This window comes from Urocitellus parryii, chromosome 2 (genome assembly GCF_045843805.1).
Source record: "Urocitellus parryii isolate mUroPar1 chromosome 2, mUroPar1.hap1, whole genome shotgun sequence".
Classification (NCBI taxonomy): domain Eukaryota; kingdom Metazoa; phylum Chordata; class Mammalia; order Rodentia; family Sciuridae; genus Urocitellus; species Urocitellus parryii.
Window position 1 is genome coordinate 92068180 of NC_135532.1, and position 101546 is coordinate 92169725.

The following is a 101546-nucleotide window of genomic DNA, read 5'->3' on the forward strand; positions in this document are numbered from 1 at the left end:
AAAGCCTTGTCCCCAGTGGTCCCAACAGACCAGGCTTGGCTACCTGTCCAATATGCCAATCAAAGAGATTAGCTATGGTTAAAGGCAGGAAATTTTTTGTTTTTAGTTTTTCCCAACTTATCTACATCCTTGGTAACAATAGTTATTTTCTGACTTAAACATTTTTTTTCCCATGGTTCTGGGGATTGAACCGAGGGTCTTCAATATGCTAAGCAAGTACTTTACCACTGAGCTGTACCCCCAGCCCTTAAAAATTTTTATTGATGTATTATAATTATACATAATATTGGCATTTATTGTTACATATTTGTACATGAACATAATATAATTTGGTCAATTTCATTCCCTCCTACTTTCTGTCTCCTTCCCCTTCTCCCTTCCCCTGGTTCTCTACCTGTGTTCTACTGGTCTCCCTTCTGTAGAATAGGAGCTTTTAATTACTATGACCACACTGGGAAGAACAGATATAGGTGTATAGTAACCAAAAATCTGTCTTCAAGGGAGTGACCCAGACTTTGAAATTTTATAGAAAAGGGAAACAAAGGCAAGGGTTGGGGCTTCCATAGCTGGGGGTTAGCATAATTGGCAGAGTATATCATTCAGGTAAGGCCATGGTCAGGTTAATCATTTTCTCAGGACTAGTTTTGGAAGGTCATCATCACTTGAGGGGGAAATTTGGTTCCCATCCTGTTTAAGTGGGCAGCCTTCATTCCCTCATGGGGTAATTGTTGTTGTTGTTTTTAATATTTTTTATTTTTTGACCTTTATTTATTTTATTATATGTGGTTCTGAGAATTGAACCCAGTGCCTCATATATGCTAGGCAAGTAGCTAATGCTGAGCCACAGCCTCAGCTGGGGGTAATTGTTCTTGCTTAGGAAGTTAATCTGATCCAGCAGTCTATACTCTGGTTCACCATTGCTTGAGGCTAGTTTCAGTTTTTTGTTATAAATACTTATCAATCAAGGGGCTGGGGTTGTGGCTCAAGTGGTAGAGTGCTCACCTGGCCTTTGTGAGGCACTGGGTTCAATCCTCAGTACAACATATAAACAAAATAAAGATATTGTATCCACCTAAAACTAAAAATTAACCAAATACTTATGAATCAAGTCTGTTGTTCATGGAATCAAAGGTAAATTCAGAAGAAAGTAGCTCAGAAGGAAAAAAACAAAGGCAAACTCAAAGAGGGGAAAAAATGAAGTTAATGAGGTTCATGACTGGGCCCTCCTTCATTCTCTCTATTTTTTTTGGTACCAGGGATTGAACCCAAGGGTGCTTAACCACCGAACTACATCCCCAGCCCCTTTTTAAATATTTTATCAAGGTTTCCCTGAGTTACTCAGTGCCCTGCTAAATTGCCGAGGCTGGCTTTGAACTCAAGATCCTTCTGCCTCAGCCTCCCTAGCTGCTGGGATTACAAGCATGCACCAGCCCACTTGGCACTCGTTCATTCTTAGTAGCATGATGCAATCTCTTGCTGTCCCACTTCATTCTGTTTAGAATGTGAATCATCTCTTTGGTGTATCCACACTGTATATGCTACCCACCTATTAGTCACTTAGTGGCCTTCTTGGTTATCCCTTATTTTATGTGACAGTGGCTGTGAAGTGCAAGAGTAGCAATGCTTCAATTCAGAAATGCAAACAAAAAGTGTAAAGTGCTCTCTTAAAGTGGAAATGTGAGTCTTTCCAATTTAAGGAAGGAAAAAAAATCCCACATATTTCTGAGATTGCTAAGATACACAGTAAGAATGAATTTTCTATCCATGAAATTGTGAAGAAAGAAAAAGAAATTCATGATAATTTTGCTGTCACACTTCAAACTGAGAAAGTTATGGCTACAATGGATGGTAAGTGGTTATGATGGAAAAAGGTGGAATTGATGGGCTGGGGTTGTAGCTCAATGGTAAAGTACTTGCCTTGCATGTGGAAGGTACTGGGTTCGAGCCTGTGCACCACATAAAAATATAATAAAGGTATTTTGTCCATCTACAACTAAAAACATATTTTTTAAAAAAGGTGGAATGGAGCTGGGGTTGTGGCTCAGTGGTAGAGCATGTGTGAAGCACTGGGTTGGATTCTCAGCACCGGGAAGGAAGGAAGGAAGGAAGGAAGGAAGGAAGGAAGGAAGGAAGGAAGGGAGGGAGGGAGGGAAGGAGGGAGGGTCGGTCTAACAACTAAAAAATAACTTAAAAAAAAAAGATCGAGGGTTGGGGCTGGGGTTCAATGTTAGAGTGCTCACCTAGCACACGTGAGGCACTGGATCCAAACCTCAGAACCACATAAAAATGAAATAAAGATATTATGTTCACCTACAACTAAAAAATAAATATTAAAAAAGGTGGAATCCTAATCCTAGTAACTCAGGAAACTGAGGCAGGAGGATTGCAAGTTCTAGGCCAGTCTCTGCAGCTTAGATTCTGTCTCAAAAAGGACTGTGAATGTGGCTTAGTGGTAAAGCCCCCTGAGTTTAGTCCCTAAATCCCTAGTACAAAAAAAAAAAAAAGGAAAAGGAAAAGGCATTAAATTATAGGATTCTGTATTATCTGTGGTTTCAGGCATCCACTGGGGATCTTGGAACATATCCTGCTAGGATAAGGTGGAAACTAGTATATTCTAAACCCTAAGACATGGGCTATATAAATTTCATCTCAGTTGAAACAGAGATGAAAAATGATAGTGGTTTTATTTAGGTATGGAATAATGACATTAAATAATGACCTTGATGTAGTAATGTGTGTAATATTGTTTAAATTCTAAGTCTAAATTCTAGAAGGAGGAATTTCTGTAGGGAACAAAAAAAACTATGTCTTGTATTTACATAAATATACCTCTTCTATTTAATTTTATTTGCTTATTTATTTATTTTTGAGTTGGGGTCTTATTTATAGTGCCCAGGCTGGCCTGAAATGATCCTCCTGCCTTAGCCCCCTGAATAGCTGGCTGTACAGATACTCATCACAATGCCTGGCTTGCACCTCTTTTATTTATTTATTTATTTTGAGTTACTGGCCACTGAACCCAAAGGTGTTCTACCTCAGAGCTTTTATTTGTAATTTTAGAGCTTGTTTGGAGTTTCTATCAAGTGAGCATAGATGTTCAAATACCATTGACCAAATAATTGTCCTCTTCTGACAGGGAAGATTGTCCTCTTTGACCTAATGTGCAGTTTCTGTAGGGATGCACATGGTGCAGTGAAGAGGAAGCAGACAGCTTCCTAGCCAGCCAGATCAGCCAAGTCAATCCTAGTGATCAATGGGGTGACAGAAATCTCTGCTATATTGCCCTCACATCCTTATTTTTAATTTTGAGACCGGGACTCCCTAAGTTGTCTAGGCAGGACTCAAACTTGCAATCTTCTGAACTCGGTCTCCTGAGTAGCTGGCATTATAGGCATGTACCACCACACCCAGTTTATTATTGAGTTTAAGAGATTTTTGCAGGTCTAGGGATGTAGCTCAGTTGTAGAGTACTTGCCTAATTTGTGTAAGACTTTGGGTTTGATTCCTGGTACCAACAAGGGAATTCATTGTATATTTTGTATACCAATCCTTCATTAGATATTACTTTTTTCTGGGCAGTGGCAGTGCACGCTGTAATTCCAGCAACTTAGAAGGCTGAGGCAGGAGGATCTCAAGTTCAAGGCCAGCCTCCATAATTTAGTGAGACCCTGTCCAAAAATAAAATAAAATAAAAAGGTGTAGGAATTGCTGCAGGGCCTAACCTTGGACTCTCATGGAAGAATGTTTATCTTGCTCATAGGACATTATATTTTGGGACAAAGTGCTGTCAGAACACTGGCAAGAGCAATTTTCTTGCTCCTTTGACAAGGAGTTATTCCGCTGTTGGTGTAGGGTTGGGCTATGTGGCAGTTTTTGGACTCTTGGTGTCTGGACTTCCGTTAAGATGATATGTATATATACCCTCTGGCCTATCATGACTGTTATATGTAAAGTACATACCCACTATAAAAGCTATTCTTGCTGTGCAATAAAGCAGACACTGTTCTCTGAAACCGTCTCTAGAGGGGTTTCTCTGTGCCCTCAAGCTCCACACAGTCGATGTTGGAGGGATAAATCCCCTCAGCAAGGGATATCTGTAGTTTAGTAGTAGAGTGCTCCTAGGTCCAATTCCAGTACTGTAAAAACAAAAGTTTGGAAAGATTTTCTTCTAGTCTGTAGCTTGTCTTCTCATTTCAAATTTCCTTCCTTTCTCTCCCAGCACCCCCTTCCTTGCTTCTTGCTTTTCTTGTGCTGAGGTGAAACCTGGAACTCCATGCCTTATACACACAATGCAGACACTCTACACCGAACTACACAACAGCCCTCACGTTCTTGAATATCTTTCACAGAGAAATTTTTAGTTTTCTATTTTTTTTGTTGTTGTTCTGGGGATTGAATCCAGGGGCACTTTACCATTGAGCTACATTCCAGGTACTTTTTTATTTTTTATTTTGAGACAGCATCTCACTAAGTTGTTGATGATCTCACTAAGTTGCTGAGGCTGGCCTCGAATTATCCTCTTGCCTCAGTCTCCCCAGACACTGAGATCACTGTGCCCAGCTAGAAGTTTTAAATTTTAATGGAAGTCCAGTTGATCATTTGTTTCTTTCATGGATAGCATGTTTGGCATTGTATCTAAAATGTTACCACCAGTCCCAATCCCAGAGTCATTTAGCTTTTCCTTTATGTTATCTTCTAGGAATTTTATAGTTTTGCATTTTAAGTCTAAAATCTGTTTTGAGCTAATTTTTGCAAAAGGTATAAGAGCTATGTCTAAATTTATTTTCTTTTGCATGATGTTCTAGCATCATTTGTTGAAAGACTATTTTTTGATTTATTATCTTTGCTTTTCTTTCAAAGAGCAGCTGACTATATTTAGCGGTGGGTCTACTTCTAGGCTCTCTATTCCATTGATCTTTTTGTCTATTTTTTTGTCTTGATTACTCATAAATTTATAGTGAATCTTAAAACTAGATATTGTTAGTTCTCTGGCTTTTACACCTCTTTTATTTATTTATTTTGGTATTTTGGCTCTCTATAAACTTTAGAATCAGCTTGTCAATATTCATAATATAAGTTTCTATATCATCAGTGTTTTATAGTTTTTCTCATATATTTGGCATATGTTTTGTCAGAGTTGTAAGTGATGTTTTAGTACTAATATAAATGTTATTTTTTAAATTTCAAATTCTATTTGTTAATTATTGGTATATAGGAAAGTGATTGATTTTGTATGTTAACTTTGTATCCTGATAAGTGATTATCCTTTGTATCCTCAGTATAATCACTTATCCTTTGTATCCTCAGTATAATCACTTATCAGTTCTAGAAATATTTTTGTTAATTCTTTTAGATTTTCAAAATAGGCAATCATGAGCTGGGGTTATGGCTCAGTGACAGAATGCTCGCCTAGCATGCATGAGGCACTGGGTTTGATCCTCAGCACCACATAATAATAAAATAAAAATATATGTCCACTTAAAACTAAAAAATAAATATTAAAAAATAGGTAATTAATGTGTTTGTTAAAGGAGACATCTGATTAATTTGCAAAGTAAAATGCTAAAACAACAACGGCTAAATATAAAAACAAGTACTTTGACTTCTTAAATTCCATAAAGTAATATATTTAAACATTATGTGTGTTTTCATAAATGGATAAATGAAAAAGGTTTAAAAATAGGCAATTTTTTCCTATTTATTCCTTCCCATTCTGGTGCTTTCTACTTCTTTTCTTTTTGGTCTTATTTTATTATCTAGGACTTCTAGTACAACTTTTGAAAAGGAGTGATAAGAAGGGAAAGCCTTGCCTTGTTCCTTATGTTGGCAGGAAATTTTAGTTTCTCACCATTAAATATGATGTTAGTTTAGGTTTGTTGAAGCTATTCATCAAGTTGAGGACTTTCACCTTTATTCCTGGTTTGTTGAGAGGCTCTCCCTCACTTTGGTACTAGGTATTCTATCCAGAGCCTTGCATATGCTAAGCCAGTACTCTACCACTGAGTTTCATCTCCAGACTGTTTTATTTTTAGACAGAGTATCACTGAATTAATTGCCCAGGCAGACTTCAAATTTTTGATCCTCCTGCCTCAGTCTCCTCAGTTGCTAGGATTACACTCAGCTGCTGAGAGGTTTTTTTTTTTTTTTTTTTAATCAGTGTTGGATTTTGTTAAATGCTTTCTTTTTCTGCATCTATTGATCTGATCATGAAATTTTTCCTCTTTAGTCTGTTAATGTGGTGGATCATTTTTTAAAAAAATTTTAGTTGTAAATGGACACAATACCTTTATTTTATTTATTTATGTGGTGCTGAGGATCGAACCCAGTGCCCCACACATGTGAGGTAAATTCTCTACCACTGAGCCACAACCTTAGCCCACATCAATTCGTTTTTGAATGTTGAAACAGCCTTGAATTTCTGGAATGAATCCCACTGGGTTATGCTTTATAATTCTCTTTAAATTGTTGGATTCTGCTTGATTATATTTTGTTGAGGACTTTGCATGTATGCTCATGAGTGATGGTGGTCTAGTTTTCTTGTAATGTCTTTGTCTAGAATGGGGTAATACTGGTCTCATAGAATAAGTTAGAAAGGATCCCCAGAATTTCTATCTTCTGGAAGAGATTGGAGAAAATTGGTATAATTATTTCCTTAGAAGTTTCAAAGAATTCACCAGTGAACCCATCTTAGTAATGTAACTGGGTTTTTTGTTTGTTTGTGTTTGGTACCAGGGATTAAACCCAGGGGCACTTAACCACTGAGCCATATCCTCAACCTGCTTTTTGAGACAGGGTCTCAGTAAGTTGCTCAGGGCCTCTCTAAATTGCTGAGGCTGACTTTGAACTTTTAATCCTCCTGCCTCAGCCTCTGAGCTGCTGGGATTACACAACATTGCTTCTTGCTTAGCTGGGTTTTTAAATTTTTTTTTTTCAGTTCTCATCTCACTCTGAGGTATTTTACTAATTTATTTGCTTGCTAGGAGCAATGGCGCATACCAGTAATCTCAGCGATTAGGGAGGCTGAGGCAGGAGATTCACAAGTTTGAGGGGAAGTTTAGCAAGACACTGTCTCAAAGTTAAAAAAAAATTGTTTAAAGGATCTTGGGATGTGGCTTACAGGTAGAGTGCCCCTGGGCTCAATCATCATTACCATAAAAAACAAACAACAAAAAATACATACTTATTTGCTTTGTGGGAAAGCAATATTGCATTGATTTACAAAGAAGAAATTATCTAAACTCTGTTCAGGAGGGTTGAGACCAAAAAATTAACTGTAATACTCAGTTTCAACTCTGCAGGAACATTTTTTGCTGCTGGAGTGAATGTGAGAGTTTATGATCTGTTATATGGAGTCCTATGAACTGAGAGCAGGTGAATGTGGTCAGCCCAAGGAAACCATAGATTCATTTGAAAAAGGTAAAGCCAGAGTCTGAGATAGTAATTAAGAAGCAGCTAATAAGTACCAGTTTCCATACCAGGTACTAGATATTACTTTTGTTGTTGTTGTTTTGTTGCTGCTGCTGTGGATTGAACCTAGGGCTTCATGCATGTTAAACTTGCATTTTACCACTGCCACTGAGCTACCTCATATTCATCTTCTTGAATCTTTATCCGCATTCTTTTTTTTTTTTTTTTTTTTTTTTTTAGTACCAAGAATTGAACCCAGGGACACTAAACCACTCATTGAGCTACATTCCCATTCCTTTTCATTTTTATTTTGACACAGGGTCTCACTAAGTTGCTTAAAACCTTACTAGAATGCTGAGGCTGGCCTTGAACTTGGGATCCTCCTGCCTCAGCATCCCAGAGCTGCTGGGATTGCTGGCATTTGCCATGGCACCAGTTTCTACCCTCCATTCCCCATTCTTTTAAGATAGTTATTGTCTTATGTTCATTTAACTAATGAGGAAACTGAGGTTCAAAGAAGTTAACTTATTTTCCCAAGTTCACTCAGTTTGTAGGCAGAAGAGTTAGGATTTGAATCTTGGTCTGGTGCCTCAAAAGACATAACCTTTCCATTTATTACCTTGCTATTAATACAGGGAAACATTAGAGATGCTTAGTTCTAAAAAGTACCCTCAAACAGCCAATGTTAAGAAACAGACTGGTGTACTTGAAATATCATGACTTATTGTACTGAACTCACCTAGCTTGGAAACTTCTTACCCCTAATTATTGGAGAAGACTTGAGCTGGTTAATTAGCTTATATGAACTTTGCTCACAAAAAAATAGTGATAACACCTGCCTCAAAAAATCATTGGGAGGGGGCTGGGGATGTGGCTTAAGCGGTAGCGCGCTCCTCTGGCATGCATGCGGCCCAGGTTCGATCCTCAGCACCACATACCAACAAAGATGTTGTGTCTGCCGAGAACTAAAAAAAAAAAAAAAAAAAAAAAATCATTGGGAGGATTAAATAAATGTACACTAGCATTGTACCTAGCACACAATACAAAACTAAATGGCAGTGCTTATAGCCCCTTGATCTTATGGTCTGTACTTAACATTCATGTAAAACAAGTATTTATAAACACGAAAAAATGCATCTGTTTTTCTAGAAAATTAGAAAAATTTTACATACATTAAAATATTTATTTAGAACTTCTGTTTCATTTTATCTAGGTTAGGTCTGTGTTGAAACAGTGTTTAATGTTTGATGGTTTATTCTACCATATGTGTAGGGATAAAAAATCATATTTCTGATATCACAGTGGTAAAATGTTATCTGATAAATATGAATGCTTTGTGAGTTTGGAAAGATAAATTTCTAAATTAGGGGCTGGGGTTGTGGCTCAGTGGTAGAGTACTTACCTAGCATATGTGAGGCGCTGGATTCAATCCTCAGTACCACATAAAAAATAAATAAATACATAAAATGAAGGTATTGTGTCCAACTAAAAATGTATTAAAATTTCTAAATTAGACTTATAAAATTCAGGCTAGGCCTGGGGTTGTGGCTCAGTGGCAGAGTGCTTGCCTAGCATGTGTGAGGCACTGGATTGGATCCTCATCACCACATATAAATAAATAAATAAATAAATATATTGTGTCCAACTACAACTAAAAAATATTTAACAAAAAATTCAGGCTGTATGGTTATCATAATGACCTATGATATGCAGTACTCACTGAGCAGAAAAGCAAAGTAGGTAGAGAAGCCACTGCTTTTAAGAGGTGTGGGAAGGCACTTTTATCCAATGCACTCCCTCTTCATCTGACTCCTTAATTCCCCAAATTCTGCATCTCTCTTGACATTCCAATATCTTATGGTCTCAGGAAATCTAGTCTTCTTGGGAGAGGTAATGGGTTAAGTCATTCATTGCATCAAGCAAAGAAAGATAAGGTATATTGGTTCTTTCCTAAAAGCAGATTATTCATAGGACAACAAGAGAAAAGGGCAAAGAGCAAAGCAAGGCAAATTTCCAGTTTCATAGGTGATTTTGAGCATTCCCTGGTGTCAAGTGGGAATTTGTATATTTTTTTCTCTCTCTCTTTTTTATTTCTTTTTACATTTTTTAAATACTGGGAATTAAACCCAGGAGCACTCTACCACTGAGCTATACACCAAGACCTTTTATTTTACTTTTTAAATTTTGAGACAGAGTCTCACTAAGTTGCTGAGGCTGCTGTTGAACCTGCAATCTTCCTGCTTCAGACTAAGTCTCTGGAATTACAGGCATGCATCATTGCACCCAGTTGTGTGCAATTTAATGATAGAAGATAACCTATTTTTGGCACATAGGTAACACAAACTTTCATTAACTGGATGGGAATGTAACTGCTGAAATGTCCTCATTTACATGTAGTAAGATTACTAGTAAAATTACTTTTCTTTGGAAAATATTATATCATGTTAACCTTCTTAATTAATATTCCTCTGTTCTTTTAATAGAGATAATCATAAGAAATGAATTTTAATGTCTGGAACATCAAAGAGATGCTCAGTATTCCTTCAGGCCCAGGGTAAGTTTTTTGGCTATATTCTCTGATACTTAAGATAACTTAGGGGTTGTGGTTATAGCTGAGTAGTACAGCGCTTGCCTAGCATGTGTGAGGCACTGGGTTCCATCCTCAGCACCAAATAAAAATAAATAATTAAAAAAAAATGTATTGTGTTCATCTACAATTAAAAAAGAGAGACTCTTATTGATTCTAGAAAGAAGGTCCCCTTCCTATTGGGTTGTAGTGGTAGAAATGCTGTGTACTATCTCTTCTAATCCTCTGTCACCATTGCTCCTTCTTGTGTCTTTTTCCCATTTTTTGATTACAAAAGTGATGTTAATTCATATGTTTACTGAGCAATGACTTTTTACCCTGCATTGGGCCTACGGATTGGACCTATGAGAATCAGACATAGTCCAACATTTGGAAACTGACCTTAGTTGGGGCAACTCTATTGAAGTAGTAAGGAATAAAATCAAGTCAGTGTTCATATATATGTTTGATTGTGTGTGCAATTTTTAGGTACCATGGAAATAATAGTCACTCCAGCTGCTGGGTGTGATGGTGCCTGCCTGTAATCCCAATGACTCAGGAGGCTAAGGCAGGAGGCTGAGGCAGAAAGATTGAAAGTTCAAAGCCTCAGCAACTTAGCGAGGCCCTAAACAACTTAGTGAACCCCTGTCTCAAAATAAAAAATAATGGGGCTGGGATTGTGGCTTAGCAGTAGAGCATTTGCCTAACAAGTACAAGGCACTGAGTTTGATCTTCAGCACCACATAAAAATAAATAAATAAAGGTATTGTGTCCAATTACAACTAGTAAATAAATAAATTAATTAAATAAAAAGGGCTAGGTCTGTGGCTCAGTGGTTAAGGGCCCCTGGGTTCAATCCCAGGTACTAAAAAAAGAATATTTAGTCCTAATTGAAAGCAATTGTAACCATTTTAACTATAGCCCTTATCTTGTTGGCCCTAATTGTAAAATCAGCCAATCAACTCCTCTAATCAGGGCAAAGGGCAATGCAGTGTTAGGGATATAAAATTGCCCACCCAAGGGTACTTGCTAGCCAGGTTCCCTAGCATGTCTTGTGGCAGAAGTAAAGTTTGCTTTGCCCACATTCTTTCAAACACATGTTTGATTTCTTGCAGAGCCTGAGTATTTCTAACACTGGTTATAATAAAAATGTGTGGCATTCAAAATATTCTTGTGTGGTGTGTGTTGTGGTGCCAGGGATCAAACCCAGGACCTTGAGCATGCTAGACAAGTGTTCTTCTACTGAGTTCTATCTCCAGATCCACACTCCCTTCTTCCCTCTCTCCTTCCCTCCTCCTTCTTTCTTTTTCTTTCTTTTGTTCTTTCTTTCTTTTTTCTTTTCTTTTCTTTTTTTTTTTTTGAGACAAGGTCTAGCTAAGTTGCTTAGGGCCTTGCTAAATTGTGGAGGCTGGACTCCCAACTTGCAATCTTCCTGCCCCAGCCTCCTGATTAACTGGGATTAGAGGCCAGGTCCACCGTGACCAACTCCAGCTCCTTTCTTGTGCTTCTTTGTACATATTACTGGCCATGTACAGAGGGCTTAAAAGTCAGAGTAAGTTAGCCCTGTGCCCAGGATATTCTGAAGTAAACACTTGTAAATTATGATTTCATTGTTTAGGTTATATGTCCACTTAATATATTTATCTTGCTTAATTTTAGGACTACTAAGTCATCTAACTGGAATAATAATCAGACTGATTATACTGCTCTCAGTGATTCTCAGTTCCTCTTTGGATCTCAGTTTTGTCCAGAAAATTCAGAGACCCTGTCAGCACCCTTGGATTTCAGTGCCCACTTGAGACATTCAAAACAGTCACAACAGAATTCTCTGGATGTGAGTCTGATTTCCAGAATTTCTCTTCATGTATTTTATACCAATATATAGTAGAATCATACATTTTTAAAGCTACTATAGATTTGACTTGGTCGTCTGAAGTGAACAAAAAATAATAATACTTGCAATTTCTTCTCTTACCCAAATGATATAAAATACTGTTAGTCCCTGACTGCTTCTAGGAAAAGGCTTATACTGCATACATTTCCTAAGTCTAGTCATACTAATTTTTTGTGAAAATTTGTAAGAAAAAAATTTACATACAATAGGAATAAAGTAACATAAATTTTATATTAAATAGACTTTTTCCTAAGAAACTTCACATACTTTGTGGATTTCAATTAACTATACTACATTTTTTTTTGGGGGGGGTAATGGGGGTTGAACCCCGGGGCACTTAACCACTGAGCCAAATCCCCAGCCCTTTTTAATATATTATTTAGAGACAGGGTCTCATGGAGTTGTTTAGGGCCTCACTAAGTTGCTGAGGCTGGCTTTGAACTTGTGATCCTTCTGCCTTAGCCTCCCAAGCCACTGGGATTACAGGTGTGTAATCTGCACCCAGCTACATTATATTATTGATGAAGGAAGAAAATGAGGATTTTTGAGGGCCAAGTTAATGAATAAGGGCCAGGAGAGGGAACAGTCTCTTGAATCCTTGAATACAGGAAATGGTTCACCATATGATGTCATGACCATTGTCCAATCCATGTCAAACTTATCAATAGGTATTTTAATTCACTAGCAGATAAAATCAGCAAATCTAGTTAAACTTATTCATTTAAAAACTTTAATACATCATCTCAGAGATAGCATAAATAATTTTCTGTTGTTGCCTGTAAATTTATGCAATTAATTTTAAAGCAATCTTAACTGATATTTTAAATATCTTTGCTGGTAAGGTAGAAACCCTATTAATAGAAAGAGTTGTTTTATTGTAAATATAATTTCCTGTTAGACACAGAAATTCAAAAAAGTTACATGCTATATTGTTTTTAGCAATAAGGTTGGAACTTAAATATGATTCTGAATTATACAGAAAATAGTGAATGTTATGCATTTTTATGTTTGAAATGCTATATTGATTTTTTTGTTCATTTAACAGAGTGAACCTAGTATTTTCACAAAGTACCAGACAAAACCCCAGCTCTTTGCAGGAGATACAAAAGATATAGGCCTATTTTCTCTTCCTTTGCCAGTTGGAAAGTCAAAAGGTCTTTTGACACAGTTTGAGGAGAAAAACAAAAGGACAAAAGATCAATGTGACAGGTATGCAACATTTTCAAGTGAATAAGGCAGCCTGTGTTTTTCTGAGGGAAACAAAAGGGAGTATCAGTAATCAAAGAATTAAATTTCAATATGATAGCATGTATTAATGTTCTCCAGAGAAACAGAATCAATAAGATTTATATGTATATAGAGAGAAGAAGAGACAGAGACAAAGAAAAAAAGTTACAGAGATTGACTTATTATATGAATTGGCTCATGAGATTGTCTAGACCAAGAAGTGCCATAATCTGCTATCTGCAAGTTAGAGAACCAGGAAAGCCACAGGTATAACTCAGTCTGAGTCAGGAGGCCTGAGAAGGAAGGCGAGTGGTGGCTGCTGGTACAAGTCCTGGAGTTTGAAAGCCTGACAACCAGGGGCCTCTAATGTCTAACAAGATGGATATCCCAGCTCAAGAAGAAGGAGTGAATTTGCCCTTCTTTTATCTTTCTGTTCTATTTGGGCCTTTAACACATTAGATGATGTCCATGTACATTGATAAGGGTTATCTTCTGTACTCATCTTACAAATTCACATGTAATCCTTAGACAAAAACCTTCATATACACACCTATAAATAATGTTTCATAAGCTATCTGGACATCTCTCAGCCTATTTAGCTTGACATACAAAATAACTCTTATTCTAGGCATGATGGCCCACGCATGTAACCCCAAAAACCTGGGAGGCTGAGGCAGAAGGATCGTGAGTTCAAAATCAGCCTCAGCAATTCAATAAGGCCCTTATCAACTCAGAGAGACCCTATCTCAAAATAAAAACTCAAAAAGGGGGTGGGTGCTGGGGATGTGACTCAGTGAGTGGTTAAGTGCCCCTGAGTTCAATCTCCAGTACCAAAATCAATCAATCAAACAAACAAAATAACCTCTGCCTTGTTCTTTTTTTAAAATTTTATTTATGTTATAGTAGAATGCATTTTGACATATACTACACAAATGGAGCACAACTTCTCATTCCTCAGTCTGTACTTAGTTCAGAGTTACTCCAGTAGTGTAATTATACATGTAAATAGGATAATAATGTTCATTTCTTTCTACTGTCCTCCCCATCCCCATAACCCACCCCTCCCCTTACTCCCCTCTACACAAACCAAAGTTCCTTCATTCTTTCCTATCTCCCATCCCCCGACCCCTCTATGGATCAGCATCCACTTATCAGAGAAACCATTCAGCTTTTGTTTTGGGGGGTTTGGCTTATTTCACTTAGCATGATATTCTCTAGTTCCATCCATTTACTTGCAAATGCCATAATTTTATTCTTCTTTAAGGCCGAATAATATTTCATTGAGTATATGCACCGGATTTTCTTTATCCATTCATCTGTTGAAGGGCATCTATATTGGTTCCATAGTTTAGCTATTGTGAATTGAGCTGCTATAAACATTGATGTGGCAGAGTCACTGTAGTATGCTGATTTTAAGTCCTTTGGGTATAAACCCAAGGAGCGGGATAGCTGGGTCAAATGGTGAACTCATTCCAAATTTCCTGAGGTATTTATCTCCATACTGCTTTCCATAGTAGTTGTACCAATTTGCAGTTCCACCAACAAAGTATGAGTGTACCTTTTCCCCCACATCCTAGCCAACACTTATTATTGCTTGTATTCTTGATAAGTGAATTGAAATCTTAGTTTTGATTTGCATTTCTCTAATTGTTAGAGATGATGAACATTTTTTCATATGTTTGTTGATTGATTATATTTCTTCTGTAAATTGTTCATTTCCTTAGCCCATTTATTCATTGGGTTATTTGGGTCTTTTGCTATTATGTTTTTGAGGTATTTTAAAAATATTTTTTTAGTTGTAGATGGATACAATATCTTTATTTTATTTATTTTTTTAATGTGGTGCCGGGGATTAAACACTGTACCTCCTGCATGCTAGGCAAGCACTCTACCACTGAGTCACAACTCTGGCCCAGTTTTTTTTTTTTTTTAAGATTTCTTTTTCTTCCTTTTTTTTAACATTTTTTTTTAACACAATGCCTTTATTTTTATGTGGTGCTGAGGACCGAACTAGGGTCCCGCCCATGCTAGGCGAGCGATCTACCGCAGAGCCACAATCCCAGCCCCTGGCCCAGTTTTTAAGTCCTTTATATATCCTGGATATTAGTGCTCTGTCTGAGGTGGGTGTGGCAAAGATTTTTTTCCCATTCTGTAGGCACTCTCATCATATTATTGATTTTTTTTTTTTTTTTTTTGCTGAGAAGAAGTTTTTGAGTTTGAATCCATCCCATTTATTGATTCTTGATTTTACTTCTTGTGCTTTAGGAGTCTTGTTCAGGAAGTCAGATCCTAAGCCAACATGATGAAGATTTGGGCCTACTTTTTCTTCTGTTAGGCCCAGGGTCTCTGTTCTAGTGTCTAAGTCATTAATCCACTTTGAATTGATTTTTGTGCAGGGTAAGAGACGGAAGCTCAATTTCATTCTACTACATATGGATTTCCAGTTTTCCCAGCACCATTTGTTGAAGAGGCTATCTTTTCTCCAATGTATGTTTTTAGTACCTTTGTCTAGTATGAAATAACCATATTTATGTGGGTTTGTCTCTGTGTCTGCTCTTTTTTACCATTGGTCTACATGTCTATTTTGGTAAATACTATGCTATTTTTGTTACAATTGCTCTGTAATATAGTTTAAGGTCTGATATTGTTATGTCTCTTGCTTCACTCTTCTTGCTAAGGACTGCCTTAGCTATTCTGGGTCTTTTTATTTTTCCAAATGAGTTTCATGATTGCTTTTTGTGGTTCTATGAAGAATGTCATTGGGATTTTTTTTTTAATTTTTTTTAAGAGAGAGAGAATTTTTTAATATTTATTTTTTAGTTTTTGGTGGACACAACATCTTTTATTTTTATGTGGTGCTGAGGATCGAACCCAGCACCCCGCACATGCCAGACAAGCACGCTACCGCTTGAGCCACATCCCCAGCCCTGTCATTGGATTTTTAAAGGAATTGCATTTAATCTGTATAACGGTTTTGGTAGTATGGCCATTTTGATTATATTAATTCTGCCTATCCAAGAGCATGGGAGATCTTTACATCTTCTGAGGTCTCTTCAATTTCTTTAGTGTTCTATAGTTTTCATTATAGAGGTTTTTTACCTCTTTTGTTAGATTGATTCCCAAGTGTTTTTTTTTTTTTTTTTTGAGGCCATCCTGAATGGGGTGGTTTTTCTAATTTCTCTTGCAGAGGATTCATCACTTATGTATAGAAATGCATTTGATTTTGTGGATATTGATTTTATATCCTGCTACTTTGCTGAATTCATTTATTAGTTCTGGAAGTTTTCTTGTGGAATTATTTGGATCTTCTAAATATAGAATCATGTCATCAGCAAATAGTGATAGTTGGAGTTCTTTTCCTGTTTGTATCCCTTTAATTTCTTTCATCTGTCTGATTGCTCTAGCTAAAGTTTCAAGGACTGTTGAATAGAAGTGGTGAAAGAGGATATCCCTCTCTTGTACCAGTTTTTAGAGGGAATGTTTTCAATTTTTCTTCACTTAGAATGATGTTGGCCTTGGGCTTAGCATAGATAGCGTTTACAATGTTGAGGTATGTTGTTTCTACTATTCCTAGTTTTTCTAGTGTTTTGAACATGAAGAGGTGCTGTATTTTGTTAAATGCTTTCTAGCATCTATTGAGATAATCATATGATTCTTGTCTTTAATCTACTGATGTGATGAATTATGTTTATTGATTTTTGTATGTTGAATCAATCTGGCATCCCTGGGATGAACCCTACTTGATTATGGTGTACTATCAATATGTTTTTGTATGTTATTTTCCAGAATTTTACTGGGAATTTTTGCACTATGTTCATCAGGGATATTGGTCTGAAGTTTTCTTTCCTTGATGTGTCTTTTTTAAAATTTATTTCTTTAGTTGGACACAATATCTTTTATTTATTTATTTTTATGTGGTGCTGAGGATCGAACCCAGAGCCTTATGCTAGGCGAGTGCTATACCACTGAGCCACAATCCCAGCCCCTTGATGTGTCTTTTGGAATCAGAGTGATACTAGCCTTACAGAATGAGTTTGGTAGGGTTCCCTCCTTTTCTATTTCATGGAATAACCTGAAGAGTATTGGTATTAATTCTTCTTTGAAGGTCTTATAGAACTCAGCTGAGAATCCATCTGGTCCCTGGCTTTTCTTAGTTGGTAAGCTTTTGATGGAGTCTTCTATTTCCTTGCTTGAAATTGATCTGTTTAAATTATGTATGTCCTTTTGATTAAGTTTGAGCATATCATATGTTTCTAGAAATTTGTCAGTGTCTTTAGGATTTTCTATTTTAACAGAGTATAAATTTTCAAAATAGTTTCTAATTATCTTCTGTGTTTCAATAGTGTTTGTTGTGATATTTCCTTTTTCATCATGAATTTTAGTAATTTGAGTTTTCTCTCTTCTTCTTTTCATTAGGGTGGCTAAGAGTTTATCAATTTTATTTATTTTTTCAAAAAACGAGCTATAGCCCAAGCCCTCTGCTATTTTTAATTTCTAATTTCTAGGTACTATTTCTCGTTCTCTGCTTTTATAATATAACAACTTTCACTTCTTAAATTCTTAATTTACTTTTTTCATTTTAAAGCTTTCAAGCAATATCCCAATCTTTCTCACATGGAGAATATGGTTCTAGATTTTTTTGGGTTTTTTGGTGGGAATAGAACTCAGGGTCCTGCACATGGTAGTCAAGTACTGTACCACTGAATTACATTCCCAGTTATGAAAATTCTTCTGTTAAAAAGTCAGTCTTGGGGCTGAGGTTGTAGCTCAATGGTAGAACACTTGCCTAACATGGGATAAAAGTTGATTAACAACTTAAAAAAAAAAAGTCGGTCTTACAGAATAGCTAACAAAATTAATATGAAGAGTTGTCATATTTGGATATCAAAATTTGATTTTTTATTTGTGTTTTATAGATTAAAGAAGCAAAATCTGTAGAATTTCATTAATGACAGTCTATGTCTTCATCTTTTTAAGAATATGATATTTAGCAGGGCATGGTGGCATATGCCTTATAATCCCAGCTACTCCAAAGGTGGAGGCAGGGAAATTGCAAGCTTGAACTCAGCCTGAGCAACTTAATGAGATCCTGGGTCAAAATAAAATAGATAGATAGATATATTGATAGATAGATAGATAGATAGATAAAAAGAGTTGGGGATGTAGCACAGTGGTAGACCACTTGCCTAGCATGTGTAAGACCCTGGATTCAATCCTTAGTACTGGAAAAAAAAGGAATGGAATGTTTATTTGAGAAATATGTCATAATTTCTTTTTCATTGAAAATTAATATTTTCCCTAGAATTGTCTGTATATTAATTTCATTATTTTGGTCAACATAATGGTAAGACAAAGATGTGTTTAGGAATTTTGGACTACTAGAAAAAAAGCACTACTGCTGAAGCCAGTGTTGATGTAAAAATGAAAGGTGGTCTTTCCTTCTCTAGTAACTACTTTGTTGCTAGAATTCACTCTTATTTAAGATATATATATATATTGTTAATTTTAAAAATAAAAATGTGATTTGCCTTGGAAACAGTCACAATTAACATTCTCCTTTTTTAAAAGGAGAATTAACATTCCCCCCAGCTGGCACTGAAGTTTCTCAGGTTGAATCACCAACTCTGATCAGTATTTTGATGCTATACTAGATGGACACCTGCCATATTCATGGAATCAATTCTGTTACATGTTGTTTCAATATTTCACAAAGCTTTGTTGTTTTTCTTTTTCTCCTATTCTAGTGAGACTCTATACAACTTTGTTTCCCAGGTCAGAGAAAGCATTCATAGGGTAAGTATAGCTACATTTTAAGGAGTTAGAGCATCTTACATCTTAAGAAGTTTAGTAACTATACTGTCTTGTCTTTAGTTCTTGTAGAATCACAATTTTTAAATACCCTTATTGATCATTAAATGACAATTCTCCAAGTTAGTAAAATAAGGCAACAGTCTGTGAATGTTTTCTTAATTTTGGGTTTCTTAGTTGCAGACGTCTGTGGAAAAGTCTGAGGAACATCTCAGTTCAAGAAGCCAATCTATTTTGGATTCTTTGGAGAATGTGGCTAAGACATGTGAGTCTCTCATGTTTGTATTTATCAGCAGAAGGTATTGGCAAATGGTGAACATGAACTTTCTAACCCTAGCCAGGTTTCCAGGAGTGTGATTCCACATAGTGTTTCACATGAGATGTGGGTGCATGAGGTTAGCCCTAAAGAGATGGGCAGTGGGATCTACATCTTTGGTCCCACAATGCCTTTGGTGAAGCACTAATCCTTTACCAGGTAACCCTGCTGTCTCAGGGCAGGTATCTCTACAGAGGGTTCTTATCTCACTGCCTGAAGTAAATCAGCAGCCTCCCTGAGTCTCAGATGAATTGGTGGCTGTGCTACCAATAGAGACACTACCCACTTAGGAGTTAGAAATATTCCAGTCACCTGCTGTCCTTCTTGTTGCCTAGGTTTCAGTGAGAGTTGCTTTTAGTAAATCACAGCATCACTCTCAATTTTAGCTGCAGTTTATAAAAACCCCTGCTCCCTTAATTAGTGATTTAAATGTGATTGAAATCATTGTTCTGGACCTTATAAGCATAGGAGACGAATACATATTTCTCCCTAAGTAGAAACTTCTCTAGAACCACTAATTTCTAAAACAAATAGAAAATAGATGACTATACCTCTGTATCATTTTTGCATTTGTCTGTTTATTTTTTATTTGAAACAAGTTGAAATCAATTTATTCAAATGCATAAGATGAATTGTTCATGATTTACAAAAAGCAATGCCTTTGTGTGGCTTAGAAATTAATCCCAATCTGACTGCAAAGAAACACTACTCTGTCTTCTGGCTTCCAACCTGGGTATCCCACACACAGGGCAACTGTACATTGGAAACTGGTTCTGGAACCCTAGGACTGTTACCCCCATAAGAAATAGCAAGGCAGATAACAGAAGCAAATTAAGGATGCTTCCTTGTATAATGTGATAGAATAACTCATTTGTAAGTTGCTAAGAAAAGCACTCTGTTAGCTTTCTGTTGCTAGGATAAAATATCTGAAGTAATCAACTTATAGGAAGAAAGGTTTATTTTGGCTCACAACTTCAGAGGCTTAAGCCCATTTGGCCCTGTTGCTTTGGACCTGTGGTGGCACATTCCACAATGGAATCGTGTGGTTGAAAGGGCTTATTTACTTCATGATAGTTGGGAAGCAAAGAAAGAGACAGGGAAGGGCCAATTCCTCATACTTCCTTCAAGGGCATGTTTCTGATGACCTATTCCTTCTAGGCTCCCCTCCTAAAGGTTCCACCACCTCCCAATTGTGCCATAGACTGGAAACCAAGCTTTTAACACATGAGCCTTTGGGATACTCTCTCAAACCATAATGCATTCTTGTTTTGTTCTGCATTTAAAATTATATATTCCAGCTACTCAGGAGTTTGAGACCAGTTTGAGACCAGCCTCAGCAACTTAGCAAGGTCCTAAGTAATTTAGCAAGACTCTGTCTTCAAAACAAAAAACTATATGAAGTATGAAAAGGAGAGTTGCAGCAAATTGTGGTATTTAAGTCCCAGAAAAAGAAATGGAAGTGCCAAACATCCCAATATGAGATTAAGAAACAGAAAACACTAGAAATTAATTCTGATCTTTGGTCCTTAATGATTCCTTCCTTAACTTTCCGAGGGTAAGACTCAGGAGGACCAACACTGAAAGAGCAAACAACAACAAATATATTGGCATCATATTAATTAGAAGGCCATGGTACTGAGGGTATAGCTCAGTGGTAGAATGCTTGCCTAGCATGCACAAGGCCATGGGTTCAATCTCCAACACCCCCCGACACACACACATACAAACACAAAGAACAAACAAAAAGATCAAAAGGGAAAAAATATAAATCCAGGTCATTCTTGAAAATAGGCACAGGTAGCCTGTTCAGAATTATTCTTTTTTTTTTTTTCTTGTAAGTAATGATCAGGAATAGAAAAGCCAGCTTCAGCAACTTAGTGAGGCCCTAAGCAACTCAGCAATAGAAAAGCAATCAGATAAATCTTCTATCATATGATGGCCAGGCCCTCACTCACTGTACTCACATCAAGAAAAGGAGAAGTAAAGTTATTATGTGAAAGTGCTGTCTTGTGTTATGTGCCTCGTGCCTTCATAGAGTAAGATCATGAAATCTTTTCTCAGTCATAGTCTGCCTGCCCAGACAGAAGCATCACTGAAGCCATCTAATCTAACTTCAATTCTTCATCTGAGGATACAAAGGACCAACATAATAAAATTATTTACCCTACTTTACTTTTGAGTTTAGGTGGATCAGTTAAGTGGAGTATAGTATTACTTCTGTTGAAAATTAATTATCTATATGATCAATAGGAAAGTAAAAAGGAGTAACTGATATCAAAAAAATTAAAATTCATATATAAATCAATATGTTAAGTGTGATGATTAAATCATAAGAAACTAGAAGAAAACATGGACAGCATTTTTATAATTTTACATTGTGAAAAAAGCCTTTTCAAGCAAACCATAAAAAAATTGTTAAGAGAGGCTGGGGTTGTAGCTCTGTGGTAAGGTGCTCACCTAGCACATGTGAGTCCCTGGCTTCAATCCTCAGCACCATATAAAAATAAATAAAATAAAAGTATTGGGTCCAACTACAACTAAAAAAATAAATATTTAAAAAATTGTTCAGAAAGGTAAGATCCACTTATATGAACATGATGAAACAGAAATATCTGTTCACTGTTATGGATAGGTACTATTCATGTGCATAGTTTGCTCCAGGACACATTTGCAGGGGGATGCATCCAGCCAGTGAAAATTGGGAAAGATGTTTCCCCCAAAAGGGAAGAGGACTAACGGGTCTCCTGTTATATAGGGTGGTTCCCAGATCTTTCCTCTTTCTCTCAGCAGCACAGCAGGGAGAACAGAACTAGAGAGTGAAAGGAAAATTGCTGTCATCAGTGCAAATACAATTTTTTCCTAGTTGCATCTCTGAATTGAGCACTTAAGCTGCTAAAATAGAAATGATTTTTTTTAAATGCTTAACATGTAAAAAGAGATATGGTCCAGAATATAGAAATGGATTTTAAATGGGATTTTTACACAAAAACTAAAAATACCTGATGTTTATAGTCAAAGCAGAAATGACATGAGTTTTCTAGAGAACACACACACACACACACACACACTCAGGATTCATAATATATACATGGAAAAATACATAAAATTCCAAAAACTGCTTCAATTAAATCTAGGAAGTTGGGTTAAGGTCTGCATGGAAGAGACTGAATCATCAGTTGTTAAGGATTTGAGGGTTTTTTATGATTTGTTTTTTGAACCCAGGGGTGCTCAGACATTGAGCCACCTCCCCAGCCCTTTTATATTTTTTATTTTGAGACAGGGTCTTTCTAAGTTATTAATAGGACCATGCTAAATTGCTGAGGCTGGCCTCAAACTTGTAATTCTCCTACCTCAGCCTTGCGAGTCACTAGGATTGCAGGCATGTGTGACCACACCCTCCCTGTGGTTTTGAAGGGTTTTGTTTTGTTTGTTTTGTGGTGCTAGAGACCCAGTTCAAGTCTTTGTACATGGTAGGCAAGTACTGTACCACTGAGCCATATCCTAAGACCTTGGGTTATTTTCATAATTAAATATTTTCTTAAAAATGGATAGAATTTGGGCTGGGGTTGTGGCTCAGTAGTAAAGAGCTTGTGTAGCAAGCACTGGATTCAATTCTCAGCACATATAAATAAATGAATAAAATAAAGGTCCAATCAACCAAAAAAAAAAAAAAGAATCTGGAGGTAATGAGCTTGATACAAAAGCTCCAGTAAAGAAGAATCCAAATGTGTTTCCTTGGGAACAAGGACAAAATATGTATGACAGACAGATGCTTTCTGAGCCCTTAATCAAGAATTGAACACTTTGCTTGGTTTTCTTATCCTCTGCTTTTGTGAAGATAACTAATATCCACTGTTGAGAAAAAACAAAAACTTGCTATTTAGGAACTCTTCTAGGGAAGGATAATTACATATGCCTACATGGATGTCTGGAAAATATTTTTGTGTTTTTCTGGGGTTTTTTGTTTTTATTTTTTGGTACCAGGGGTTGAACCCAGGGGTACTTAACCACTGAGCCACATTCACAGCCCTTTTTTTTTTTGTATTTTATTTAGAGACGGAGTCTTGCTAAATTTCTGAGTGTCTCACTAAATTGCTGAGGCCACTGGGATTACAGGAGTGTGTCACCACACCTGGCTAGAAAATATTTGTTTAAGAACAGGAATTCCATACCTAAATAAGTATATAGTCTCTTTCTAATTGATCAACACATGGAATTGTACTTGTGTTGAGAAGTAGGAGAAATTTGCTTTCTCAAATATTCTTTTTTTTTTTAAGAGAGAGAGTGAGAGAGGGGAGAGAGAGAGAGAGAGAGAGAGAGAGAGAGAGAGAGAGAGAATTTTTTAATATATATATATATTTTTTTAGTTCTCGGTGGACACAACATCTTTGTTGGTATGTGGTGCTGAGGATCGAACCCGGGTCGTACGCATGCCAGGCGAGCGCGCTACCGCTTGAGCCACATCCCCAGCCCAACAAATATTCTTTTTAAATTGAAGAATTTGGATGTAATTTTATTATTGAATTGTTCCTTATTTTTGCTGCAAAGCTGTTACCTCCCTGTATAAAAATAACACCAGTCAGGCATGGTGGCACATGCCTGTAATCCAGCATCTCAGGGGGCTGAGCCAGGAGGATCATGAGTTCAAAGCCAGGCTCAGCAACTTAATGAGGCCCTAAGCAACTCAGCAAGACCCCATCTCTAAATAAAATATAAAAAAGGGCTGGGGATGTGTTGTGGCTCAGTGGCCCCTAGTGGCCCCTAGGTTCAAGTTCAATCCCCAATACAACCCCTCCAAAAAAAAAAAAACCCACAAGCATATATATATAGCAAAATTATGATAGTAATTATTATTACTATATAATTAAAAAAAAACTTTTCTCCACTCCTAGTTATTTCCAGTAGGAAGATCATTCAATATTTTTTATACTGGAGATAGGAACTTTTGGCTTAGTGACAATAGAAATGAAATTGAATAAAGCAAGCATGAATATATAGGCAAGATAAGAGGGTAACTGGGGCTTCAACTGAAGTGAGCAGCACCAATGAGGAAGCTGACTACTCTGTGATAGGAGATACAAGCTTTTATTGATTTGTCGCAAGGAGCATGTTTCCAAAAGATGTTTCTTCTTATGCAAAATTTAGACTATAAGCAATCATGGAATTGTCCTAGGACTCTTTATAGGTGGTGCCATCATTCTATGCAAACATCCTGGCGTTGTGACTTGATCTGAGCTTTATGTTAGGGCTGAAAGACTTTGGGTACTTGGGCTGATATAGCTCCTGAAAAAGCACAAGGTTGCTTTTTCATATCAGCTCCAACAGAAAACATACCCATGTGCAGAGCCAAGTAGAGGCTGAATTCAAATGTTAAGGCTGAAAAGGGGACATACATAGCATGAATACAGAAATCCCATACTATTCTCCCATCAGATGTCTGCAGGCTCAACTTAAGAGATGGTGTTCTTGGGGCTGAGGCTGTGGCTCAGCAGCAGAGTGCTCACCTAGCACGTGCAAGGATCTGGGTTTGAACCTTAGAACCACGTAAAAGTAATAAAATAAATGTATTGTGTTCAACTACAACTAAAAAATAAATATTTTTTAAAAACAGTGTTTTTCAGAAAAGGTGGCCTTCAAATCCCTGAAAAGTAACCTAGGAACCATTATCATCATCATTACCGACATGTCAGAGATATCATCAAAACTGATGTGAATGCCAGGCACCGTGGTGCATGCCTATAATCTCAGCAGTTTGGGAGGCTCAGACAGGAGAATTATGAGTTCAAAGCCAGCCCCAGCAAAAGCGAGGTGCTAAGCAACTCAGACCCTGTCTCAAAATACAAAATGGGGCTGGGAATGTGGCTCAGTGGTCAAGTGCCCCTGAGTTCAATTCCTGGTAGCCACCCGCCCCTCCCCAACAACAACAACAAAAAAACTAGTGGCAAACTAATTTAAAGTATTGCCCAGCTGTCTGACCTACAAAATTAGTGACTTTTTAAGTTGACTAAGAGCAAGTGAATCTAGGGCATTTATTTAGGTTTTCCCCTAGTAACAATTTTATCTTGTACCAACATTCTGCTTCTGTGTTTTATCAGGGTCTCATGATGGGTTTAGGAAAAGAGTACAAAGAGTAGAGAAGGAACATGCTATGCTGTAAAGGTTAATGGTTTATTGTGCCCAATGGTTTTTCATTGCCCCAGTCTTTGTCTCATAATGGTAGTCCCTGATTGTCTAATTTTGACTCAATCCAGGGATAGATGTTATCTTCCTACCTCAGCCTCTAGGTTGCTGGGACTACAGGTGAATGCCACCACTTCCAATGAAAAGTTTTTGTTGTTGGGGTTTTTGTTTAGTTTTTCTGATACTAGGAATTGAACTCAGAGACCTAGCACATTCACATTCTAAGCAAGCACTCTACTACAAAGCTACATCTCTAACCCTTTTATTTATGTTTAAGGCATCATTTTTTTATTCTTCATTTGTTTACTTCTTCATGCACTTTTAAGATTTTTAACAAAAACGTGTTCATAATATACTTCCAAAATGTTGGTCCCAGGCATCAACAACCACCCCTTCAAGCTATTGCTGTAATCTTTTTTTTGGGGGGGGGATTTTACCAGGGATTAAACTCAGGGGGCACTCAACCACTGAGCCACATTCCCAGCCCTATTTTGTATTTTATTTAGAGACAGTGTCTCACTGCCTTCAGAGCCACTGGGATTATAGGTGTGCACCACCATGCCTGGCTCACTGCTGTAATCTTTTTTTTTTAATATTTATTTTTTAGATGTAGTTGGACACAATGCCTTCATTCTATTTATTTTTATGTGATCTGAGGATCAAACCCAGGGCCTTGCATGTGCTAGACGAGCGCTCTACCACTGAGCTACAACCCCAGCCTCTCATTGCTATAATCTTAAGAATGAGTGAGTCCTTTTTTATTTTATTTTGAGACAGGGTCTTGATAAGTTGCCCATGCTGGCTTTGAATTTATGATCCTCCTGCCTCAGCTTCCCGAGTAGATGAGATTATAGGTGTGCACTACTGTGTACTGCATTTTTCTTTTTCACTTCCAGTCTTGAATTCATTTTTTTTCTGGGTATTGTGCTTTGATGATGCACATATCCCAGCAGCATTTCGAGAAAAGGTACACGTGATACCTTGCATGTTTGAAATGTCTTCTATTACTATTTGAATTCCTTGTGTTTATTTGGGATATTGTTGTTATTATTTGTGGTACTGGGATTGAGCCAGGCAGGGCCTCATATATACTAGATTCTAGAAAAGCACTCTACCACTGAGTTTCATCCCTAGCCAACCCCCGTCCCCATTTTTTTTTTTTTCCTGGTACTAGGGATTGAAGAACCAGGTGTGCTTAACCACTGAGCCACATCCCCAGCCCTTTTATTTTTTAATTTTGAGACAGGGTATTGCTAAGATGCTTATGGCCTCTCTAAATTGCTGAGCCTGGCCTTGAGCTTATAATCCTCCTGCCTCAGCCTCCTGAGTCACTGGGATTACAGGCATGTGTCACCACACTTTGCTAGCCCATTTTATTTTACTTTTTAATTTTATATTTTATTATTTTTATTTTACTGTGCCACTGGGAATTGAATCAAGAACCTCATACATGCTAGGCAAACACTCTAGCACTGAGCTACATCTCTAGCACTTCTTAAATTTTGAGATAGGATGTTTCTAAATTGCTTAGGCTGGTCTCAAACTTTCAATCCTCTTGCCTCAACCTCAGAATTCGAAGACATTGCTCATTGTCATCAAATTCTAGACTCATTGTTGAAATGTCTGATTCTTTTTTTAATCTTTCCTTGTTATTCTGATAATTAACCAAAACAGTGCCATATACCATAAGATAATTTAGTAAAGTGGAAGAAATTAATAGAAAGTATAATGTGGGGAAATTCCATTTTAAAACCAACACAGAAAATAGTATCTAGGAATAAACTTAACAGTGACACAAAACTCATTTTTTTCCCCTTGGCTTTGGGTTTTATGTCTTTGTTAGAAAGGCCTTTCCTATTACAGGGTTATACATAACTTCCCTTGTTGCCTTTTGGTAGTTTACTTAATTATACTAAGATTATTAATCTAACTAGAATTTATGCTAATATGAAACAACTGAAATGTAAACCTACTTTTATGATGGGAATTATGTTTTATTTCAATGAGAAACTCTGAAGTAAGTCAACTAGAACTTCAAAGATTTTTTAATTTAGTTATTGGGGGTAGAACTCAGTGGTAAGATAATTGTATCGCATACATAAGGACCTGGATTCAATCTCCAGCATGGCAAGATAAAAATAGTACATTATTTAATATCTCACACCTATAATCACAGCTACTCAGGAGGTGAAGGCATGAGGATTGCCAGTTTGAAGCCAGCCCTAGCAATGTAGTGAGTAACGATAAGAGTAATGTAGTGGTAAATGGCTCTGGATTCAATCCCAGTATCATACAAACAAACAAACTTTTATTTAGGTACTGTTTGGTAAATCCCTGCCCTTTGCTGATAAGTGATATAAAGAGACAAGAGACAGATGAATACTGTAGTTAGAGCTGAGCATGGTGACACATGTCTATAACCCCTGTGGCTCATGAGGCTGAGACAGGAGGATCACGAGTTGAGGCCAGCCTCAGCAACTGAGTGAGAACCTGTCTCAAAATAAAAAATGGGATGAGAATGTAGCTCAGTGATAGAGGAATCCCCAGTAAAACACACACACACACACACACACACACACATACACACACACTAAAATAAAATTGTAGTTAAAACTCAGGGCCTATGGGCTGGGGATGTGGCTCAAGCGGTAGTGTGCTTGCCTGGCATGCACGCGGCACTGGGTTCGATCCTCAGCACCACATACAAATAAAGATGTTGTGTCCGCCGAAAACTAAAAAATAAAAAATTCTCTCTAGGGGCTGGGGATGTGGCTCAAGCAGTAGCGCACTCGCCTGGCATGCGTGCGGCTTGGTTTGATCCTCAGCACCACATACAAAAAAAAAACAAAGATGTTGTGTCCACCGAAAATTAAAAAAATAAAAATAAACATTAAAAAATTCTCTCTCGGGCTGGGGATGTGGCTCAAGCGGTAGCTCGCTCGCCTGGCATGCGTGCGGCCCGGGTTCGATCCTCAGCACCACATACAAAGATGTTGTGTCAGCCGATGACTAAAAAATAAATATTAAAAAATCTCTCTCTCTCTCCCTCTCTCTCTCTCTCTCTCTCTCTCTTTAAAAAAAAAAATTCTCTCTCTCTCTCTCTCTCTCTCTTAAAAAAAAAAAAAAAAAAAACACAAAAAACCCAGGGCCTAGCACTGGGAGTGTAACTTAGTGGTAGAAAACTACCCTACACATGCACTAGGCCCAGGGTTCTATCCCCAGCACTGAAACGAAGAAAGAAAGAAAACAGGATTTACGTACTTCTGAGTACTTCCATTTATTGGGATGAGTTAAAGAACTCTAATGTTGCCAAATTGTTTTTTAGTCATCTAAAATGAAAAAATTTTGTTAAGAATCCTGAAACATTTTAGATAGTTATGAACAGACAAAAAAGAATATATTATGTACTATTCCTGGTTATTTATAAATTGTACTTAGTACGCATTTAGATGTATGTGAACTGAAAATATTTGCAGTGTGTTTACCAAAGTAGAAAAATCTAAAAGAAGGGTTTTGAAATAGCCATTACAATTCTTTATTCTCTTCTGATAGAGTTTGAAATGTGCCTGAATAAGATTAAAAAGAACATCTGGCCAGTTGCAGTGGCTCATACCTATAATCTCAGCAGCTCGGGAGGCTTAAGCAGGAGTATTGCAGGTTCAATGCCAGCCTCAGCAACTTAACAAGATCCTGTCTCAAAATAAAAAATAAAAAAGGGCTGCAAGTGTGGCTCAGTTAAGTGTCCCAGGATGCAGGGTAGGGTGGAAAACTTCTGATTGTTTCTAAACTCAATCATATTTCTATGATATAAATATAAAGCTGTATGCTTTAATATTCTTTCTTTCGCTCTCTCCCTCTTTTTTTTTTTTTTTTTTGTGGTGCTGACGATGTTAGGCAAGTACTCTGCATGTGAGGCAAGCACTCTACCAACAGAGCTATATCCCCCTCACTTTAATATTCTTAACATGATTGTGGTTTTATTTAAGTAATTTCTGATCTCTGTTCTGCATTTTCACCCTGCAGTTTATCATTCAAATCACTGAAACAGTTCTCCTTTTAAAGAGCAAAATGCAAGCTGGTGCTGTGGCACAAGCCGGTAATCCCAGTGGCTCAGGAGAGTTCAAAGTCAATCTCAGCAACAGCGAGGTGCTAAGTGTATTTTATGTCTCTAAGTAAAATACAAAATAGGGCTGGGGATGTGGCTCAGAGGTCAAATGCTCCTGAGCTCAATCCCCAGTACCGAAAAGAGAGAGAGACAATTCAATCATGCCAATTCTTTGCTTAACTGTATCAGGGTATCAGTCTTAGAATCAAGTCCACAAATCTTGACATGGCAGAAATACCCTTCTGTCCAGCTGTGACCTGCCTCCACTCAGGCTACTTGGTCCCATGCTTACCATGCTTTAGTCATGCTGAATTCTTGGTAATTCTTTTGGAACATGCTCTTTTTTACTGTTGGTGCCATTCTTTCCTCCATGATTTAATACTTTAGGTAAAATAGAAATACCTTAGGGAAGTCTTATTTCATCCCTAAATTTGACTAGTCTGTCTATTACCAGAAAAGGAATTAGTTGGACTAAGGTGGTAGTTGTAGGGAAGAGAGAAGTGACAGAGATACAAGTAGGAATACTCCAAGCTGAGGGAAGGCCAAAGATAAGAAATGGGGAAGGAGAAGTAAGCCCTTGTTAGCCATTTTAAAGATCTGAACTGCCAAGCACTGTGGCACGTGCCTATAATCCCAGTAATTTGGGAGGCTGAGGCAGAAGGATTACAAATTTCAGGCCAGCCTCAGCAACTTAGAACCTATCTCAAAATAAAAAGGGCAGTTATGGGTCTGGGATTGTAGCTTAGTGGTAGAACATTTGCCTGGCCTGTGTGAGGCACTGGGTTTGATCCTCAGCACCACATAAAAAAATAAAATAAAGGTATTGTGTCCATCTACAAGTTAAAAAAAAAAAAGTTCTTCTCTTTAAAAAAGGCGGGGGGGGGGAGGCAGTTATGTTGTAGAGCATCCATGGGTTCGATCCTTAGTACCACAAAAAAATAAAGAAAAATTTGGATTTTGTTCAATGGCCAGTGGAATGCAATTGAACCAGTGTCAGAGGGGGCAGGATAATATGTTTATTCTATAAACATCATTCTTGGGCTGGGGGTGTAGTTCAGTGATAGAGCAAGTGCTCTGAGTTCTATCCCCAGCACCACAAAACAAACAAACAAAAAAAACCCACTCTCATGACAGGGCCCAAGGGCATCAGATTCTCAGGGTCCTCTATAGATGCCAATCCAGGCTAGAATCTTCTCAGGGAAAGAGGGAAATAGAGGCTGTGAAGAAAGCACTCTGTTCTAGAACAGAGTCTCCTGAGTGCTAGAAGAGAAGGTTCAATAGTCCATGTCAGTGTGGGCAGGAGGTGTATACCACAGTCATCATGTGGTGAATTGTCATTTTTTTGTATTTAGTGCAAGATACTGCACGGTCCCAGAGTGACCTGATATTTGAGGCAGTGCAAGAGAAAAGCAATGTGGAGCAAGCTATTCTTGAGATACAGAAGAAATTTGAAACTGTAAGTATAAACCCCAACCTTTTCACTAAGACTCAGAGAATTACCTTTAAAGTTGTGAAATTTTGGGCTGGGGTTGTGGCTCAGCAGTAGAGTACTCGCCTAGCACATACAAGGCTCTAGGTTCAATCCTCAGTACCACATAAAAACAAATAAATAAAATAAAGGTATTTTATTTATTTTTTTATGTAAAATACAAAATAGGGCTAGGGATGTGGCTACAACTAAAAACTAAAAAAAAAAAAAAAAAAAAAAAAAAGTTGTGAAATTTCAGCAAAGACCAGAGGTCTGCACAAGCCTATTAGAAAAGAACTTGGGTATAGGCTATTTTCCTTCCCCAGGGTTCCTTGGTAGGATGTAGGGCCCAGGATCCTGTTCCAGAGTATAGTTATCTTTACCCTGTGAGGAACCCTGAAAGGGACATGACTTTGTCCAGTGGTTTGTTCTCACATTTTATTGTGCACTCTGACTTATATTCCATCACTCTCTTTTTCTCACTGCTTTTCCCCAGAGTCAAGCAGAGTTTATAGAAATGAAATCCAACCTGGAGAACCTGGAAGTTTTAGTTGCCCAGCAGAGTAAGGACTTCCAGCAACTGTGTGAACAGCTAGACCAGCTGAATGTGCCCAGTGTCCTAGCAGAACTGAAGAGATTGATCTTGGTGCCTCAGATACCTGAGCATGTGAAAGACAACACTTCTCAGACTTCACCAAGTCTGACCCAGAGCCTCAATTTCACCAGGCAGGAAAAATATGCCTCTGAGGAGCTGGTTATGTGGCAGGCCCAGGCTCACACTGCTGCAGGAAACCCAAGTACAGGCTCCCTAGTGACTAGGGAATTTGGTATCATGGGTGAGGGAGCAAAGGGTGATGCTCTCCAGAAAGAGGTTGCACTGCCAGCCCTTTGGCCTTGTAAAGGAAATGAGCATGTAAAGGACAAGTCAGTACAGACTAATTGCAAAAATTGGGCAATTACTAAAGCAGATTCCAAGAACCATGGCTCCAGAATCCCAGGCCATAAAGTTCTTGGTGACAGTGACCTGCTTTACCAAGGAAATTCACAGCTCATATCCCTGGATTTACACAACTTTGCAATGAGCATTACGAATCTCTGCCCAGAATATCAAGCAAAAAGCATATTCTCTTGTGCCCCTAGTGAACAGTTGGAAACTGAACAGAAAGGCAGGACTGTAGAAAGAGGGAGGAAATGCAAAAGGCAGCCGACCAGGAAAACCCAGAGAGGCAGGTTTGCAAGGAAGAGAGAACAAACCCCAAGTAAGACCTGTATTTTCAATTATAAATATCAGAATCCCCAGTCTCCAGTTTCTGATGAACGAATTCCCCCTACGGAGCAGCAGGAACCCCTTGCTCAGCCTCTGCATCTGCGGGGTCCCAGAAGCTCCATAAAATCAGTCTGCCATGTTCTGGGAGGAACTGTCAAGTCCAGTAAAATAGCACCAGCAGTGCAAGAGAGCCTCTCAAAGTTTCCTGAATGTTCTTCCCAAAACAAAGATCTGCATTCCAGTAGCTCCCAGGGGGACCACCAAATGCGCTGGTTCAGTGACCTCAACCTTGGAAATTCAGAGTCTCCTCCATGCAAGGAGACAGGGAAGAATTTGCTCTATGACCTGGGTTTTGATAGCAGTGATGATGACTTCTGACCATCCAACAGTGACTTCAGTTGGTTTATTGAGCTCAGGTAGAAAGACAAATTGGAGAATTCTTGACTGGTTGATAGGGTGAGAGGCCTTGCTAGGAAGGGCTCAGTGGGAGGCAGGGGTAGGATCAACTCTCTGGGTATCAGATTTTGCCTATGACAAGGGCATAACAGACAAATGCATCCTTAATTATTGGAATGAAATGTAGAGACAGTGGTCTCCAGTGGTGATAATATGAAACAACAGCCTGGTGGTGGGGGCATTGGGAGAGAGGGTACTTGGTGAAAGTGGGGAGAGCTTCCTTGAATATTGTGTAGCAGAGGGGCTCTCATGAAACTGGTACTGTGGCAACATGACTTCCAAACATCATATTTATCATCTTCAAAATATTGCCTGCACATGATCAATACCTTTCCAGACCTTGGGATTTTTTTCTATCTTGATCTAGTTATATTAGAATTTTCATTGTTTAACCAGTGGGCATATTATACAGGACACATTAAGTCAGTCTTCTGCTGAACAGTATTAAGGCTGCCAATGAAAGAGAGGTAATATGCACAAAACTACTGTTCAGAGCACTATAGTTCTAAGCCACATACATAAGATTTTCTTCCGTGTTTCTTTTGTAATAAAAAAAACCCTTTAAAAAGTATGTATTTTTTTCATTAAGTTTATTGAACTGACCCCCCCAGTTCAATTTTTTCTAAAACTTAAGAAAACAAATTGACAAGATACCATATTTTTATTTATTCGCTCTCATAAATGATTTGAATAAACAACACCCCATTCAAACTGGTTTTTTATCCTATTTTCTAAGAAAGTGAAAATCCTCATGGGATGAAAAATTTCAAGGATTTGTCCATTTCCAATACAACTCAGTGGCCTCAGTGTAAATGACACCTTAAACCCTAACCCTAACTCAGTGACACCAGGGCCACGAGGTTGCAGACTGAGTTGCCAAAAGACTGTTTCAGAAAGCAGTCATTCTTGATTTTTTATTCTTTATTTTCAGGGAGGTGTGTCCCATAAAAATTTGGAGGAGTTGAATTTGCCTGTGACAGACACCCTTGGCATGGGTGTCAGACACCAGCCTAAGCTGTTCTCACTCTCATTTTCAGACCAAGGGCCTCCTGTGGTCTGTACTGGGACCCATGGTCAATCACAGTAATTTTCTGAGACCAAGAAGTTCAGGTATGGGTTCTGCCTCAAGCTGCCCTGGCATCCTCTTCTTGTGGGCTACATTGGCTGTCTACTCACCCGCCCTCTGTGGATTCCATTGCCTCCCCTGATGATTTTCATTGTAGTGCAAAGAAAGTATGGGAGGAAGAAGTCCAGCCACACCAAGTTTCATCAATTCCCAGAGTGACTACAGGTGCCTATTTAGTGTTAAGAGGGCCCTATACTCTAAATTGAACAGTTTAATATATAGTCATTTTAATTCAAAGTTGAGACCCTAATGAGAGAACACCATCAGTATTTTTGACTGTGGTCCTTCTGCCCCCACCCAGTACTGCAAATTGGACCCAGGTGTTCTCTACTACTGAGCTACATCCTCAGCCTTTTGTATTTTTTTAGACTGTCTTGCTAAATTGCCAAAACTGGCCTTCAAATTTGCAATCCTGCCTTAGTCTCTGCAGTAGCTGGGATTACAGGCCTCTGTCACCATGCCCAGCAACAGTGGCCTTCTTGAAGGGTCTAACTTGAGAATGCCAAAGAAGGATACTCTGTTCTTTGATTCTGCTATGAGTTATGATACTCTGTATTTCTTCAGAAGTATTTCACTTGGTGTAATGAAGTCAAAGTTTGGAGTGATTCAGTGTTCCACAAGTTAGGTGTTTTTGTAGGATGAGCAATAAACTTATATCCTAACAAAGCTAGGTTAATTAAAATTACACTGTTTGTCTTTGCTGATCATCAGGAAAGGATATTCTGTTTCTTAATTTTATTCCTAAGGCCTTTTTTTCTTCTTAACTTCTGTGATTCCTGCCAGACTTGGTGAGCGTGACACAGCCCAGGCATGTCCCTGGAGCATGCATCGTTTTTGGCTCTTCATATGCTTCTAGCTACATAGGTGGAGGTGGTAGGTGGGTGGTCTATAGGCCAGAGCCTGAGAGCTTCCCACAGGCTCCTCCCTCTGTTACAACTGCATGTACAACCAAGAATGAAAATGAAGCTAACTGCAGCACCTGATTGACATTCCAGGATCAATTTAAATGTCATCTACAGAAAAGCTGTTCATGACCTCCCTCCTCACCTCCCATTACACTGTTTTGTCTCAGTGTGCCATCTGAAATTATGTGTTAATTTGTGTATTTGTGTTTCATTTGCCTTGCACAAGAATATTAACTCCAAAAGAGCAGTATCTTCCCTGTCCCTGCTGTGTCCCCAGTATTCAGGAGAGTGCCTGACACTAGTACACACTTAATAAGTACTTATGCAAACAGTTCCTTGAAAAGTACAGCCTTTCTATAGCATTTGTTTGCAGTTTCCCTTTTCTGTGTTTTTGTCTGTTTTTGGTGCCAGGGATTGAACTCAGGGGCACTTGACCATTGAGGCACATCCCCAGCTCTTATTGATTTGCTTAGGGCCTTGCTAAGTTTCTGAGGCTGTTTGAACTCATGATCCTCTGCCTCAGCCTCCCTAGTTGCTGGGATTACAGGCATGTACCACCAGGCCCAGCGTTTCTTGTTTGCTTCTGGAAGCTTCTAAAGGGCTCCTGATGAGGGATCTTCTGCAAAATGTCCATTTCTGTCTCCTCATAACTTCTCTCACCCAAATATCCAGAACACAATGGCTTCCCTGCCCTCAAAAATATTAGTGAACTGAGTCCTACGAAGTTTGGGTAGTTTTGAAATTTCTTTATACAAGGCCTTAGGCCAAAATTCTTGATCAAATCAGGCATTTTCCAGACAGCCTAGGACAGAGTCCTTCCACACTAGGGTTGGGATCCATTGTCAGATTTCCTGAGTAAAATTTTGTTCCTTCTGTAAATATTTAGCTAGAACCTAAATATTAATGTTCTCCCACCAATTCCAAGGAGAAAGCAAACTGCCAGAACCTGAAATGGTCTCAGGATGACACAACACAGCCTTTTCAATAATTATCTATGATCAGGTGCACTGGCTTCCCAAGCATCCCTTTCTTTGCATGACTCTTTCATTGTTTTTTGCTACCATATTAAGCATCTTGTAACTCAGAGCAGTATCATTCTGACAACAGACAGGTGCCTAGCCATTTCAGGTGAGATTGACCCGAGTTAGGCCCCTTTTGCAAATCCTCTTCATCAGTCTTTCTGGAATGTTAGCGGCTCACAAGTCCACTGGCAGCAGGATGGTGTTGCTGTTCTATTGGTTTATTCCAGGGTACAAAGATAAAGGATAGGCCCCCATACTGTCTGCTCTCCTGACCCCTTTGGAATCTTCTCTGGGATTGAAAGGGTCCAGGAGAATGCCACCAAGCCAGGGCAGGTTGGCCATTCTCCAACTGAGGGGAGTAGGAGGCAGAGCAAGAGGAATCCTGAGACTCGGAGATGAGAATATAGGTTCCAGTGCCCAGTGGTGCTGTCTCTCTAGCATACAGAAAAAGGCATGCTAAAATGTCCTGGTGCTTACCTGGCAAGAGTTTTGAGTCTAGAACAGATCCATGTGCCATTTGGATAGGATGAGGTCAAGGTTATAGTTTCTACCTCTCAACTGTCTCTCTCTGCCCCTACTGGACTTCATTCTTGTCTTATTCCTGTCCTTGTTCCTTGTCCTCTTTCCTTGTTGTGTCATTTCTTCCTCAGCCTTCCCCTCCAGCCCTTCAGCTTTTCCTTTCTAGGAGCCTCTACAGACGAACTCCTACCTTAAGTATTTACTTATTACGAATTTTATCAATCTGCTTATAATAAAGTTGGTTTATAGTGACTTTGACATACTGGTGGGATGTGGCCATGGGATCTTCATAGACTTAGATGGGCCCAGATTCTCATATGCTTTGTGCTGTAATTTAAACTTGCAGTTTGCAGGTTCCAAAGCTCCTATTTATTCTTCAATCTGCCTTGCTTCTATTTTGATTCTTGTAATACAAATTACAGTTTGGTGTTTCCACGGAAACAATTCAGTGATTGTTTGGCTTGCCAAGATGAACTGCAGGGAGGGAAGCCAGTAATGTAAAACATTTAAAAGTTTCTCAGACATGATCAAGGTCAACTATCATATCTCCCTGAGAATGCTTTGGTCCTAGCTCCCTGAAAACCTAAGGAAGTTTTATTAAATTATATGTTCTAGGCATCTATCTCTGCTCCAGTTAAATTCCTGAAGAACTCCCCATATCTGTTCTGAGAAGTTGAGCACACATCTGCCCATAATATTGATGTGGATGACAAATGTAGGAAGGTCTCCTTGGAGCACATCAGAGAACCAGGGATGCAATGGGAGGAGTGATGACAATAGGGAGATGAGGAGCCCAAGTGCTAATCTAGACTGGCATGTCAGAGGCTCATGCTTCAACCTGCTGGGCCCAATAGCTATTCCTACAGTGAGAAAAAGTCCCTTGTTCTGGGATCCTAGGATGAATTACCTATTTGATAATCTGCAATTTTCATATAAAGCCTTTCTTAAAATAGAAGTATACCTGTCTTCTGGCCAGGGGAGAGCCTGAACCCTCCTTCCTCCCCCTCCTTGTTGGGTCCTCATATCCAAGGGCCACAATCTCCACCCTAGGCAGAAAAAATTTTTCAAATCTTCTCATTGCAGTTTTCTATAGTTAGATCTTGATCACCATGAGCAGGAGCCACTTCCTCCTCTGCAATGCCCTGCCTAGGGATGGATCAGACCTGAATCAGTTAATTGAGCTCCTAAGAAATTGCTTTGTGAGCTGGGTGCGGTGGCACACACCTGTAATCCCAGTGGCTCAGGAGGATGAGGCAGGAGGATGGTGAGTTCAAAGCTAGCTAGCCTCAGCAATGGCAAGGAGTTAGTGAGATCCTGTCTTTAAATAAAATACAAAATAAGGCTGGGGATGTAGCTTAGCAGTTGAGTGCTCCCAAATTCAATCCCTGGTGTAACTCCCCCCGCCCCCCCCCAAAAAATTACTCTGTGAATCCTAGTGCACCCAACCTAAAGATCCAGCACCCTCAGGGAAGGGAGCCCCCTTGTTACAACAGTGTTGCCAAGGCCTCCTGTTGTGACCCCATGACTTTCTACCCAGTACTTAGATACTGGGCTGATTGGGTCTGGCAGGTATTGATGAGGATACCCATGGCTAGTTGATTTTAATAAAAACAACTTTAGGGCTGGGAATGGAGCTCAGTGGTAGAACACTAGCTTAGCTTGTATGACTAGGTTTTATCCCTAGACCATGAAAAAGCAAAACCAAAAAGCTTTAATTTCTTTTTACAGAGGTGATACAGGTTACAGATAAATTAGAAAATACAAAAAAGACTATACTCCTTATTGCCCCTCATTACATATCATACATATTCATATTTGATCATACATATTCTCAAAGACCTTCCATCTATTGCAATTTTTTGTTAAAAACATTTAAAAATTTGCAATAATTTTAGACTTACATAAAAATTGACAAAGATATGAGCTCATATATACCTTTCACCAGGGCTAACATCTTACAAAACTGTGGTATGTGTGTCAAAACTAGGAAATTGACGTTTTGACATTATTTGGATTTCATCAGTTTTTCTATTAATGTCCTCTTTCTGTTCTAGGATGCAGTCCAGAATTGCACATTTTGTTTAGTCATTGTCTCTCTTTAGTACCTACTTATTTGTGAGAGTTTTTGAGTGTTTTCCATGACCTTGACTTGAGTTCTGGCCAAGGGGATCCTGTAGCATGTCCTCCAATTTTAGTTATCTGACATTTGTCTCATGGTTACGCACTAGGTGGGGATATAGGTTTTGGTGAATACCATAAGGTGAAGCACTCTTGGCATCCTGTTGGGGTATGTGTAACATCCACATGACACCATTTATGTTAAATCACTTGGTTAAGGTGGTGCCTTCAGGCTTCCCACTGTACCTTTACGATTTTTCTTTCCTTTAGATATTGGGATAAAGTCACTAAGTCCAGCTCAACCATAAGAGGTGGTAGGGGGGTAAGGAGGTAGGGTAAGGTAATTGAGCTCCTCCTCCTCTATGAGTATTCATATGTGCTGGTTTGAGATCTGCTTTTATGAAATTAAATGGCCTGACATCTATTCAGATCATTCATTCTTCACCTAAGCAAGGGCAGCCAAGGATGCTGTAAGCACTAAGAACCTGACCTCCAACTCCACAGGCTGTGCTTATTGAGAATGCTGCCTTCTGTAGGCACTGAGTGGCAAGTAGCCTAAGAAGAGCCTCTGGTTAGCTAGCCTGTCCTCTTCTCATAAGTAGGTGGCAACAAATGAACACCCACTAGGGAGGCCAAAAGTACAAAGTGGCCAGAGTCCAGCTGCACCATAGTTTTGAGGGCACAGTCAGGTGCTGGGCTGAGCTCTACTAAGGAGTGGGTAGTGTGTCTGTGATCTCTGCCTTCAAGCCCAAAGAATCACCAGATTTGTGGTGAAAGTATGTGACTATAGTCTGCTAATTAGACCTATTCCAGGGTCACTGGCCTAGAAGCTGACTTAGTGGGCAGTTACTCAGCCACCAGCCTTTTCCCAAGTTCTGATCTGTTCAACACAGTGCCAGCCTCCCCAGTCCCATCTTCCCTTATTAGCTGGGAAGATAGGCATGTCCCTGAGACTCAGTTTCTGAGAAATATAAAAACTTGCCCAACAGTTTATTAGTTTTCCTGAGAAGATGACATGGTTTTGAAATTTTGTGTAAATAGTTTCTGGTGATGTCTTTTTTTTCTAGGGGTGGCATCGGAGTTCAGCCCTGCTATGCTTTTGCTGTTAGGCTGACCTCGGAGTGCAGGAGCCTGGCCCCTCCTTCATTCACTGCCCTGCCATGGAATCCACCCATGGTAGCCAGACCTGCAGAGGGATGGATGGATGAGATGTAGGTACAGATCCTGTATCTATCCCTCTCCTCCTACCCTCATCTGGGGCCCAGGTGTCTGTGTGGGGGTACATAGTAGGGAGGCCTCATAGGAACATCCTGTTAGGAGGGAATCTGCCAGCAACTCTGCCGCCAGAAAGAAACCTCTGCAGAGGCTACTCTCTGAACTGAGCAGGTAGTTTGGGACATGAAGAGGCCATGGGACATATGTAAGAAACAGGGAGCTATGTGTGCAAGGGGAGCCAAATATGTAAGGGGATCAGAGCATCCACACCAAGGTCTAGCTTGTTGCGGATTCTTCTGCATAGGCTGAGCTGGCCTAGGGGTGGGCTGGTACCAGGGGTTGTACAAAGCCCATTCTGGTTATAGCTCCCATACTTTTTCAAGGACCCAGGAAATAAAGAATACCAAGAGATGCAGCAGAGATGCAACCCATACCTACCTTTAGGACTAGGTATACTGAATATTAATCAAAAACAAAACACTTTCAAAACACTGAGTAAAAAAAAAAAATAACAATATGAAATATCTCAAAGCAACAGAATACAAAAACTGGGCTCTCAGCCCAAAAAGGGACACAACTTAAGTTAAAAAAAGGGTGTGGTAATTCAGCTTCTGCCGGCCCTCTGAAAATGCAGCTCCTGATGATCACTGTGGATGCTTCTGCATAGAGTACTTGATGGCAGCCTCTACTGTAAAGAATCAAAGCTAAAAGCAACTCTCCTTACTCAATTTGGTATTTAAAAGAGGTCATCAAGTTGTAGTCCTCTTCCAAATCCAGAACAGTCTCGACAATATTCTGATCATCGAAAGCCTGCTTAAGGCTGCCAGTGTCTACATCTGAAGACTTCTGAGGGCTCTCATCCACAAGCAGGGCCCAGGCTTCCTCCTTGAAGGGTGAATCTTGGCAGTGACCACACACACGGTTTAATTCATTTTCAAATTCTAGTTTTCCAGCCAATTCTTCAATAGTTCGGATGCTTGTATGGTCTTAAAGATAAGAACACTCAGCTTTACAATTCCAAGGAGAGGTTTCTAAAGACATTTCAGGCACCAGTTAAAAACCACAAGTGTGAGAGATTGGGCAGAGCTGGGCATTCTTACCCCAGGGCAGACAGGTTGCCAGACTGAATGCCAAAGTAAGGTGGGCTTGGTGTATTCCTTTCAGACACAAACGTTTATCCATCCCCAACTATCTGCCAGTTCCTAAGTTTTAAGTGGAAAGACATAGAAATGCACACACTTGTCTTGGCTCTCAGGGAACTCCCTAATACAGATGAAGACATGGTGTGAAACAAAAAAGGTCTTCAGGGGAATCAAAATGCTGCCTGCTGCTGGTGAGGGCCAAGGAGATGGTGGGCAGAGGCAGTGATGATTTCAGTTATCTCCTGGGGCTACTGTAGGAGACTCAGTCCACTAAGTCACAGGCTGGCCAAGGTTTTATAGCCTAAGGTGAGTACCACCCCTCTGTCAGGCTTCCCTCCCATCCTTCATAATCTGGAGACCAGCTTCAAGCAGCACTCGAGACTATACATCCCTTAACTAGAACTGTTTGTCCACTGTGTAATATGAATCATTTAAAAAGTCATACAGCCAGGCACAGTGGCACATGTCTATAATCCCAGCAACTCAAGAGGTTGAAGAAGTATGGCAAAGGTCAAAATCAGTCTCAGAAATTTAGTAAGATCCTTCCTTGGCAATGTAGAGACCCTGTCTCAAAATTAAAAAATAAAAGGACCGGGGACATAGCTCAGTGGTAAAGTACTCTTGGTTTCAATACCCAGTGTTAGAAAGCATGTCTGACAAACTGTATACTATTATGTTAACAGTGACTCTCTCTGGGTGGGGGGAAGTATAGGAGAGCTTTTGGCATCAAATCTTTTTTTACTCAGCTGGACTCCTCTCTCTTCCTCCTCCTCCTTCTTTAAATTTTTAGTTGTAAATGGACACAGTACCTTTATTTTCATTTATTTATTTTTATGTTGTGATGGGGACAAACCCAGTATCTTACATGTGCCAGGAAACTGCTCTAGCACTGAGCCACATCCCCAGCCCCTCTCTCTTCCTCTTTGCCTATGTCCTGTTTACTTCGGATCTAAGCTCAAGGACCAAGTCATGGAGGCTGGCATCCTTTGCCTTTGGGGACTCAATAATTAGACATTTATGAAATGACCTGATTGACGTGTGACCTCACTAGGTTATCAGTTCTGTGAAGAAAGGAACAGGGTTTGACTAATTTGCTGCTCTATGCAGAGTCTATTGCGAGTAGAACAAATCCACCACATATGGAAAATGAAAAGTTCTTATCACCCAGCTCCCTCTAAGACATATGGGCCCTCTGCCTGCATAAAGGACCTATTCTCCCAAGAAGACGATGGCCCAACCCTCTGTACTCACCAATCATATCCAGCAAATCCTTTGTGACTTCTTGGCTAGAATTGTTGAGCGGCATGTTTGAGTCAACTTTCAAATCTCTCTCCATATCTTTCCTGTAGCCCCAGGAGGGGGGAAAAAGGTGGGGAATTAGATCCTCTTTCAAGAAAATATTGGAGGGGAAAATGTTAGATTACTGTTGACCTTAAATTGTCATTTATGCTGTGATTACAGAATAATCAGTCTGTTAATCAGTGAAGAAATTGACTAATAGCATTATCATAATGACTCACAAGCATCACAGTCTGCATTAATGCTTATGAACATCAATATAAATACTTGAGGAGTTTTAGCTTTTATTCCACTGGGCAGCCAAGATGGCAGGACTTTTTTTCCACCCTTTCAGTACTGGGTACTGATCCCAGTGGTGTGCTACCACTGAGCAACATTGCCAGTCTTTTGAATTTTTTGAAACAGTATCTTGCTAAATTTTCCAGGCTGGCCTTGAATTTGTACAATTTTCTTGCCTCAGCCTCCCAACCTGCTGGGATTACAGGTTTATGCCACTGAACCCAGCATATATGGTTAGCCCTGCTCAAAGTCAAGGTGCTTGGGACCAGGCAGTTTGAGAGATCTAGGGGAGACTTAACCAGGTGACAGTTCAAAGACTTCAGGGTAGTGTAGGGGAGCAGAAGCAAGGACAACACTAGGAAGTAGGGCCCAGTAGGGTCTAGCCTTTGATTCAACTTCTCCCTAACGTAGACAAAGGAAGGTATCAAAGGTTCCAGTACCCCAAGTTCAAACACAAGATGGAATTTTAAAAATTTAGGATTAAGATTTTTGTTTCTGGGCTGGGGACGTGGCTCAAGCAGTAGCACGCTCGCCTGGCATGCGTGCAGCCCGGGTTCGATCCTCAGCACCACATACCAACAAAGATGTTGTGTCCACTGAGAAGTGAAAAATAAATATTAAAAAATTCTCTCTCTCTCTCTCTCTCTTTAAAAAAAAAAGTTTTGTTTCTGCAGCATAAAAAAAAAATGAGGTCATTTAAAAAAATTTTTAACATTCATTACTCCTTTGAGTACTGCAAAGTCGTTTCCATGACTGGTTTAACATCCAGAATTGACAACCAGGCCCTCAACCCAAACACATACACATATAACTTGTTTTCTGGGCTAAATTCTAGAGAATATTTGTGAGCGAGCTTCCCAAACAGTCCTGCAGATCCGAAGAGGAGGCATGAATTGACTCTAGGATCTTCAACAATTTTTTCAGAAACAAGAATCTTCTTAATTGTAGTTATTAAACTATCAAATCAGAATCACCTTAAACTTTCTTTTCTCCAGTTTTCCCCATCTCCTGCAGCTCTCCAAAACGGTCTTTCAGGTGCCAAAATGGAGGAGTGCATCAACACATTTTCCTTGCTGGCCAGAGGTTTTCTTTTGGGGCATAAAGCATGTGGTTTTGCATTAACAGGGACATGGTATGGCACAAAGGCAGGGTTCTCATTCTCAGAAGCACAAGGGGCAGCAGCAAACAGGGCAGTAGAGGAGCAGGCTGCCAGAGGGTGTCCTCTACAGAGAAGCCTGTGCATAGGTAGGGAGAAGGAAAGCGATGTGGCACCTGGCTCTAGCCTCTGCAGGCCTGTGCACTCCTGGGAATGACTGACTCCTTCAAAGGCCCGGTCAATGGCTGCGGTCAGCTCCTTTCTGCATCTTCTTAGTTTTTCAGACATTTCCCCTAAAAGGGACCATGTCTTTATTATGTAATACATTGGAAATGCACAGAGTAACACGAGAATGAGGGTACAGAGGAGGCTGCCAATCAGCCTGAAAGGGGATCTTGCCACACCTTCCTTGAGGTTATCCCAGGCTATAGGACCGAGTGGGAAGACCCCCACCAGCTCAGCCTCCCTCCTGCCATGGCTCTTGGGAGGGACGCACCCCAAAAACCATTCCCTGTCACACTTTCCCCAGCCTCCCCCACTTCTCCCCCAAGTCTATACCACCATAGCCCACCCGTTTGCCCTGCCCCTGCTCCAACAGGCCATGGGACTCAGAAGCTCCAGCCCTATCCTCACCGAGCAGCGCGGAAACACCACAGCCCTCAACGGTCACTGCGCGCGCTGGACCGCGCGTGCCCAAAGACAGCGGTCCCAACCCCCACAGATTAGGTTAAAGGTCAGACAAAAAAGCCCGGACTACAATGTTCTTTAAACCCTCGTGGCCAGCAGGGGCAGCAAAGGCCTGGTACACAGAGGGAGGCAGGATAATGTAGGGCACCAGAATGGGGGCAAGCGGCCAGTTGTGGGGTTTCCAGAAGGGTCAGGGAGAAAACCAGGTCTGGAAAGGCCTATTATGAAAATGCATTACCCAAACCACTGAATGAGAGCCCTTTTCCAGGCTTAACAAATTCCCATGAAGGTTCTGTTCTCAAGTCAACATGGACAAACAACTGGATACTGTACTCGGCAGTTTTGTGAATAGACTTCTTTAAGGGGTGTCTGATAAAAGTTCCACACAGAATCTGTCTCAATTCATCAAAGACAGTGGGGGACAAAACATAACTGCTAGGTTCCACAGGAGGTTGAGAGACCTCAATACTAAGTATTTTCATTTGATTATCAGAAGGAAAGCTGGAAATTCCAAAACGACTCAAAGGAGAAACAAATGGGCTTCAGTGCTAATTTTAGAAAATTATAAACCCATCTCAGGGAAGAGCAAAGGACAAATGGACAACATCAAGTTTACTTGAGGCTCGGTTTACTGTGGCCAGACTACTGGGGTGACCAGTATGGGTACCAGAACCAGATATCCAGGAGCTCACAGCAGCCCTGCAAGTGGGTCTTCATGGCTGCACCCTTCAATTACAGTGTGTTTGTCTCCATTCTTTGGAATCCATCAGACATACTCCATTGTGCACCCCCACCCACCTCCCACTTTCAGTTCCACAGGCTTTATCTCACCGCCTGTTTAAAAAGAAAAATAATTCAGGCTCTTGACAATCCTTCTAAGCAAACAGGGTCTTTTTTTGTCTTCTGCTCAAAAAAGAAGGGAATTTCCTCATCTGGCTTTTTAAATTGAACACAAGCAGTTTTCCAAGTGCCAAAGACATTCTCCTGGGGGATGCTGGGTTCTGTGGAGAGGCAGGGTCGCTGAGTCAGCATCAGTTGGTATCCATGCTGCAAGCCTCATCATCCCCCAAACCTTGCTGTGAGCTGCTTGGCCTGGTCCCTCCATCAGAGGAACCAGGAAAATTGATGAGTGAAGGTGTCTTATAACACTCATCATCCCGTCGCTGGTAGAACAGCACATAAGCGGCTTTTGTCTGAAACACAAGAGGGGAGAATCCATCCACTGGTTGGTAAAATTACCCATTGTCCCAGGTTATTTCTCACTATTCAACACTCTCAAAGATCAACCATCTTGCTCTGGATATCCATACAGAGATGACTAAGAAGGGACTATTACCTGAGGCTGGCTCCTGCCAGGCCAGTGGGGAATGGTGGGTACCCTATGGCATAGAGCCTTGAGGAAAGTTGAGCTTTTCCTTTAGAAAGGATCCTAAACAAAGGGCAGGTCAACTCTACCACACCCAGCTCCCCCTGTCACATGAGAATGATTAGGTAACCAACAAGCCTGAGAGCTACTCTTCTCAACTTTAATCCATTAAGTCCAGAGACAGAATCAATCCAGTCAGCATACTCACCACAATTTGGTCCTCAGAGGCCAGGGACACGTTGCTATCATCAAAGTAATACCATTTTCCATTTAGTTTGTTTTTTGCATATGCAGTGTCTGTCAAGTAATAAACAAAATACTAAAGAGTCAACTGGATAGTTTACTAGGCTTGCACTAAATAAATAAATAGCACTGAAATTAAAAATAGTTTACAGTTTGTGTCTTTTGTTTTTTTTAAATAGCAGTTAAAAATGAATACATTTGAACAGAGAAACTTAAGCAGATGTCAAAATTAACTATAAGGAAAAATAGCAAGTTATAGAACAGCAGGATATATAACATGATCAAAAATTACTAATGGATGGGGCTGGAGTTGTGGCTCAAGTGGTAGAGTGCTTGCCTAGCACGTGTGAGGCACAGGGTTTAATCACCACATGAAAAAAAAAAAATCAGCACCACATAAAAAAGTAAACTAATAAAATAAAGTTTTAAAATTACTGTCAGGGCCCGATTTTCAAACATTTTATTTTATTTTATTTTATTTTCCCAGCCTCTCCTATACTATATGGAGCTGTATGACTCAGTTATACTCAATGAAATGTATGTAGAAGAGTTGATGGGGATTCTGGGATGTCTGCCTCCCCCACCCCCCCTTCTGATGGAATAGAATGCAAACATGAGGGCTGGAGACTGAGCAGGCATTTGAAGCTAGAAGGTGATATGGTAAGAATGGAGGGCCAGGCTAGGAGCAGTGGCACATGCTATAATCCCAGCTATTTGGGAGACTAAAGCAGAAAGATTTCTAGTTTCAGGCCTGCCTCAGCAAGGTAGTAAGACCCTCCTTCAAAACAGAACAAAAAGGATAGGGGATATAATTCAGTGGGTAAAGTATTTCTGGGTACAATCCCCAGTATTACTACTATTACTACTGCTACTACTACTACTACAACTACAACAACTACTACTACTAGAGAGATGAAAGAGCAGACTTTCAGGCCAATTTCTATATCTTATTAGTACAGGGAGAAAATTTAAAAGATCAGGGCAGTTCTGTAATCTAGTATAAATGGAACTGACCCTTTCCAAGGAATTATGTCTTGGGGACCTAATACTGGGTGTGTTGGCAGCCCAATGCACATGTAGTAGACAGAAATGTAAGGAAATCCAATTCTTCACTTCTATTTCAGTAGCATTTCCCATAAACAAGTAACAAAACATAAGTTTAATTTTAAAACTAAACCTACATGTTTTAGAAATTTTGAGACATAGGACTGGGGTGTCGCTCAGTGGTAGCATGCTTGCCTGGCATGCGTAAGTCACTGGGATAGATTCTCAGCACCACATACAAATAAATAAAATACAGGTCCATCAGCAACTAAAAAATATCAAAAAAAATTTTTTTTGAGACACAAAGTAAAGCAAAAAAAAAAGGGGGGGGGGTGGAATAAACAATTCAGTGTCTCTCCTTCCAGTCTCAACCCCCAATAACATTTTGTTTTTTAACTTCACATAGTTGTAATTCCACCTTTTGTAATGATATAATTTTATATAGCAGTTTTCATGTACACAGTCCATTTCCCCCATGTTATTAATTTTATTTTTTTATTTTTATTTTTTTTAAAGAGAGAGGAGAGGGAGAGTGAGAGAGAAAGAGAGAGAGAGAGAGAGAGAGAGAGAGAGAGAGAAAGAATTTATTTATTTATTTTAGTTCTTGTCAGACACAACATCTTTGTTTGTATGTGGTGCTGAGGATCGAACCCGGGCCACACGCATGCCAGGCGAGCGCGCTACCGCTTGAGCCACATCCCCAGCCCCTATTAATTTTATTTTGAAATGGCTATGAGTTCCTTAATCAAGTAGATGGACAATAGTGCCAACTGTTGATCACCAAGGCAGCTATTAACTTTTCACTGTTATAAAGAGATGAACATCTTTGGGCATAAAGCTTCCTCTAATGTCAAATCAGTTCCTTAGGACAAATTCCCAGAAACAAGAATTACTGAATTAAAGAATTAAGAATTTGGGCTGGGGATGTGGCTCAAGCGGTAGCGCACTCGCCTGGCATGCGTGCGGCCTGGGTTCAATCCTCAGCACCACATACAAACAAAGATGTTGTGTCCGCCGATAACTAAAAAATAAATATTAAAAAAAAAATTAAGAATTTTAAAACAAAACAAAAAGCATGGTGAAGCAATGGTGTTGAAAAAGCATGTAGCCTGAAGCTTGCAGAACTGCACAAGCCAACACCTCAGAAGGAAGCAGCTACCAATACTTACAGTGGCCAACCCCCATGGCTCCATAGTGATTAGACACAGCAATGAGGTCATACACGTAAGGCCTTGCTGACAAGTCACAGACAAACTCAGACATGTTCAGAGCTCTAAGAACAAAACACAAGAATAGCTCTTAAATATTTTAAACTCCGAGAAAGAAGTCAGAGCAACCCAGCAATCTCTTTCATCTAACTGGCCAGAACATAAGAGAGGCACTCAAAAAAACTATTTGAGAAGAAATAGCCAGGCATGATACTGCATGCCTGTAATCCCAGGGGGCTCAGGAGGCTGATGAGTTCAAAGTTAGCCTCAGCAACAGTGAGGCACTAAGAAACTCAGTGAGACCCTGTCTTCAAATATAATACAAAAACAGTACTATGGATGTAGCTCAGTGGTTGAGTGCCCTTAGTTCAATTCCTGGAACCCCTCCCCCAGCCCACCCAACCCCCCCAAAAAAAGAGAGAGAGAGAAAGAGAGAAGAAATAAATGAAAAGACTATGGCACTGAATAAATGAAAAGACTATGCAAAGCCTGACTTTGTGCTCTGACCACTGACATATTCAGGCCAGAAATTAGGAGAAGCCTCCTGGGTAACTGCCACCAGACCAAATGGAAGGTGAGGGTCTGGAGATAGACAAGAGGACTTCAGCAACTAGGAAGAAGTGGTTATTAATAACAGAATTACAATTGGTGCCATAGTCATTTAAACCAAATACCAAAACAGTCCTCAGAAAGCTTTTTTCCTACAACATCTTATTCTGTTTTTCAGATAGGGTCTTGCTATGTTGCCCATGCTGGTCTAACTCCTAGGCTCAAATAATCTCCCACCTCATTCTCCTGAGAAGCTGGGACTACAGGCATGTGTTTACCATGCATGGACTTAAAACACTTCATTCTGAAATTTTCAAGTAAAGAAAAGATAAGAATTTTACAACAAATACTCATTACCCACCACTAGATTCTCACATGGACATTGTTCCTATATTTTAAGGACATACCCTACCCTTTCCCTCCAGAAAGCATTTTTAACCTATCTGGTTGGCTTGCTTTCCTGTCTTAGTTACAGTTAATACCCTGGGTCCTGAGGGGACCTGAGAAGATAGCTAGTCCCAGCTGCTACCTCAGAAACAGGACTGTAGCAGGTCTGCACCCTACCTGAAGCCCCAACAATCATCCAGGTCTCTCTGCAGATTGCCCTCTGACCACCTTGCCCCTGTTAATAGAGGTACCACTGTGTTGTATTGCCACTGTTGAGGCCAGGCTCCTTGGGACCAATGATGGACTGGGAAAGGCCAGTTATGTGGCATCAGGGATTTGAGAGGGGGACCAAGAGTAACAGAGAATTAGCAGCCCCCCAAGTCTAGGGAAGGGCTTCTAGTGGAGTCTCTTCCCCATGGGAGGATAGGGAGGGGAACAATTACTACAATCAAAGTCTACCTCACAAAGCCCAACAACATACATCCTAATTCAGAAAAGTCTTTGGTAACAAACCTCTTAGCAAATCAATGTCCATATTTCCTGCATGTTTCTAAATTTTTCCTAACACTTCAGTCATAGGGATTCACCTGACTGGGAATTCCACAACTGTATCAAGCTTATCCCTCCAGTATCTGTTGTAGGAGAAACGTTTGAGATGGACTACCAGGATCTTGGGCAAGGACCACAGGTCAAACTTCTTTGTGGCCTGCTGGTGCTTCTTACAATTGGGACAGTACCTGAAGAGAAAAGAAAAGTCTCTGCTTAGCAGGAGATGAGGGGAGCCATTGCTACCGGGGTACTCATGCTGGGGACACAGCTGTAATACCACAATAGCTGCTATTCTTAAGGACAGATTTTGGGCAAGGACCTGCGTTCCAAAACAGGCCAATGGCTTTCTTAGTCTGGAAAACACAACCCAAACAGAAGGGCTATGTTATAGGGCTGGCCATGTGAAAAAGTGGCATGTGCACGTAAAAGATTTTTTTTTTTAATTTTAGGTGGATACAATATCTTTATTTATTTGTATGTGGTGCTGAAGATCGAACCCAGTGCCTCGCGCATGCCAGGCCAGCACGCTACCACTTGAGCCACATCCCCAGCCCCAGTAAAAGGTTTTGGGTACAGATACCAGCAGGTCTCAGATTCTGGAGCACAGAGGTGGCCCTGCCCTGAGAGTGAGAAGGTACATACCAGGGGTCATGCTCCCCAAGGGTCTCCATGGTGGTGAAGAGTTCAATGCAGTCTCTCAGGGCCACTGCAGTCTTCTTCTTCTTCTGAGGCTGCAGCATGCTCATGTGCTTGTCGTAGGCCTATAAGAAAAAAGTGCTAGTTCTGTAGGGGAACCAAGATCTTACTGAGTCAAAACATAAAGGCCTATGAGAGGCTCTTCCTGGAATATACTTCTGGAGCCTCTGAATATGAAATGATGAAATCTTAGGTGCTGCCCCCTTCTTCCCCACTGTAATGGCATTAAATCCAGGGACATTCTACTACTAAGTTATATCCCCAGCCCTTATTTTTATTTTGTGACAGAGTCTTGTTAAGTTGCCCAGGCTAGCCTCGAACTTGTAATCCTACTACCTCAGCTCCCAAATCACTGGGATTATAGGCATGGGCTACTCAGCCCGGCTTTGTCCTTGGTCTTAAATTTGCTGGCTGGGTGCAGTGGCAAATGCCTGCAATCCTAGGATCTCAGGAGGCTGAGAAAAGAGGATCACAAGTTCTAGGCCAAGCTGGGCAATTTAGCAAGCCCTTGTATCAAAATAAAAATAAAACAAAATCAAAAGGGCTCAGTAGTAAAGCACTCCTAAATTCAATCCCCAGTAACACCATAAAAGAAAAACAAACAAACAAACAAAACACACCTTGTTAAACTGTTGTCCAACTGGTAAGAATATAAGAATATAGCTAATACACTTCCAGGGCAGAAACTAGCGTGTATTTCTGACCACGAACCCCTAGAGACCTACCTCAGATTCTTGTTCATCATAGTAAAGGCTCCGGGTTTCACTGTCCCAGTCGATGGCCAGTGTGGATCGAGCTGCAAGGGGGACCAATGTGTCATTCATTGCAAAATGGCCAGCAACGGCAGAGGCTCTCCAAGTGACCAAAGGGAGAAGGGCCTCACTGAGGCAGCAGCAACACTGCTCATTCACTAATGTCCACTGTCAAGAATAAGGGCCAAGGGGCTGGGATTGTGGCTCAGTGGCAGAGCAGTTGCCTCGCACATATGAGGCACTGGGTTTGATCCTCAGCATCACTTATAAATAAATTTTTAAAAATTAATGTATTGTGTCCATTTACAACTTAAAAAAAAAAAAAAGAAAGAAAGAATAAGGGCTGAACTTGGACCAGCCCTTCCAAACCCCAACCCCTCAAAGCCTTTGGCACATCAGTGCTACAGATAGGTTCCAAAGACACAGGCAGAGGAGAGAGGACCCTGAGACAGAAAACAAAGTCACCTACACTGTCCCCAGCTACTGCCTACAGACAGATTCCAGGCTACTGTTTGGGGGAAAGAGGGACAAAGTGGGGGAAACTGAATTGAGGAATCAAAGATTGAAGCTTTAGGAGATGGCTAGAATCTGAAAGGTTCTGTACTACAGAGGATGAAGTTGCAGAGATGACAGAAGTACAGATAGCTAGAGACAGATCCAAAAATATCTCAATGATGCTTTTTTTTTTTTTAATAGAAATAAGGGGGGAGAAGATATACATTCAATCAGCAGATATATGAAAAAATGTTCAACATCTCTAGTAATTAGAGAAATGTAAATCAAAACTACTCATTTGAGATCATTTGAGATTTCATCTCATACCAGTCAGAATGGCAGTTATTAAGAATACAGAGAAGGGTTGGGGTTGTAGGGTAGGGTGGTAGGGTGCTTGCCTAGCATGTATGAGGCATTGAATTCAATTCTCAGAACTACATAAATAAAGTAAAGGTATTGTGTCTATCTACAACTAAAAAAAAAAAAAAAAAAAAAGAATACAGATAATAGGGGTTGTGTAATGTGGGGTTGTGGCTCAGCGGTAGAGCACTTGCCTAGCACATGTGAGGCCCTGGGTTCGATCCTCAGCACCACATAAAAACAAATAAATAAAATAAAGGTATTGTGTCCCACTACACCTAAAAAATAAATATTAAAAAAAATTACAGACAACAATAAATGTCGGTGAGGATGTAGAGGAACAGGCACACTCATACAATGCTAGTGGGACTGCAAACTATGCAACTAATCTGGAAAGCAGTATGGAGATTCCTTAGAAAACTTGAAATGGAACCACAATTTGACCCAACTATCTCACTCCTTGGTGTATACCCAAAGGACTTAGAAACTGTGGTATATAATGGAATATTACTCAGCATTAAAAGAGAATAAAATTATGGCATTTGCAGGTAAATGGATGAAGTTAGAGAATATCATGCTAAGCGAAGTAAGTCAATCCCAAAAACCCAAAGGCTGAAAAAGTGGATGCTGATCCATTGGGACTGGGGGCCGGGGGTGGGATGGGGTAGGTGTGACATGGGAAAAATGGAGGAAGTTTGGGCAAAGGGGAGGGAGGCGGGGATGGGGTATAGGGGCAGGAAAGATGGTAGAATGAAATGGACATCATTACCCGAAATACATGTATGACTGCACATATGGTGTACAGCCAGAGAATTGAAAAATTGTGTTACAATTGTGTACAATGAATCAAAATGCATTCTGCTGTCATATACACCTAATTAATACATTAATTTATAAAAAAATAAATAAATAAATAAGGGGGGGTGGGTATCTAATTCAGTAGTAGAGCACTTGCATAGCATGTGTGAGGCCCTGGGTTCAATCCCCAGTTTGTTAAAAAATGTTAAAATAAAGACAGGTGCAGCAGTGCACGCCTGTAATCCCAGTGCCTCAGGAGGTTGAGACAGGAGGATTGAGAGTTCCAAGTCAGTTTTAGCAATGGTGAGGCGCTATCCAACTCAGTGAGACTGTCTCTAAATAAAATACAAAATAAGGTTGGGAATGTAGCTCAGTAGCTGAGTGCTCCTGAGTTCAATCCCTGGTAAGAACCCCCCAAAAAATTAAAATTAAAAGGAGATATAACTAATAAAAAAGAATCAAAGGAAGGAAGGAAGGAAGCAAACTAGTTAGCTAGTTCAAGGACATCTAGTTTACCAGTCAATTTCTTTCCCAATGAAGGAAGCCAAAAGGCATGGTAGCTCCCCTCCATAACCATGGAGGCATCACAAACATTGTAGATACCTCTCTCTATCTGTATAGCAGTCCCATTACAGGCTCCAAACAATGGAGAATCTATGCGAGCCATGACTATCTTATACAGAGGATCATATTTTGTGATCATTTTCTGGATCAAAAAGCAGTACGCAGTCAGGCATGGTAGCACACGACTGTAATCCCAACAATTCAGGAGGCTGAAGTAGGAGGATCACAAATTCAATCCTAGCCTAGGTAACTTAGCTAGAAAATGTCTCAAAATAAAATAAAATTAAAAGGGCTAAGAATGTGTCAGAGTACACCTGGTTTCAACCCCCACTACTACAAAAAATCAAAAATAAAAACTGTGGTTGTAGCTCCATAGCTTCATCCCCCATGAGTATTTATTTAATTATTCATTCTGAATTGTTTTAATTTGAGGAAATGCTGCTACCAAGAGTGGAAACAGAAGTACCACTGATCCACAGCAAAGGTTCTAAAGCATAGTGGGAATAACTAGAGACCTGCTTCCTTCTGAGGTCATTAAGGACTGAAGATAAAAGCATGAAGGGGGAAGAGGGTGGTTGCTGAAAATGTCCTTAGAGGCAAAGATCACACAGGTGTCTGCTCCCAGAGCCAAAGACTGTGAAAGCCCAATGCTGTGGGTGTCAAGAGCAAGGATTTTTCAAATAGATCCCACATCCCCAAAACCCAGGTTGAAAAGTTAGAGAAAGTACTTACAGTTGAGTTTGAGTAGTTTTCCATCAGTTGCAAGTGAATTTATGTCAGCTGTTCCATAGGAGTTCACAAGACTGAAGGTAAAAAGTCTTTTGGGGCAGGGTTGGCCCTTGACCTTTTGAGTAGTCTCACTGGGGTCACCTCCTAGCTCATCTTCCCCACTACCTTCTGTTTCTGAAAGATGTTCTTTGCCTTCTTCCTGATGCTCCATTTCTTCTTCATCATCTCCTGTAATACAAATGAAAATAACACGGATTTCATGTCACCATTTCAATGTTAAAATTTTTATTTAAAACCTATGATGATGTTTCCTTAAAGATTTTGCTCTGTGTATGTGAAACTACATCTACCCCTTTGCACTTATCAGGCACTTGAGTTCACGTGTGACCCTCTCTGAGAAAGAGACAAGATGAGCAGAGTAGACACTTCTTCCATGATAAGGAAGTAGAGACCCAGAGAACTTAAATGAGTCTCCCAGAGCAACAAAGTGATCCAGCAGTCCTGTCATTCTAAACAGAGCCCTACAACACTTGGTAATCTACTGGACTTCACACTATGTGTTCTCACTCTTTCAACTTCATCATTAGGTCCACAGAGAGAAAAGTACTAAAATGAGATTCACGCTCAATGCTTAAGAAGACTGTACATTAAAAAATACAAATTAAGGGCTGGGGCTATAGCTCAGCTGATAGAATGCTTGCTTCGAATGCACAAGGACCTGGGTTCAAGCCCCAGCCCCACAAAACAAACAAAAAACCAAAAAAGCAAACAAACAAAAAAAACCCTCAAGAAATACAATTCAAGGGGCTGGGGTTGCGGCTCAGTGGTAGAGTGCTTGCCTAGCATGTGAGGCCCTGGGTTCAGTCCTCAGCACCACTTATAATTCAGGAGTCAATGTTCAAATACTATAATGAAAACAAATATTAAGCAAAAGTATTCAGTTCCCCTATAAAAAACATGCTGAATGTTAAAATGGAGCCTTGTGGTCATTTTTAACATCAATTCTCACTTTCTAGGACTGTGTGTACCTCACAGAAATCTGGGCATTTGGATCTGCTATTGAGAATTTATACCACAACTTGGAGATCATTTATGTTTTACAGAAATAAGTCACTGGTTCACCTAATTTCCCACAAAAAGAGTGACAACTACAATACAGATCAGACATAGCTCCTTAATTAGATATGGACTACTTTTCAGCCCTTGGCCTCTGGGTTTCCTTCAATAAGCCCATCATATTGCTTTTCTGACTGATTTCTTTCCTTCCAAAAGCAGGAGCTTCTTAGAGTCGGCCATCATCTGTGGCTTCCTGGGTAAACAGAAAGAAATGCCCAGGAGAGCCTGTCTCTGCCTTCTGATTGGCCAAGACATGTATCTTCCCTAGGGATCAAAGGCTCACCATCCAAGCTACATGCAACAGCTGTGTCAATAGAAGTCAGGACACAGAGGCAGTTACAGTGATGAGTAAATACCCACATTGTACTCCCAACAGAAGAGAATTCAAATCCTGACTCTGCTTCATGACCTCAGCAAGTCCCTCAATCCTTTAGGCTTGGTGTGCCTGAGGTGAAACTCAACTTAAAGAGCCCCCAGATTAGCCTCAAGAACTCTCTTTGGGCTGGGGTAGCTCAGTGGTATAGCACTTGCCTCACATGCGTGAGGCCCTGGGTTCCATCCTCGGCACCACATAAAAATAAAGATATTGTGTCCATCTACAACTAAAAAATATTAAAAAAAAAAAAAAAAGAACCTCTCTTTACCATGAGTATGACACCTTTGAAAAAGAGGGAAAGCTGGTCAGCTACTCTGGAGGTTGAAGCATAAAAATCCCAAGTTTATGGTCACATTGGGCAATTTAGTTAAGACCTTACCTCAAAAGCTAAAGAAGCCAAGAGACTTCGCACAAGTTCCCAAGAGTGAACTCTGAGGAATCTCAGAGGAACAAGGTCAATTTTGACCAACTAGGTCTTAAACACCTGGCAGGAGAGTATAGCCTAAACACAGTCCTACATGGATATTTAAAAGGAAAAACAATGTTTTCTTTTGTTTTTTAATGTAACTTAAGATGTACACTTGTGTCAGCACTAGAAAAGTAAGTAAAGCTGGAGACTATAAAGGAAGGGTTCTTGTGTGGGAGTGCCCAATAATAATAACAAAGATTGTAGAGTTGCAAGTTTGCCCTAATTTGAGCCTGATCTCATAGATGTACAAATCTTCCTAGCCTCCTACATTGATAAACTCCATCTGTTTTTTCACTGATACGATTATGAGTTACTATCTTCATGGTTTTCAGAGACTGACTAAAATACTAAAAGTAATGCTTTGTTGTCTTGTTTATTATTGTCTTAGCATGACCCCTGACCTGCATATGCTTGTCCAGTCACCTGCCATCAGCCAATGTGAACCTCTAAACTTCTCTGATGCTAAATACCCTTAACTGTCCATGCCCCACCTAATAGAGAATAGGAAGTGACTTGAAGATGTTGTCACCCATTTTTCCATAGAAATGGAATGTAGAAATTTTTTTTTTTTAAGAGAGAGTGAGAGAGGAGGGAGAGAGAGAGAGAGAGAGAATTTTTTTAATATTTATTTTTTTAGTTCTCGGCGGACACAACATCTTTGTTGGTATGTGGTGCTGAGGATCGAACCCGGGCCGCACGCATGCCAGGCGAGCGCGCTACCGCTGAGCCACATCTCCAGCCCGGAATGTAGAAATTAACAGAGGAGAAATGTAACAAGGTTCACGTTATGCTTTGAATATAGCTCTTGCTGCTCTGCCACTGCAACTTATTTTTTAAAATGGACATGTTTCTTTCTCTTCTTCTCTCCCTGCAACTCCCTAATCTCAAGGGAAACAGAATGACCCTTCCCCATTTTAGACAGATTTATCTGTCCTTGAGTACACATTCACTATAGGAAGGAAGTAATCCAGACTTTGGCAATGGTACCAGAAGATCTCAAAAATGACTAACTACCAAATTAACAAGTGAATTACAACAACTGCAACAGAAGACACTTGGAATGTAGCCTTTGATTCACCTCTTTAAAAGCCCCCTGTTCCTGCTGATGGGCAGAATCATAGCCCCTGGGACAGGAGTCCCCTGCATTTCTCCTTTGCTAGCAAAGCAGAAAACTTCTTTTCCCTTTTCTCAAAAAAAAAAAAAAAAAAAAAAAAAAGACCCTGACTCAAATTAAATTAAAAATAAAAAGGGCTAGAAATGTAGCTCAGTAGTAAAGTGGCCCTGGATTCAATTCCTAACACCAAAAAGAAAAAGAGAAATCTGGTTAGTCTCAGTCCCCCAGTGCAGGGGAAACACTTACCTTCACAGCTGCCCCTGGAGCCATTGCAAGCCCCAGGCTCCAAGGGCAAGAGGCTAAACTCATCAGGCAAAGGCTGTTTTATATAGCGGCTTTAAAAAATAAAAAGAAAAAAACATTGTTAGTTTTAACATTTAACTATTTTTCTTCACTATGCACCTAAGTAGTAGTTCATAATTTATTTTCATTTTTATTATTATTGTTATTTATTTTTTGGTACTGGGGATTTAACCTAGAGATGCTCTATTACTGAGCTACACCCACACCCCTTTTTTATTAAGTTGCTCAGGCTGACCTCAAATTTGTGATCCTCTTGCCTCAGCCTCCCACATAGCTAAGACTACAGGCTAGTATCACCACACAGAGCCAGTAGTTCATAACTGATATATTCTGCTATTCGTAAAATAATTTACAGAAATAAAAATGCTTTAAAAACATGTAATGGCACAATACTTTTTAATCTATCAACAATTCTATAAAGAATGTCTGCTTCTTAGGCAAAATGGCACAAACCTGTAATCCCAGTGGCTCAGGAGGCTGAAGCAGGAGATCACAAGTTCAAAACCCGCCTCAGTAATTTAGTGAGGTCCCAAACAACTTATCAAGACCCAGTCTCAAAACAAAAAATTAAAAAGGGGAGGGAGATGTGGCTCAGGGTTTAAGCACCCTGGGTTCAATTCCCAGTACCCCCACCACCAAAAAAAGAGTCTGCTTCTTCTATGAATGTCATGTGGGACCATGATTTTTTCAACTATTTCCCAGTAATGCTAATGATCAGGTTTGGAATAATAGTGGAGCACTTCAGAAAAAATATTCAAATACAAAATGGCATCAGAGCATTAGCATTCCTAACACAGGTAACTGACATGATTCCAAGGCCCAGAGCCTTAAGTGCCCAGGTTTGTGGTATCTAAATGTGCCAGATGCCATATCCCAAATGACATCTACTCTGGCCCTTCCAGAAGCTGGCACAGCTGAATTTCTTTTCTTCTTCTTCTTTATTTTGAGACAAGGTCTTGCTAAGTTGCCCAGGCTGGCCTCAAACTTGTTATCCTCCTAACAAAGCCTTCTGATTAGCTGAGATTAAAGGTGTGTACTACCACCACACTTAACTATCATCTTTACAGAAGTGAGTACATAAAATCAACCTAGACACTTTATAGGGACTATCACTACTATTACTAGACTTATCTTGATTTCCAATAACAACCAAATCATATTCCTGCTACCTACCTGATCCGATCACAAACAGCCTGGTACAAAAACTCAAAAGTCAGCTTGTGCTTGGGAACAGAAACCAACAGTGGCCTCCCATATAGTACTGCCCCAGAGGAAGTACTCGATGGTCTAGACTTCCTCTCCCTGAAATAGACTGGAAGCGTGACACATTCCGAGCCATCCACGCAGGTGCTGCAGACCTCATACCTGTATCAATCATACAAGAGAGCACTTTCAGCAAACAAGTCCCTGTGAGAACAAACATCTGAGCTGCAGCTATGTGTAGGTCAAGACAATGGTTTCTAGGAAAGAGCATCCTTTAGCAGGAAAGGTAGATAAACCATTTCAGGAGCAACTCCAGAGGCTGGGTCAGGAATCCCACAAAGGATCATCATCAACATCTATACAACTGGACTTAAGTTCAAGCTCCTTCTCCAACGATGGCTTCAAACTCTGTGCGCCTTCAATAGAGACTCAATATGCAATGATGGCCATTATCTGGACTATTGAGTAAAGGAAGTCAAGTTGATCTTTTGTTACCAAGGATCCTCAGCTTTTTAAACTGAATTCTTTGTGCCCTGCCCTTTAATAAAACCAGGTATAGTATAAGGATGTACACAGAATATTAGACAAAAACTCTTCTTTTCAAATGGAGAACTTTAAAAAGATCAATTATTTGCCATCTTTGTTCAAAAACGCTGAAATAAAACAATCATATTTAATATTTTAAAAAAATGAGATAACCAAAGAAACTGCTAAATCAAATCAACTACTTTAAAAAATGTGTCTGGGCTGAGGTTGTGGTTCAGCGGAGTAGCGCTTCCCTAGCACGTGCAAGGCCCTGAGTTCAATCCTCAGCACCACATATAAATAAATAAAGGTATTGTGTCCAACTACAACTAAAAAAAATAAATAAATATTTTTTTAAAAAATGTGTCTTACTTAGTGAATACATGGGATTGAGAAGATTTAAGAGATGTTCTGTCATGGAACAGATGTTACCAAAATTGCTGACAACTGACTATAGAGGGAGATACAAACTTACTGATTCAATTTTTGAAAACTATAACTTCATACAAATTCCCTCCCAGATGCCTGGCAAGTAGACCTGTCTACAGTTTATGCAAGAGGAACTCTAAGAACAACTCACAAAAGTGTTCATGATATATTCTAAGTAGGGATTTGTAGTTCACAATGGTTAAGAGCTGGGCCTTGATTTAGGCTGGCCTAGTTTTCAGCTTCACTGTTGCCATTTTCTGGCTTTAGTGACCCAGTACACCAATCTAACTTCTGAGTTTGTTTACTCAGTGGACAAAAGGATTACCTGCTTTACAAGGCTGTAGAAAGAATTAAGTAATTTAGTAGTATGATACATGACATGCTCAAAAAAACAACACGTTACTATTGGTTTTCTTAGGCAATTCATCCCCTCCCTTTCACCCTCCCCTGTATGAGGGACTGAATCACTGAGCTACATCTCCAGTTCTTTTTTTTTTTTTTTTAATTCTTCAGTTGGACACAATATCTTTATTTTATTTATTTATTTTTATGTGGTGCTGAGGAACCAGGGCCTCACACATGCTAGGCAAGTGCTCTACCGCTGAGCCACAACCCCAGCCCCTCTTTTTATTTCTTATTTTGAGACAGTCTCTCCTTAAGTTGCTGAGGGTCTAAGTTGCTGAGGCTGGCTGGAACTTAGGATTCTCCTGCCTTGGCCTCCTAAGTCACTGCCACTATACGCATATGGCATCATGCCTGCAAGAGGAGTCATCTTTAAAAGAATTTCTTTTCCTGATGGTTGGCCCTAAAACCCTATGGAAATTCCTTTATTGATGAGATTCTGCCAAGCTGCCTGCAGGGAGATGCACCATTTCTTGTGGGATCAGGTATGTGCAATCACTAGTTTCCAGAACTGAGAGAAATTATGTTAAGGATTTGGAGTCAGCAACAGATATGAATGCTAACTTTCCCATTCCCTAGCCCTGTGGCGCAGCATGAGCTTTGGCACCCTCCATTTATAATATCAGGCAAATTATCTGTAAGTGGGAAGGCAGTAAATGGAACAAAATCTTTTATGTATATGTGGTTAAAAAAAATACATTCTTTTTAGTACAGGTATGGAACCCACGGGCACTCAACCACTGAGTCACATCCTCAGCTCTTTTTATTTTATTTTTTTTATTTTGAGATAGGGTCTCATGAAGTTGCTGAGGTTGGCTTTGAATTCACGATCCTTCTGCCTCAGCCTTCTGAGCCACTGGGATTACAGTCATGTGCCACCACACTCAGCCAAGAACTATTCTTTTAAGAGTGACCAAGATATCATAGGCCCAAATATGTAATGGGAAGGGCTCTCTGCATTCCTGTATCAAAAACAGCCAAGCCAGGTGCAGTGGTACATGCCTATAATCTCAGTGGCTTGGGAGGGCAAGGCAGGAGAATCGCAAGTTCAAAGCCAGCCTTTGCAATTTAGCAAGCCCCAAGCAACTAAGTGAGACCCAATATCTAAATAAAATATTTAAAAAGGGCTGTCCCAATGGTTAAGCACCCCTGGGTTCAATCTCTGATAAAAAAAAAAAAAGTTCTTCAGCAGAGGCAAGTGTCTGAATGAAAGGTAAAGAGGGAAGACCAGCATAGGTTGTGGTCCAGTCAAGCTTCTCTGAGAGCCACGGGGCAATTTCACGTCCCAACCTATTGCAACTGGGAAATATACACAATTATCTAGAGCAGTCATGAAGCAGCACTTTGGATGGGTGAGGAGACCAGTACACTGTCACCACAGTGATGAGAAAATGGAATCTCAGAGCTTGCAGAATGTCTGAGCTGCCAACTGCTGTTTATTTCTGAAATGGGGATAATGGTACTCTGGCACCAGCCTGAGAGGCACAGCCTACAACACAGAAAGGCCAAGATCCACCTATAAAATTGCCCTTCTCATATCTTCCCATGGCACTTCTCACAGTTACAGTTATGACTCTTCTTGAGTGAGGCATCTCTGACAAAAGGACCATCTGTAGTATGAATCAGCACTCTTAAGCAGCAGCAACTAATGACCAAAGGCTATGTACATGCTGGCAATGCAGCTCAGTAATGCCAGTAGGTACTTATTAGCACTGATGGCTGCCCACAATTCCCTGAATATCCAGATCTTTCCACTGGGACTTGAAAAAAATGCACATGAACAGACTGCCAGAACTTCGCTGTGAAGACACAAATAAGGCAAAGCCTCTAGAATGTTACCTCTGATCCTGCACCAGAAACTGCTAAGTACTCACACAAAAATGTCATCCCGAGGCATGATGTGGCTTAAACCTTCATCCATTTGGAAAATTTTGTGGAACCGGTGATTATACACATCTGTGACCACCATCTAAGAATCAATAGTAATAGAGAGATTATAGGATGACTCAGGGTACCCCTACATTGCTTAAAACACAGAACAGGGGAAAAAAATGTCCTATTGGAGTGTTATCCCTAAAGAAACTACAATGCAACAAGCCCCACTACTTGGGGCCAAGGTTCAAAGGGGAGCAGTATGGCTCCCTTTTAGTTGCTAGCACTATCCATGCAGGTAACAAGTGCCCTAAAGTAATAGGAATGGTGACAAGTGCTGACCAGAGACTAGCTGTCATCTAGAAGGCTCTGGTGTATTCCACATGGCCTGAAGTCTCCATGCCACTTGAAGCACACAGAATCCTGCTCCTGGACTACCATGGGTACCATGACCCCCAGTGAAGGAAAGATTGTGTTTCCCAGAGCTGGAAGACACAGTCTCAATTATTGTGTGCATTGTGAGCAAGAACCAGAAGGTGTAAGACATCCAGATATACACCAATAATCACATTTGTGCTGACCAATAACAACTACCCCCCAAAAAAGTAACTACAAGGTTAAACAAATTCCAAAGGACAATGAAGTAACCCTAATAGTCTAAGTGCCACTGATCACCCCGCCTTACATTTTCTGCAGCAATGCCAGACAGCCTGGACAGAGCCTCGCACAGGTCAGAGACGGCCCCCATCAGTGGCACAGTCACACGGTACTGCAAAGGGAGAGATGGTCAAGGTAACAGGGGTACTCTATGGGGCAGGGAAATGACTTGGGAGAAGGAAGCATCATTGGGGCAGAGGCCCTTCCAGAGTCAGTAGATGGAGAGGTCAGGGTACACATGAGTCAGTAGCAAAGCACCAGAAAAAATAGGCAAGTCATCAAAATGAACACCACTCACTCAAGCAACACAGCATGGGAGCTGAGCCTTCTCTTCCCCTTCTAAAGGCTGCTAAACACTTCCCTTCTTTCCCTTGCTCTCTCTTAATTTTTGTGGTGCTGGGGACTGAACCCAGGGGCCTCATCCATGCTAGGCAAGCACTCTACCAATGAGCTATAACCTCAGCCCACACTGCTTTATTTTATTCTTCACTTTCTGGAGTAGTTTACATCTCCCTTTAAAGAATTATTAAAATAATACAAATTGCCATCTGGTTCTATATATCACCTTTTTTTAGAGATAGAAACTAAAAGCACACACCTATAATCCCAATGACTCAAAAGAATAGGCAGGAGGATCTCCAGTTCAAGGGTAGTCTGAGCAACTTAGGAAGACCCTGCCTCAAAATTTTAAAAAAATTGTATTTATTTTTTTTAATTTATTTTTATGTGATGGTGGGGATCAAACACAGTACTTCATACATGCTAAGCCAGCACTCTACCACTGAGCCACAACCCCAGCCCTAAAAACATTTTTTAAAAAGGGGAAAGGAAAGGGTTGAGATTGTAGCTCAGTAGTAGAGGACTTGCCTAGCACATGTGAGGCCCTGGGTTCGATCCTCAGCACCACCTAAAATAAACAAATAAAATAAAGGGATTGTGTCCATCTACAAATAAAAAAATATAAATATTAAAAAAAGAGGGGGGGGAATGTAGCTCTGTGGCAAAGTACCCCTGGGTTCAATCCTCTACTCCAAAAGAGGAGAGAGAGGAAAAAACAAACTAAAGAGAAGACTAAGCAATAAATCAGGATGTGAGCAATCAAGAAAACTGAACACTAAGATACTGGTCACACCTCACATCTGGCCTCTTTTTCTGGCCAAGTTCTTTTTTTTTTTTTTTTTTTAAAGCTACCACTATCATCATTCCCACCATTTTTATTTTTATTTATTTATTTATTTTTAAAGAGAGAGTGAGAGAGGAGAGAGAGAATTTTTAATATTTATTTTTTAGTTCTCGGCGGACACAACATCTTTGTTGGTATGTGGTGCTGAGGATCGAACCCGGGCCACACGCATGCCAGGCGAGCGCGCTACCGCTTGAGCCACATCCCCAGCCCTGGCTAAGTTCTTTAAGCTAATCTAAGAACAGAACTGACAAAGGAAAGTACCCGCTTTGGGTTTCTCAACATTCAGATTCAAGGACCACTTAGCAGATTAATCAGGCTATCACAGTGACATGAAGAGAACATGGGCAAAAAAGTGATAAAGAATCCCCTAAGACCTTCACAACAGGTCTTGAATGACAAGGGATTACACCAAGGTCTGATAGAGGTCAACAGCATAAACAGAGACAAACCCAAGTTTCCAAAGCAACAGATGAAAACGATCCCACCAGGGCCTGGAGACCACTCACATAAAGGGGTGTCATGACGATGCAGATTCTATTACCTGAGTTGGTCTGCAGCAAGGGTCAGCAGGAACAAGGAAGACCTCCATTATTCGATCCTTCTTCATGGGTAGTGGAAGAGTTAGGTAGCAAAATGGATCAAAGGTGACAGAAACCTTCGCACATTCTGGGCAAACCAAAGTAGATTTGAAAAGGCCATGAAAAGTGTCCACAATCACAGAATCATTCCTCAACCTGTGATTCTCCCAGGCTTCCTTTGCCACCACCTGGATGAAAAGAGAAGAGATAAGAAGAACATTCTCAACCTCTCAGTCCTTTTTCCCTACATCTAGAACGAGTCATAGCAAATACTGTGAGATACACTGAGAAGTTGTCTATGTGGCCAAGAGCATGTCAAGGCAAGCAAGGCCAGGACTGCTCTTAGCTGTAACATTCACAACAAACACCAGCTCTATGTCCAGTGACATGTTTAATAAGGTGCTGACAGAGAATCTATAGGACACAAGGGGCACTCAGAGTACCATGGGCACAAAGGGCTGACCAGAGCAAGGACTACCTCCTGGGTCCTGTCTTGTCTTTTCTCTCTCCTTCCTTCTTTCATGAATTTTTGCAGTATTGAGGACTGAACCCAGTGGCAGGAGGATTTCAAGTTCAAAGCCAACCTTAGCAACTTAGTGAGGACCTAAGCAACTCAGCAAGACCTTGCCTCAAAATATAAAAAAGGGCTGGGGATGTGCTCAGTGGTTAAGTGCCCCTGGGTTCAATCCCCAGAACCAAAAAAACAAAACAAAACAAAAAAAAACAGTCCAAGTTGTTCAGGCTACCTCAAACTTGCGATCTTTCTGCCTCAGCATCTCAAGTATCTGGGATTACATGTGTATGCCACTGTATAAACCAGAGACTGATTTCATTTATTTATTTATTTATTTTTAAAATTTTTTTTTTTAAAGAGAGAGAGAGAGAGAGAGAGAATTTTTTAATATTTATTATTTTTTAGTTCTCAGCGGACACAACATCTTTGTTGGTATGTGGTGCTGAGGATCGAACCCGGGCCGCACGCACGCCAGGCGAGCAAGCACGCTACTGCTTGAGCCACATCCCCAGCCCAGAGACTGATTTTAATGAGAGCAGTTACAATCTTAAGGGTTCACTCCACAGTTGTTTTTTGTTTTTTGAAGTACAGTTTTCAGAGTGCCCTAGTCTTTAATTAGCCTATGAAATACTAAATAAACTGACTCATTTGTGACATCAGGACCACCTCCAGTAATTCAGAAAACAAAAAAGGGAGTATAGTTAGCCCCCTTTGACCTGGAACGCATTTCCCTACCAGAGTCCACCCTCCTATCACTATCAACAATGAGAGGCAATGTGAGCCCTGGCACTAACACCCCAAGACCAGAAGATTGTCCTGTCCTCACAATGTCAATAGGAGGCAACTTTTGGATATTATTATGTAGATTGTTTCAATATCATACCGCATCTGGTCGCCCATTGGCATCCTTTGGCTCCAGGTAAGGTTTCTTCTTTACTCGGTTCAGGTCTTCATGCAATCCATCTAGAATAAAGGCTAACAGCTCCTGAGAGTCTTGTTGTTGGTAGCCAGAAAACTGAGGGGCAAAACGTCCCACTTGGGTCTACAACAAAAGCAACTATATTAGAAGGCATAATATATAAAGAACCAGTAAAGTAGAGAGACAGTGATTATCAACAACAATTTTAAAGAGTTAGCTAGGACAAGAGGGAAAACACCACCTACTTGAGTAGCCCAATTAACTCCTAAAGAACCTAACAGAGGTCAATGGTGCCCATCAAAGAGAAGGCTCAGAACAGAGAGCAAGGACAGCCAGGGATTTAGAACCTGGGCTACTACCCTATAATGGAGGTGAGGATCAGCACTCTGAGTAGCCACACCTAAGTACTAAGACAAATCCCTCTCTAATGTCCTTTTCTTTAGTTTAGTCTTAAACTCCAGAACAATGTTAGAAATGATACCTGCATCAGCTAGATGAATCCTCTTGCACATAATAGTCCTCATGTGTCTAGATAATTGACTACCCAGTATTGCTCTCCACAAGCAATCCTTGGAATGTGGACACCAATTAGCAGCAACAGCATTACCTAGGGCCTCAGTATAAATGTACATTCTCAGGCCCAACCCCAGACCCATTTAATCAGAAACTCTAGAGATGGGCCCAGCAGTCTGTATTGTAATAACCCTTTCCAGAGATTCTGATGTATACTAAAATCACTATTCTACACCTGTGTTGTCTAATACCATAGCCACTAACTGCATTTGGCTATTCAAATTTAAAAGAATTAAAATTAAATTCAGGGACTAAAGTATAGCTCAGTGGTAGAACGTGTGCCTACCAGGTGCAAGGCCCTGGGTTCAATCACCTATACCAAGAGAAAATAAATAAATATATATAATTTAAAACTCAGTTTCTTGGTTCTGCTAACAGCTCAAAATGCCCAGTGGCACTTGAACTAGTGCCTGTTACCAGACAGTGCAGATATAAAATATGAGGAAGTTAAGCTGCTCAAACACCCCCTAAATATCACCTGCCAATTATTTATTTATATTAGCTTAAGCCCAGTGTGTTTCACACAGTTCTAGTTTCTTTATGACTTATTATATGAATAATAATTTACTTCTATTTCCCAGGGATTAATGTGTCCAAGGGGATGAAAGAGAATTAATTTTCAATTTCAACAAGCTACTTGAGATTTTTCTCTTTCTTTCTTTTTCTTTTATGGTACTGGGGACCCAGGGCCTAACATATTAGACAAATGCTCTACCAGTGACCTAAACCCCCAGCCTGAATTTTCATTTTCTCATTGAGCTAAGATGCTATTTTCTTTTCCTTTTTCTGAATCAAAAATGTGCAAATCTTTTTTTTACCATGTGCTTCCTGAAAACTCCTTGAACCCCACCAGTGCAGGTTAAGTAGGGTTCCTCAGATTTCAACTTATGGGGACAAGGCACTTTCCCTTAGCAGAGAAGAAGAAAAAAAGAAGAAGAAAAAAAAAAAAAAACATTTAGGGCTATGGAAAGCCCAAGCTGCTCCAAGGCCCAGTGCACTTCATTATCTCCTCCCCAAATCTTACTAGCTGAGGGACCTAAGTGAGAACTGCTCCTCACATCACCTTCTGAGAAAATCAACCCAATTCCTAACTGAGGGGTGGGGTGGGGATAACTCAGACCACAGGGATGTAGGGTTCAGGCTCAGGGATCCTGGGAATAGCCTTCACATAATCCTGGAAGTTAAACTGAATTTTTATGGTCTTGGTTTAGGACACTGAATGTAAACACTGCCACCACAGAATATACTATTCTGAGCAATCAAGTGACTCCTGGGGCATCCCAGGCTAGATGTGGGCATTAAGGGCACTTAAGTGTTTGCTAAATGACAATAAAGAAGGGTTCAATATTATGGTGCTTTCAGTATTAGACCTCACCTTAATCTCAAATGAAAGTAAAGGGATGCCTCATTACAACACTAAACCACTCTTCTCAAAAAAGGAAAACAGAAATACATAAGTCAGCTTACTTTGAACATTCGAGGTGCCACGTGAGCATCCCTTCCAGACCACATCTGCTTAATGAGCTCTGCATAGGCCTCTGCAATCTCCCCTTTCATGCCCAGAGGATTGTCTCTGTTGATTTCTGCTTCATATTCATCTTTGAGAAAGTAGTCAGTCAGTGGTGCAGTGTTGCTTAGGCACTGAAACAGAATATGATTAGAGCTTACACCTCTTCAAGTGAACTTACAAAAACAAGATAAACCAAGTTCTAGGAGATGGGATTGTGGCTCAGCAGTAGAGCTCTTGCCTAGCATGCTCGTGGCCCTGGGTTCGATCCTCGGCACCACATAAAAATAAATGAATGAAATAAATGTATTGGGTCCAACTACAACTAAAAAACAATAAACAAAACAAAAAAAAAAGATAAACCAAGTTCTAAAGGGCCACTAAGGGTCAGCCCCAAGAAAATGAAACACTAAGAAGCTTCTTGGGGGCTGACACCCATAAAGCTGAGGGACCACCTCACAGCAAACCTCCTAAGGACACGGTCCTGGAGGAGCTCACATGCAGTAACTAAGACTTCATCTCTCAAACAAGGTACTTGGGGATAAAAGCTCAATATTTTATCCAAAGGAAGATAATAATATTTAGGATAATAATTTTTCAATGGAAGTGACTAGGAAAATTCCAGTTCTTCATGAGAAAACAAAATATAATTAAGAAAAACACAAATGCCTACTAAAATATCCTAAGGGAAAAAAAAATGAGGATAATCAGTATAAAAGCCATAAATAATACTATTATATAAGTATATATTAATTTTAACTTCAAATTTTAAAATGGGCACTGCAGCCAGGTGTGGTGGCACATATCTATAATCCCAGTGACTGAGAAGGCTGAAGCATGAGTATTGCAAGTTCAAGTCTAGGCTCAGCAACTTAGTGAGGCCCTAAGTAACTTAGCAAGACCATGTCTCAAAAAAATAAAAAATAAAAAGGGCTGGAGATATAGCTCAGTGGTAAAATGTCCCTGGGTTCAACCTTTAGTACCAAAAACACAAAAACAAAAACAAACAAACAAAATGTTGGACTAAAAGTGTTTCAGATCTGTTTTTAAAGACTTTGGAATATTGAACATGCCTAATCCAAAAATTTTAAATCCAAAATGCTCTGAAATCTAAAACTTTGTGAGCACTCAAGAAATTTCAGAGCCAGATGTGTGGTATATGCTTATTATAGCAGCTGTTCAGGATGCTGACGAAGGAGGATCACTTGAGACAGAGTTTGAGGCCAACCTGGGTAACATAGTGAGAATCTCATAAATAAATAAATAAATCCCCAAAAAATTCTGGAGCAATTTTTTTTTAAGTTGTAGTTGGACACAATACCTTTATTTTATTTATTTATTTTTATGTGGTGCTAGGGATCACACCCAGGACCTCAACCATGCTAGGCAAGCACTCTACTGCTGAGCCACAACCCCAGCCCCTGTGGAGCACTTTGGACTGCTCAATTTGTATTTACATCTACAGTTATAAAGTTTCTCATTATTATTACCCTAACTCAACAGCTAAATAAAGTGGAAAGTACAAAGAGCTGAGAAAACATATCAATAAAAAGTCAAATCTCAGCCAGGCTTGGTGGCACATGCCTGTAATCCAAGCAACTTTGGAAACTGAGGCAAGAGGATCTCAAGTTTGAGGACAGCCCAGGCAAGTTAGCCAATCTCAAAAAATGAAAAGAGATGGGCATGTAGCTCAGGGTACCTCTGGGTTCAATCCACAGTACCACCAGGGGGAAAAAGAACAATATAAAACCTCAGGGGTCTTTTCTTTAGTACTAGGCTATTTCACCACAATGGCGAAAAATTATTTCCAAATCCAAGAGTTACCTAACCTTTAAAAAAAAAAACTTCAAAAAAATAAAAATGAGAATTTTCCCTTACCCAAAAAGGCTTGAGTTTTGTACTTGATTTCTGGGAAATAAATATATTTATCCCAGAAGACTATGCCTAATAGGAGTGTGTCTGTGTGGCCTTGGATTATACCAGATACACTAACAGCATGATTTCTGGGTCCAGGGAGCTTACTACACCTGTATAGTCCTAGAATAAAAGCTACCACTGAGGAAAGACCAGCAAATGACTTAAGAGAGTGCTGTGGGTTGCATAAAATCATTCCACTGGGCAATTAATCTATCATATCTATATAAAGAAGCTCTCCCAAAATTATGGCTATTGAAGCTCAGGTGAGATTCCATGGTTGGTAGTACTCTGTGCATCATCATTATATGTCAGTGCCAGTAAAGTCATGTGTCCTGATTCCATAGAGAGAGAACAACAGAAGCTCAACCATTTGGAACCCTCCTGGATTCTGCTCTATTTATTTCTCCCCTTGGCTGATTTTATTATGTAACTTTTCCCTATAATAAAGCATTATCAACGGGCTGGGGATGTGGCTTAAGCGGTAGCGCGCTCGCCTGGCATGCATGAGGCCCGGGGTTCGATCCTCAGCACCACATATAAAAACAAAGATGTTGTGTCTGCCGAAAAACTAAAAAAATAAATATTAAAAAAATTCTCTCTCTTTAAAAAATTTTAAAAATAAAGCATTATCATGAATTTAACAGCTTCATATGAATTCTGTAAATACTTCTAGCAAATTATCAAAACTGTGGGTAGTCTCAGGAACCCCCAAATTTGCAGTTGGCATCAGAATTGAGGGCAGTCTTCAGAATTGATGCCCTTCTAACTTTGTAGCTGCGCCCTAACTCATTGCAACCCATGTTTACCATAGTACTATCACATTATATATGCCTAATAAATATATGAAGAACAAATGAGGGTCCAAAGGGAGGATTTTAGGATTTCTCCAGTGACAGGTATGAAGTAAGCATGGGGTCTTTTTTTTTTTTAATCTTTATTTTTTAGTTTTCGGCGGGCACAACATCTTTGTATGTGGTGCTGAGGATCGAACCCAGGCCGCACGCATGCCAGGTGAGCGCGCTACCACTTGAGCCACATCCCCAGCCCAGCATGGGGTCTTTGGTTAAAAAAAAAAAAAAAAGGTAAACCTTCAGTAAGGAATAACTGAGATTGGTACCTGCTGTAAGTCTCCTTATCCTATCAGAGACCAACCAGATAGGTACTTCAAAACTCTTAGGGAGTTTATAACCTAATGGTTAACAAAAATTCAAAATATTTCTATTGTAAAACCAAACACAAACACAGAATTGAATAAGACATTCTGGGGCCACAAACACTGTGGAGGCCATTCTGAACCAACCACTGGGAGCTGTCCTGGCAGAATGCTAAAGCGCTAAAAGTAAACAAGTTGAGGACCCTAAGAAAAGATCAGCTTAGCACTAGCAGACCATTCCCACCCAAGCCTCATGACACCCTGATGTTCAGATGGCAGCTCTCCCCTCTACCTGCAAAGCAGAGTTCATGAAGCAGGTGTTCCCCAGGTTTCCAAGTCCGCATAGCCCAGGATGTATATGAGATGATGGGGGCTCCTGACAATTGTATGAAGCAGAGAAGCCAGATCCACTGAAAAACACAACCCATATCAGCAATAAAAGCAAGTGTTGCCCACATGACCTCAGGATACCTTTGGGGGCTCCATTGGGGCCTCTAGAACTTGTGTCTGGTATTAGCCCCATGATATAAATTCTCTCTACCCACCTCTTCACACCTCCAGACCTGTACCCTGCCCATGACTTGACATGCTAGCAGGTTGTAAACATATCCTTAAGAAGAGAAATATATTTGAATTTTTATATCCTTTGAGAAGGCTGTCAGACTACTTCAGGGAAGAACATTCTGGTTATCAAAATCAAAAGCATGCATCTGCCATAGCCCACCAGGCCACACCCAACCTTGACTAAGCCTGAGTTCATGCATACTCCTTCCTCACTAGTTCTTTCCACCTTGTCTATGCTATCTGAAGGTGGTCCTGAAAGACTTGGAGAAAGGATCCCACAGGGTAAATAGATAGGGCTCTTCCACAGCTGCAAATCATCCCCTTATTGCTAATCTGGCATATGGCCAGTCTATCCTTCCAAAATAAATGCACTGTGCCCCTACAATCACCAGTGACTTAGGCTATGGGGAAAACACCAGCCTATAGGACAATAAGCAATGTAAGTCAGAAGTAGGAGGCACACTTAGACTGTGGGTATGAAAAGTAGTGAGAGACCACCTGCAACCCATTCCTAGGGGGAGCTCTGATCCCATGATGCTTAGCCTAACAACAGATGAGAACTCCAGATACAGTCTGCAAATGGACTCAGAGGAAGGGAAGCAAAGTGAAATGGCCTGCTCTTACCCCCTGCTGACACCGGAACTGTGCATCCCAGAGGTGTTAGTGCTATCACCATTTGCAATGGGAGAGGCAGACACTGAGGAATAGGGACTTGCTGATGATTTTGGAGAGGTAGTAAAATTTCTGCTAGGCACAGTGCTTGATCTGGGAGAGAGAAGCAGAAACAATGCTACTGATTTTTTGCAAAGTGCAAGCCCTATTTAATGCCTTAGGACTTTTTTCAAGAAATGTTCTCCATATTCAATCAGTTAAAATAAGCTCCAAAAGTCCTATTTTTATAATTCTTCAAGATAAATTAAGTTCAGAAATTAATTAATCTTCAGGTCTCATTAGCCTACATGGTCATGTAGGTCATGTACTGAATCTTCCAGTGCAATAAACCACAAGGTTGAACTTCAGGGCATTCTGATTTCATTTATAAATTACAAGTTTTTCTGAAATTTTAAGTTTTACCAGTGAAAGGCACAGAAAAATGGCAATGAGACTTCTCTCAAGGGCTGAGATTGTGGCTCAGTGGTAGAGTGCTGCCTAACACACGCAGGGGCCCTGGGTTCGATCCTCAGCACCACATAAAAATAAATAAATGGAATAAAGGTATTGTGTCCAACTTAAAAAAAAAAAAAAAAAAGACTTCTCTCAAAATAGTTGACACAGAGGCATGGTGGTACACACCTATAATCACAGCAGCTCAGTAGGCTGAGGCAGGAGGATCATGGGTTCTAAGCCAGCCTCAGCAATTTATTGAGGCCCTGAGCAACTCAGTGAGATCCTGTCTCTAAATAAAGTACAAAAAGGGCTAGGAATGTGGCTCAGTGGTTAAGCACCCCTGGGTTCAATCCCTGGTACCAAAAGGAAAAAAAAAAAAAAAACACTTGACACACGAACTAAGGTTGTAGTTCAGTGGTAGAGCACTTGCCTAGCACAAAGTGAGGCACTGGGTTCAACCCTTAGCGTCATATAAAAAATAAATAGAAAGATATTTAAAAAAATAAAATTAATTATTTAAAATACTTCACACAAGTCAGGGGTAGAGCTTCAGACCTGTGATCCCAGTTATTCAGAAAGCTAAGACTAGAGGTCTACATTTTGAGGTCAGTGTCAGCAAATCAGTGAGATTATCTCATATTTTTATTAAAAGCCAGTCATGGTAGTGCACACCTATAATTACAGTAACTTGGGAGGCTGAGGCAGGAGGATTTCAAGTTTGAGGCCAGCCTGGGAAACTTAGTGAGAACCTATCTCAAAATGAAAGAGCTGGGGTGTTGGAGTTGTGGCTCAGTGGTGGAGTGCTCACCTACCATGTGTGAGGCACTGGGTTCGAGCCTTAGCACCACATAAAACTAAAATAAAGGTATTGTGTTCACCTACAACTAAAAAAAGTGCTGGGGGGCTGGGGCTGTAGCTCAGTGGTAGAGTGCTTGCCTAGCATGTGTGAGGCACTGAGGTTTGATCCTCAGCACTGCATATAATTAAATAAAGGTATAAAAATATAATAAACAGCTAGGGATGTGACTCAGTAGTAGAGTGCCCCTGGGTTCAATCTCTAGTACAGGGAAAATAAGAGATAAAAAGGATTGGGGTGGGAGCTGGGATTGTGGCTCAGCGGTAGAGCGCTCGCCTAGCATGGGTGGGGCCCAGGTTCGATCCTCAGCACCACATAAAAATAAAGGCACTATGTTGTGTCCATCTACACCTAAAAAAATATTTAAAACAACAACAAAGGATTGGCTCAGTGCTGCAGTGTTTCCCTAGCATGCATAAGGTCCTGGGTTCAATACCCAGCAGAAGGGAGGGAGGGAGGGAAGGAAGGAAGAAGGAAGGGAGAGAGGGAGGAAATAATGCCTGACAAATGGCAATTATTTTTTGGTGCTGGGAATCTAATCCAGGAACACTTTACTACTGAGCTACCCCCAACCCTTTCTTATTTTTCATTTTGAGACAGATTTTGCTAAACTGCCCAAGCTGGCCTCAAACTTGCAACCTTGTCTCAGCTCTGGAAGCCATTTAAGGGAAATTGCTTTTGGTTTTTCACATTTGCCAAATGTGAGTAATCTCTATGTTTCAAATTCATATTTCAATATTTTTCACAGACTCTTATTTCAGATTCTACTTTCAGATTAATTAATCTATAGTTAACTGCCCCAAATCTGAAACTGCTACCTAGTCTATCAATATTATAGACTGCATAAAACAGAAGAAAGCGAATCTTTCGGCTTTGTTTCAAATATGTGCAACTGTGATTTTCCTTCTACAACACTGGTTATTTTTACTATGGGAACAATTTTACTATGATACTCTCCTGCAAAGAAATATATAAGCTGGGTACACACACCTATGATCCCAGAAACGTGGGAGTCTGAGGCAGAAGAATCGACAAGTTCAAGGCTAGCGTCAGCAACTTTCTGAGATCCCATCTCAAAATTTTAAATAAATAAATAAATTTAAATTTCTTTTTTTCTTTATTTCTTTCTTAAGATACTGGTCTCACTATGTTGTCCAATGTTTTTCTCAAAATCCTGGACTCAAGCAACCTTCTTGCTTCAGCCTCCCAAGTAGCTGGGATTATAGGCATATACCACTGGACCCAGCTGTCATAAAACTTTGTATTAGAGTATTTCATTAAAAGGTATTTAAGTCATGAATGTATAAAAATCAAAGAAATTGTAACAAGTGAATATGGCTATATAACCAGTACCCAGACCAAAAACAGGGCAGCATCAACCCCCCAAGCATCCTTCCCAGGCTTCTTACAGTCAAAGTTCTTCCCAAAGCTAACAACCAACCTGACCTCCCCAGAGATTATTTTGCCTATTAAGTTTTATATCAACAGAATCATATAATACATCCTGCTTTATGTCCAGCTTCTCTCTTTTAACATTATGTAGAAACTCACTCATGTTGCTGTGCTGAATTCCACTGTATATGTACACAGCAACTTATCATGGATTGTTGGAGGACTCTGGATTAACTTGAAAGTTCATGACTATGACAAACAATGCTGTTGTGAACAACCTTGAACATGTCCTTAAGTGAACATGGGATGTGTTTTTGTTAGCTGTATGCCTAGGAGTAGGAAAGTCAAATTGTAGAATATGTATAAAGTTCTAAAAAAAATATATTGGGAATTGAACCCAGAAGTGCTCTACCACTGAACTACAACCCCAACCCCTTTTATTTTGAGACTGAGTCTTGCTCAGTTGCCCAGCTTGGCTTTGAACTTGTCATCCTCTTGCCTCAGCCTCCAAAGTAGCTGGGATTATAGGCATTTACCACTTTGCCTAGCTGTGTTTCTCTCTCTCTCTTTTTTTCCTGGCATTGTTCTTTTCTTATCTTGAAATTCTAGATATATATAATTTGTAAGATAGATGTATTGTTAATATCTTCTTTCACGCTGTGGCTTTCCTTTTTACTCTCTGATGAACATAAGATCTTTTTTTTTTTTTTTTTTTTTTTGGTACCAGGGATTGAACCCAGGGGCACTTAACCACTGAGTCATATCCCCAGCCCTTTTTATATTTTTATTTAGAAACAGGGTCTCACTGAATTGCTTAGGGGCTTGACAAGATGCTGAGGCTGGCTTTGAACTCACAATCCTCCTGGCCTCAGCCTCCATAGTTGCTGGGATTCCAGGCATGCACCACCATGCCTGGCAATAAATTCTTAATTATGTTGATGATGTAGACTGAAACCAGGGCCTTGTTTATGCACTTTCATCCTCTTGTCCCTGTCATTTTCTCTCTACCACCTCCTTACCTCCTGGTCTTCAACCTCTACTTCCTATCATCCCTCAGGATCTAGCCACACAATGTCCTGCTGGTTTTCAACCAGGCCTGCTTCAGCTCAGGACATCTGCAGCTGCTGTTTCTTCTGATTAATGATGTTATTTGTTCCTATTGAGTACCTCAATCCATGCTGACTCCCTTACTTCCTAGACGGCTATCTTCAAATGAATCCTGGTTAAATCTGTCCCATTCCAAAGGCTACAGCTCACTAATTCTCTTCCCACATTTTTATCCACAATGTTTGTAAGTCACTGGAAACACATGTTTTTCTTTTATTCTGCTCCTTGAGATAAAGACTTGGTATTTACCATATCCTCAGTATGAACAACAGTATCTAGTACCATGTGAGAGAGTGGAGAAGAGAATGTACCTCAGGAATTCCACTCTGCACTTACTGCCTATTGGCCACACCTTACTAGGAGACTAACCTTCAGGAAGTCTCAACAAGGCACTGCTCTTTTCCAAAAACTGCCTCTTAAACACAATCTCTTAGGTCTCAGGGTATGAGAAGGATAGGGAGAAACTAGGCTGAGAAGAGAAAAAGGTGCAGTTAAGTCTCCCCTGGGGGCTGGGATTATGGCTCAGTGGCAGAGCTCTTGCCTAGCACATGTGAGGCACTGGGCTCAATCCTCAGCACCACATAAATAAATAAATAAAATGAAAGCATTGGTTCATCTGCAATTTAAAAAAAAGTCTCCCCTGACCAGTATACCCAGCTTTCTTTCGCCCTGAGCTACCAGTTCTGTCTCACAGGCTGTAATCTAAACACCTTCTCTCTACCCAGGGGGGTTTCTTTCAATTATTTGGCATTTTCAGCTTCAAAATGGAATTGACTGCCTTGGTTTGTATATTACTTTCCTGTTGCAGATGTCACAAATTGTCATAAACTCAGTAGCTTAAAATAACACAGATTTATTATCTGCAGTTATGGAAGTCAAAAGTCCAAAATGGTTCTCTCTGAACTAAAATCAAGGCATTGGCCAGGGTGCATGTGTTTGGGGAGGCTTTAGGTACTCCTACAGGCTGCCCATATTCCTTGGCTCATGGCCAGTTGAATTTTTCTCACATTTCACTACCTTGAATCTGCTTTTGTCCTCATACAATTTTGACTCTCCAGCCTTCCTTTAACTCTTAGGACACTTGCAATTATATTGGATCCACCTACATGATCTCTCCATGTCAATATCATTATCTTTTTTCTTTATATGGTACCAGGGATTGACTCCAGAGGCACTTTAACACTGAACCACATCTCCAGCAATTTTTATTTTGAGACAGGGTCTTGCTAAGTTACTTAGGGCCTTGCTAAATTGCAGAAGTTGGCCTCGAACTTGCAGATTCTCCCATTTCAGCCTCCCGAGTAACTGGGAAAACAGGTGTGCATCCTTAGGCCTAGCTCATTATCTTTTTTTTTTTTTAGGTGTAGATGGACACAACACAATACCTTTATTTTTATGTGATGCTGAGGATCAAACCTGGGCCCCACCCATGCTAGGTGAGCACTCTACCGATGAGCCACAATCCCAGCCCCTCATTATCTTAATTATATATGCAAAATCTCTTTGTAATCTAATATATTTGTAAATTCTGAGGATTAGAATATGGACATTTTGGGGGGCATTATTTTTCCTATCCCAGCTATTTTTGCCAACTTATCAGGAAACAGTAACTGAGCTTTCTAAGAACCAGAGTCCATGGCTGGACTTCAAGAGATCTGTAAAATCCTTGAAAATGTTTGCAATCTGTAAAATTCCCAAATATTCTGAATATCTATGCATGTTTCTCAAGATGGCTTTTAGTTTTCATGCCATTCAAATGAGCTATGAACATATCACTATATTACAAAGTCCAAGTCCTAACAAAAGGAAGAGAGCAGATCCCAACACCGTCCCTGTAACTATTGGAGCACAGACATAATTTCCCAATCTTACACTATAAGGCAAGTTCAACACTTTTTTCTCTTTGAAGGACATGCACAATTCCACATATTTCATGAATATCTAAAATAACTATGCCTGGAGTCCCAATTTGTTTAATTTATGTGGTACTGAGGTTGGAACTCAAGGGAAGCCTCCCACCAAGCTACATCCTCAATCCTCAATCCTTTATTATTTTGAGTCTACGTTCACACTTGTGATCCTCCTGTCTCCTGAGTTGTTGGGATTATGGGAACGTGCCAATGCACCTGACTAGAGTTCCAGTTTAGTATCTGAACAATACCCCTGTAATCATGAGTAACAGGACACTAAGCAGAGTGGGATGGGATCAAACTATCACCTTTAAGTCATATAAGACCTCATGCATAATCCCTCTTCTTTTCCCTCACAGTCCCTAACCAGAGGTGGAAAAATAAAGGATCTTGAAAAAAATCAAAGTCATCTCTTGCTAGAGCAGTCAATGTCAGATCCTGCCCCTTGTCTTTCTCCTTCTCTCATTCTCAATAAGCAAAGGCTTGTGGCCTTGCTGAGACACACTGACAGGTTTCCCTTAGATGAATGCTCAGAATGCTGCTTACCAAGAGCTTGTATCTTCATCTAAGACTAAACTGCATGATTTTTCCATCTGATTCAGAACCATTTTTCTAAGTACAACTGCCTTAGAAAAGAATGTCTCTATTACACCTGTGAGCCCAGCCACATGGGAGAAAACATTCACTTACTTCGACTGCAGGGTCTGCCTGGGCCATGTGCCATCTTCATTTTGGGGCTCAATTACTAGCACCTGAGTGAAAGGGGAAACCAAATGAGGAGAGTGCAATCCACCCCACTCCTGACATGCTTATAGCCAGAAGCTTTTTGGTCAAATACCCTGGACAGAGCTGCCTGTTTGAGCATAGCCTGGGCCCTCCTACCTGACCCTGGTAGAGCCCAGCATCTTGGATAGTGTTGTCTAGTTTGCTCAACTGCTCGTAGGTGTTGCTCATGTATTTGTTCCAGAGCCGTGTTTCACGCTCCGCTGGGATGTTGAACAGCTTCCGCATCTCCTTCTCGATGGTTGCTAGGGTGCAGAAACATTACTCAGAGCTTTCTACCAATACAAGGCTAAAGACAGCCAAGGCAAACCAATGTTCATCCTCTTTCCTTTTCAGATGCTCACATGTACTTTGGAACAAAAGTTCTGACAGAACCTCGGCCCTCTGGTAACTCCTGAAGGCCTCCTCTTGCACTTGTACACCCAAAAACTTTCCTTAGGCTTCTCTGATAATTTAGGTCATATTTCTAGCACAGACACACATAGAAAGTGAGAAACAGAGTTCAGTGTGATAGCACCTGCCTGTAATGCCAGCATATAGGAGGCTGAGGCAGGAAGATCACAAAATCAAGCCCAGCTGGGCAACTGAGCCAGAACTGGGTATATAGCTCAGTGGTAAAGTGCCCCTGGGTTCAATCCCCAATATCGCCACAAAAAAAAAAAAAAAAGGTTAAAAAAAAAAAAAAAAGCAGTGCTGTGGTAGTGTGGCTGAGTTATAGAGCACTTTCCTAGCATGCATGAAATCCTAGGTTCAATCCCCAGAATAAAGAAAAAAGAAAAAGTAAAGACCTGGGGACATAGCTTGGTTGGTCAAGTGCTTGCCTCACAGGCACAAGGCCCTGGGTTCAATGTTCAGTACCACTAAACAAAAAGTGAAGTTAGGCACAGTGAGCTCACCTACAATCCCAGCTACATGGGAAGCAGAAAGAGGAGGAATGCAAGTTAGAGACCAGTCTTAGCAAATGAGCAAGACCCTATCTCAAAATATCTCAAAATAAAAAGGTTTAGGGATGTGATTCATTGGTAAAATAATAATAAATTTTTAAAAATTAAAAAAATTAAGAAGGATTCTCTTTGGAGTTAAAACAGATATGGGGGGACTGGAGTTGTGTCTCAGTGGTAAAGCACTCACCTGGCATATGTGAGGCATTGGGTTCGATTCTCAGCACCACATAAAAATAAATAAGTAAATAAAATAAAGGTCCATTGAAAACTAAAAATAAATATTTAAAAAAAGATGGTTTCAAAGCTAGCTCTGCCACTTTTTTGCTGAAATTGCCATGATGAATAGGTGTGATTGTGTGTGTGCACACATAATGCACATAAACACATATCTTTTGGTGCTGAGGATTAAATCTAGGGCCTTGCATACACTACTGCCACTCAGCTAGCTATACCTCAAGTCCCTTGCTGAGACTTTTTTAATAAGTTATGTTTAACTTCCCTGACTCTTCATTTCTTCATCTTTATTACCATATGACAAATGAGCTCAGTATTCTATAGAACATAATTCCCACATTTGACTCTCTAAAAGAATCTCCTGAGAGCCAGGTGTGGCAGCCCACACCTGTAATCCAACAGTTTGGGATGCTGAGGCAGGAGGATTATGAGTTCAAAGCCAGTCTCAGCAACTTATCGAGGCCCTAAGCAACTCAGTGAGACCTGTGTCTAAGGGACTGGGGAAATAAGTCAGTTGGGAGAATGCTTGACTCTCATGCACAAAGCCCTGGGTTCAATCCCCAGCATCACAATAAATAAATAAATAAAGCAAGCAAGCAAGCAAGCCCTGGTTTGGAAGAAGTTCCTTTAAAAAAAAAAAAAAAGAAGACAGACAGAAAGTAAGAGAGAGAGAGAGAGAGAGAGAAAGAAACCAACAAACGAACAAGCAAGCCTGTGTCTAAATAAAATATAAAAATGGGCTGGGTATGTGGCTCAGTAGTTAAGTGCCCCTGGGTTCAACCCCCAGTACCAAAAAAAGAAAAAGAATCTCCTGAACTGGGCTTGGTGGCACAAGGCTATAATCCCAGCAACTTAGGAGGTCAATGGAGGAGGATCACAGTTCAAAGTCAGCCTCAGCAACTTATCAAGACCCTGTGTAAAAAAAATAAAAAGGGGAGCTGGGATTGTGGCTTAACGGTAGAGCACTTGCCTAGCATGAGCAGGACCCGGGTTCAATCCTCAGCACCACATTAAAAAATAAAGACATTGTATTGTGTCCATCTACACCTAAAAAATAAATATTAAAATAATAATAATAATAATAATTAAAAATAAAAAGGGCTGGGGATAAAAAGCTGCTCAGCATATAAACACCCATGAGTTAACTCCCTAGTGCCAAAGAAAAAGAAGAAAAGAAAAAAGAATCTCCTGGGCAACAGGTTCCCAGGTCAGGACTGGCCTGAGATGATCTGGACACAGGTCTGAAGATGTGCCCCAGCTTTCCTTTCTATCAGCCACTGTGTCCTGCACTCTCCCCAGATATCTAGAACCCCAGCCCAGCTGCTCACCAATGGTGTCTGCCTTGCTGAAATGGCAACTCAGCACATTGGTGGGGTCGCTGTTCTCACAGAGCTTCAGTTCCAGCAAATATACCTCCACTTTGCAGTGCTTGACAAATAGGCCATGCTCCACAACCTGTAAACAAAAGGCAGGGATGAAGGAGCAGTTCTAAAACTGAACAGTACTGGGAAGAAAGTGTCTCCATAAGACCAAAAGGAAAAACTTTAGTCATCAGTTTCCCTCAGTAATTAGAGATCAAAAGTACAAACTTTTTCATCTACATGTACAAATTTTTAAAACCATCAGCATCTGTCCTAGGATTTAAGACTTTTTTCCACTCATTAGGGCCAACCATGATAGAACCATTAAATCCTAACTGGATTTAATGCCACATCAAGGCTTCCAGGAAAGTCTCAGAACATCAACTTTGCACAGAAAAGTTACTGTAAACTCATTCTCCTTAAAATACATGCCTGATGTAGAAGAATTCTCAGTGGTAGAACACATACCTAACATGTTTGAGACCCTGGGTTCAATCCCCAGCACCATAGAATTAAAAAAAAAAAAAGGTAGAGGGGGCTGCATTTGGTGATATAACCTGTAATCCCCGCAACCTGGGAGACTGAGGCAGGAAGATTAAAATTCAAGGCTAGTCTGGGCAACTTACTAAGACCCTGTCTCAAGATTTTAAAAAATAGATAAACAAAAGGGGCTGGAAGAGGCTGAGGCTGTGTAGCTCAGTGGCAGAGTGCTTGCCTAGCATGTGTGAGGCACTGGGTTCCATCCTTAGCACCACATAAAAATAAAAACAAAGGCATTCTGTCCATCTACAATTACAAAAGAAATTTTTTTTTAAAAAAAGGGCAGGGGGCTGGGAACTTAGTTCAGTGACATTTCATCTACTACATAAAAGGCTGTAGGCTCAACCCCCAGTTCTGCAAAACAAAATGAAATAACAATGTTTTAAAAGTAAAAAAGGGCTGGGGTTGGGGATTTAGCTCACTGGCAAGCCAACTGCCTAGCACAAACAAAGGTCTACGCAATAGTTGAGACCTTTCTCAAAATAAAAATCAAAAAGGGCTGGGGATGTAGCTCAGTGGTAAAGCACCCCTTGGTTAAATCTCCAATACCAAAAAAATAAAAAAGGCTTACTAATTAGAACAAATTAAATAATTATTTAAAGTAAATAAATAGTAAATAAAATAAAAAGGCCTAGAGGGCTGGGGATGCAGTTCAGTAATAGTGCACTTTCCTACTACATATGAGGCCCTGGATCTAATCTCCAGTAACATAATAGAAGAAAAAAAGAAAACAAAGCTAATTAACTCATCAATTCAGAGTCATACTTGTGCATAAAGCCAGATACTGCACAAAAGGGAAGTCACTGTTCACCTTTAGGTGAGATCATGATGCTGCTTCCTCCCTTGGAGAGTTTGTCAAATTAGTGACTAAAGAATATATAAATATGTATAAATATATATAGAAATATATATATCATTCTTGGCAGAATACTCACACTGCAATACTACTGGCATTTAGGAACATCTTTAGAAGGCTAGCATGCCCCTAACCTTTTGATCCCTAACCTTCTCAGGAGTTCAAGATAGAGGAAAAAAATAGTTATGGCCCTAAATGACTTTTAGATACATTGTATCACTAAAAAAAAAAAGAAGCACTGTACCAGGACTGCAACTCTTTACTACTCAGCTAAGAATACATACCCAATAGAGTAAGAATTTTACCTTGTCCCTAAACATCAGCAGACATGTGAGCTCTTGTGATTTCCGGATAGACAGGACAAGAAAACAACTGTGGGAGACAGGGTGATGGTCTTCTTGTGAGTCTTATCTACCAGAGGTGCTAACAATCTGGGATTCTGCCCTGGGGTTTATATTCCCTCAAGGGGATAATATTCTCTGGGTGTAAATGCCTGATTTTTAAAGTACTCAACTATGTGGCCAAAGACGGAAGCACAGAAGTAAAAGTGATGGTGTTTTGCCAGGCATGGTGGCCCACGCCTACAATCCCAGTGGCTCAGGAGGCTGAGGCAGGAGGATCGAAAGTTCAAAGCCAGCCTCAGCAACGGTGAGGTGCTAAGCAACTCAGTGAGGCCCTGTCTCTAAATAAAATATTAAAAAGGGGTGGGGATATGGCTCAGTGGTTATAGCCCCTGGTTTCAATCCCCAGTACCAAAAAAAAGAAAGGTGGTGTTTTCACACATTATCCCAGTGACTGAGGAGGCTAAATAAGGTAGGAGAATCACAAGTTAGAGGGCAGTCTGAGTAAGTAAGTAAGAACCTGATTAGTAAGTTGTGGTGATATATGTCTGTAATCAGGAGGCTAAGGCAGGAGGATTACAAATTTGAAAACAGCCTCAGCAACTTAGCTGATCAACTTTGTGAGACCCTGTCTCAAAATAAAAAATAAAAAGGGCTGGGGATGTAGCTCCGTGGTTGAGAACCCCAGGCTCAAGGCTGGAACCAAAAAATAAATACGAAAATAAAATTAAAAAAGAGCTAGATATGTAGCTCAGTTGTATAGAGCCCCTGGGTTCAATCCCCCAGTATGGAGAGAGACAAAAGAAAGAAAGCTGGGGATGTGGTTCAGTGCCTAGCATGCAAAAAGGCCCTGGATTCAATCCCCAGCACCACAAAACAAAACAAACAAAAAAGGCTAGGTGTGGTGGTGCACGCCTATAATTCTAGTGGCTAGGGAGGCTGAGGTAGGAGGATCACAAGTTCAAAGCTAACCTCAGCAATAGCAAGGCATTAAGCAGCTCTACTTTATTTAGAGCAACTGTTTCTAAATAGGAAAGGAAGACACAAACAAAATACGGCTGAGGATGTGGCTCAGTGGTTGAGCTGGTCCCATGAGTTCAATCCCTGGTACCAAAAAAAAAGAAAGGTGGGCTTTTGTTTATTCTGGGTTGTTCTGTTTTGTTTGTTTTTTTGTGGTACTCACTGGAGACTGAACCAAGTTATCTAACACTGAGCTACATCAGAAAAAATTTAAGATAAACAAGAAGCTGTACATTACTGTAAGTCCATATGGCCCAAGTGAACTTTCATAGTCTTCCAGAAAATGCTCTCATAGCACCATTGGACACATCCCATTGGGCAGCTCTGATGTTTGAAGACCACTCACTGTAACATACTAGGTGAACATCACTCACAATCATAATTCCCTAAAAAGAACCAGAAACCTCCTTTCAACCACTTATGTATGTTCATTTTCCTAAGAAACCAACACAATTTGGTATCCCTCCAGGAGCACCTGCAGATACTGACCATCAGTATTCATATTCATATACTCACTTTTCTGACAATAGGCTGCTGGCCCTCTACACAGCCATACCAATTTAGTAATTTATTCCAGGCCTCAGTTGGGACCAAGACATAGTCCAGTTCATCAATTAAGTGTTCTTTCAAGGTCTGATTCTCAGGATCTGAAAAAGGCAAACAGCATATAACTAACTCATTGTTCTTTTCCCCAGTCAGACTTACATGATTTTTTTTTTCCCTACTAGAGATTGAACCCAGGGCTTCACACATGTTAATGAACAACATCCCTAGCCTTTATTTATTTATTGGGTACCAGAGATTGAACCTAGAAGCAGTCACCACTGAGCCATATCCACAGCCCTTTATTTCTTGTTTTGAGACAGGGTCATGCTAAGTTGCTGAGGCTGGCCTAGAACTTGCAATCCTCCTGCCTCCACCTCCTGAGTTGTTGGAATTACAGGTTTGTGCCACCACACCCAGCACTTTTATTAATTTTGAGACTACTACATGTCCCAGGATGACTCTGAACTTCTAATCCTCCTGCCTCAGGCTCCTGAGCCACTGGGATTACAGGCGTATGCCACCACACCCAACAGGCATATGCCACCACCTGTATTTGTTTTACATGACTCTTGTATTTTTCAAGAAATAAGAAAAAGTTATCAACTACAAAATTCCAAAATTCTATCAGAGACCTTCCTCCTCTTTGTCTTTAATTTTCTGAATATTTTATGAGTAACTATTTTTCTACAATTATAGGTAGAAGAAAGTTGGATGTAGTGGTGTGCACCTGTGGTACCTGAGGCAACACAGGAGGACTCCATCTAGAAAAAGAAGAGGAGGAGGAGAAAGAAGAAGAGGAAGAAGAGGAAGAAGGAGGGGAGAAGGACAAAAAGAGCAAGAAGAGGAGGAGGAAGAGAAAGGAGGAGGAGGAGGAGGAGCAGCAGGAACAGCAGGAACAGCAGGAGCAGGAGCAGGAGTAGCAGGAGTAGCAGGAGCAGCAGGAGCAGCAGTAGGAGGGCACAGTGGTGCCCGCCTGTAATCACAGCAGCTAGGGACACTGAGACAGGAAAATTGAGAATTCAAAGCCAGCCTCAGCTACATTGAGGTGCTACACAACTCGGTGAGACCCTGTCTCTAAATAAAAATACAAAATAAGGCTTGGGATGTGGCTCGTGGACAAGTGCCTCTGAGTTCAATCCCCAGTACTGGGGGGGGGGGGGGACCACAACAACAAAAAAAAAAAAAAAGAGGAAGAGGAGGAGGAGGAGAAAAGATAAAACTTCCAATTTACATTTCCAAAATGTTTTAGGATTCCAAAATTAAAATAACTAATTTAAAAGTATTTATTTATCATAAGTCTTAGGAATACCATATTAAAGTCAAATATCATCTTTCCCTGAAAGGATGGGGATGTGACTCAGTGGTAGATTCTTGCTTAGCATGTGTGGAGCCCTGAGTTCAATCCCCAGTACTGTCCCCACCCTCCACTCCCCAAAAAAGAGGCACTGAAGTTACATTTATTTCATCAAGACTCAATTAGTACTTTTGCTTTCCCAACCCCACCAATGCTACAGATTGAACCCAGGATCTCACACGTGCTAGGCAAGCACTCTACCACTGATCCATATCCCCAGTCCTATTTTATTGTTTTGTGGTGCAGGGTATCAAATCCAGGGTCTTGTACATATTAGGCAAGCACCCTTCCACTAACCTACATTATACCTCCTGTCCCTTAGCATTGTCAGTGTGCTTTTTGTTTGTTTTTTGTTTTGGGTACTAGGGATTGAAACCAGGGGCACTTTAAAACTGAGCATACCCCCAGCCCCTTTTTTATTTATTTATTTGTTTATTTTTGGTACCAGGATTGCCTTGCCCTTTTTATTTTGAGACAACATCACTAAATTGTCGAGGCTGGCTTTGAACTTGAGATCCTCTTGCCTCAGCCTCCCAAGCCTCTGGGATTACAGGCATGTACCACCATACTGGCAACATTCTTGGTTTTAAATACTCCAAGTCATAGCTCAGATAGATGGTCCTGGGCAGAATGGAAAGAGAATGCATTTAACATATCAGACATACATTTTATACCTACAACAGAAAGGCAACATTCCTGGGCTTCAGAACTGGACATCCATGGTCTGAAACATACTCTCTCAAGAAAGGACATAGGGAAGATGGATCACCTTCCACCAAGGATGCTCTCTGCCAAGTCTGTGCCCATCAATATCCACTCTAAGAACAACAGAAAAGTTGAAGGGTACATGCCAGTAATGCCTACAATCTTAGTTACTGAAAAAGCTAAGGCAATTTGGTTGCAGCGGCACACACCTGTAATCCAAGTGGCTTGGTATGCTGAGGTAAGGGGATTCCAAGTTCAAAGACAGCCTCAGCAACTTAACAAGGCCCTAAGTAACTTAGCAAGACTGTGTCTCAAAATACAACATAAAAAGGATTGGGATGGGCTGGGGATATAGCTCAGTTAGTAGAGTGCTTGCCTAGCAAGCACAAAGTTCAGCACCCCCACACCCCTAAATTCAATCCCTGGTACCAGAAAAAACAAACAAACAAACAAACAAACAAAAAAAAAACGGCTAGAGCAGAAGGACTCCAAGTTCAAGACCAGCTTGGGTAATTTACAAGATTGTGTCCTAAAAGAAAAGGGCCAGAAAAGTTGGTGCACACCTGTAATCCAAATGGCTCAAGAGACTGAGGCAGGAGGATCACGAGTTCAAAACCAGCCTCAGCAAATTAGCTAGGCCCTAAGCAACTTAGTGAGACCCTGTCTCTAAATAAAATAAAAAGAAAAGACTAGGGATATGGCTCAGTAGTTAAGTTCCCCTAGGTTCAATACCTGGGAGCCAGCCACCCAAAAAAAATTAAAATTAAAAAATAAAAGGGGTTGGAGATGCAGATCTGGTCAAACATACTGTACCAAAGAGCAGGTAGAAACTTTCAAAAACAGGGAAGAAACCAACAGCTTTCAGTCTCCTCAACCCCAAGTACATCAGTTCTACAAAGCTCTTCCCCCTCTAGCTCAATGATAATTTTCCCAAATATGTCATTATTTTGTGAGTAGGTGTGTGGTGGTAGAGATGGAGCCCAGAACCTCAAGCACACCCTCTACCATTGAACTCAAACACGTCATTCTTATGACAGTATTTGGCGAGCACAGAAATTCAATTGCAATTTTCAATGCAGATCACTATTTTTACTCAAAACTGAATCAATCTGAGGACATAATGCTAAAAAACACACAGAGATCTTCTGTTTTGTTTTTGAGGCACTGGAAATTGAACCCATGGGCACTTCACATCCCTGGCCCTTTTTTTGAATGTTTTATTTAGAGACAGTCTCACTGGTTGTGGTAGCTCATTCCTATAATTCCAGCAACTCAGGAGGCTGAGGCAGGAGGATTGCTGATTCAAGACAGCATCAGCAACTTAGCAAGACTCTGTCTCAAAAAAAAAAAAAGAAAAAAAATTAAAAGGTCTGGGGATGTAGCTCAGTGGTAAAGCACCCCTGGTTTTAGTTCCCAATACCAAAAGAAAAAATGCTTGGAACTTGCCTCAACCTCGAGTATCACTGGGATTACAGATGTGCACCACTGCCAGGCAACATGGGGGGGGGGGGGGTTGGTACTAGGGATTGAACCCAGGAACACTTATCCACTGAGCTATATCCCCAGCCCCCTTTTTTTTTTAGTTTAAGTCAGGGTCCTGCTAAGCTGCTCAGGGCCTTGCTAAATTGCTGAGGCTGGCTTTGAACTTGCAATCCTCTTAAGCCACTGGGATCACAGGCATGTGCCATTGTACCTGGCAACACAGAGATTTTAAAATGAGGATTTACTCTCTACAAATTTCTGTTAACAGGCAAATAGAGGAAAATAAGAGCACCATTTGGTATAACACAGGAATTCCATCTGATATAAAAGTAGAGACATAGGTAGAAATGAAAGAAGGGGCTCTCTACAGACAACACCAACAAGAATATGTTCTTCCTGCTTCCAGCACTTTCAAGAGTGTCTTCCAGGCCACTTCTATGACCATAGGTAGAAGGCAGCCAGGCTAATGACTGAGTACCTAGGAAGTAAGGATTTGAACTTCATTCACCAGAAATCAGTCATTTATGCATTATCAATGTCGAGAGTCTAATGGAATGTGCTTTTCATTTCTCAGCCATAGAGATTAACATTTCAAGCCAAGACTTGGTGACATAAAATTCGGGGCCATAAAAGGAATGCTTGCCCTTAAGAATTATTTTTAGAGCTGATGATATAGCTCAGTGACACAGTGTTTCCCGGTCTAGCATGCTCAAGGCCCTGAGCTCTGTTCCTGGTACTACCACCAAAAAAATAAATAAATAAAAAACAAAGAATTATCCTTTTGAAAGGAGTGGGAAGAGGGGAGGGAAAGGGAAGGTACTGGAGAAGGAGGCTGAGCAAATTATGTTTATATGCACATATGAATATGACATAATGAATATCCCCTATTCTGAATAATTACAATGCACCAATTTAAAAAAATAAATTAAAAATAAATAGTCATAGGCTGGGTTTGTAGCTCAGTGGTAGAGCGATTGCCTAGTCCACGTAAGGCACTGGGTTCAATCCTTAGCACCACATAAAAATAAAAATAAAGATATTGTATCCATGTACATCTTAAAAAATATTAAAAGCAAATAAATAAAGTAAAAATAATGTGTCCACAACTATAAATAGATAGATAGATAAATACCATTTTAAAAAAATAGTCAGGTGTTATGGCAACACTCCTATAATCCCAATAAATCAGACAGCTAAGGAAAAGGATTGCAAATTCAAGGCCAATCTCAGCAACTTAGTTAGGCCCTAAGCAACTTAGTGAGATTGTCTCAAAATAAAAAATAAAAACGGCTAGGGACTTAACTCAGTGGTAAAGCACCCCTGGGTTGAATCCCCAGTACCAAATAAATAAATGAACCTAGAAAAAAATTATCAAACAAAAACAAGAAGTCTCCTTTTCAAAATAAAAAGAGGGCTAGGAGCAGTGGCACAGGCCTGTAATCCCAGAAAGATCACAGGCCAGTCTTGGAAACTTAGGAAGACCCTGCCTCAAAATTAAATAATTAAAAAATCTAGGTATGTAGTTCAGTAACCTTTTTTTTTTTTTTCCTTTAGTGGTGCTAGGAATTGAACCCAGTGCTTTGTGCATGTAAGGCAAGCATTCTACCAACTGAGTTGTAAGTGTTGGTTCTAGGGATGTAGTTCAATGGTAGAGCACCACTGGGTTCAATCCCCAATACCAAAAAAAAAAAAAAAAAAAACACAGGGAAAGAGAACACAGTGTGAACATAATGAATGCAATAATTCCTTAGAGCAACTTCATGGTATAGTGCCATCATCTGACCTATATCAGGAAACAAAGCAAATGACACTGTTTACATAATTTAGATCTCTCCTTAAAAGAAAATATGAGGCTGGGGATGTGGCTCAAGCGGTAGCGCACTCGCCTGGTATGCGTGCGACCCGGGTTCGATCCTCAGCACCACATACCAACAAAGATGTTGTGTCCGCCGAGAACTAAAAAATAAATATTAAAAATTCTTAAAAAAAAAAAAAAAAAGAAAATATGAGCTCAAGAACTGCTCATTTTAACAAACATCCAGATTACTGTTAGGCTGTTAGGTATATATAAATTAGGTCTCACACTCTGAAATATGAGACTACTTTCTTTCGGCCCTGATTTTGAACAGAGGTGACATATCACCTGCTCACAAAGAAATTTACAGTCAGAAAACCTGAGAAAAAACTAACTCTGTTATCTCCACACATCTACAGGTGTAAGCCAAGCACTAATATGTCACATATAACCTTTGCCAAGGTGCCCAGTAGGAGCTGATTGTGGCTATAACTCTGTCTACTAATTTTCCACCTCTTCTCACACTAATTCTATGACAAACATGGCCATCACAGGAATGCATAACAATCTTCAATAGGTCTATACTTTGTTCCACTTCAAAGTTAACACAAAAAATTGTGGTTCCCCAGGCTGGAAATGTAAATCAGAGTTGGAGCATTAAGCTAGCGAGTGTGCAAAGGAGTAGGTTCCATACACGGTATCAAAAAAAAAAAAAAAAAAAAAAAAAAAATTCTGGTTCCTGTATTTCAAATTTCAGATGCAATTTCAAAATACCTATTTCTTTCTTTTGCATATACTAATCTAAAATCTGAGAATTTCAATAGGATTTATACAGAAAACAAATTAAAATATTAGAAGCATACTCTTGTTAGAAACAGTTAATTAAGCCAGGAAGAGTGGCCTGTAATCTCAGCAGGTTGGGATGTTGAGACAAGAGGATCATGAGTTCAAGATCAGTCTAAGCAACTTATTAAGACCCTGTCTCAATGAAATGAAAAACAAAAAGGGGTGAGGATGTAGCTCAATGGTAAAGCATCCTAGGTTAAATCTCTAGTACCAAAAAAATTTTTTAAATTAATAAAACAGTTAACTTAGAAAACAACAGCTTTACTTCTACCTAAGGGTCTGCAAAAACCTCTACTACAGACACCAAAATTGAGGACGCTTGTTTCTATCTCCTCACACTAGGAAAGTCAGGTTCACAGCGTCTATGTTACAGATATACATGATCACAAGTGACTGCCCAGGTGTACATTTAGCTAGAAAGCAAAAGGATACTGCACCTGAGAAGAGTCCTGAGTTGTCTATCGGTCCAGGAAACAGGTTATGTTCACCCACATTATACATATCCCAGCTATCAAAGCCCACATACTTCTTCCATTGCTTGAACCACCTGCTGTCAATAAGATACCTAGAGAAAGAGAACAATTTACTATAGCAAAAAAACTAAGGTGGCAAGTTTCTGCAAGTATTCCCTTAATCTGGGTGTGCGGTGCTAGGGATGGGCTCCTCATATGCCAGGCAAGCGCTATACTACTAAGCCCCAGTCATCCTTAATCTTTCTTTGTTTTTGTTTTTGAACCAGGGACTGAACACAGAGGCACTTTACCACTGGGCCATAAATCCAACCCTTTATGTTTTATTTTAAGACAGGGTCTCACTAAGTTGCTTAGGAGCTTACTGAGTTACTGAGGTTGACCTCAAACTTGAAATGTTCCAGCCTCAAGTTCCTGAGCCGCTATGATTATAGACGTACACCACTATGCCCAGCCCCCTTAATCTTTTATATGGTCTTTCTACGTTGGGGAATATATAATCCCCACTAAAAACACACCCTCAGCAGAGTAGTACAGTGGCACACAACTATAATCCCATCAGCTCAGGAACCTGAGGCAGGAGGCTCTGAGTTCAAAGCCAGCCTCAGCAACGTAGTGAGGCCCTAAGCAACTTATAGTGAGATCCTGTCTCAAAATTAAAAGAAAAAATAAATAGGTATAAATGTGCTTAAGGGACCCTGGATTCAATCCCCAGTACCAAAAAAAAAAAAAAAAGGCATTAAGTTGTACTTTACATTGCTTTCTATACTTAAATATAAGCAAATCTGACTATATTTTAAAAGTATCACTATACTGTTTTATAATCAAGACAGAAGGAGGGGAAACATCTCCAGGGCAACAAAGCACAATTAGTTCTTCTTCTTCTTTGTTTTTCTTTTGGGGGGGTGGGGTGGTGCTGGGGATTGAACCCAGAGCCTTGTGCATGCAAAGCAAGCACTCTACCAACTGAGCTATATCTCCAGCCCAACACCCAATGATTTTAATCTATTAAACTTCTTTTGGGCTAGAGATATAACTCACTTGTAGAGTGCTTGCCTAGCTTGGGTAAACCCCAGAACAAGAAAAAAAAAAAACAAATCCTTTGCTTCTTCTGAATATTCTATGTATCATTCTTTGCAGAACAACTTTAAAGGTCCCTCTGCATGCCTTGTCTTTCACAATTTGGAAAGTTCAGAATAAATAAAGCTATACCTGAACTCCTCACCACAATGTTTCTCTTCCCTGCTTCAACTCTTCCTAGATATATCAACACCACAATGTTTTCTTAGAATGAGTTAGGCCCGGTGACCCATGCCTGTAATCCCGATTACAATGGGAACCTGAGGCAGAAGAATCACAAGTTGAAAGCCAGCCTATGCAACTTAGCAAGACCTTGTCTCAAAATAAAAAATAAAAATGGCTGGGGAATGTAGCTCAGTGACAAAATGCCCTTGTATTCAATCCCAAGTGTCAAAAAAGAATATTTTTCAATCACATTTAATGTAAAGTCTAGCCCCAGTTTTCTACTTCCACATAGTAACACCACCTAGGCCTCTCCACTACTGGAAAGTATTGTATCTTCTACTAAACAATTATTAAGAAGTTCATAGCAGCCAGGCCTGATGACACAGGCCTGTAACCCCAGCAAATCCAGAGGTTGAGGCAAGAGGATCTCAAATTCTAGGACAGCCTATGCAACCTAGGGAGACCAGATTAAAAAAAAAAAAATTAAAAAGGGATGGGGAAACCCAGTATATTGACACACACCTGTATCCCATTGGCCTAAAAGGCTGTGGCAGGAGGATCACAAATTCAAACCCAGCCTCAGTAATTTAGCAAGACCCTCTCTCAAAAAAAAAGGGGGGGGGGCTTGGGATTGTGGCTCAGTGCTAGAATGCTCCCCTAGCATGCATGAGGCCCTGGGTTCGAACCTCAGCACCACATAAATGTAAAATAAAGATACTGTGCCCACCTAAAACTAAAAAATAAATATTAAAAAAAAATGGACTGGTGATGTGGCTCACTGGTTAAAGGCCCCTGGGTTCAATCCCAGTTACCAAAAAAAAAAAAAAAAAAACTGGGGATGTAGCTCAACAACACATGCCTTGGGTTCAATCCCCAGTAATTTAATAAAAATAAAGTTAACTCTCTTCGCCTTTTTTCAGCCACGTGGTGCAAGCACCGAATTTGGTTCCTCACCATCTCTTCTCACAAGACTTTCAGGAAGAGCAATTTTTGGCCAAAAAGCAAAATCGTCCCATTCCCCAGTGGTTTCGAATGAAAACTGGTAATAAAATCAGGTACAATTCCAAGAGGAGACACTGGAGGAGAACCAAACTGAGTTAATAAGGAATGACATGAAATGGCACATGTATTTATCAAGGCTGTGATCATTTTTTCCTGTCCACCTGAAAATGTTTGCACTATCTGGAGAGAGTCACAGAAGCTGGAGTACTGATTTTGGTTGGTTTGCTAATAAATATATGAAATATTTGGAGAAAAAAATTAAATTTCTTAAAAAACCTGCCTTGCTCTTCTACATCTTTGACTTTTAACCTTCTATCATGCTCCAGGATCCATGCTACCTTCCTCTTCCACCCCTAGAATTTACTATCACAATTATTTTTTACCTTTGCTTCCAAATAATCTGGGCCTTTCAGACATTTGTTCAGTTTCTGACCTTGACATGTGTTCAGCAATCTACAAGTTACAAAGTTTCTACCTCTGATCTCAACCTACTGAGGGTGATAAACCACAAAATTGCTACCCTGGTTTTAGTTGTAAGGTACAGAGGTGTGTGAAGTATGGACACCTTCGCCAAGGTCACAGGGCGACTCTTTCATGGTAAAGGGCTCTCCCACTCTCACGGTCCCCGCTAGCACTATCCTTTTTCCACACCCTACATCATTTGCCAGAGCCGGTCACATTCTTGGAGCTATGAATGGGTCAGGACAACACCCAGCACCTCCCATGCTGTTCCTCAGCTGACCCCAAGATTCCACTCCTGAAGACCCAGTATCAGGCCACTCAGGGTCACCAGACACCGCCCCCGTCCGTCCCCTACCCAAGTGGAGAAAAGGAGGCTTGACGTGAGGGCCAGAGTTGCGGCCCCAGACTCTGCGCGACGGAAGGGTGGCCGGGTGCTCACCATTGCGCCCCTCGTTGGAGCGTGGTCCTCATCAAAGCCCCGAGCTCAGACTTCTGGGTCTCTACATCCGGTCGCTCACGGCAGCCTCGGCCTTCCGCCATCTCGCCCGCCACCCCGGCCCAGCCGGCCCGGACATCCGCCCCACGCACGGCGTGCTATGGGACGAGCCCACGCACGCACGCACGCCTGTGCGCGTGCCCACCCCACCTCAGGTCGCTGCCTCGAGCACAACAAACTTCTGCCATTTTTCCCCCGCCTCCACGCGCCGCCTGTCCCCCACCCTCGCGCGGTGCAGCCCAGAGGAAGACGGAAAAGGGGCGGGAGGTGAGAAGTGGCAGCCAACTTCCTCCGCCGTGCAGGCGGAACCTTGTAAGCGGCCGCTGTATAGCTGTCAAGTACCCTTTCCTCGACTCAGAATGGCGCCCGCTAAGGTCTTCCAGGTCCTTTCCAGCCTGGCAATCTGAAAGAGTCTTAGACCATGATCTGCGACCTTTCAAGCACTCCATCCCGGCCTGGTCCTAATTAAACGCAGGGGAAGCTCTGGAACTAAGTGTTCCGATTTTCACTTCAAGCCATTCCTTTTTCAGCTGGAGGCCTCTTTAGCTGACCAAACATGAGATCGCAATTCCTGCTCCGGCAGCGCTGCAGGGATTTTCGAAAGTCCTAGCTACATTGAGACTAGACGAGGTGGTCTAATCATTAATAGTACTCTCAGTCTGACCCCATCCACAACTAAAAATCATCTACCCCTGGGCAAAATTCTGTATTCTACCCACAGATAACTTGCCTAGTCAGGGAGACAAGGAACCACAAAGGGCAAGATGTGTTCTCTACTTGAGGTGCCCAGGCAACTTCTTTTTTAAGAAACTGGTGCTTAATTTTCATTTTGCTTAAGTGTTTGCAGAAGAACATCTCCAGATCATTCGTGTTGTTCATACCACTCAGACTCCTTAGTAGTGGTAATTGCAGACCAGTTTTCAGTAGCTGACTGGGCACTTCAGTCTTCAGCAGAGAACTACTGGATAAGCACAAAGGGTACTTGGATGCTTTCAGACCAGTCTGCTACCTCAGGTTGAGTAGCGGTGAACTCAAAAACTGGAGCAATCCACCCTGAAATTCTTCCGTGGTCACAACTTTTTCAGCAACAGACTGTTTCTTTTCAATCACTTTAGGATCTCTGTAAAAGTAGAGGTCAGGCATGACCTCCCATGGATGTTCACAAGAGACTTTGCTAAGCATGTACATAATTTCTTGGGCCAGCATCCACCACATCAAACCCACAGAGTGAGTTCCTTATTTAGAATCTTATAGTAAGACTCATCAATTCAGTCTGAAAACAGAAAGGCCAAGTAATGCAAGAGCAGCCCAAGTTCAGCAAGAAATATGAAGAAAGGCAGAAAAAAACAAGCCACTTTTCAAATGTTCTCATCTTTCTCAAAGTTGTTGTGCATTAGCTTTATAATTTTAGCAAGGATTACTATCAAACTCCATTCATTAGGCCAGAGTGGAGGGTTAGTGAAAAACTTGCCCCTCATGTAGCATATTCTCTGCATTTGTGAGTTTATCACATCCTAATTTGTTCCTGGATAAGATACAATGTCCTAAATGCTTTTTTCCACTCAACCCTGACCACATAAACATACAGCCCTCTTCCTAGAGGGAAAAGTAAGGAGGACTTGCTATGCATAAATGGCATAGGAGGGTCTCCATTCACTTGTCTAACAGTTCCTGCCATCAAAGAAAAATAAGGCAAATAAGACCCAGTTCCTGCCTATGGTTGTAGCTCAGTGGTAAAGCACCTCTAGGTTCAATCCCTAGTACCAATTTAAAGAAAGAACAAAAAGAACAAAATAGACATAAGGGTATATGTTACAGGAGGGGGGTTTGGAGAGAGCAGAGGGAATTTCTGAAACTGGCAATGTAGGCTCAGAGGGTAAGGATTAGGCCAGTTGACCTGAGTGAGTACAGACTACTAAAAGAGCCGAAGGGGATCTGAAGCCAGAAAGGAGGCAGAGAAACCTCAAACTTGCCTTAAATGCTTAGAGTTTGGGGAGCAGAGGCAAAATGCCTGAGAGCACTTAACACTCAAGTGTTATAACCCAGAGAAATCTGTTAGGAACCTCTTCCTATGGCTATGAAGGAGGATAAACATGAGCTATGTTCAGATTTAAGGACAGATGGTAGAAGGGGAACTGGCCCAGTGAAGGTCTGGTAGGTCATTTGAGCAAATTTACTATTTTTCTATTCAGTTTTAGCTAATTGAAATCAATTTGCTCCTCTTTAGGATATATATCTTTATTATTATTTTATTATTATTTTTTCTTTCTTTCTTTCTTCTCTCTTTTTTTTTCCTACCAGGGATTGAACCCTGGGGTACTTTACCACTAAGCTACATCCCCATCCCTTTTCATTTTTGTATTTTTTAAAAAATGTGTGAATATTTGGGCTGGGGTTGCGGCCCAGTGGTAGAGCGCTTGCCAAGCATGCATGAGGCACTGGGTTGGATCCTGGCACCACATTAAAATAAACAAAATAAAAGTATTGTGTCCATCTACAACTAAAAAAAAAATTTTTAAATGTGTGAATATTTGAACAGACTTTTATTTAAAGATATAGACATAGTAATCACATGAAAAGATGTTCAACATATAGTCATTAAGGAAATGTAAATGTTTTCGCTTTTTCACTGCTGTGACCTTATTTTTTTATTTTGAGACAAGATCTCTATAAATTGCTGAGGGTCTCGCTAATTGCTGAGACTGGCCTCACACTTGCTATCCTCCAGAACTCAACCTCCCAAGTTCTGGGTTTCTAGGCCTGTGCCACTGGGCCCAGCATGGGACATGTGTCTCACACTGATAACAGAAACCTTTTGGCATTTAAGTAGATATCAGAGTAAAGTAAATGTGGAATTAAAACTACTTTGAATAATCACATAGCAATTACTCCCCTGCAGATAAGAGTTAACACCCAGCTGGTATAAGGGTTCTGGGTATAATAGAGTGCTTGCCCAGCACAAGCAAGAGTGAATCCAATTCACTAAGTGATGATGGATCTAGGAATCCAACCCTGGCAAGTCCTTTTCTGTGAAATTCTTTGAAACTATTAAAAATATTATCAAATGATAAACACTACCATTAGGCCTGTTATTTATGGAAAAAGAAATTTGGTTGCCAACATTAGTTCAAAAGCTGTATTAGAGGGCTGGGGATGTGGCTCAAGTGGTAGCGCGCTCGCCTGGCATGCGTGTGGCCCAGGTTCGATCCTCAGCACCACATACAAACAAAGATGTTGTATCCGCCGATAACTAAAAAATAAATATTAAAAAATTCTCTCTCTCTCTCTCTCTCCAGCTTTAAAAAAAAAAAAAGCTGTATTAGAGATTGTCTACTTCCCTTTTCTTTTTTCAGTAATTTCTTATATGCCATTTATGGAAGTCTTGAGGAAGTAGGATAAGTCCTCAGTACTACTAGAAAGGGAGACAAAACCTGACTATGACATTGAATTGAAAATTTTGGAAAATATTTTTAAGCCAGGAACTTTTCAGAGCTATTAAATGACTGCAAAAATACCATGTTGGGGGCTGGGGTGGTGGCTCAATGGTAGAGTGCTTGCCTAGCATGTATGAGGCACTGGATTCGATCCTCAGCACCACATAAAAACAAACTAATGTATCCACCTAAAACTAAAGATACATAAATAAATATTAAAAAAAAAATACCATGCTGGAGGGGCTGGGATTGTGGCTCAACGGTAGAGCACTCGCTGGATGTAATGTCACATGTCTATTACTCCAACAACTCAGGAGTCTGAGTCAGGAGAATCACAAGTTCAATGCCAGCCTCAGTAATTTAGCAAGGCCCTCAGCAACTTAGCAAGACACTGTCTCAAAATAAAAAGGACTGGGATGAAAGTCAGTGGTAGAGAACCCCTGGGTTCAATCCCAAAGTGCCAAAAAGAACAAAAACCACAAAATTATTGGTTGTTCCTAAAGAATTATTTAGATTACAAAGTTCTGTAGTTTAAATTAAAATGCAAGGAATAGCTGGGTGCAGTGGCACTTGCCTGCAATCCCAGCTGCACAGGAAGCTGAAGCAGGAGGATTTCGAGTTCAAAGCCAGCCTCAGCAATGACAAGACAATAAACAACTCAGTGAGACCCTGACTCTAAATAAAACACAAAAAGGGTTGGGGATGTGGTTCAGTGGTTAAGCATGCCTGGTTTCAATTCCCAGTACCAAAAAAAAAAAAAAAAAAAAAGGAAGGAATAAGACAGCATGACAATGCATGCCTATAACCATGGGGCTGTGACCCAGGGGGCTGAGACAATTTAGCAGGAGCCTGTCTCAGAAAAAAGAACTGGAGATGTAAGTCAGTGATAAAGCATCCCCTGGATCAATCACCAGTACTGCCCCAGTCAAAAAAAAAAAAAAAAAAAAGGAATAAAATGAACTTCATTATTAGAAGGTTATCATCTCCAAAGTCTTTAAACTTTCTTTTGGCAGGGGATGTGACTCAGTGATAGAGTGTGATATACTTTCTTAATTTGTTTGAAAAGCAAATTCTAAAAATTGAGAAATATGGCTACAGAGGGAGCTAAGTGGTAAAGTGCTTGTCTGACATGTGCTAGGCCACCGGGTTTGGTCACCAGCTCCATAAAAACAGGGAAAAAAAATTGAATACTGATTAATGTTGTATATCTGTAGTCCCAGCTACGTGGAATTTGAGAGGCTGAGGCAGGAGGACCACTTGAGCCTAGGAGTTTGTTCATTTGTTTGTTTGGATTAAACCCAGGGGTGCTTAAACACTGAACTACATCCCCAGTCCTTTATTTTATTTTATTTTTTTATTTTCTGGGTATTAGGGATTGAACTCAGGGGCACTCAACCACTGAGCCACATCCCCAGCCCTATTTTATATTTTATTTAGAGACAGGGTCTCACTGAATTGCTTAGTGTCTTGTTTCTGAGGCTGGCTTTAAACTTGCTAATCCTTCTGTCTCAGCCTCCCGAGCCACCTGGATTACAGCTGTGTGTCATTGCACCTGGGGGGAAAAAAAGGTTTATAAGAACTTAAAACAATGAGTTTTGCCTATGTATTTCTACCATTGTAAGAGTGGCCTGGAGGAAATGACAAGCATGAGGGATTCAACTCAGAAGGAATAAGACAGGCATGGCAGTGCATGCCTATAACCATGGCTCAGGGATGCATGCTCTATTAAGCCACTTTGTTCTAGGAAGACATATAGGCCTAGCAAAGTGCCAGGTTCCAAAGTGGAGCAATCCAACTATTGCTAATGAAGTTCGGGCCACAAGAATAGAAGTGTTAGGATGTCTCTGTACATACCAGAAACCCTAGCTACTTGGGAGGCTGAGGCAGGAGGACAGAAAATGCAGGGCCCAACTGAACAATTTAGTGAGACCCTGCCTTAAAATAAAATAAATCTTACTTCTGGGCTTAATTCCCAGAACTACAAAACATAGGATCTACTTCGTGGTAGAGCATCCCTGGGTTCAAGCCTCAGTACCACAATAAATAAATAAATAGATAGATAGATAGATAGACAGATAATAAGAGTCAGGCATGGTGGCACGCACTTCTTGTGCATTCCTGTGGCTTAGGAAGCTGAAGCAGGAGGAGTGCTAGTTCAAAGCCAGCTTTAGCAAAAGGGAGATGCTAAGCAACTCAGTGAGATCCAGTAAATAGAGTACAAAATAGTGCTGGGGGGGCTGGGGATGTGGCTCAAGTGGTAGCGCGCTCGCCTGGCATGCGTGCGGCCCGGGTTCAATCCTCAGCACCACATACCAACAAAGATGTTGTGTCCGCCGAGAACTAAAAAAAAATAAATAAATATTAAAAATTCTCTCTCTCTATCTCTCTCTCTCTCCTCTCTCACTCTCTCTTAAAAAAAAAAAAATAGTGCTGGGATGTGGCTCAGTGGTTGATTGCCCCTGAGTTTAATCCCCAACACTAATAAATAAATAAGAGGGGCTGGGGATGTGGCTCAAGCGGTAGCACACTCACCTGGCATGCGTGCGGCCCGGGTTCCATCCTCAGCACCACATACAAAGATGTTGTGTCCGCCGATAACTGAAAAATAAATAAAACTTAAAAAATAAATAAATAAATAAGAGCCCTGTGTGATAGCTCATGCCTATAATCCCAGCAACTCTGAAGGCTGAGGCAGGAAGATCCCAAGTTCGAGGACAGCCTGGGCAACTCACTGAGATCCTGTCTCAAAATAAAGAATAAAAAGGACAGGGTTGTAACTCAGTGGTAAGTGTCCCTCAGTTTAATCTCTAGTACATAAAGTAAAGTAAAATAAAATGGGGATGTATCTCAGGGATAGAAACCTCCTGCGCTCAATCTTATCCACAGTACTGAAAAAATAAATGAATAAAATAAAGCAGAAGACAAGGGCTGGAGTTGTAGCTCGGTGGTAGAGCACTTGCCTAGCATGTGTGAGGAACTAGGTTTGATTCTCAGCACTACATATAAATAAATAAAATAAAGGTCTATCAACAACTAAAAATATATTTTAAAAACAAACAAACAAACAGAAGACAAAGCAGGAAGGGAGTCAGAGAGTACCTGGCTTGACTGATTAGTCACATGCTGTGATGGTCATGAGGATTCATATTGTCTGGTGTGTGAACTTTAATCTTTATTTAGTTCCAAATCATACAGTTATTGGGGCTGGGGATGTGGCTCAAGTGGTAGCGCTCGCCTCGCATGCGTGCGGCCCGGGTTCGATCCCGAGCACCACATACAAAACAAAGATGTTGTGTCTGCCGAAAAACTAAAATAAATATTAAAAATTCTCTCTCTCTCTCTCTCTTTAAAAAAAAAAAATCATACAGTTATTGCCTTGGCTTTATACCTATCTGGACTTGGCCTTCCTGTTGTAACCTTAGTACATAGTTGGCTAGAAATCACCGAGCACATATGACAGTATTTACAAATAGTTGAGGTGGAAATGGGGTAATACTGTTTAGTTACTTCTTGTCTGTGTTTCTTTAACCTGCCCAGGGGATGTAAAGAAGTAAAAGGCTCTAGAAGTATACTTTAGGAAAATTAAATATCTTCTCTGATTTCTTACCTCTTTTATATAAAAATTAGGTACTGAAGAAGGTGAAAGCCTCCCAAAATTGAAATGGGATCACTTTTCTTAATTTGGGAAGTCATGTTGATGAGAAGAGAAGCCAGGTGGCATGTACCAGTAACCCCAGCTACTTGAGAGACTGAGGCAGGAGGATAGAAAGTACCATGCTGATATACAGATTCCATTCTGGTTTTGCCACTGTTATTAGTCAGTACTGTTTGGGCAGAGAGGATGTGGTACCCTGGGCCCAGGTGTGGCCAGTGTCTTTTCTTTCTCTGATTTTATTACCATCATAGTTTTAACTATGATTAAGTATTTAGATGTTAACTTGTGCATGCTTTAACTTTATTTTTTTAAGTTTTATTTTTGTAGTGCTGGGGATTGAATCTAGGCCTTTGTGCATTCGAGGCAAGCACTCTACCAACTGAG

At 40.4% G+C, this 101546-nt stretch overlaps 3 protein-coding genes across 6 annotated transcripts; 1 reads left to right on the forward strand and 2 right to left on the reverse strand.

Annotated features, from left to right (window-relative positions):
* Positions 1-9905: 9905 nt before the first annotated feature.
* Positions 9906-32616, forward strand: Iho1 (interactor of HORMAD1 1). The gene is made up of 7 exons (XM_026384063.2): positions 9906-9961; positions 11633-11807; positions 12913-13076; positions 18839-18887; positions 19080-19167; positions 30856-30959; positions 31468-32616. Exons 1-7 carry the CDS (start codon positions 9906-9908, stop codon positions 32614-32616), a joined length of 1785 nt encoding a protein of 594 aa, XP_026239848.2.
* Positions 32617-38011: 5395 nt separating this feature from the next.
* On the reverse strand, positions 38012-44599 carry C2H3orf62 (chromosome 2 C3orf62 homolog). The gene is made up of 4 exons (XM_077795246.1): positions 44341-44599; positions 43294-43708; positions 41993-42084; positions 38012-40585 (listed from the first exon to the last, which is right to left on the reverse strand). The coding sequence occupies exons 1-4, from the start codon at positions 44582-44584 to the stop codon at positions 40320-40322; spliced, it is 1017 nt and encodes a 338-aa protein (XP_077651372.1). The 5' UTR covers positions 44585-44599; the 3' UTR covers positions 38012-40319.
* Positions 44600-44696: 97 nt separating this feature from the next.
* Positions 44697-94149, reverse strand: Usp4 (ubiquitin specific peptidase 4). 4 transcript variants are annotated; one of them, XM_026383741.2, is made up of 22 exons: positions 94017-94149; positions 90836-90963; positions 84187-84317; positions 80881-81007; positions 78474-78619; positions 78282-78343; positions 71844-71984; positions 70948-71065; positions 67546-67719; positions 65470-65628; positions 64036-64260; positions 62337-62420; positions 61654-61748; positions 58394-58585; positions 57164-57252; positions 53846-54070; positions 50870-50940; positions 50091-50209; positions 49487-49636; positions 47925-48028; positions 45677-45765; positions 44697-45295 (listed from the first exon to the last, which is right to left on the reverse strand). In XM_026383741.2, the coding sequence occupies exons 1-22, from the start codon at positions 94115-94117 to the stop codon at positions 45134-45136; spliced, it is 2892 nt and encodes a 963-aa protein (XP_026239526.2). In that variant the 5' UTR covers positions 94118-94149; the 3' UTR covers positions 44697-45133. The 4 variants fall into 4 exon arrangements, with proteins under 4 accessions (XP_026239526.2, XP_026239530.2, XP_026239528.2 ...); XM_026383745.2 differs by lacking the exon at positions 94017-94149 and adding an exon at positions 86249-86388 and having other exon boundaries at positions 90836-90925; XM_026383743.2 differs by lacking the exon at positions 71844-71984.
* Positions 94150-101546: the final 7397 nt, after the last annotated feature.

Bases quoted from the DNA above. Each gene is read 5' to 3' on its own strand.
- Iho1 (XM_026384063.2), top strand. From the start codon at position 9,906: ATGAATTTTAATGTCTGGAACATCAAAGAGATGCTCAGTATTCCTTCA. The intron at 13,077-18,838 runs GTATGCAACATT...CTCCTATTCTAG, and splicing joins ACAAAAGATCAATGTGACAG to TGAGACTCTATACAACTTTG. The intron at 18,888-19,079 runs GTAAGTATAGCT...TGGGTTTCTTAG, and splicing joins TCAGAGAAAGCATTCATAGG to TTGCAGACGTCTGTGGAAAA.
- Usp4 (XM_026383741.2), bottom strand. From the start codon at position 94,117: ATGGCGGAAGGCCGAGGCTGCCGTGAGCGACCGGATGTAGAGACCCAG. The intron at 57,253-58,393 runs GTAGGTAGCAGG...TATTTTTTAAAG, and splicing joins GCTGTTTGTGATCGGATCAG to CCGCTATATAAAACAGCCTT. The intron at 50,941-53,845 runs GTAAGTACTTTC...TCCCCCTTGCAG, and splicing joins AAAACTACTCAAACTCAACT to CTCGATCCACACTGGCCATC.
- C2H3orf62 (XM_077795246.1), bottom strand. From the start codon at position 44,584: ATGAAAATACTTAGTATTGAGGTCTCTCAACCTCCTGTGGAACCTAGC. The intron at 43,709-44,340 runs GTAATGCATTTT...GGTCCCTTTTAG, and splicing joins GCTCTCATTCAGTGGTTTGG to GGGAAATGTCTGAAAAACTA. The intron at 42,085-43,293 runs GTGATTCTGATT...CTGGGGCTACAG, and splicing joins TGGAGAAAAGAAAGTTTAAG to GAAAGATATGGAGAGAGATT.